We start from the raw sequence: 144,179 nt of genomic DNA, 5'->3' as shown, positions 1-144,179 counted from the left end.
CCAATTCCTTTTCTCCAAAATGTAGAAATAGCTGCATCATGTTAATGTTAGGAATTTTCCTATTAATAAATAACACAAAAGAGAAAAAAGACTTGTCCTAAGTGAAATGCTGTAACAAAAAAATTACAACAAGGTTTAGTCCCTCAGTACTTTATTGTCATGATTCCACTAATGCAAGTGGAGACCATTAAGAAGTGCAGACCCTTAACCAGGTATATTTTTACATTATGGCATGTACAATGTCATATAAAATGCTCCATCCTTGCCCAGAGCATGAGGTCCATTTCCCAACAGCTTAACTGGTGGAAAAACTGCCAGGAAAATCAAAGACTGTAAACATGTGCATCTGGGGTGTTCTTTCAATATATTGATCCAGTATCCATATATACAGATCCTAGGGTTCATCCTAACTCTCTTCAGTTTTGTACCATAACAAGTTTATTAAATCAACATTTTGAAACTCTTGTTAGACAGATGTCAGAGTCTGGTTTAGTTTGATGAAGCAGTTGAAAAGCAAGGATAATTCCCCTTTGAAAATTGCAGGGAATTTCTTTACAGATTTTTGAGATTTCTTTACGTCGCGGAAAAATTCACTGTTGCCTGTTTTTTTATACAATTCCATTCAAGAAGATTAAAAGATGATGAAGAAATTGCTCATTCAGGCAGAAGACAGAATGTGGAATTCATTACTGCTGCAGAGTCTTGGGAAAGCTTTTGCTGAGAACACTTCTGCAAAAAAAAAAAGCAAATTCATTCAGATTTGACAGAAAAACTACATCTGAGCAACCAAAGTACATATTTATGCACTGTTTGCACACAATTCCTTGATTGCATCCTTGAAAATCAGTGGAACACTTCAACTACTATAGCTACATATAACAGGGCTGAATAAGTTTATGGCCGGCAATAACAGCATTTTTACTTTTGCAAATAAAGGAAAATTGTGACAAGCAGAAAGGTGATTGCCACAGGCATTAAAAAGAAGCGAACACATACACGTATGTGTGTACCATTGTGTGCTTGACCAGGTTCATAAAGCTCGGTTGAATACATCATCAGATTTTCTACCAATATTCAATTTCACTTTCATTTCCTTGAGATCCATTCTGCTGGATCCCAGAGGCCGGTGAAGGCACTGCCATCTTGAGCAGTTAGACCCCAGCACCATGTGGGGAAGGTTGCAGACCATTTAAAGCCATTTAAGACACAGGTGGTTTGATTTAGACACTTCTCTGTTTCCCCTCGGCTGCTGTAGGGGAACAAAGCAACTCCAGAGGGAGACACAGGATACCTAGCACTACCCCTTTGTGTAAGGATGTAGGGAATCAATGTGAGGTCTGAGGGACTTCCACCCAGTCTTCCAGTCCTCTTCTCATCAAGACACAAAGCACAGGTAATGGTCCTATTTGGTATATTAGCCTTGTTTCCTGGGAAGCAGGAGGTTCTGGCTTCTTGGCTCTATCGTATTGGCAAGGACTGAACTGCTGTTCAGTAATGTGTCCTAAATTGCAAACACTCCCCTCGGTTGCCTGCCACTGATTTTCTCTAAAGAAGGGTTTGAAGAAGCAGCAATGTATAGTTGCTGCAAGGCAACCCAGAAGACATCTCATGTGGCACACTTTGCAGTCGTCCTAATTTTTCGGTGATGTTCACACAAGCAATAAGGCCCTCCTGGGCCTCAGAGAGGCTGCAAGATCATTCCCCAACAGCAGAAATAGCCAGGAATGCAGCACAGGACAGAAACACACCTGAGACACTTCTCTCTGACAGCATTAACCCTGACAATGATGTCTCCAGATCAGACAGAATGTATTTCTCTTTCTCAGACTGAAATAAAAAGTTAGAATTCTAAGAGCTTTACATACATTGCAGGAATTCGATATACTATACCACAAACACTGTCATGCTGCACAGGGCCTCTGCAGTGCTTTGGATGTATGTGTCTATAAATCAGATGCTCCAGAAAGCAGAAGAGAATGATCTCTCCGTTAATACTAGGCAGCATGGGAGGCACAGTTCATTGCATGGTGGCAGCGTGGCTGTGTGGCTGAGAGCTCCTTGTGGGAGCAAGAGCTTGCACAGCACCTACTACAGTGTTGCCTCAGGGATGTAGCTATCACCAGACATTCAACAGCAGCTTCTAGGCAGCTTTTGCCATTTTGAACAATGTCCCTCCACAAACAGGCTATGTCCTGCTGTTCCAGATGCAGCCAGCACACTTCAGTGAAGCCAATGGAAAAATATATAGTTCTTTCCTCTGCCCTCCAGCGTCGGCAGCAACACCAGGACAGGGGAGCAGATCTACATGCTCCCTTCGTGCGTCCAGGCAATGCCAGTCCAGAGGACAGTAAGTGAACCTCAACAAGGGTTACAGAGGAGCTGAACTTTAAACTGAAATCTCTTCACTGGCTTGCTCCAGCCCCCACGGAAAGTCACAGCACAGTAGCTGGCGACCCGCTTGGCAGGGGGCTAGGTCTCTACAGTACAGATCATCTATTTCTTTTCCTAAGAGGACAGCACGAGGCCACTAGTTTAAGTGACTTGACTTAGCTGCTCACATGCAGAAAGAATTAATTTGCAGTGGCTGTAAAGCAGCAGGACAGCCAGGTGCAATCATGAATCTTGGCAGCTCTTCATATTTATATCAGGCCCTCTGCAGCTGCTCTAGAGGCGCCTCACTAACTCTGAACTTCCTCTGAATACCAAGTGACTGTGGCTACATGCAGTGCCTGTCCCTGCTCTCAAGAACACACACAGCAGAAAAAGGCAAAATAGTCAAAGGAAGTGGTTGGAAAGTTTTCTTTTTTGGAGATAAAGAAGGGTAAGGGATCTTGCTGCCAAAAGAGCAGTGTGAAAGAATGGAATAGCCTAAATCAGGACTTTTCTTGCAGTCAGGTTAGGGCTATCATGTATCAAGGACCAGGACAGCCCAGTTTGTAACCTCCCATGATCTGGGAAGCTTGTTTTTAATCCTTCATTAGAATTAGATAGCTATGTATTTACATGTGTGGACATGCACCATGTATGCAAATGACACACACTGACAGAAAACTTGTACTTCGATTTGGGCATGCTTCTTCTCTGAGCAAGAACATGGTGATGGGACACCAGCTGCATGAATTCAGGAGGGATCCATCCTCTCCTGTAACTTTGTCACTTGCTGGACTGCGAACACAAGTAAGGCTGCATAGCTTAGGTGATTCATGACCCACTCCTTAAATTATTTGGGTGATAGACCACACTTGTGCAACTTCACTTATGCTTGTGAAGCGTAAGTGAAATAACTTCTAGGTACCTATGGGCCACAGATGGCTTTAATGAACTCGTGCATCTTTTGATCCCTGCTTTGCTTCATCCTTGTTTCATGTGGTAGCATACATGTGTGTGAAGGAGTCAGCCAGGTACTCTGCCCACATGCAACTGGGGACTGAGGGGATGAGTCGACCTTTTCATCTCTTGAAATCCATCTCCTGATTACAAGTTTGCACCACAACATTTTGGCAGCATGTATCATTTTCCTGACAAGTTAAAGGAAGGGAACATTTCTTGAAATTAAGCATGTGTGGTGCTCTGATTTGGTGCATGAGACACCCTCTCAAGCCTCTGTTTGGCAGCATCTGCAGTGAAAAGCTATGTGATGATCAGGGTGCTCAGTGCAGACCTCTTCCAGGAGAGAAGACTCCAGTGCTCAGCGCACATCAGCACCATGTTACTGTCACTAATATTGTTATACTAATATTTTAATACTAATACTGTTGCACCACATTCTGAGGTGCAACAGAGCCCCCAGAACCTGAAAAGATGCTAAAAAGGAACTAATGGCTTCTGGCCTTGTACCCTGACAGTGAACTCTCTGCCCTTCCTCAGCTTTCAGAATGGGCTCAAGAAGCCTGGTGGGGACCTTGGTCCTATCAGACCAGAGGAGGTCTGCAGCCCTCTGACCTATTCAAGACCATTCACGTGGTCCAGCTGCATTTTAAAACATGACTGGGGAAGAAGCCACAGGCTGTAAGCTGTTAGCAGAGGGGGATGGATGCTGGGACACAGGGCTAAACAGCATGAACCAGCTTGAAGAAGATCCATATGTGCAAGTTTATCTAACACTCAGAAACACTAAAGAAAGTTCAGTGTCACGGAGTCAGGAAGAGTAGCAGCCAACATGATTGAAAACCAAGCAAGCAGTAAATAGGGTAGCTACCTATTCTGTGCCCTGGAGACACACTGCTGAGCTGTCTGGCCTTGGCCAGGAGCCTGCAAAGAGCCGGGTACAAACTGTATCATTTTCACTTCTTGGCTGTCTATATTCTCACTTTCAGCACTTAACTAGATGTTCTGTAACAACACGACGGTACATTTCCTAACCCACATACACTTCCTGTGTGTGTTTTATATGAAAAAGCTTATTCTTCTGTGAAGAAGTGTAACAAAGTCATGTTACGTGATTTACCCTCTAATATCCAGTACATGCATCCTCCCCTGTTGCTGTAATGATATTCAAATATGACATAGAACCAGAGGAACACCTTTGAGTGAAAGACAGAAGTTTGTTACCCCACAGCCTCAAGGGACATATGCTCTCCAAGACTATCCCATCCAAATGAGCAGTGTACCCAGCCCTCCTCTCCTCTTTCTTCTGAACCTCCATCTATTTTATCCAGTGGTTTAGGACATCTCTGAAACTTTCTGGGTAAATTGACTCAATAAAGGGTAAAATAAACCCCAATAGCCTGCAGAGGGCTGAAATTTCAATAAATAGATATAAAGAAAAAAGAAAGGTGAGTGTGAGTGTTTTGGTGCTTGGCCTCAAATTGTTGCTGCAGCTTAAATCCCCTGTTTAACTAACTTGTGTCATCTGTACTTTTCAGCTCCACCTGTGCAATCATTTGCTGAAACATTATTAGCTGTTTGAGTTTTTTCTCCAGTTTGCTTCCATAGCAACATCCATCAGGGACTGAACAGCAGGAGCATATGGGGAAGTTACAAAGCACATTTTCTACAAGAAAAGGAGGCCAAAGCATTTAACAAACAGCACTTAGGTTTCCCTTAGTAACTGAAAATCTAAAATGCTTCTCTTGTTTCAGTATGTCCTAGTATTAATTAGGCTGCTTAACAATGTACCAGTGCAGGCTGGAGGTAACACTTGGGTTCTCTTTAATTAATCAGGGCACTGGAACATTTCTTTGAGGTTTAAGCTTATTGCCAAAACACAGCATTGTCGCATTTTTTTGTGTGCACATGTGTTACAAGCAAGGCTCGGAGCTGTTGGACAGCCTTTGACATGCTAAATATTGGGGGGGAATTTTGCATAAAGTTCCAAGGAGAAATGGGAGAGCTGAAAATTCTCTGTTTAAATGGTTTGAAAATCCGTCACCAAGAAATAACTAGAAACTGTCAGGTCAATTCTAGGATAAGGGTATAAACCACCAAAAGCATTATCTTCGGCATAGTCATTTCTCTCTTTGCCAGTAGCAACCTATATACCATGCACAATGATATTTTATTAATGAAGCTGTACTGCCGTTCCTCTTTATTTTAAAATACAGCCCTTGAAGCTCAATATGAAAATGTGGGTTTCAGGAAAAGGAAACAACACCTCCTCACTCCCCAGTCTGTGAAGGAAAGACGGAAAACAGTTTGCAGCATATCGGTGCTGGGGAAAGATAACAGGTGAGGTAAAATAAACCAGACAGCCATCTCTCTGCCTCTCTCTGAAACACTAAGAGTTGTTAGGCCTTTTTAGTAAATCAAACACTCCACTTGTCTCTTGGCTAGATACATGTTTCTGCCACTGAGTGTTTCAAATGGAGATGTTGATGTTATGGAGGATGTCGTATACTGCGTAAGCATAAACCTGACAGGGAGACAGATGAGACTGCAGTGTAGGACATTGGTAGAGATCAAATTCCTGGTGCCTGGACAAATGCCCTGCAAGATGTTGCACTGAGCAGAGATGCATCTCACTGGCAGGCTGTCATTCATCCCCAATGTGCCTGCTAGCTCAGAAGCTTGGCCAGCGCTGGATGTAGGATGAGATACGCTATAATCATCCTGGGCCACCGAGAAACTGAGAAACATTGTGAAACGTAACTACAGTTTCATCTTTCTTCTTTCCATCTTTCTCTATCAATTCCTCAGCAGAGGAGGGTAAAATCTGCTCACATCTTTTTCCAACATATTCAGGAGCCTCCTGCCATCCATTGCATTTTCAAGGCCCCTTTGCCAAATCTGAGCCAGAATCTGGTGCCCTGCCCTACTGCCTCCATCAGCTCTGCAAACAGAGCAGGCTGCTGCACCAGGACCCTTAAATCCCACTGAAAAACAAATTCTGCCAAGAAGCTCAAGCTCTGACCTTAGACAGTTACAGGGGGATGAGGGCTTCTTGAGGTCTCTGGCTGAACTGAATAAACAGGCTTAGAGCTAGTTGGATACAGCTCCAAACCTCTAGCCACTGCTGGAGGTTGCTCGTGATATGTGCTGGAGTTCTGCTCTTTGAAACAAGATGGCTTGGTCCTCTTTGTACTCTCATGTCCCTTCTGCAAGGATTTGCTGTATAGCAACAAACTCTGCCACTATGTTGCTTTGTAAAAACAACCCATTTGCCAATCTACAACCATAAATAAAACAGTGAAAACATGAACAGGTAATTGCACTGGCTGTAACTCAGCCAGATACAAATTATTGACTTATTTTTGAGGAATGCCAGTGTTTCTTTATGAAATGAATCAATCCAATCCCGACCCCTGATTTTGAAGGAAGAACTGATTTCCTGCCATTTGATCAGTTGCTTGAGTTTAAAGTGAGAACCACGTATGAAAAGACCAGTCCTGCCTGATGAGCAAAGGGTTAAGGCTGCCTGAAGGACTTCTTTAACACCTGGTCCTCTGATATTACAGCAGACATCTCAAATCCAGTTTCTATTAAAGATGGCATAGGCAGAATCTATCTACCTAGAAGTTATCAAACACAAAATAAACAGGAAAGCAGTATTTCTCTCCCTTTATTTAAAAAGCACCTGCTACATCAACTAAGTTATAGGACATATAGGACATGAAAAATAAGAGCTGGCAGAGGCTAAATTGGAGAAGCAATGTTTCAGTTGGTACTCTAAAGGAGCTGCTCTTGTCAGACTGTCCTGGGTTCAGCAGTAGCACTCATTTTTTCTCCTTCTTAGTAGCTGGTGCAGCGCTGTGTTTTTCTACTTTCGACCTGGGAACAGCACTGATAACACTGACGTGTTCAGTTGTTGCTCAGTAATGTTTACTCTGATCAAGGACTTTGTGAGTCTCATGCTCTGCCAGGGAGAACGGGAAGCCGACAGGAAGCAGAGACAGGACACCTGACCCAAACTGACCAAAGAGGTATTCCATACCACAGCACGTCATGCCCAGTATATAAACTGGGGGCAGTTACCTGGAAGGCTAGATCACTGCTCAGTCGGGCTGGGTATCTGTCGGCGGGTGGTGAGCAGCTGTATTCTCTTCCCTTGTCATTTCCCTTATCATTATCATTATTGGTGGCAGCAGCAGTGGTTTGTGTTATACCTTAGTTACTGGACTGCTCTTATCTCAGATGGTGGGAGTTACATTCTTTCAATTCTCCTCCCATCCCCTCCGGGAGGGGGGGAAGGAAAGGGAGGGGGGGAGTAGACTGCATGGTTCTGATTTTCAGCCTGGGCTTAAACCATGACACAGAGCCAGGCTCTCCACCCTGTGGTGGTGTTCTCCTGCCCCACAACCTGACCTTTATTTCCCTTAACTGTGCTCAAGTGATAACCATCGGTGGCAATTGTAATGGATGCATCTGGTCATGATGGCTGTATCTGACTCAAAGTGACTTTGGGGAGACATAACACAGTAGCAGAGGGCTAATCTGAGCAACGTGCACCCACCTAACCCTAGTGTTGGTCAAGGTCTAACTCAGGGCAATTTGGAAAAAGCTAACTTCTAGTCAGTATGCAAATATGACTGAGTCAATTACCTTACTCCACAAACAGTGGACAACCCAGGGCCCATTGGGCTCTCCTGCATGGCACTGGGCTGCACGCCACAATCTCTCTGGCCGAGAGGTACCTTGCCACAAGATTCTCAGTAGGAGAATGATTAATAGCATGTTAGTCTTTGAAATCTCAGCTAAGGGATATAGAGAATTTATTGCACATATATAATCCTTCAGACATAAACTGTTGACCAAGCTGAACCTAAGTCTGGCCCAGGTGTACCCAGACTCCTCTCAGAGAAGGAGATCAGAACACAAGAGGGTCTTTCCTGAATTTTGTATCTCCCTGACAATTTTGCCTGATCCTGGTTTCTGTGCAGTAAATACTCAAGTGTACCTTGCCATCGAATCCTGCCAAATCTCTGTTGCATTTACTATCAAACTTTGTTAAATTGCTGTTTTGTATCAGTAACATATTGCTACTTCTCTCTTATGAGAGCAGTGCATCTCTCCATCTGTAACACTCTCCTTGGCTTTCAGAGGCAGCTTTGCTAGTAAATCCTGGCCAGGGAGTGCTGTTGGCCAAGCCTTAGCAAAAGCAAAGCCAGCAAAGCACTGAGCAGTGGAAAGTAAGGAGGCTGAGACAGCCAGGGCTGGGTAACGTGGCATTAGGCAGGTTTCCTCCGGGACTCTGAAGGCACCATGTCGAAGAGAGAAAACAAAATGGGTTTGTTCCAAGTGAGACCCTGAACTTTTGCTGCTTCAGAGGGGTTGTAGCCAGCAGTCAGTTCATCCGTCTTAATGTGAGCAATATGTCATTTATATATATGTAATATATAAATATAACGTAAATGCCATTTAAAAATATTGATGTAACTATGGATAAGCTCTGGAGGGCAAATAAGTCTCATCTTTTGTTTACTAGGGAACCACAGAAACAGAAGAACACAGAAAAAGAAGGCGGACTTCATTATTAGAAAATTAATAATGACATTATTGCATGTGTATTATTACACTGCCATCATTATTAGATTTTTAAATCCTGATGTGTGCTAAATGCTGTACAGAAAACTACACAGCTACATTCAGACTGAAAACTGTAAGGATAGAATTTAGCTCCAGACTAAATCAAGGTGCTACCATTTAAGCTGCATTTTTAAGCTCATATTACACTCAGGGGGAGCCTAGTCAATAGAGTCAGCGGAGCACAAAGAGTGATTCAGCTCACTCAAGCAAAGTCACCTCTAGAGTGATTCAGTTGCACAAACACAGACATCAAATACCATTTGAGATGCTGTAGACACCTTAATGGCATTGCAGCAGCCATCTCACGGGCTTGCTGCCGTATCAGCCAGCCTCAGCAAGTGTCTCAAGTATCTTGGGACATCTGCAATAACACAAGTGGCTATGTTTGGGCACCCTTCATACCTGGGAGGACAATTTGCTCTCAGGGCTCAGCTGACCATATTCAGCTGCTTAAAATGAGTCTTTTAGTGATATTTGAGATGCTCAAGAATCTGTTTCCTCAACTCCAATGGCCACACCAGAAGAGCAGTCACCCTGTGTTGTATCTGCCAGACTGGTGAAGTTGTCTCAGATACATGCAGAACACCTCAAATCCCCCTCTCTTAACACAGAGTCTTAACACAGGCGCATAAATGCAGCTTCCACTGCCTGTTGTGCAGGTGCAATTCCCAAACCCCTAGGTGTGGATAAGTGTCTCAGAGAGCTCCCTGAGCTTAGACTGCTAGAGTCAGATGCTCCAGTGTATCCATCCTTCAAGGCCTGCCAAAGACTTTTTCCTCCAGGACTAGCTTATGCAGGAAAACTGACTCCATCCTGATGCTGAAGATAAATATTTTGGCTGCTAAACTATCATACTAAAGCTAAAGTGCTTTAGTGTCCAACCCTCATGCTCAACAAGGCCAACTAGAGCCTGTTGCCCAATTAATATGCAATTACTGTAAGATTGTAATGGATATGCCTGAGGTTTATCAGCATGAACATGAATAAATGGAGTCTTTCAGGGATCGTTAGCAACCTGAGGGAGACCAGTCCCAGCAGGTAAAGGAAGGACTGGGACAAAAGACGACGCAGTTAGAGGACATGACTGAATTCCTTCTTCAAGTCTAGAGAATGGAGTATAAGAAAGTGAGGTAAAGAAGCGGGGGGAGAGAAATGTCAGCTTTATGAAGATGGAAAATTAGATCATTGATGATTCTTTAGGAGTAAAGAGGCAGAGAGGGCAGGAGGTTATGGATGAGGGAGAGTAAGCAGGGCGGGGGTCTCCTGCAGGGTGAGCACCAGGAGCAGGGGAGCTCAGGGGTCACTCTCTGAATTTAAAGGACACCAATACTCTTAAGAAGAGTATGTGGTGTGCTTTTTTTTTTTTTTGCCAATAAAAAAAGAGAGAAAGTTGTGAAAAATAAGTACTTGCTTTATTCCTGCAAATAAGTACAAAACCTCAGCTGTTCACTTTGTAATTCAGCTCACCCCCTGTAACCATTCTAAATACCCTCTGAGACCCACTATTTTTAATATTTTAAATAACTCTGCAAGGATTAAGTAAGGATTTAGTGCTTTTATCCTCCTGTGGATAACAACGTGAGGCTCTTTCCCCTGCTCATTGCTGCATTAACTTCCTCTCCTCTCTGTGTGTTTGACAGTGATGCTTTCTATTCCTCTGCTCTGAAAATTAGCCTCCCTGAATGCTGACACGCTTAAAAGCTGTTGTACCTCAATTTGCAAAAAATGGAGTATTATTCCATAATGCTGCATAATTTCCCAACTCTTACACCTGCACAGTCCTAAAATCTTCTTCTCTGCATCAGAAGGTATTTGCATACTTCAGGTCATATCTAACCTCCTTATGAAAACCAAATGCAGACTATGCCTGTTTCTTTCTGAATATATCACCAGTCTGAAATTTCTGTTATCTGAGTTGGTTGTTCAGATACCTGAGTCTGCCCCTCAACAGCCATGGACCCTGTAGAAGTGCCTTGGATGGCCACTGTACCAGAGACATCATCCTCCCCATCCCTGCTGAGTAAGGAGATATCTGGGAGTTTGCCCGGAGGTAAAGTGTCCAGTGAACACCTTGTGTTCAGACAGCATGGCCATGGAAGTATGTGACACCTTCCACCACGGTGTCACCGTGGTGTCATCATATCTGTAGGTGCTTCCCTTCAAGCAGAGGTCCATGGGACCCAGCACCACAACAGCAGGCAATGCTCTCCAAGCCCCGCACCCACAAACCAGGATGCTGCCTGCTGCTTTGATGATGCTGCTGGTGTGAGGACTGAGCTAGGTTGGAGCTGCTGTTAGCCTTTGGTTGAGGAGTGGGGCTGTGCATAAATCCCTACCCATTTGGTATTTAGAGATGTGGACCTCATTCCCAGTCACATCAAAGCTGCTGCATCTTATTCTGTACTGTAATCATGTGTTCAAGCTTCACAGGCAGTAAAATGTTCCTAGGAGCCTTGCTTTGATCTGACCACATCTTAACAATGGATTTGGCAAAAGGTGTGGCTTCAGTGGGCTGAGCAGAGGGCACAAATGTGCAGAAACCACCTGCCAGCCCATATCCACAGCCAGGAGACACAGGCAGAGGGTGGCAGGGGCTGGCATGGGAGCTGGGGACACCATTTGGATGCCACGGTTTGGGTTTGATTTTGGTTAATTTTACCATCAGAGAAACCCAGACAGGATTTTCTGGTGCTAGAATTTCCTCCCCTGTTGTCACAGGAGAGATCTTGCACATCCTCCTGTTGGTTCAGGTCACAACATCTCTCAGGAAGATGCTTGCACCACCTCAAGCCCACTTTGGCTCATCCCTTGGCCCCCACAGGTGTGCCTGGCTCCAGTCCTGCCCCAGGCTCATGGATGAGGCATGCTGCTGCCACTCTCCTGCTCTGCTCCCCTGCTCAAACACTGGAACGGTGCCCAGCGGTGAGGACATGGCCCATGCCAGGGTCCCCCATGGCTTGACCTGTCACAGAGCAGCCGTCTCACTTCCCAGAGGCTGGAGCCGGTGTTGGTACCCAAAAGCCCATAATCCTCAGAACCCAATGTATCTGAATGCTTCACACACAACAGCTACAAGGTGCAGTTCCCCTCTGTTCTTTCTTCAAAACCAGATGAAAACCCTGTTTTTTCCCCTTAGTTTGTCACAATATGTTGGACTGTGGCCACTGCAGCCTTCTCCACTGCCAGTAACCAGCTGCTTTGTCTGGTCTCTTGCTTGTTTGTAGGTCACTGCAGTGCATGCAGAGGTGATGCGCTCCCCTGCAGAGTCATGTTGGATGTGGGGCTTCAAAGAACCAGTCCTTTCATGTGACAAATGTGTCCCGCGATGCCACCTCCAAGTTGTGCTGGGCAGCAGAGCTGAGCACTGCCTGTCCCATGTGTAAGAGATCCTGTGAATGTGACATGGGGTAAGAAAAGTCTTAGGCTGTTCAACCCACTGCATTTTTCAGTCTTCGTAAGGTGTTAGAATTGAATTTCCAGATGCATCACTCCACTCTGGATCTGAGAGATTTAATGCTTCACGAACATATTTTCTTTCTTGTTCAGATGCAGATGAAAACTCACAAGAACAACCACTCTCATGGGATTTTTGCCCAGAAGTGATAGAAATCTCAAGCAAACAATCCGTTTTGTAATATCTCTGACTTTCCTGTTCAAAAATCTCATGAGGATATTTTCCAGGACAGCTGAATTTAAAGCTGAACGCAACCTGGGTTAGGTCTCAAATCCAAGGGAGTCCACAAAATATTCCCTCCCATAACCCCTTCTTTTTAATAATGACTTGGCCAACTGAAAGCAAACAGTGCTCCCTGTTCTCGTGTCTCTGCCTGGTGCTGTGCTATCAGGAGATTTAGGCACAATGAAAACAAACCAGTCACAGGGTAAGCACAGCATAGGGCTGAGTCCCCAGAACTATGCGGTGGGGTAGGGGCAGTTCAGCAGCTGGCTTTTTTTACTCAGTCCTGAGTTTTCACAGCTCCACAGCCCCACCATGATTATAGGCAATTGGTAGAAAAGCAACACATTGGCCCAGCACAGCTCTGCAGCAGGCAGAAATGCACAGGGAGCCTGTGAACTGTGACCACTTTGGACACGCACCTCTGCTCTTGGCTTTCTGTCTCACTGCAGCTCCAATATGGCACTCCTCGAAGGCAAAACCAGCAGAAGCATAACCACCCAGTATTCTAAGTTACCTCACCATTAGATTTGCTTATATTCCCACAGAATTTGCAGTGTGGAAGTTTCCTGCAGGATTGGATCTTCTTCTCCACCTGCCTGTGGCACAAAGGGCGCTGGGGCATGGGCACACACACAAAGATGTATAGGTAAGATCTGTCGCTGATGGTGCATATCAGCTCTAATGGTGAAAGTTATTTGGGGGGTAAAATAAGAAGAAAATAGGAGAGAAAAAAAGGAAAAGGGAGTATGTAGGAAGAAGGCCTTTTGTAGTCCAGTAACAAATGGCTTGGAGACTGTGATGGGTCAAATGTCTTGGGAAGAAAGAATTGGAAGGGGAAGACCAGGCTGTAGGAAAGCACACAGGAGGGAAAAGGATAGACTGAAAGAGAAAAGGAGAGTGAACAGTGGTTCACCACTGATGAGTGGTCTTCAGCTGGGCAACCCATCCTGTCCTGGTTTGATGCCTGTGAAAGTCCTTGCGAGATGAACTAATACATTCACAAGCAAGAAACAGGGATGAAGGAAAAAAGAAAATGGTGGATTTTATCAATTTTGTCTTCCAAATCTACTCTAAGGAGAGCTTGATGAGGCAGTGAACAGACCCCAGGAAATAGCGCTTCCCTGGCTCTCCCACTGCTAAAACAGCATCTGAAAGTGCCTTCTGTGATCCCAGTGAGCAAAATAACCAGGCACAAATGTAGCTTGTCCCAGCCACGCTACAGGGAGGAATCTGTGGTTTAACACTCCAAAATCAGGCTCATTTGGACAGACTTTCTGTTACATTCCACATGTACGCCTCTCCATGCTCCCCCTGCAGAGTATTTAGACTGCAGGCCAGGATCTGCTTCTCAGAAGGAGCATGTACAGCAAACAGTACCAAGAGCCTTTGGTACTATGAGGATCTTCTGTGTAATAGTGTGATTACAGTATGGAAGAATAATGTCATCGCACTTGCAGACACCTCTAATCCTATTTAGTTCAACAAAATTAATGACTCTCAGTTGGGCAAAAGAGCAGTATCAAACCAGTGCTGGTCACTGAGGCAGACGGGCAGGGCATCCCTCTCCTTTGGTGCTCCCAAGAGCCCAAAGGTTACTGAGAAGTTTGCAAGACCTGCTTGCAGCCTCCATCTGCAATCAGCACTTTTATCTCAGAGACACATCTTGTCTCCGTGCTGTTTCCTAGAGCTGTCAGGTAATCACAGCTGTTTGTGCTCTCCCAAGTTTTCATGGCTACAAGGCTTCAAAATGGAACAGCCAGGCAATGAAGCATTTCTCTGGAGAAGACATGTCCTCACTAAACAGTTTGAGGTTTTTACTTAGAGTAGAAGTAAACTGGATTGTGCATACCTGACCAGTCCAGCGGCCTCAGCAGAAATACAAAACCACTGCCCTGTGCAAAAAGGAAAAGAGACAGAAATCTCACAGAAGGCATGAGAGGAAAAAGGTCAGAGGTACCAAAACTTTCAGGCACCAAAGCTTCTGAAATCCTGCAGAACACCGATTCCTGCAGTGCAGTTTGGAGAAAAGATTTCCCTGTCTCTGTCAGAGCAGGTGGGAAATGCAGAGTAACTTCAGTTAGGGTGCAGACCCCTTCAGCATCTAGCAGGGTGGATCTGGCCTTGCTACCAACAGTGCCTGGAAGGTGGGCATGCTGCTCTGTAGTTGTATGAAAACAAGAAGCATGAGATGAGGCCAGCTGGCAGCAATGGTTTCTGAAATCTTCTCTTAAACCTCTGAGCAGATCTAGCTCCTTCCTAATAGCCCTGGCAGTCCAAGGTCTGACACAGGGAGCCTGGCATGGGGAAATAAGATTTTCCTTGCCCACTCAAACCAGAAGGTATTGGCTGGAGCTATCAACCAAAGGAACAGCCAAAAGTATCTGATGAACTTCTCTCTAAGGTGTTACACTTTCAACATGATGGAGTCCAGTTTCCAGCCTTGAGATCTTTAAAAGACAACGATTTCCTGCATTAAGGTAAATGGCAAGAGTGACAATATGGGAAAAGGGAAGATGGGAAACTCATTCATCTGACTGGAGATGCCTGAAGAGTAAAAGGCTGCATCCGAGCTAGTCACACTAAGTCTCCCTATATATTGACCAGCAAAAGAGGCAGGTTTAGGGCAGAGTGGCATCTGGATCTTTCCAGATCTGCCTTACATTTCTTGGCATTCGTGTGTCTGTGTGGCCAGATGGTTCATGCCTGGCATGTCTGAAGCTTTAAGCAGTGGTCTGATTTCCTGCTTTCTCCTGGGCTGTAAATCAGGAGTTTCTTCAGTGGTCTACGGGGAGTCCCTTGGCACAGTCAGAGAGGCTAATCAGACCCTGTAGCCAGGATCCTGCTGCATTCTGAGTAAAGTGCAAGGAAACACAAAACCAGAGCTGTGCTTGTATTTGTTTAGGCATGACTTGTCTTGACAAGGAAAAACAGGTTTAGAATACAGCAGAAACAGACCAACCGAAAAATATTGAGGAAAAAACCCCGATGCATTACTTGCACTTGATGTATTTTAAATGCCTGAGAGTAATGAACTGGCACCTTGCTCAAAGGCAAACAAAAGAGGAAAAGGTCTCATATGGGGGGTTGAGGAGTGAGGAGAGCATAATCCTGATGCACATGTTGTTTTCTGAATGTAAACCAGTAGGCTTCACGCTCCTGTAGGTTAACACACCCTCCATGCAAATATCATTACTCTGAAAGGGTTTTATTTATGTTCATATAAAAGGAAACTTCTGTTGCCCAGGAAAGATGAAAGAAAATTGAACCAGATCTGACACAGCCTGCTGGAAATAACAAGAATAGAGAACATGAGATGGTCTCAGGGATCATTTTACCTTTTCATTACAAGCAGTTATCCCCACCTTCCTGAGATGCACATGCTGCATACATGCCACGTTTTCTAGGAATGGCTGCACACAGCCATGGGTTTAAGGGTAGGATCCTAAAAGTTGGGAAGAAGCAATGGATAACCAGTAAAGAAAAAAAAGCCACTTATTCACAAAAACCTTCAGCTCACTGCTTAGCAATTTTGTCAGCAAACAGAGTATGCACAGCATGTCCTTACAGTGCCTCTGTAGCTCAAGAGCAGTGGTGGGGATAAGGAAAAAAGAAGTAATCCACTAGACAAATGTTTACCACCTTTTCTCTCTCCTAACCCCTGTGGCCCAAGCAGCAGGGAGCCCATACTGATCCATAATGTAAATCACGGGGTCTTGGCTGGCTTCTCTGTCCCTCTCCCCCACAGCTTGGTGAGGTTCAGCACTATCTGCTCATGCAGGTAGCAGCCTATTTGATATAACTGCTCCCGACTGCACAAAGTGGCCAGGTGCTGTGACAGCTCATTTGAGCTCTCCAAGTCACTCCAGCAGGGTTTTCCTACCATTATACTCCCACAGCCCCCAGGGATATGATCAATTCATGGAGCATCACTGAAGGCATCTTCCTGTGGTATATGGAGGTAAACTGTCCTCTTCACAGAGCTGCCTGGGGACAACTGTGGAATTTGTATAGACAATCCCACTAGGTAGTCAATCTTGTAAAAGCACTGATATTACAAAGTAAATATAAGTGATCTATTTGTTTAAGGTTATTACTGTGACCGACAGGGTATTAAAACAATCTTTCGACTGACAAAAGATATCAGCCCTGCACTCCCATTTGATGTTCCTAGGCATGCTTTTTCTTCTTTCTTTCTCAGCTACTGAGCTTTTGGGTGTTCATCAAATTTGACTGATATGGAGATTGAAGTACACTGCACAACCAGTCCATTGAAATTCAATTCAGACATAGGCTTAAATTATAAAAAGAAACCTTAGCTAGTAATAACACTTTGATGTGCAGATGCATAAAAGTTTTAACTTCTACTTTCTTCTGAAACAAATCAGCTTCTAGTCATGCTATTTGATTCACATTTTATCTTTTAATACATCCAAAGCACAAATATTAAACATTGCCCTCTGTGGTCAGGAAAATTACAGTGGGTGCCATATGAAGGCTTCCTTTTCATCCTTTTATCAAGGTTGTATATGGATGTTTCCCTACAACATGAATCTACAGCAAAATGTTCACAGAAAAAAGGTCAGTCCCTTTATATCTGGCCTCTTTTCAAAAACGTATGAGTTCTTTCAGAAATTTCAGCTAGAAAAGGACATCACCTTCCTAGTTGCACTTTATATTCTGACAGCAGACAGACTTAAGGAAGAAGTCAGTCCCGACATGGAGAGGATCTGGACAGGCTCTGCTCTGAGCTTACAGCTCCTGACTGCTTTCTACTCTGAACCATGCTGTCCTATGCAACTTCCCATTTTGCTTATTCATCTGGTTTTGCTTTTATTTATGCTTATCCTATAATGGCAGATCTTGTAAGATCCAACAGCGCTCTAGCGTTTCTGGTCTGCTGTGCCCACCCCACATCCTCACCCACCCCAGGAAGGAGCACATCCATTCATTCACCCATACCCATGCCAGCCTCATTTCCTTCCTTCTGCCAGGATCCAATAGCAAGTGCATGACTCTTGATCTCACAATCCCCAAGACTATCACTAACCCTAAATTATCAGAACAATAATTATCACCTATCTATAATTCACATGCCCATGTGTAAATTAAGCTTCATTCTGACTTTACGGCTCTGGCAGGATTCTGTAGATAACATGTCAATACTGCAGTTCACTAGCTCTCGAACCCAATTCTAACTTTCAATCCAGCCCAGCAATACCTCTGTACCCCCAGGACTAAAAATGAGGGATTCCTTCATACTGGCACTGACCTTGTTCCTAGCATGGTAACTCCTGCAGGATCCAGAAATAAATACAGTTTATCACTAAGCAGAAGACATTTGCCCAGGTTTCATCTCTCATTTTAGTATTTCATTCTTCCCTCCATAATGCTAACTCAAACCATGTCTTTATTCTTAAAGGTCTTGAGGTTTGGTCACAATTAATATGCCAGCATAAGGAAGGGACTGAAAGGCTAGATTTATGTTTTGAGCCTTCAAGGGCTGTAAAGACTTGTGCCCACAGGAGTGCTGGTTTTCTGCCTGTCAATATCATTTGCACCAGAAATAAATTCAAAATGGCCCATGCCAACCTATGGGAGCCTCACAGGAATGCCAGTGCACAGGACCTTAATTCATGGCTTTTAAATGGAACTCAGCATTAAGCTGGACACACCACCTGGAGGAAGGTGCATCCCAAGGGGACCAGCCCCCACTTTGACTGGTCAGGACTTCTAGATGTCACTTCAGCTCTTTGGTGCTGTGCCCCAAAGTGTGTGCAGGCAGTGTCTGAGCCAGCCAACTCCATCCAATGCCCAGCCAGGGACTGTGGTAGCAATTAACATGGTCAATCACATATCCAGGCTCTTTTTAGTTTACTAGCATAGATACAGCCAAAGATACAGTAATAAATAAAACTGTGCAGGCCCCAAGAGCAGAAAACAGGTCCTTTATCCCACTACATCTGTCTTAACTGTAATGACATAAACAATAACTTTCCTAGATAAAGTAGAAGTCGTTGAACCCTCAGGCACCAGTCGATTCTAGTATGGAGAATTTGGCAGACTACAATGCAGATGAACAATAAATGAGTCATTTTCCAGGTTCCTGTTGTAAATATTATTGCTGGAAATTAAGTTCTAGGACTGAAAATGTAAAACCAGATAACTGCAGAACAGTTTAGATGAGAAAAGATGTCTGGCCAAAGACATTTTTTCTGGCCAAAGACAAAGGTCCTACCTCCTGCTCAAAGCAGGGGCAGCTTCAAAGCAAAGCATATTCCTGAGCCTGTCCAGTCCATAACCACCCTCTTTCCAAAATGTTCTCCTTATGTCAAGTTGGTATTTACCTTGCTGCAGTCTGTGAGAATCACTTCTTGTCCCTGCTTTCTGCATCTTTGAGATGCAGTTAGATTTGTCATCACTATGACCACTGCACCCTCAAGACAGCAATTACATCCTCCTTAGCCTTCTCTTCTCAAGGGTAAACAAGCCCATACTCCTCAGCTGTTCCTTTTAAGTCATGCGCTTGAGCTTCTTAACTATCTTAGTGGCTTTCCATGGCACTCCCTCCAGCTTTATTGTAGCAGATAGGCCCAAAACTAGATACACAATCCAGAAGCAGCCTCAGAAGTGGCTGGTGCCTCCCAGTGTGCTGCTGGTCAACCTGGCTGCAAGGGTGCGGTACTTGCTCAGCCACAACCCATTGTCCACCAGCATCTCAAAGACCTTTTCTGCCTGCTCTGTCACCTGTTTGTGAGGTTTCATGGAGCTCTTTTGTTCCAGGTGCAGGACTTTGGACTTGTCCATGCTAAACTTCATGTGTTGTTTATTGGTTAACTCCTCCATCTTTCCAAGGCTGCTCTGAATGACAGCCCTGCCCTGCAGTCATGAACCACAGCTCCCAGTCTGGTGTCACTCGTGTCTGTACCTACCCTGGTAATGAGTCCTGGGGAATGGTAATTTCACTTAATGATCTATTAGGCTTTGAACTATTGACTGCATTTGGAGCCAGACAGGCCAAGGAGCTTTCCACCCATCTTGTAGTTGATCCCTTCAATGGTCGAAAAGTCCAGATGCTGCCTGCTGCTCACCCTGCAGCACTCAAAGTGTCCTGTGCTTGGGCCTCTGAGGTTTGCTTTGGGCATAGCTTTAGAGCAAGAGCTAATGCTTCTGCTAACTCTGGGCCTAAGGGCCTCAGGTTGTGCAGCTATGTGTTAGTTGGTAGACTAGGATGAAGGCAGGCCAATGTTGTGGGGACCTCATGAGTCCTCATGAGGGAGAAATCAGGTTTTCCTCCCCTGCCTTCCACAACACCTGATTTGGGCTGAGACAATTCAGTCTTTTATTTACTTATGGCTTTAACTACACCAAATGGTTAAACTTTGTGTTAAGAGTTTTGACAGAGGGAAAAGTCTCCTCTGCAGCCAGAAGGAAACAGCTTAGCATGTCAGACTGATGCGAGAGCTAACGGTGGTAGGATGGATGGACTGTGTTTAAGGATAAGGGAGAAGCGGTTCCCTTAGCCTGACTGAAGGCCTGCAGTCACTGCAGGCAGGAATGAAGACTGTTATGAAATGAAACTAATAGATCAGAGCTATTTCCAAGCTTGGTAGTAGCACAGCACGTTGTGCAGGCATCATAAAAAAAAAACATAATTGTTTTTTAGCCACTGATATCTAAACCCTGTCCCGTATCTATCTATCTCGTCCTCTAACAAAGAAAGGCAGCCAGCCCTTTAGCAAATCAGCCATTCCAGTGAACACTTGCCTTCATCTCAGCAAACAGGCCTTGCAGAACACAGCAATGGCACAGCCACTTCACACACAGGAATCCCATATTTGTTACATGACTCTATAACCTGCATGATGCCCGTGGCATCAAACCCAGCCAAAGCCTGCACAGTTCGCAGGACTCATTGCCATACTAGTTTTCTAGCCCTGGATTTCCCAGGCCCTAATGCAAACCTAAGTGTGAACTCAGTAGCAGCATCTCTAGTTCAATGAACTATAAGACACAGCCTGTTGACACTAGTCCTCCTCAGAGAACCTGGTGGCAGAAAGACCTTGTTTCCCATGCTTCACTGAGCCAGGTAGGTATGTGAACTGTGTCACGTATGACACATACCTCGGGATATGACCTTGAGCAACGTGGTCTAGCTTTGAAGTTGAAGCTAACTTCAGAGCTCATCCTGCTTGGATTGTAGGGTTAAGGCAGTTGCCCCCAGAAAGCCCTACCAGCCTTAAGTCTGTGAGGCTGCATGTGAACTCAGCCGTCATGGGCCTCTCACCTGAGCTTTGTAGAATCAGCCAAGGGGTCAGTTTAGGTAGCCCTTCATCTACCTGACCATAATGCCAATGAAAGCCTTAGCAAGTGCTGTCTGGTCCAGGCCTGCAGTAGAATTAACCTATACTGTTTTCTCAGGCTTACATTTGAATCCTTCGGGCTTCAAAAGATGCTCAGTAAATGTCGATATCCACACAAAGAAGGAAAAAGAAGCCATCTTTTGTTTCCATGTCATAACCGTCTCATTTACTTTTCACAGAGTTTTCTGAAATCCTCACCTGTATGCTTCTGGCTTCATAGGGGTCCTTTGGCTGCCTGTGTTCAGCCTTTCCTCCTGGGTTCAGTCCATCCCCATATTCTTTTCCACTACTTGTGAGTAGGCACTGATCACTATCCTCTATCCAGCCCTGTGTGTGATGGCTTCGGGCCCCTGACACTGCACAAGCCACGTTCCTCTGAGCCACACTGTAGCTCTCTGCCTCTTCTCCCTCACCCAAAATACAGAATCACATACTATTGGCTTTACCCTTGTGCTTATCCTCTTTGAGAAAATCAGGGCTTTATTTTCTTCCCAAAGTCCTCATCTTTTTTTCTTGAGAATGAAACTAAGGTGAACCTTGATGGCTTTCTAACAAGAAATATCAATTATAGCATTAACATGGCATTTGAAGAAACAGGTGAAAAACCTGGAAGCTAGAGGTCACCTCTCATTTAATCATCAAGTGAGATAAGGATGTCTCTGATTTAATTTACTCTCTTGGTTCTGCACTTTTTAATGGAGAAATGAGGCTGGAGCTCCTGCCTCTGCCAAAATTCAGACTGGCACAGAGTTGGGCCACTGCACCCTTCTCAGCTCCAGGGAAACATGAACGTGCACAGTGCCCTTGTTAAGGACACAGGGATATGGCATGTGGAAAATCACAGACTCATAGAACAGTTTGGTTTGGAAAGGACCTTAAGATTATGCAGTTCCAAACCCTCTGCCATGGGCAGGGACACCTCACACTAAACCATGCCACCCAAGGCTCTGTCCAATCTGGCCTTGAACGTCGCCAGGGATGGAGCATTCACAACTTCCCTGGGCAACCCATTCCAGTGCCTCACCACTCTTACAGTAAAGAACTTCTTCCTTATATCCAATCTAAACTTCCCTTGTTTAAGTTTGAACCCGTTACCCCTTGTCCTGTCACTACAGTCCCTAATGAATAGTCCCTCTCCAGCATCCCTATAGGCCACCTTCAGATACTGGAAGGCTGCTATGAGGTCTCCACGCAGCCTTCTCTTCTCCAGCTGAACAGCCCCAACTTCCTCAGCCTGTCTTCATACAGGAGGTGCTCCAGTCCCCTGATCATCCTCGTGGCCCTCCTCTGGACTTTTTCCAACAGTTCCATGTCCTTTTTATGTTGAGGACACCAGAACTGCACACAATACTCCAAGTGAGGTCTCAGGAGAGCAGATTAGAGGGGCAGGATCACCTCCTTCGACCTGCTGGTCACACTCCTTTTGATGCAGCCCAGGATACCATTGGCCTTCTGGGCTGCGAGCGCACACTGAAGCCGGCTCATGTTCATTTTCTCATCAACCAACACCCCCAAGTCCTTCTCCGCAGGGCTGCTCTGAATCTCTTCTCTGCCCAGCCTGTAGCTGTGCAATCCCAGGAAGTTTCAGGGCTCCTGCAGCATCTGATGTGTCCCCAGGTACAACCCAATGAAAAGCAGCAAGTGGGACAGGGGGATCCCGAATGCATCTTGGTCACAGCAGTTCAGATCCTTTTCCCTCTGCAGCCTCACCCCTCATTTACTCCTAAATGTACAAAATCAAGGCTGTCCAGGTGGTTGGTCAGTAGCAGGCACCTGACCCAACACCAGCTACTTGCTCCAAGCTGCAGCTGTGGCTCAGGTTAATTTTCCTGCCAAATCTTAACCGTAATTTAAATTTCTACACTATTTAAGCTGAGCAATCTGCACTTCAGATCTCCTGAGCATTAATAAAACAGCTATGAGAAGTTTCAGGATAAAAGGTTAAGCCCATAAAAATGTGCAACTCATTTATAAAAATAACTCCATCAGGTTTTTCCCAGACTATGATGACAAAGGTGTTAATTTTTGCACTAGTAATAACCTTGCGGCTGCCAGAGGTGCAAGTCACAGGAGTAGCCGCTCTTTCCCAACCCCAGACTTTTCAACATTTGTAGCTAGCCCAATGGCTTCACAATACAGTGTTAGTTTGTGCATCACAGACAGGGAAACAGCTTGGGAGACCAAGAGTCATTCTTGGTCACCTCTTGGAGCTCACCCCTTGGCACATAACCCTCTCCCCTAGCATGACCACAAAGACTGGATCTTCCAGAATGATTGTCCCACTTACCAGAACGGGCCATTTCAGAGAAGCCACATTCTCCATCACCTCTTTGCAGGATCACAGTCTCCACATTTCACCTGACCGTGGCACTGACACCTGTGGGAGATACCTCAGGGCACGTTAGACATCTAAACAGCGCTCAGTATCTTCTGTCAGCTGGGATGACTGTGTCCTCTGCAACTGGGGGAACCATTCGGCTGGCTCAGATACAGCCACTCGACATTGCAGACCTCAGCAGGATAGAAGGAACCTCTTCTTGTCGTTCTCCCCTCTCAGTGGGGTGAATCAAGGCTTCCAGTGTTATCAGGTGAATCTAATTGAACACAGTTAAAATATTGCAGTCATTTATTTTAAGAGTCACTTTGTTTTTAGTGGCTCCCTTTTGGGCTGAGATTGTGAAAAAGCTAAAATGTGTTATCTTCCCAGCAGATACACAAAACCACTGGGGTCTGAAGACCACTTTTAAGTGCTATTAAAAACCCAGATCTTTTTCTATTGCTGTAAAATACTGTGAAAAAAAAAACGTTTATGTAGTTCCTCAGGAGCTCAGAATTTTTTTTAGCATAAATCAGCTTAAAATAAACCCAATAAGTCCTTGTTATACGTGATACCATATTCATCCTCATATAAGCAGCTTTTCTCACTAAGCATTAGCTTGTATTTGCCTACCAATTTTAGAAAGCCTGGTTTCTTTCCATCTAGTAACTTTTAAAGTCTTTTCCTCAGCAGCATTTGCTGGACAGTCAGGTAAATGCAAGGCAAGCATCATCCTGGCTCATTGCTGCTGATTACCCACCTCTGGCCTGTTTCTCTCCCTTGACTGTTCTGCAGGCCTGGACTTTCTTGGGAACTGCCATCACTCCATACGGCAGCACAGCACAGGGAAGCTGTTTAAAATGCTTCCTTTCATGGGGCAAAAGGACTCTGTGTGTGTGTTGCTCGTGGTGTGTGTTACTCCGAAAAGCAGCACACGGCAGCTCTGGGGTTGGTCTCAGACATGCAGTGCAGGCTCTTTACTAAAAAGCATACAAATTTACATCAAAATACAAACTCATGCTGCTATGAGAAGTGACAACCACTGCAACAAAACCCATCATTGAGGGTTTCTTGGTACCTTGGCTCCACACTACAACCCCACCAAGTTCTAAGCTATTTATTTATCTTTACTTTGACATGACTAATATCTATGGCTGGTCCAACAACTCATTCAGCCTTACTCATCACAAACTACAGTTTTATAGAAATCTCCTCTCAGACCAATAGCTTAATGAAAGGGAGAAGCACTCTCTCCACTACAGCATGTCTGGGAGGAAAGGAACAGGCGCCCATTGTCGCAGCCCCAGGGCCAGGTGGGATGCAAGGGAGGAGTCATCAGAAGGGAACAAACTGGCTGGGTGCCAGTGGGAACTTGAGCAGGTCCCAGGGAAACATCACCTCATTCAAACAACCATGATTTCATATAAGGTAGCTCACCTTAGGCTACCTTAGGCTCTTACCCTCTTAAGAGCCACCACCCACTTAGACGTAATTTTTCCCTCCTACTGGTGTTAAGAATAAGAGCAGAAGCAGGGGAGTACTTCAAGGATATACTGTGCAAACAGAAGTGTCAATAATAGCACTTAGCCTTTATGTATTGGCTTTTCATCTGAAGGTTTCAAAGCAATTCCACAAAAGGCCATTGCTGCCTTTCTCCATGTTCTTCTGAAAGGAGAAGGGGCATGACCAATCTCACCAGTATGTCCTGCCAGCTTCCTGCTGCTGCCAGCTCTTATGCTAACTTCCAAACCTCTTGTCCTGGTGTGCCTGACCTGTGCTAGGTTTCTTCTCACCACCTCCCTTCCCCACATGCCAACCAGGACAGGGAGCAACGTAACCAGATGGAAGCAGCCTTCAGATGAGAAGAGGTGCCAGGGCCCCGGTGCTAGGTAGTGCAGAGAAAGGGGCTCTCTCCAGCCAGGGGCATCTTCCCAGCTTCTTGAGATTGGCAGCCTAAAGAGCTGCTTCTCTATCTCCTGCTGGTAAACGGAAGTAGTCAATTAGCAGTGTGTTAATAAAATAGACCTCCAGGTTTGCTTGCTTTTCTCTAACAAATGCTTGGTACAGGCACATAAAAAAGACCTGCACATGGTAGTATCCCAGTTGCTCTTTTTTATGTGAGGAGCAAGGAGTGCTCCCAGAGCCCTCCTTCATCCATCCCTTCAGCAGCCACCAACACTTGCAGTGTGTGCTAACACTGGTGGCAGGGGCAGTCAGACTGAGGTGAGTTTTGTACCTGCCTGAAGGTCTTCCATGTGGACTTGGAATCTGCTGCACGGTCAGACTCCTTAAAGGTGATTTGAACAGCAGAAGGCTGGAGAGCTGATTTTTAGAAACGTTTTAAGCCAAGCTGCAGCACTGAATGAGCAAACAGCAGTTGGGGACCCCTGGCAGCCACAAAAGTATCTGGGCCTATTCTTTACAGGTGAAAAAATGCATCTTCTGCGTTTCATCCTCATGCACTGTGAATGCTGTACAACACCAGTATTTCCATGGAGATGGATGCAGTGCATATTGTTGAGGTAAGGATGTGAATTTAAAACAGATATATGATTGGTCTCAAAATGCTGCTCTGGGGGCAAGGCACTGTTATGCTAAAAAGTGTGTTTTCCAGCCTGCTGCCACTGTTAACTCCTTCAGTACCAAACCCAATTGACAATGAACAGCCTGCCACAGCTTAAAAACTATTCAGAGGTAGCAAGGTACTTGTCTGCCTGACCGCTCAGCTCCAGCTTTTCTGTGATATGTTATTTCCAGACCAGTGTGGCAGAAAGTGTTCCCCCTGCAAGGTACTGGGGAGCTTCAGTTCCCCCAGGGAATGACAGTGGGGACTCAGCATCCTGCAGGACAGGATCATCAGAGTTTGGATTTGCAGAAGAATTTAACATGAGGAGTTAACAAAAAACAGAATTCTTTTTAATGTCAGCATTTCAGTAATCACCATAAAATGCAAGGAAAACGTAACATTCAAGCCAAATAAGTATTTGGTGTCAGTATTTTCTTCTTTTATATCCCCCACCTGCAACTCAATACTTCAAGTGAACTTGAAACCAGAACGGAAGCTGAGACATCGGAGGGTGACTTGGCAGGTGGCTTCAGCTACTTGTAGCTGAAGGACCTCTCTCCTTCAGATGAAGGTCTTTTAAGCTCTCTTAAGACTGGGCAACCTCAGGAACATTAAAAACCTGTGTTGTGCATCTGCAGAAGAAACCTTGATGTATCAGGGTGGAGGTTCAGTCAGCCCTGTGTGAGGATGAATGTGTGAGGAGCAGTTAGCCTGGAAAGCACATAGGGGTGATTCTTGGGAGGGAGAAATAAGACAGAATAGTCTCTTGCAAGAAGCCACTCAGGATTCCTAATTCAGGAGGGAGCTAATATGCCTGCCAACCCTGTCACAAGGAATTCAGCATGGTGGGAAGCAGAAAGCCCAGGGAAAACAGGCTCTCTGCTTCTCCGGATAGACAGCTGGGGAAAGAACCCTCTACTGCCAGCATCCTCCAGCCCCACAGCCCTGCCTGCCACCCAGGACAGAGTCTCCTGGGATAGGGATCCAGCAAGGCATTGCCATGAACACCAGCACCAGGAAAGGCCACAGGGTCTTTAATTTATTTGCAAAGAGCTGAGGACCCTAGGAACATCACTATGAAATTTCCTTCTTTTATTCAGGACTAGAGGTGGAGGGAGTGGAAGGGGCAGTTAGCAACATACCCCTGTGTGCTACATTTCTGTATGTGATGAGTAAAGGAACTCCAGCCGAGTGATCTTTGGGGCTCAATATCCTTTAGTCCTCTCAAAGCAGCATGCCTGCAGCTCTTACACCCTTCTCTACCCCTCAGATCATAGTTGCTTTTCCAAGCCACTGCCTTCTGCTCCCCAGGCTCACCTGGCTGCATGGGTCTGTCCCCATTTCCCCTGTCTGGCTGCAGATGTAAGATGTCACACCATTAACTAACTGCATGGTGGCAGAACAAGTGCTTGTCTCTCACTGCTCTTCAGACTCCACAGAAAATGAAGCATTTTACATATTCTTGATTAGGCGAATGACCTAGCAAAGGCAATCTTCATTAGGATTCCGCATCCATAAGTATCGTTAAAACACAGAGCTGTCTTGTCCACACATACAAATTTCCTAGTGTTTAATCATGGAATTCTAACACTTAATTATGTTAGAAACAAAAAAGTCTGACAACAAACTATCAGACAAGTACTGCATGCCTGAAATTCACTGTAAAACTATTGCTTGGGTGCTGTTTTGTTTGGTTTTTTTCTCTCTACCCACAATGTCTGGAAATCTCAGACTGAAGATTTTATGTTGTCATTTTGAATAAAGATGTTGTGTGGGAGGGAGAGAACAGAAAAGCACCAGGGCTGCCTTTGGAACAAGATTTTTGGGAAGACAGGGATCAATCTGGACAAGAAGGTCATGCCAGCAAGAGGCATGAGGCTGCAGGGCCTCCCTACTCTAGAGTTCATCCTTTGCCATCTCAGCAGTCATGTAGTATGACCTTCATAAACTGATCTAGGTCCACCTCAAACTTACTTAGGTAACTACATTTCCTTAGCTAGGACACTATTCCTAGATCTTATTCTTCTAGTAGATAATTTCCAGCCTATGTTTACTTTAACACAAAGGAAAAAAACATGACTGCTACTGCTGAACCCAGGACAACCGGTTTATATCACATACCTAATGGTATCACATACCATTTGATCCCTCAGATCAAATCTCCCTGAGGGCCATTCCCTAAATATTGTATTTGCAATGAGCATATCCCCTCTCAGTCCATGTTTTACCAGGCAAAATACAGAGCTTTTGCATCCTCTTGAATGGTAGCTTCTCCTTTCCAGACATCCATAATAACAACTGGGGTTTGCAGGCATCTCTTCTGGACGCTACCGGTCAGACTTTCACATCTGCAGTTCATAGGATGAGTATGGATTTGAAGGTGATCTGGAAGGTCAATGCTGTCAGTGTAAAAGTAGCCTTACCATCTTGATGGACCTTGGTACTTGAGCCAGACAGTGATTTACTATCCCAATCTCTTTAGCAAAACCAGACAAATTCTCTGGTGATGTTTTCAAATACAGCCAAGAGTGTGCTTAAATAGGACAGACACCTTTGTGAGCGTGGGACAGGGCAGGCTGAAAGCACGAGTCCCATCACACAATGCTCTACCGCTATCCATGGCTGCTGGCCTTCCATTTCACATCTCTCTGCCACGGACTAAGTTGGCCTTCATGTGAGGAAAGTTTAGGTGTATCCTTGTATTCTATCTCAGTGAAGCTTTGGATGTGACAAAAGGATTCAACATAAAACAAGCTTCAGAATAAGTGACAGGGGGATTAAAATCCAAGCAGAGCATAAACATACAAGGTTAACATCATCAAAATGAAATTACTTTCTCCTTATTGTTCTTTGTAGGCTGCATATTGACCATGAAAGTGAACTGTTTTCTGTATCATGTTCAATTGACTTCGGGAAACTTCCTTAAATCAAATTGGAAATGTTTTGAGATTTCTCAGGAGAATAAACAAGAAATAAATTGCAAAGCAGCATTTTGCTGAAGTGTCTAGTCACCAGTCATCATTAGATCTGACAGACAGAACAAGAGGTTTAGAAAACTCATTGAATATGGTCTGTTATCTAGCTACGTACCAAGGCTGTTATCTGATGTATCTCTGGTTTTCTTTATATAAAAAGAACTCTGTTGTATTTGCAACAAAAAAATATCTGTTTATCCTAAGGACCTTGTTGTCTACAGAATGCTGTTTCTGATCACTGTACAATTTATTTTATAGCAACACAGTTCTCTCTGTTTTAATATTGCTGTGAAAAATTAGGAACGTTGCAGTTTGTCTGGTGAAGGGCAGACAAAAATCTGCTCTTATTTACACTTGAATGAATCTAAAACAACTGTTGACTCAAGTTGCTCATCTAGATACCCACTGCTGTACCAGAGGAGAAACTCATCCACAAAATGCTCATTTTTTTCCATCATGCCTGTCTCTGCATGGCTAAGCACAGGGTCCTGATGGATAATATACAAGGGCTTAATTGTCCTCCATCCTAGATCTTCATCCTTGCTCTGATCCTAGCTCCAGCCTCTCTCTGCTGTGTTACAGAGTCTCAGAAATTTCAGAAACCTTTTCCCTGGGTACACATTTGTAGGCCATGTCCAAGGCATTTAAGCTGCTTCTGGATAAATTATATTGAGCCCTTGGCATTCTCTAAGCTTTTCCAGGCTTCAAATCATTCTTGCAGTACTTTTCTGAATCCTTTCCAATTTATCAGCATACTTTTTAAACTGAGGATCCAAGAAGTGGTCAGTTTGTTCCAGTAATGCTCTTGCTAATGCCTCACAGAGTGATAATTTCTCTTCCCACCTCTCATCAGTATTTTCTTCCCATACAGCCAAGGATTGCTTTAGCACTTTAGCCACTTGGCTATACTGGGAGCCCATCAGCAGTCAGCTTATCCACTGTGAAACCATTTCTTGGCCATTGCTTGCTGAAATACAGTCCCAAGTCCAATCACTGGTACCTGCATAAAAATATTCCAGATACTCAGTTCTATCTCCAGCAACTCAGTCCAGTGTTAAAGGTTCATTATTGAAGGCAGCCCAGACTGCTGTGCCATAAGCTAGCTCTGAAGGGCAGTCTTTTATCACCTGCCCCCTCACTTTTACAGCCAGGTCCACTGGAGTGTATTTGCACCCAGCTGCAGGGGATATTGATGAGAACAGGACCACGAGTAGGCATCCTGTGAAATCTGGTTCCCAGACATAATTACTTTTTGAGGTTCGTCCATTAGTCAATTTCTGAGCCTTTTCTTAGGGGGTTGTATTGCCTTGTGTATAGAAATGGTTATTTTTTTTATATCAGAATGTCATGTGTTATCAAATGAAATGCCTCACAGTATCGGGTTTGGCAGTGGTGTTACTTTTATCAGTCAAACTGCATCTCAAATAAAAAGCAATATCACGTTTGACAGAAAAGCCGCTTTGCACTCATTTGCCTATGCATACAGAAAAGCAATCAATCTGCAAACCCTCAGCAAATAAGAAAGTATATTCAGTTATTTAAATTTTCAAAGGAAAATCTTTAGTTCATCAGCTTTGCAGTATTCCTGAAAACAGAAAGGTTTTTACTCCTTCCTGATACTCAGCAACTCCCATAACATCTGAGACAGCTAATTTCACTCTCAAGCTATTTAAAGCAGATGGATTGTAGTCATGCACAAAACTCTCTAATGAATAAGTAAAACTACAGTTACTTATTATATTATATAATAGCCATTTGTAAAGAACTGATCATTGAAGCAGTTGAAGTTTCCAGTTTCTCTCTGCCTTGCTTTATTTAATTGCCTTTGTCTGCTTCAGTTTTGTTGTGCATTTACTGCCATCCAGTGCTTCTGTGAGGTATGACTCCACCATCCACTGTTGGGAGCTAACCCAAAGCAAGAATATTTGGCTCCTAACAAATTCACTGACCTCATTTGGAGAAGTGCTATAGGTATTTTAGAGCAATAAGCCAGGGTATGGCTCGGCCGTGGCGGTGTTTTAAAGTGATGGGGTAACTGATTGTGCTGACAGCGTCAAGATGATGGGAGGACGATTTTCTAACCCTGAGGGTTAGGCTCTATCTGCCCAGCATTGGAGGGGGCTGATTTGAGCTGCTGGTTTGCGGGTGCTGAAGAGGAGAGGTTTCATGATGAGTACTTTAAATAATAGTTTGCTTTGTTTTTAAGATGTTAATCTTTGGGAGGTTGAGTTTGATTCTTGTCTTTTTTTTTTTCTTTAAATTCCCTCAACATGGTTTGTTTTCTCATTTTGTAGCCTGCAAGTGTTCAGAGAGTGAGTGCTACTGCTTCCCTGACAGGCAAAGCTCTGTACTCAAAAAGCATCCATCTTAATGGGGTGATTTCTTTTTTTTCCCTTTTAGACAAAAAAAAAACGACATCTTCTCTGCACACATTTATACAACATGTGAGAGAGTTAAAATAGTAAAGATTTTCATCTTAAAACATCCAAATTTTTCATATTTTCGTGGCTTGTCGGGTGGGGTTCATAGCAGTCCATGTAGTAAAACCAGTGGTACTCCCACATTATGCTCATTTTAATATGGCTGAATGTCTTAATTCTGCAAGGAATAAACCATGTGGGGCTTTGGAAAGGCCAAAACTGTTACTCCAGGACTCATGAGGAGGGAGGGTAAGACAGAGCAGGTAAAATGAGCAGCTTAGGGCTGTGAGCTGGGGTGTCAGGCTCAACCCTGATTCTGGCCATGTCTTTCAGACCACTTTTTTGAAGCTCTGTACATCCTCCTTGGTTTGGGTGGGTATGAGACACCTAAATAGCTTTATGGATCCAGTCATCTTCTTTGCACTCTCAGGGTTTATCGGCTAGTAGCATTTTCCTTATTGCAATGACATAACATATTGTGGTGAACATTTACTTAAGAAGAAATGTATATTTGTGTATTTAAATTAATGTCTATTTGTCATTAATTGTCTACGGTTTAAGTAAACCAAAACTTGTAGTATACAGCACTTCACCACTTCTTTTTAGTGTGTGGGAGGTCAAACACAGGAACAGGATGCCCAGAGAATGTAGGGTCTCCATCCATAGAGATACTCAAAACCTGACTGGCCATGGGTCCTGAGCAAGGGAAGGACAGTCTCCAAAGGTACTTCCAGTCTCAGCAATTTGTGCCTGTGTGGTACAACATATAGATTTGTATTGAAACAAAATACTATATAGATGCAGGAAAACATTGCACACCAAACCTAGTCAAGATCATAGCCAAACAGTTTAATGATGCACATGAGCTAAACGCTTTTCACTTTCTATTAACAGATGAACACATAAGCTGCACCTCTTTTAACACATTCGCTGCTCTGGTATCAGTATTCCAGACCACAGAGCTGGCTAATAAAAGGCAAAATGAAGGCTACATAGATACTAGAAGTTGGTGTGTGTCCAAGTAAGAAAGAAATGAACTGGGAAACTGATAGCCCAAAGAAGGGAAAACCTTGGCCCAGAAAACACTTTCTGGTTCAACCATAAATTCCTCAAGCACATGCAGTTCACCTGCTCCACATATTCCCAGTATGTTTGGCTTCAGACTGGAAACACAGAGGATATTTCTTCTACTGCTGTATTTAACCAGGAAGGCTGGCATATGTGAAGCCATTCAGGTATCTTGATCCAGTTTTCCTGATCATCTGGTTCTTGCCCAGCACAGCACCTCAGAGGTCACTTCATCCCCAGGACCACATACAACAGCAGGCAAAAGCTCCATGAGCACCAAAGCCTTCATCTCCCCTTACCATGAGTCCGTCCTTCATGTATACCTCCTCCAGCCTTCACTTTCTGCTTGAGCAGAAGAAAAAAAGCCACCACAGCTCTCACCTGCATGGTAGGACAAGGCGGAATGGCTTTAAAGTGACAGAGGGTAGATTTAGACTAGATACAGGGAAGAAATTCTTCCCTGTGAGGGTGGTGAGGCCCTGGCACAGGGTGCCCAGGGAAGCTGTGGCTGCCCCATCCCTGGCAGAGTTCAAGGCCAGGCTGGACAGGGCTTGGAGAAGCCTGGTCTAGTGGAAGTCGCCTCTGCCCATGGCAGGGGGGTGGAACTGAATGAGCTTCAAGGTTCCCTCCAAACCAAACCATTCTGTGATTCTGCAATACTATGTGAATGCTCACATCACCATACCAGCTTGAGCATGGCTGTTGAATATGGCTGTTCAATGCTCTTTGCTTAGTTTCTGTCCCACAGCTGCAGGATGCCATCAGGAACTGCGGAATGCAATGGTCTAGTGTTCGGTTTTGTGCTACAGTTCTATATTTTACTTTTAAAATAAAGTTAATTAAAAGTATTTGCTCCATGTCTTAGGTTCAACTGAACCTTAAAATTTTTTTTTTTCCTCTTTATCGTTGTTTCGGATTTTGTATTTCTTTCAGAATGGAGTTTCAGAGAGGTTCAATGTAATTTACTTTGGGGTTGAATTGATTCCAAATCCATATGGGTTTACACCTTCCAAATGATTCAAACACTGATGGCAGGGGAATGCAGATCCATTCTAATAACAAAAATTCTGTCCTGAAAACTTCCCCTCTCATCTAACACAAAACACCAAAACCACAAAAACCTGAGACAGGTCTTTGCTGAGAACCTCTATAGGAGACCTGAACCTTGGGGAGCAAACTGTAGTTTTTTAATCCTCAGCAGAAAACAAAACAATTTGTCAGTGGATTTTATTTTATTTAAATTGCCTCTTTCTATGGCTTTAGAAATATCACATATGCAAAAAACAAATGGCTTGAGGTTTGCAATTTGTGGGGGTAGGAGGGAGGTGTGCTATTGGTCTCTTTGTTTAAACAAAATGTAGAGTCTGATCCTATGGCTGATTCCACCAGCAGCTTTTCTACCCTCATAGGCCCATGTATGCCTGAATGATGTTCTTAAGCCTGGCCCCCAGGTTGTCCTGAATGGAAGTATGATCCGAATGAGCTTTGATACTGCTCTGACCACAGCTCTAATTGGAAAACTGATTATTTATGCCTATTTAAAAATACTAGAAAGAATATGCAACACGGTGAATGCTGAGATTGCAGTTGAACCACAGGAAATAGGTTTGCTTTTGAAGGGGCAGGGGAAAAGTGGATTTGTTTTTTTTCTCACAAGTGTGTGTAAAATCAGATAAAGAGAGATCCCTTTGCCTTTTCTGGTCAGTGGTATCTTTCCAAGACAGTTAGATACGCCTTCTTCCAAAGTTTCATCTAACCTGTTCCCAGATGCCTGCGCTACCGGTGTCTCAGCTCCCTGTTTCACCATGGCCTGGTCCTAGGTTTGTCACAGTATGCAGCCTAAATGTTTTCATGATTAGCTGTTTCTCCTACAGTCTCTGAAGAATCCTTGACCTTATACGTCTGCTGACATGAAAGTATTTACAGGCTATCCCATTGATGTCCCTTCCTATACTGAATTGCACTGCGTTTCTTGAGGAGCCTCTCCTCATGCTACCCAGATTTTAAATTGTCTTTGGTTTGTGCTTTTCCTATACTTTTAGAAACTTGGTGAATCACATCAATTCCCCTCTCTGCATTTTTAATTTTGTTTCTGGATCTGAAATGAGCGTTGGCAGGCAAACACGTGGTGGATGCTCCATAGCCTTGGCAGACCTGGCCATTAAAACAAGCAGAGGAAAGGAAAAGAAAACTTGCCTTGACTTTAACCATGAAAAACGTTTGCTTTCTTCCTGTGTGATTATACCCAGAGATCTCTTTAGTCATTTCATGGTGCCTGATTAGACACGAATCCTGCCAAACCTAAAAATATTAATTAGGCCCTATGTAATGTAACAGCAATCTGGGAGCCAAGACAGCTCCTAAAGTTAACTGAGCACAGGTAAATTCATCACAAGAAATGCAGTGGCTTGCATGAGTCCCCTCTTCCAAGCTGGGAATTTGGTGCCATTACCAAACAAGTTGATAAAGCTCGCCAGGAGCTTCTATTAAAAGGATTTTTTGATTCAGCACAACGATAGCTAAGTGATGGGAAATGTCATTTCACCAAGAGAGGAACCTCAAGCCCTCAGCCCTTCATATGTTCTCAGGAGGCTGACAAAGACCCACAGAGATAAATGAGAGAAAACAAAGTAGGTTGCTGTCTAACTGGCATTCCTTCCCCAGGATTTTTGGCTATGAAGTAGCAAAGCCGGAAGACTAACGCCATGTGGGAAAATGGGAGCAAAAGGGATACAAACTCCTACCCCCATGGATTGCAGCTTTAGGATCACAGCTTGAAGCAAAAACATCTACATGTTTCCAAATAAGATGGTGGGTTTTGAGCAATTTGGTTAGATTTCTATGTGCGCTCATGTGAATATTCCTGCCTGCATCAAGGCTAAACCACAAATGTTGAAGAACTCATTTTTCCCCTGGGATGGAAAACCTAATTTCTACTTGGTTGCAGCAAATAAACAATCCACAGTAGCTTAGAGGCTTAATTAAAAGCAGACTATACCTGAGGTAAGAACTGGCAAACAGTGACTTTTTAATGGCTTCTGTGAGCTATCAAAAAAACCCAAACCTACTTGACTGTGCAGTGTAAGGAGAAAAGCAATTCTGAAGAGGAGCCAGGCTTTGAGACCCCAGCTTCTGCTGATGGTATCCTTGGAGATAAACAAGCACTTCAGTGAGGCATAGGATGGAAAATACTACCTTAACGAGATGCATTTTACAAAGCTGCATGTTTCTAGTATCAGGGCACAATTAAGACCTAATGAAAAACAGAAAAAGAAGTGGTTTTGAGATGGTGGAAACAAAGTCTATTGCCACCACCTGCTGAACAGCAAAGGGATCTAAGCTGGTGTCCCGGCACTGGTTGCGCTGGAAGCAATGGAGCCAGCCACCTTGTGGAAAATGCAGCAACACTCAGCAGAGAATGCACCGGCTGGATTGTAAAGAAATGACTCTAAAAACTGCACAGTTTGATGTTATTTTAAAGGGTTGTTTGCTCTGAACCTTCTCAGAAGGACCCTCTCTTGCTCTAAGGGCTGGCTTACAAGTAAACACAAAGCCATCATTGCAGAGCTGAATAGGAGTCAGCTGTCCTTAATACACATTCTGATAAGAAGGAGTAATTAATAGCCTTTAACAGGATAGCAGATGAACAGAAAACAGTTCCTATCAAACTCTCATCCTTGCTGCTCCTCTAAAATACACTCCAAGACTCATCCCATTTGTGTGAATGGTTTCTAAATGGCCCATTTGTTTGAAAGTCCCTAATTTTGCTGTGCTGAATCTCCCTCCTAGAAAGAGAGCCACATTTCACATTAATGGTAGTGCCGCAGCTAGCAGACCCCCTGCAAGCAGAGCGCTCACTGCTGCTGCCTTCACTGGCTTGCGATGAAATTCATTCCACACTGATTCATTATCGGGGAGAAGATGCAATAGCAAATTCTTTCTGTCTTGCTGACTTGTTCATCAAATAAACAGAGGAGGAACCTGGTTAATCTGGTAACAAGAAGGCTTTCCTTACTGAAACATCACAGGCAATAAATAACCATTCAGTGGGAGTTTGCTTGTTCTCTTGATTATTCCATGTCTGTAACAAAGAGAATTCATTTGTTGTTATGTTTAAATGAAGGAAAATATATATATATATATAGCCATTTGTACTGAAGTCTTATGGGGGATATACAAGATATTTGCAAAGAAAGATGATAATGGAAAATAAACCACACACAATTTCTAACCAACTTTAATCCTTTTTCTTCTTTCTTTTAGACAAGCTCATTACAGAAGGAGAACTGAGTTTCTGCAGTAGCTCCTTTCACTCACAGGCCTCTGATGAGCAATTGGCTCTGTGCACTGAAGCATGAACTTGCTATGTGCACAGAAATTCACAGTTCAACAAATTCCCTAGATCAGCCTGGAGATGGAATAACAACAGAATTAGATGTGTTATTACAGATAGTGACCCAACACCTTCATTCTTCATCTTTCACTTACCTTTTCCTTCGCCTGCATCCAAAATCACAAGCTGGAACTGCCTTTGCTCAGTCACTTCTGTGATGAAGCATTTGATGCAATTTCTGCAGGCTCCTATTTTCTTTCATTTTTTTTCTTTTATTTACTTTCCTTATTTTTTTCTTTTTAATTTTAATGTTGTTTTTCTTCACATACAAACCACATATGGATGGAAGAGATAAAGAAGATGTCACACTGTGCAGGCTTTGAATTGAAATGAAGTTCTTGCATCCCAGTTTTTCTCACGTATGAAAGCACGTGAAAGGTACCGCATTTCTTCCTCTTTTCCAAGGGGAATCTCCACGTGATTTTATCTTTACCAGTGAAAGCAGCAGCAATTTCGGACTGCAACAGGTAGGATAATTTTAGCATCTCTTGTCTACGGTGAAAATCCTCATCCAAACACACCTCCTCCCCGAAAGCCTGCCACTGTGTCCCTGGTCACTGTACTCTCCAAACGGCACCTCCAGCAACTCTGTGTTGCACAAGCCACAGCAATGGGCATCTTGGTGACACCAATAGGGAGCCAAAACACCAGTGTCCCTTGACTGCCCCAGCACCTGCAGCCAGCACAGAAGACAGCAGACTGGTTTCTGCTGGGGTGGTCAGCAGTCTGCTGGGGTAGGCAGATACTGGTATTAACTTAGAAGGATTTATTAGGTGCAACACTTATACTGTATCTTGGTTTCGAACTAGTCTGCAAGGCTTGAGGAGGCATTAACTTCTTTCTGAGGCACACCAGTGCTTTTAGGGTTGTGGAAAGTGAACCTGATATCCATAGAAGCCTTATTGACAAGATCCATTCATTTAAGAGCATTTAATAGCAAAGTATACTTTACATACATATGTATATGTATCTAAAGTATATAAGAAAGAATATATATTCTGAATATATATATTACACATATAAAAATGCATAAATATGAATATATACATAAAACAATATATATATTCTGAGGCAAAGTAAGGAGCAGGTGGCACTCTCAATTTTGGATTTACTAAAGCACTTCCAGCATCCCTGCTACAGAAGATGGACCAGGAACAAGCCTTACGTTAGCGCAGCATTGCTGGGCCACCATGATACCAGAGGGTTTTCAGGGCTTTGCTGCTCAGCTCGCAGCCTTTCAGAGCCTGTTTTCTGGTGTGGGACATCCCACTACACATCACATGCTGCCAACCAGGCTGTCAGCAATATGTATCCATGAACAACTAACACATTTACCCACAGGTAAAGGGAGGGGAAAAAACATAAAACACACACAAAAATATCAATATCTAGCTTTTTTTTCCTCTTCACCCCATTTATCACAGCTGGAACCAGAGGAAAACAGACCCTAAAGCCAGGTGCTGGGACGAAAGCATTTCCAGTTGTGCTTCTCGCCATGCGGAGGCTGCTGCAGCAGATGTAAGCAGCAGCTTCTTGCCTCTGAAATCAGTTTCCTCACTTGTTGGGTGACTCAGAATAGAACAAAATCCCCGTTTACAGAAGTAGAAAAGAATGTGGCCTGGAATAGTAGGTGATATTTTTATATTTCAGTTCAACCTTTTTTTCTTAACAGGCAATTGAGAGAGGCTTTTAGATTTCAGGCACCTCATAAAACCAGCCATAGTAACTTTAGTATCCCCCATCTGTCATATCTGGGACTTAGACTCCTCTCACCTCATACAAGTCTTAAACCAAAGTAATATCAGTGACATCAGCAGCACAGTCTGCCACTTTATCTTTTTTATCTTGCTTTGTTACCTTAACTCTTCCCTTCCTCCTGACCCCCATTTAATCAACACTTTTAGGATTTTTGGTCGCTGAAATCTCTTTCATGTAATACATATTGCATTAAACAAAAGGTTTGGAGCCACATCTTTGATGTGTGAGCTTAGTAAGGATGAATTTGTAATGGACACAGTTTGTAAGGAACTGGAACTGCAGGGTGCACCTGTCCCTGGGCAACACCTGCTCTCACATCCCACTTGCTGCTGCCTGTGTAAACCACATCTAACTGGTATGACATCCAGTATCATCCATCCCCATACAAGGCCTGTCAGCAGGGTGGGAGCATCCTTCCAAATGCTGGAGGGCATCACAGCGCCTGCTGGCATCAATAACTGCCCTGTGCAATGATTCTTATTGTTAAGAAACACGTGTACTTTATTCGCTACAGGGATAAACACATTGTCATACTTTGAAGCAGTCCCCAAAAGACTAAAAGAAGTGCAGGTGTGTCTGGACAGTGTCAGCTTCCCCCTCTAGTTCTTCTCAAAGGCTCTTTCCCTGCTCCTGCCCCAGGCACCTGCCCAGTGGGTCATCCTCACATATCAGCCCTGTGATGCATGCCAGGCACTTCACACACCAGCATTTGGGATACCTTTCATCTATTTAAAGTCTTCTAGTGAAGTCGTATGTCCTGGGTGAGAGGTGCCCTAAGGTGAATGCCGGCTTTTTCTCCACATCTGTTTCCCTTCAATCCCTGCAGTTGAGCTCTCCTTCAGCCTTGCTTCAGGTTAGCTTTCTACTTCAAAGCTCTTGCCCACAAGCACAGCACCAGTTCTTCAGTGCAAGTGCTGAGGGTAGTGACACATGGAGTCCTACTGCCCAGCTTTATGGCTATGGGGACTTGATATTCCAAACAGTGCAGGAAGCAGGTTAACATCTTCAGACGTTTCCACTCCTTGGTACCACACCACAGTGAGGACAGATTCCTCATAGAGCACATGAAAGTGATGGTGGATTTCCCTGGAGGCATTTTAGTTACTTCAAGCTAGCTTATTCTACCATGGGGGATCACAGAGCTCTGACCTGACACATTTGGTAGCAGCCTGCAACAGATATGTTTGCCATTAAATAATTAGCAGTCCATAAACAATGAAAATAAATCAGGCTACTATTTACCAGACTTTGGCCATTTCCTAATCTCATGAAACACATGAGAATACCTATGCTAATGACACTGTTATGAATCCACTTTTCTTGCTCATCATTACCATTTTAAAGTGGCTTAAATGAGCTAGTAATCACCATAGCAACTGCACTGGGTTTGAGTAGCAAGGTTATGGCTACAGGGGTGGCTTCTGTGAGAAGCTGCTAGAAGCTTCCCCCATGTCCAATAGAGCCAATGCCAGCAGCTCCAAGATGGACCTACCACCGGTCAAAGCTGAGCCCATCGCCAATGGTGGTAACACTTCTGTGATAACATGGTTAAGAAGGGGGAAAAAAATACTATGTAATAGCAGCTGAAGAGAGGAGTAAGAATATATGACAGAAACACCCCTGCAGGCCCCCAGCTCAGTGCATAAGGAGGGCAGGAGGTGCTCCAGGCACCGGAGCAGAGATTCCCCTGCAGCCCATGGTATGGCCCATGGTGAGGCAGCTGTGCCCCTGCAGCCCGTGGAGGCCCATGGTGGAGCAGATGTCCACCTGCAGTCTGTTCCTAAATGGCTGCACCCCATGGAAGGGACCCATGCTGGAGCAGTTCATGAAGAGCTGCAGCCCATGGGAAGGACTCAGGTTAGAGTTCATGCAGGCCTGCACCCTGTGGGAGGAACCCCACGCTGGAGCAGGGGAAGAGTGTGAGGAGTCCTCCCCTGGAGAGGGAGCACTGACATCAACCTGCATTCCCTGTCCTGCTGTGCCACTGTTAGGGAGGAGGCAGAGAAATCAGGAGTAAAGTTAAACCTGGGAAGAAGGGAGGGGTGGCAAAAGGTGTCTTTTAAGATTTGGTTTCATTACTCTGATTTGATTTGTAATAAACTCATTTCCCCAAGTCAAGTCTGTTTTGACTGTGACAGTAACTGGTGAGTGACCTCTCCCTGCCCTCATCTCAACCCACAGGCCTCTCATTATATTTTCTCTCTCCTGTCCAGCTGAGAAGAGTGATGGAGCAGCTTTGGCGGGCATCTGCTGATCAGCCAGGGTCAATCCAACACAGCAACAAAGCAGCACTCGGGAGAACTATCAAGAGTACTTAGTGTCTTAAAAGGGAATGTGGCTTTTTGTATCCTGTCAGTGAAACTTGGGTTTCTTCTGATTTTGAGCCTGATAGCAATGAAACAGGGAGGAAATAAGAACATTCTCATGAAAGCATAGAATATCCCCAAACCTACACTTCGTATTTATCCATGCAAAGCTTAAAGGACATAAATAGAGAAGCAAGTAGGAATGGGTACATCAGGAAGGATCTAAGTGTGCACTGCGGTATCTAATGTATTCCAGTGATTAGAGTGAGTGGTATCAGAGATGAGATATAAAAACTAAAACAAAAAGCGTGTCTTACTGCCTGCCTTAAAAAGTTTAGATCTGTCTACAGAAAGTAATTGCATTGAAACAGCTATCGTTGCCTTTTTCTTTCCTTCCCTGTTTCTGGAAGAGTTCATAGGTCTCAGGAAGCAGCAAATTGTGTCAAAGGGATATAACAAAACTGTTTAAAACCCTCTTTTTCATTATTTCATATTGGCTCCTATCTGCATATGCCCAACAGACTGTGCAGGAGCTCCTCCTGTGACAGCCGAGGCAGCCGCAGCTGAGATCAGAGCTCAGAGGTGCTCCTGCCATGAGCCCTTCACCAGCACTGAGAAGCAGTGGAAGCCAGAAGCCAGTTTGTCATTGGCCAGGTCCTACCCCTACTCACATGGCTTTGCCAAGCCACTGACCACAGCAGAGCTCTGGGATTCCCAAGAAGACAGCTAGCTCTTCCTCCCCAGAATGACAGCAGCTGTTCCATCAGGTACTAAACAGGCAAAACAGACAGCAGACACAGGCAAGACACCTCCCTGCATGCAGCATCATTTAGCAGCCTTAGAGGACAGGGTTTCGCAGTGCAGTCCCTTCCAACCATATAAAAAAGTCAGTGAGAGTGTTCTCTGCTCTGGAGAGGGTGCACCTCGGTGCGTGATACCACACAGCACAGGGCCTGTGGCCTCGCAGCCTAGGCATGAGGCAGATGACCCTGTGGTGTTTGGAGCCAAGAAGTGAGCTGCAGGCAGAAGATGGGCTGGAGGAGCAGTAGACAGCTAGCCCCAGCCACGCTGGCCAGCCCTGGGCTACTTAAGTTACTGATTAAACACCATAGACTTTGCACCCTCCAAGGCAAGAACCTCTTCCCAGGCATTGCCAGTCTGTTTGCCTTGCTGGAGCCTGAGGAAGCTGCACACATCCTGCTGGAGATGAGCCCTCTGCATCCCTTCCCACTCTGCCTACAGCTGCCAGGCTTCTGCATCAGGTGTGAGAAATTATATTGCTTCAGCCTTTAGCCTCCGCCTCAGTACAAAAACATTTCAGTATTACAGAGCACTTCGATTAACTGCATTGCTTCTCTTCTTGGAGCACACATCGTTTTCTTCTTATTAAGGGCTTGGGTGCACGTCAAGAACTTGCATCCCAGTGACACCGTAATCACCAGGTATGGAGACCTCTTCCAAGACCTGCACGCTGATACGCAGCCAGATGCTATTTTCACCTCAGTGCTGATGAGCGTGTAGAAACTGCCAACGAGCAAATCTAAAGCAGTGCACTTCTTCTAAGCTCCTTTCCTTCATTATTAAATACCAGCAGATGGACTCAGCTTCATGTTGTTCCCAGACATGCTCAGGGCTCACGGAGGATGTGGTGGAGCATCTTTAACCATGAGCTGAGTGCAGGACCCAGCAGGCAAGAGCTCACAGAAAACACACTGATTAAAAAAAGCCACTCAGAGGTGCCCAGCTGAGCAATGCTCAGGGTGATGGAGGAGACTTCCACCTCCAGCACAGTGACCCTTGTACCTCATGGGGACAAGCGGCTCTTATTCACCCTTGTGCAGGAGCACGTCGCCCTCACAGCTTAAGAGGCTCCTGCTCATCACCCACTGCAGCAGCCGATAGCTAAGCACTGGTGAGGAAGGTGCTAGCTGCTCATTAAAAACATATAAAACTAGATGTACTACAGTGTAGCTCTTCCTGAAGAGAGCATCAAAACCAACCTGTGGTAAATGCACTTCCACTTCATCCCCTGCCAGTGCTTCCCTTTCAATTGGTTAAAAACCCATCAACTGTATTTCAGCAATAAATTAACAGAGAGAAAGGGTTTTAGGTCACATCAGCCACATCAATAGCAAAACAAAATGGGGACCAAGGGTCCCTGAGCCCAGGCTGGCCTGACTCTGCACAGTGTCCTCTGGCTCTGCTGGCAGCGCTTCTGATCTGCAGTTATCCTCCAAAAACGAGAGACAGAGTAGTACCTGCACTTCAGGAACTACACAACACAGTATGAAACCAGACAGAAACAGTTCCCCTAATAATAAATGAGACAGGACAGGCAAGACTCTATAACAGTGCCCCTTTCTCCTCATCATTACCTTGGCACAAGGCACAGTGTGAGCAGCACAGTCATTCCCATGCAGAGCTAGCTGATTAAAAACACAATGGGCAAGATAAAATGTGGAACAACAGGGTGGAAACGAGGGGAATGGCCTAAACAAGGACTCCGTTTTGCTAAGAGAACAGTGCAGGTTTGGCTTAACCCTGTCTGGCTGCAGTCACAGGAGAGAAGGGCAGGACCCTCCTGCCTCTGCCCACAACCAGTGACTTGAGGACGGTGCTGGTCCAGCATGGCAGTTGCCAGAGGTGCAGAGCCTGGGTGTTTCTGTCACTTGTCCCAGACAGCCGATGCTCTCAAAAAGCAAGGGAGCAAAACTTTTAAGGCAGGTGAATGCACCAAGCGTTGGAATTGCTGGCGCCAGCGCAAGGACATGGATCTGGGTGTGTTTAACAGCGACAGTGTTGTCTTCTCACACTAAGGGCAGGAGAGCCCAACAGGAGCAGGACACACCCCACCTAGGAATGCGAGTTACTCCTATCTAGGTTTTAAAAGGATCAAGTGTTAGAACTGGGTATGCCCAGAGAAAAGTTCTCATGCAGCATGTGCCAACAGGGATCTGGGAAGCCTGAGCTTTATCCTGGCAGTTGCCACTGCTGTACAACCAACAATGCATTTGCACACAGCTTGCAAGTCAAAGATGAGATACTTGCAAAGGTTTGGACACCAGCACCATCAGCAGCTTCCTCTTCACACAGGCTCACAGCCCAGCCCTATATCTACTACCTTCATTTTATACCAACACATGTAGGATCCTCTGAAGCTGGGTCAAGTGTAGGTCTGCCCAAACTGCTCCCTAAAACAATGATGAGTGGGACTCTTCATCAGGAATTCTAGTGATAGGACAAGGGGTAATGGGTTCAAACTTAAACAGGGGAAGTTTAGATTGGATATAAGAAGGAAATTCTTTACTGTGAGGGTGGCGAGGCACTGGAATGGGTTGCCCAGGGAAGTTGTGAATGCTCCATCCCTGGCAGTGTTCAAGGCCAGGCTGGACAGAGCCTTGGGTGAGATGGTTTAGTGTGAGGTGTCCCTGCCCATGGCAGGGGGGTTGGAACTTGATGATCTTAAGGTCCTTTCCAACCCAAGTGGTTCTATGATTCCATGATGAGCATTGAGCAGAGGGGAAAAACGGGGAGAGCATTAGTGCTTCCCTGGGGAAGCTACAAAAAACAAGATAAAACCATTTCTGTCAGTTTGGTTTGCTGCAGGAGACACCACAGCTTCCTTCTGGCAGAAACTCATTCCAGCCCGATTTTCCAGATTTGACCAAAAGGAACTAAAGGCTTGGAAAAATAAGGTCTAACATGCAAACCCATCTGCTGCGAGCTGAAATGTAAGTTTTTGGCCCATTTGTCTATGCACACCACTAGATGCCCAGGGGCACACACGCAGAAAGAAGGTAAAACCAAAGAGTTACAGGGGTTAAAAAAAAAACCATTTTTATTTAACAACACCCAAGATTCTTACCCATGATTTTTAAGATGAGAACACATTACCCCACAGATAACAGTCTTCTGCTTCTTCTGCATGGGGGCTCTGTGACAGCCACCCCCAATTACCTCTTCAGCTTCCAATAGGGATGAGCTCACTCAGCGCAGCCCCTGAGACAATGTGCTCCAGTGGAAAGCCCTCAGCCTCTCCTGGCCATGCTTCCTGGCTTCCCTCCCATCCCTGTTCTGAGGGTGATGGCCCCCAAAAATGTCAAGCATCTCCCTCACCTTCTTTTTGACAGCTCTTTTTAGAGAAGGAGCAGGGGAGGAGTCAATGCTGGAAGGAAGCAGATTCTGAGATTACCTCTAGCAGCACACCAGCTCTTCAACTACTGGCACGACCAGGTTTCATGCAGTTAACTTGCACACACAGACACCGGTTTTAGCTCAGTTTCTTTGCATTATTATTTACTATTGTAAACTCAGGATCAGCCTTTAACATTTATCCAATTTATATTCAAAATTTACCTCTGAAACCTGATGGGCATTGCAAAACTGAAAAGGGGAACACAGAGGCAGTGGTGTATGTCAGCTCTGTTACTGTCCTCACAACCACACCTGGGGCTGGGTTCCTGCCACTTTAGGAAGGTCTGGTGAGCCCCAGTGCTGGCATAAGGTAGGCAGCAGGAGGCAGGGAGCTGTTTGGCATGAAACCGCAGTCAGACTGAAATGTTTGCTTGCGCGGAGGACAGAGTTTGGTGTTCTCAAGGTATTCACCCAGTTGGACCTGGCGCCTGGCACACCTGCATAAGGAGGCTCCTGTCACGTACGAGTTAGGAGAAAGCTGTATGGTGCACACTAAGTCTTCACTAAGCAGTCTGCGTTGTCAGGAACATAAAAGAGTAATACTTGAATAGCAGGAATAAATCTGAAGCATGAGTCAATAGAGCAGTAAGCCCAGACTGTTCGCTGAGGCCATATATAATTTTTTGGTGTGTTTACTTTCCCCAAAGTCAACAAATACAACTGGTGTTTGCCACACAGCAACCTCGCATGAAGGCTGTATTTGTAAATAGCTGTATCAGGGCAATCCAGTAAATCCCCATTTTTCACATAAATATTCCTCATACATTTTTTGGGTATATTTAAAAGCAGAGTCTCAACATATTTACACATCTTTGAAGACAGCATCTCCCCTCCTTTTCTAAAAGTCCTTCTGAGCTCTGCTCAGCTACAGATGGTGTGGGGAGCACCCACAGCCATCACAAGGCCAGTTTTGGACTCAAAACTGCCTGTCCCCCGCATCCCATCTGTCCTCCCTTCCAGCTGACACCATTTCAGTCCTGCATCACCTAGAACAAGGGTGGGGCTTAACTCCCCTCCACTGTGCTCTGCTCTCCTTGGAAAGTGCCTAGAGCCACTCACCCTGCAGAAGGATGCGAGTGCAGACACATCCATCACCACTTCATGAGCTTATTTTGGCAAGTCGCAGGGTTAACGCACCATGAGAAACAACATGGGGCTACATCCATGAGCAAGAAGATGGCTTTCTAAGGCATCTCCCTGCCAGGTGAGCACTGCAGGCAATAATGACAACTTACGTAGCTTTGGAAGCTTTCCAAAAGCCTTTCCGCTAACCGACCCCATTCTTACATTTCCTGCAAGCATCCAAAACACAGGGTACTGCAAGGAAAACCCATCTGAACACAAGAAAGCCTTGCATTAATATAACAAACCCCAACCCCTAAGAATAAAGGCAGATGATACATTATATATGTGTGTGTATACACATATATATGTATACATGCTCCATGTATAGGCAGATGATACATTATATATGTGTGTGTATACACATATATATATATATGTGTGTATACATGCTCCATAACAAAATGTCCAGTGGAGGTTGCTGCTAGTTCACAGTTCTGGACCCACCCCCAGTTTTTCCACAAATAGCATCTAGAAGATTTAATCCTTTTCACTGACCTTTTTATAGTCCCAAACGCTCCTCATGCAGAGTTCAGTTCTGCACATTTATAGCATTTCATGGTGGTTTTAAGGATTGTTGGGTTTACAAACAGCTCATTTGACTCTTATTCTAGTTGTGTGGGTGGTTAACATTAGCTGGCGGCTAATGGCATTTCTGGTTGGAGATGACTGTTCAAAGCTGGTTCACAGACTTTCCACTACGAGAGCCCTTCCCAAATAGTTAGCTGACCTGAAGAAATGAAGGAGAGGATTTTCAGAAGTTCTTACTGACCTAGCTGTGAGAAGTTAAACCCTCACACCGTGTGCTCAAGAGACTAGCACAGAGATTCCCAAGCAAACACTAGCTTAGGTTTGGTCTTTTCCAAACACTGTTTTGCAGCAGGCACTTACTTCTACATTTATTCTCCTGCAGACATGTATCTTGCTTGACCTAAGCTTGCACCAGTAATACTGGCTTTGTCAAGAAGAGATTTTCTGCTCTGAAGAGCTCTCAGCAGTTTCAAGAACCATCTTCTCCCTCAGTCATGCAGATTATCAGGAGTAAAGAATCACGTATCATCATGGGGAAATACAAGCCACTGGGTAATCCAAACCAGCAGACAGAGTAATTTAGCTCCAATCTACACAGAATGAAAGATGTAACATGTGGACACAGCTTCAGTGAACCTGTGACATGTTCATCAGGACATGGTCAGTCAGTGTTTCTAAATAATCAGGACTGAAAGTATGAGGCTATTCTTTACACAGAGGAAGAAAACTGGAATGCTGAAGCATAAAAACCCAGGTAGAAGGAAACAGATAAATAGCTCTCAGTTCAAAACTTGAGTAGTCACAGAGACAGCAAACCTGAAATTTGGGCAATTCAGGAAAGAATAAAGAACAACTTCTCTTTGACATAATTCAGCTTGAACTTTTCAGACTGTAAGGTTGAAGACAGCCACAAATTACTAAATGAAGTGAGGATGAAGATTCCTGATCTAGGCATGATTGTGCTACTAGGATTTTACCCATTCACACGAGACCATCCAGAGGTGAAGCATAGAGCAGGAGATAAAGGGATGCAGTACACCAAATGGGCCAAGAGGTTTCGGAGGAGAGTTTGCATATGTACATGAGGAGAAGCAAGGGAAAAAAAGGAAAACATATCTAGAGAATTAGGGGAAAGTGAAACATGAGACAGAAGCTATAGAATAAACAAATTTGGCATTTCATAGAAAAGCATAGTGAAAAAGGAAGACAAGGAAATCATTATCCACATACAACTATTTCCCATGGAAACTGGCAATAATGGAGCTTCAGTAGAGGATGCAAAAGCAGATATTCCTTACTTCACATCTCAAATAGGTTGTGAAGCTCACAAGACGCAGAGAAGAGGCAGCTATTTAAACACAGAAACAGGTGTTTATCTTCCCCTCATGTTTTTTTCCTCAGTCTCCCAACCTGGCCAAACACAGCATCAGTTCAGGCTAAATAACATGCTGAAGACATGTTCACAACTACATCCTTGAGGCACTGCATTAAGCCCACTTAACTTCTAGAGCATCCACAGCCCAGTGAGGTCACTATTGCTGAAACAGACTGATCCCTTTGCAATGCCTCAACTTCTCTAGGACAGAAAATTAAGCCCTCACATCTTCAGTATTTTTTATTCATGATGCAGGAAAAAAAATATTTCAAGGCCTGAGATGAGCCAGCAACTTGTGGGTAAAACATTCAGCTTTGTGGAAAAATGGCTGAACAGGGATTTAGTGAATCCAGGGATCCAGAAGAGGAACTCAGATTTAACTTAAAGATTAGTTAAAAGTAACAGCAAATAATCCCTTAGTTTCTCCAAGCTGAATGTTGCAGCTGTCCTTTACTGTTAATCCAGGTACTGCACAAGACCATGCTTTTATCTGCTCTTCTGCATTAAGCCAGCATGTGCTGGTGACGCTGCAGACCACTGCCAGCATGTCTCCTTTCCTTGCATAGGTGCTGGAGTTGCATGGAGAGCAGGTAAAGAGCTCATTCAATTCAATTCTATTGCTAAAGCCAACTAGAGAAAGCAAGGGCCATTCTCAGGAAGCCTCCCCCTTCCTCCCAAGGGCCAAGCAGTCTATAGCCAGAATGAGACTTCTAGGCTCCACACTCACCTTCCACTATCACCTTTCATTCAGGCTGGCGGGGCTGAACCCATCTCTGCAAGTACTGCTACAGATGTAACTCATCTTGCACAAATATTTAATGAGAAATGCATTATAGTACAAGAGGGAAGATAAGCATTCTCAAAATAAGTGAAGATTTGTCAGAACACACATGATACCAGCTTAAAAGCACCATTAAAGCACCAGATGCACTGCTGCCATCATGAGAAAACTAAATACCAAAATAAATGGCACAGCCCACATTCACAACTGCAAGATCTGTCCCAAACTGATCTATTTCAGCTGAGCAAAACACAGAAAGGAGTATTATACAGGCAAACAAACAGGTCTGTATTAGATGACCAGCAGCTCACTCCTCATATCAGATTTCTAACTGCAGACAAAGGTTCATGTCCCCATGTGAAAGCCAGTACTGGTCTGCGAGTCTCCCTGGCATACACCTTGGAGAAAGCGGCCCTGCCATTTATCCCCAGCAGGGTTACAGGTTACACAGCAGCAGAGCCAAAGGCTCAGCAACGCAGTGCATGTTGGTTTGACCAATGAGCTGAACTGACTGCAGATGCTGCAGCAGAACAGCCGCATCTGGATCTGGAATGACGCCGCTGAACACGCCAACTGCAAACCCCTGGCACGGAAAAGGGCTTCTGGTGCTCACCTGGAACAGTCTGCAGCTATTTGTTTCATGGAGGAGCTCTGGCAGGTATGAGCCTGTACTCCTACAGCCTCATCTCACCCATACCCTTTTGTAGTGGCAGCATCTTAGAAATCACTGGTTGCTTTTTCATCCCTTAAATTAACCATATAATTACAAAGAGACAGATGCACATCCAAAGATCCAACCAAACATACACATCCATTCTCCAATACATTAACTGGATTATTTAGAATAAAAGCATGCTCTTTGGGCTTCAAAAGTAGCAAGAAATAAAACCCACCTGCCTTCCCCCCAGTGATGGACTTGTGGTGGTTTATGAATCTACCAAACCCCACTAACTCACCTTGTTCAAAGAGACCAGGTGTATTTTGATGGATAAATTACAGAAGTTTGTAAAAGGCATTAGCACAAAGCATTTTTAGGTTTATTTAAATAAAAATTATAATTTATACAAGACTTTTTAAACAAACAAGGTTTTCTTAAAAAATGTACAGGGCAAATAATTTCATTATTTCCATTCTTCATACAGTATAAGTCTTTTGTCAAACAAAAGTTACACTGATAATGAATTATTTACAACTTCAAAATATAGACTCGAACTTCCGACATAAAAATTTTAACATCCATTCTATTTCAATGATTAGTAGAAATTAAACATCTGCCAAAATGTACAGAATTCAATAAAAACTACCAGTGGTTTTAATACAAGTGTAAGTAGCTGAAAAAAAAAGTACAACCTTTCATCTCCTCATGATTGGGTAAAATCTCTTCTCTTTTTCTGCAGGAACAAGGGTAGGGTTTTCTGCTGGCATCCTGTGTGATGTTGCTACTAAATAAATAGCTTGTCTCATTCAATCTTGCCTCACAAAAGCTACAGCGCACAGAAAGGCATGATTTCATATTTCAGCTGTTTGTGACTTTTGAATTTAAGTGGTCACCCATAAAGAATTAAAGCAGTCAGTTTTCATCTCCCTTTTTTCTCCTCTTATCTTTAAAAGGGACTCAAACTAACCAATGCACTTCTAAAGAACTTAAATCCAATTAGGTGTGAATGATCCAGCAATGAACCACAGGCATCAACAGAACTGCAAATATAAACAGCAAACAGACAGTGACAAGAACACCACTTTCTGCTATTAGAAGCACTTTACATTAAGTGGTAGGACCCAGCCTGTTACTGAAGTACACCAGGCTGGCTATACTGCAAAACTATGCAGGAAGATTGGAATTTGAGGTGACAGCTTCAGTGTAATTATACAAGTCAAGTAGATATTTACTCACTGCTCACTCCTGCCTGCCCTCCAAACCTGGGAGGGCTTAGCAGGAAGAAAAGCATGAGTAAACACACCAAGGTTACCTTCTAGTCTCAGAATCATGTATGCCACAGGAGCAGTTATGGAGCAGGAAGCTGGACAGCCCAGTGTAAAGTGAACATTGCAAAATATGTACATTGATGTTTGTCAGCTATATTACAACTTCATTAAAAAACAAAAAATCCAGTCTGTTTTCTATAATTAGAATGAAACAACATTGCATTGCAGTTTGCACTACGTTTACTGCTTTGAGAATCGCCAACTTTTAAGTTCACACTGTTGATGTGTGGATTAATTTCAAACATCAACATATCAGATTTCATCAGAAGTTTCTAATTACTTTGCCTAGAAAAAAAAAACATTTAAGAGCATATTGTACATGAGGCATTCCAGTCTGGGAAAATTATCATTATTTTTTTCCTCCCCCTCTGAAGCCTGGGTATGGTTAATTGTCCTGGCACCACCAGCATAGGACCTATAGCTCCTCCAGGAACCAGAATCTAGGACAACCCTATATAGTAGGGTCAACCAGTGAAGGGTGGGAGGGGGAGGAGGTAATAAGTGCAAGCCAACTGATTTCCTACTGAAACTACTGTTATGATCAGAGTGAAGGTAGAAATTACACTTGAAAAATGATACAAAAATAAGAAAAAGAGCATGCTCTCTGTAAAAAATATAGTTTTCTGTTTCTTCAAAAAAAAGGACAACCTTGAACACACCCAAGGGATTTTTTTCTTAAGACAAAATGAATGAATCTGATTAAGATTTATATAACATTAAGCGATTTTAATGCCTATTTGTTAGCCACACTTACTATTCAAGGAAGCTTCTAGAAAGGAAAGCCAAATGGTAATACACAGCAATTACAAAAATAAATTAACTGATTTTTAAAGTAGGTTTGATGAGAAAAAAAAAAATTAAGATCAGGAATTTTTACTTAAACATAAAACCTGAATGTGTAAAGTGAATAAACGATAAACTGTCAAGCTACATCCATATTATATGGTGGCAAAATGGATTCCTCACCAGCTTCAATAATATTTTGTTTTCAAGCCCTACGTTACACCATACCTAAGGAGGTGTTAGAAATGCACCCCTTTTTCAGGACATGTAAAGACGTCTTCAAGTGCTACTCTAAAAGGAGAACTCACAAATAGAAATTATGGTGGATTCTCACCCATTCTTGTCTACGCTTCCACCCAGGGCAGTTTCACCTGCCAGTGTTTCACTTTACCCAACCAAATCACAATATTCAACAATATTTATTCACATCAAGTTCATATTAAGTTCTTCATATCATACCTCTCCATGGCCAGACTGAAATAAGGTTTGTGCAGTTTGCCACCTTCACTGCTGCTGCATTTGTTACCATTTGCTGAAAGACTTTAATTAGAAACTGTGCTAAGAGTTGAACACCTTTTGGTGTTTGTCTTCCCTCTCCCTCCTTCGTTTGACCCCTTTCCCTATAAAGAAAGAAAATCCCCATTTGAAGGAAAAAAAAAAAAGGAAAGAAAGAGAGAAAAAAAATAATCCATGAAATTAAGTCCCATTTTCACGTAAGAATTTGCATCTCCATTGCTTTTCTGGGGACATTCATATAATGTCTGAAGGCATCCATACTACTCAACTCAAACGACACAGCAAAGGAGAAGACATACGGGAAGGCTTGGCATAACCCTACTGTGCTTTCGTAAAAATGCTAATAAAATTCTAAACCTCTCAGATGGGTGCTATTATATAGAGTATAAAAGCTTTCTAATATTAAAGACAAAGGTCAATGTGTGCTTTGCTGCTAGACAGGCCTGAGAGAGTTTGGAGGAGCACAGCCTTCACATTTTACCTTGCAGTTGGCTTTAATTGTTATGGAAATCTAATTCTGCAAGGGGAAAGATGGCAACATAGCAATGCCCCTAAAATTACGCTCTGAAAAGGAATTAATACTTTCAGCTGCTATATTATAGTGGGGGTTTTATCACAAGCTAACTCCAGAGAGAAGCTAAATTAAAAGTCATATCTCTTAATTATTCCCACCTCCCCCACCACAAAAAGCCTGCAAGTCTTCAATGCATTAACATACAAACACCTTGTACATACAACATGTACAACAGTTGAGCCCTTCTATGACAAGTATCTACAGAAATACAAATATATGATGCCTAACATTTTAGGAACAACATTTTGGTGCCCTCTTTTATAAAAAGTATCTGCCTGCCTTCCTTCCCCTTACTTTGGTTAACTAGGAAAGGAAGATATAGTTACAAACTTTCTCCTCCAATTCACTTTACAAGCAATTCAAACTTCTGTGTGTAGGAAAAACTGAACCTAACCAGGTAAGTAAAATATCTATGATGTGAGAATTAGCCCTAAGGGGTTATTTTAAACACAGTTACAAATACAGAAATACTAAGAAGCTAATACTTCCTTGGTGCTGCTCTCAGTTTTAGTATTTACTCAACTGAAAACTCTTGATTTGAAGAAACAGACTTCAGGCTGCTGCAGTCATCATTCTCACATCTCGGGTTAAAAATAATTAGGATAAAGGGACAAATATATCCCTAGGGATATGAGTGGAGTTAAAGGGATCAATCTGCGTCATTTTGTTATCTAGTCATTTCTCTATGCATCTTCACAGCTTTTAATGTCAGTAAATAAACATTAAAAGTGCTTAATGTGCAAGGCTAATAGTGATGATAGCACTTCCACTGTTTTGTTTCATTTTGTTTTTTTGTTCTTTTTTTTACAAAAACCTTAAAAACAAACATGAAGGCATATATAAAATACACTTGATTTATGTAACAGATAGAATATAAACGACCAGACAAGAAAAATTATTGCAAAATAGATGAGGATGTTCATTTTTTTTACTACCAAGTTGTAAAATAAGAAAGTTTCCTTTAGATCTTCTAAGATAATACTAGCTTTCGCTGCTTGATGATGCAGAGGTTATTTTCACATATTGGTTGAAAATTGTCTCAAATGCTTCATCTCTGTGTACCATGGCACCGAACACCAAAGGCTAAATGACAGAACAAAGAAAAGATTTTATCAGTCCAGAAAACAAAACCTTTCCTCTAGGTATAGGAACAGGAGATGAACTGTAGTCGAAGTACATTAATAAGGACATAAGAATCCTTTTCTCTACTAGAACCTGGGATATATGGCAGAGTTTCTAATATTTTTCATTTGTCCATTTTCTTCCTAAACCAACCATGGCATAAAATGTATCTGCACAGACTTTATGAGCAAAGGACCATGAAGTCAAACACAGCACTACAGGTACAGCCAGCTACTTACTTTTTGTGTAGACGGTGTTGATACAGCAATACCCATCCCTGATCCCGGGAGAACAGAGAGCACTTTATACTGAAAATGAAAACAAAATACATGAAGGCTACCTTATATCCTGAACAACTGCATTAGGTGCTGAGGAGGTCACACAACTCATCACTGCTATGTCCTCCCAGCCACAACCACCAGACCTCTATTAAAACCAAGAAGAGGACATACGCTGCTCTCCAACCCCAGAGTCACTGGGTACAGTGAGCACCTGCCTCTCCTCTTCCTCCTCCCATGTGCTGTGGCTGCACCCAGCCTGCCTGCCAGAACCAGTCCTGGCCCCATACCGAGCACGCCGGTACCCCTCGCACTTGGGAGCTAGCCCAGCCATGATGCCAGGCACCACTTGTCTATGGAATTAATAATTGATACTGGTGAATTGTAAGCATCATTCTTGAAGTAATGCTGGCTCATTGTTTAGTAGTTCTTTATGCCATGAAGGTGCTTTTTTCATCTGTGTGAGTTTTTTAATGAAGATGAGACAGGGATCACGCAGCCAGGCATAAAAATGTACTGTGCCTGGTTTCAGGTTGGGGGTGAGAAGGCCAGGTTGGATGGAGCCTTGAGCATCCTGGCTTAGCGGAAGGCATCCCTGCCCATGGCAGGGGGGTTGGACTAGATGATCTTTAAGGTCCCTTCAAACCCAAATAATTCTATAATTCTATGAAAATTTGGAGGTAAATTAGCAGTAGACACCAGACTGAAGTGTTTCTTTGCCCAGCACGATTTAATCTGTGGCACTCATGGCCACAGGATGTAGTAGTAGGGGTGTCTGCATTTAAGAATAGGCCAGGTTCAGAGAAGGTAACAAAAAGTGACGTTAAACACCATACAGATTGATGCACGGCACCAATAAAGCCATTGGTGACTGCAGGCTGACATAACTCAACCAGATGAAGATACTGTACTTACCCCAATTTCAACTATTCACTTCTTGCCTCTGTTAGGGCTGGGAACCCAACAGCCCAATCCAGTCTGGTTATTCTAATGTTTTAACTTTCCCCACTGACAATAAGCCCTCTTCCTTCTGAGGCACCTACTGTTAAAATGGTGCATCTACCAATATCAACACCCAAACTGAAGTTAGGATTACATAATTCCTGCTACCAATAGAACAGACATACACAGAACAGACATACACAAAACAGACATACCTTCTGAATATCTGTTATATCCGTTAGCTTTATAACTTTATTTCTCTTAGATGAGCCAGATTTGGAGCTTTCAAAGCACAAATAACTGAAGACAAGGAAAGAAAATGTTCATTTTGATACAGTATTCTAAAACAAAGCTCCAAATATCCCTGCCATCACTTCTGAAGTTTGAAATATCACAGGTTAAAAGCAGCTTCAAAAAAGAGAAAGAGGCACACAGTATGCAATTCAGTCCTGGCTTCTAATTTAGAGCAAACATTTGTAAATTCTTGTACATTGTCTGAAAGCTCACAACATACGGCAGGCACACAATACAAAAAAATCTTGTATTTATATTACTGCCCTGAATGCTTAAACCTGACAAGTGTTTTAAAGACACAGAAAGTGCATATATTCTAAAGCCATAGAAATACCAAATCTCAAAAGGCTTATAAGTCTTTTACCATCCCAAAAGAAGATTAATGAAAAACACTGTGTTAAGTTTCATGTTATTGTGATGCAGATAAAAGCTCAGATTTCTAAATGCTGGAGAGTGCTCTCCATCACTAGGTGACATTGCATACAGATGAGCCTTACTTCCATTCATTACACTCCAAAGGAATTTCAGTGCAAGACCCAAAAGAGTAGTGAACTAGTTTTAAAACCAAGGATTAAATTTCTATTTGCTTTTTGCTGCACATTGTTTCAAGGAAGCTAGACACTGAATTTGCTTCAAAGACAGAAACTAAGAATATTTGCCAAATTAAGTTGATCACAACTTATTAAAGTACGCTTAGCTTTTAGGGTTCCTTTTCAGTGTGTATATACATATATATATAGTTAGCATGTTACCCACATCAAGAACTGAGCTACTAACAACTGACTATTTAGAGCTACTCTCCATTCCTATGCAACTCTTTGCAAGGCAAAATCACATTTGTTAAGCATTACAACACCCCAGATTCAGCTCTCCCTCTCCTATGGTGCTTTCTTGAGGTCATGAAACACCATGAAAAGGCACTTTTGTTTCAAAACATTGCTAAAGGATTACTTTTGGATTCAAGTTTTTTTAATGTCTGACGCATTTCCCTCCTAACAAATATGTCAAGTGCAATCACTCACTTTTCTGTGACATAAAGAACTCCATTCCTGATGTAATCTGTAGGCATTTTCCTATCTCTGTTAATCAAGCAACAGCGCCAGCCATTTTCACACACTGAAAAATTCATAACAAGAAATACTACTTTAAAAAAAAAAGACATGCATTATCCCCAACAATTTCCTTATAAACCATCAGAAGCCACTGACAATTAAACATTAGATACCTAAAACTAAAAGCATTTATAAAAGAAAAGCCTAAATAAGATGTTTTTAGACATCATAACACTGGTTTTAAAAAACCCAAACCAAAAACCACCCACACAATTATTCTCTTTGACTATGCCATTTGCATTACCACAAAAGGCACGCCAGGCTGTGCATTCTTCCACAGAACTGCAGGGAGGTGGGAATTAAAGAAATCGTCTCATTCATCCTAATCTAGAGCAAGTCTTTTTGATCAAAAGCTTATACCTGTACAGTGCACAGCAAGGGAATTCAACTTGGCTTGTTAGAAAATGCTCTACTAACGTAGCCTTCCTGTTGTGTAATACCTGCCAAAGGACGCTCATTTTCCGATAGGTTAAAAACTTCATGGAAATTCCCCCTCTTGGTTGTATGGAAACGACTCGTGTCTTCATCTTTGCTTATTCCAGTTGGGGCGCTTGAGCCCACGTAACTTCTGGAAGCTGCTGTTTGAAGCTGCAGAAAAACAAACATGATTCCAAACTTTAAACAGCAACACTTAAGCTGTGCTCTTAAAAATAACTTGGCTAACTACCCTTCCTAAAACACACAAAGCAATTGATGTTGTAATGCAATAATTTTCACTAACTATTTCAATAAATTAAACTTTGGACTATACGACTGCTATAGCACAAAACTCAAAACGTGCTATCTGAAAATAGCCTTTTAAAGTGCTGCCCTTCAATGGATGCCTTTGCAGGGGTGAAAGCACATGGTGCTAAATGTACCTACCTTAAACTACCGTTCTTCAACAGGAAAGGGTGTATCTGATTACATACAGATAGGTCACTGCATACAGATCCAACTATTATACTAGTGGGACTACTAACAGTTAATATATCAGTACTTGGTTTGTCTTCAAGAGACAGAACAAGCACAAAATATTATTGCACAAAGTAAGCTCAAAAAGAAAAAAAGAGCAAACAAAGGGAAAGACACATAAAACTGCATAAGTTCATTATAAATACAAAGGCTGAAATTGATAGGAAGTTTTCCACACTACGATCCGTACCTTTTCATGCCCTGACAGCTAGCAGGAAAAGAAACAAACAACACAAATATGACAGTGAAAAAAGAAAAAATGTGAAGTCTATTTAACAGCATAAATACACAGAATAAAACATGAACTGAGTGGCACTGCAAGATCTGGCTCACAAACCAAGAGATTACACACAGTGAATGCAATTAAAAAAAGAAGAGTTATCAGTGGTTAGAGCACACCAGTTCAATTTATTCAGGTTGTGTTAGAGCCATTGATCTTTCCTTTGCTTTGAAGTTGCACCAAACTTTTGAGAGTGTTGACATGTGAAATAAAATCAGAATGGTTGTCAGTGTTTTGGGGGGAAGGTAGCATGGAGTTCTCAAATCAAAGCACTTGAGTAAAGTCTACTTTTAAACAGAGCTCCTGAACCACTGGAGACTGCCCTAACAAACAAGCCTTGCTTCTGGAAGGACAGCAGGCAGTTTCTTTTGAGAAGTTTGCCTGCCTTTGCTTTTTCATCTTGGTAGGGCACCACATGATTCCAAAGGCTGGCTTTTGTCATTGAAGCATTAACAGCTCCATTCTTAGTCCTACCATACACATGCAGTTAAACAGCTGGCAAACTGACAACATGCAAGCTCGGGACTAAGCCCTTCTTCTGTAAAGGCCTGATGCCATTGGAGGCCAACCAGCCTCTGCTCCTTTTCTGATTTGCACATAAGCTGGCAGCACTCCACGCTTCGCAGGACTTTGTGCTAACAAAAGAAATGCAAAGCTGAGGAAAAAAATGCTCACTGCAATTGCTGACCAGAAACCAGGCTGACAAAACAGGCACAGCAGAGGTATTTACCATCCAGTTTTTAGCGTAACCATGATACAATGATGCCTTAATGGAAAAGAACAAAGAAAGTTGACATGGAAAGCAAATAGTTGGTGATTACTGTACTATTGCTTCAGTTTCTGCCCTTCTGCAGAGCCCTTAGCAATGACTGAGCCCCTGGAACAAAGGAAAGTAATAGCTTCTTCAATAGTCTGTGTGCTAGTAATGATCAAGTACATTTTTTTAAGGCTTTCTTGGACAAGTTATTTGGCTCACTATGCATTTAACCAGGTGAAGCTCCATGGACCAAAACATAAAAAAGGTTAGGGCAAGAGGTCTAATGATTTTTGCACTGGAATGAGGTTTATTTCTGCTCTCTGCTAAACTGCTTCCTACTTACCCATTATATAAAGATTAAAAAAGGTGTTTAAACTTCAGTACCATATCCCATTCAGTGACTGAAAATGTGAGGAAGTTCTGCCCTTGCTCTAGTCCTCCCTAACACAGGCAAATGTTTCCTCCACCCTTAAAAGAAGCAGCTAATTATCCATGACCACCCAGGCCTGAGACTACCTACAGCTGATTACTAAAAGAAAAACATTGCACCTGATTTTGATAAGCCTTAAATCTAACTGGAAGTGTTCAGATTTGTAATGCTGGAAGCATCCTGACTGTCAAAAATGTCACCAACAACCTTGAGGTAGGAATACCTGGAGATATTTCTGTTTACTTGATCATCAGCTTCTGACATACAACCTTTACCCATCAGATACTGCTGTCAGTATTGTTCTCTAAGGACAGGAGGTCAGAGTCATGGTATAGGTAATGAATATTGCATTGTGTCAAGGTATACGATATCTTGTATGCTGTTTAATGACAAGAAACCAAAGCACATATACTGGCACGACATGCTTTTGGGCTCTGCCTTTTCTATGTAAAACTGAAAAATGTATTTGGTTTTTAACTTTTTGTACAAAACTCTACTTTTTATACTATGAGGTTCCCTGAAATCCCTCAAGGGATAAGACAGTTTGTCTAAAATTATTGAAACCAAGTTAATGTTTTCAAAGACATCTGGAAACAGAAAACGCAAGCAAGAGCAATATAGGCTATCGACAGCTCTGTCCAAGTGCTCATTCACCTTCCTCCTCCCTTGGAAAACAGGAGCAAAAGATTCACTTTGTGTCACAGACTGTCTTTTGTCTTGCTCTTCCACTCCCTTCTGAAATACTCTGATTATGCTGCAGCTGTTTTACCACAAACTGCTCCATCACCCCCTGAACCCCATATTTCTTCTTTTCAACAGCTTAACAACCAAGGGATCATGTGTTTATCCCTTTTGCTCCTAGTTGTGTAGCCAGACTGAATTATTGCTAAGCACTGCACATTTCAGTCAGGGAGCTTATGACAGTACTCAGATACTCCATGAATGTAATTAAATAATGTGATTACAGGCATTATGGAAATGCTAAAATGGGATTAGACCAAAGTTTTACTACAACTATTTTTATTTATAAACCAACAAACATTGACAAAATCAGGGATATGGAAAAGCATGCCTTCCTTTTCAGTTACCATGTCAGCTCCCAAAACAATTAACAAAGATGCACAAAACAACACTCAGGTTTAACCATGAGACTTGAACAAAAGAAAAATTCACTGTTGGAGTACCAACATGGTGAAAAGTCATTTACCACCACTATGCTAAAAGGTAACCTAATAGAAATAACCCTAAGACATAACGCCTAAATCTGTAAACTACTTTATTACCTCTCTTAACACTTATCCCATTAGTAAGCCACATATTATAGGTAAAAAAAAATAGATTAAAAAGGCTTGACTAACTGTTCTTCCATCTACACAAGTAGCTGGATTCCCACTGAAAAAGAATGTCTGAGAACAAAGAAGGGGAATACAGAAAGACTAAATTTTGACAGTAAAATCACACAGAATGTATGCTACAGAAATTGATATTATTATAGATGGTATTGTATTTGTGTGTTCAGCTTGACATGATTTCCAGTATACATATATTTATACATACACTTTGAGAATAGATTCCTTTCATACAAGAAATAGAATCCATGTTATAACTTTGTGGATCTTGAAAACGATAAAAAAATAGAACTAACAGTGACTGTTGGGATTTAATTAGCCTTCCCTTTAATGTGCTCTAGTCACTGGGGAAAAGGCAAAGGGAGAAAGGAATCTGATTTTTCAGTTGTTGGGAACTGAGGGACAGAAAGACTTATTACCCTTACCCGTCTTGATACTGTAGCATTAGATCTTTCTTTGAGCTGAGGATCTGTTGGGAGACTTGTCCAGATGATATAAGGAGTATCATACTTAGCTCTTAGTCTGGGGCATCGTTTGAAGATAAAATCAATGAGGAAAAACTTGATTCCAGCATAGAGTCCTAAAAAAAAAAAAAAAAAAAAAAAGCCACTTCAGTACACATGTTGAAGGGGCATTAAGAACATCACTGCTTTGATCATGTTTTAACAAGTCTAACAAGTCCATGAGTGAAACAAAGTTCTGTATCTTCATTCATAGTGCTAAACCATTCTCTTGACTTTAATATTTCGATTCTTCTTCTAATCCTTAGTTATTTAAGACACTTAGGTAGATTCTTATTACATGGAAGAACTTCAAAATAATTGAAACACACATTCCTTATTACCAGAAGTCCCCTAAAACCACAATGTATTTCCAAAACAGAAAACACATCAGAGCATCCATCTCTGCAGCTCCTGGCAAGAATTTAAATAGCAACAGAGGGCTCTCATGTACTATATTAAACTCTATCTTGCGGTCCTGTATAGACTCTTATCTTATTATACAAGTTATTTCCTTGCATTCTGTCAGATTAAAAAGGGCTTGAAATACTCTTTCAAAGCTTTACTGAATGCAATTCAGGTCTCCTTCTTAAGAGTCAGGGTAAAATAATACTACCTCACATATCTAATTCAATTGCCATGTCAAGCAGACCTACGTTTATGCTCAAGCTAACACAAGTTTGAAGTTCGCTGCCATGAAAAGTAACAATCATTTAATTATATCATTACTTTAAGGGAAAAAAAATGAAAATTCTTAGTTCACAGGACATGCTTTATATCTTAGAAAACAGACACTCTCACGCTGTAGTAAAAACCCTTTTCCCAATTCCCAGTGGAGACTTTAAGTATACATAACTTCACCCTCAGTAATCTGTTCATTTTTGTCAGGGCACCATCCAAATGCTACAACTAGTCCCACCAAGTCTTTCCTTTTTTTCCCCCAACCCTGTCATCTTTGTGCCTTCTATGTGGTCCCATATATTTCACTTGCAAGGATATAGGAGTGAAAAAATCCCCAAAATATAGACCTTCCCAGAAGTCTTATAGCTGACAGACTGAAGAGCTCTGCTAACAACTCATCATGAACTTCCCCTCTTCAAGAAGCAAATGCATTATCCAGTCTTTTTCTATTATGCTATATATCCTAAGATGGTTTTCGAAATGCACATGACAAACAATGCCAAGTGCAAGGAAAATACTTTCAAACACTGCATTATTTATTAATGTAAGGGTTTCTTTCTTAAACTCTAAAATTCTCCCTCTAAAGATCATGGTAAGTTTTAACGCATTAAGTCTTGACTGTAGCAGGTCAATTATTTATTGTGTTTACCCATTGCGAGCCCAATAATCCTGTAGGGCAAAAAGCAGGATGCAATAAAAGCTGCCCATAGAGTAATGTAGAGTTTCTGTGTTATTTCTGGCTGGACCCACATGAACAAGCTGAAAACAAAAAAAGAAACACAATTTTATTACTAATGTTTCAGACATTGGTCAAGTCTTGTCGTAAGAGGAAAAAAAAGACTCATGTCAGATAACTTACTTTTTGATTTTTTCCAGTATGTCTGCCATCTTGCCAAAAAGGTTCTGCATAAGAAGCAAGAGAATTAAAACAAAGTCCTGCATTATCTTGGGTTTTTTTGGTCTACACAATAGAAACCAATAGTTATCTTACTCTGTTGGTAATAAGCAATTCCCAGAGGTGATTTTTTAACCTAATTTTTAGCCATTTATATACTTCACAATTAAGCAAATACAGAACAGGACAGCCATACACAATGACTTCAATCTCACTTAATACTTTGTTCTGTAACTCAAGATGGATTTTCGGAAGTAAAGAACCTATCTGACCCCATTTTCATGACTGCAAAGTGTTTACATCACTGCAAATATTTTATATTAAGCTGTGAGAGTTAAGAACTTTTGTCATGAGGCAACATAATAAGAAGTTTCTTTGCACACTTTGAGCACTGACATTTGAGGAAGTGGTTATTGAGTTCATCAAATGTGGGCCCGCTAGCTTCTCTAGAAACCCACTGCGATCAGGTTTTTATGATACACCCTTGGAGTTACTAGATTCCATGTAATTCCAACAACCTTTGATGCAAACTGACCCTGATGAGTATTAAGAGTGTTATTCAGACATCTTCTCTGACCAATCCTTGCTGTCAGGGCACCTGCAAATTTTACGTTCCCAATAAACTTCCAAAGATGTTTGTATAAACACATGCACCGCCACCAGCAGAAGGAAGGAGATGAGCACACACGGTTGGCAAGAGAAAGGTAAGCTACTTTCAGCAGCAGCACATTGTTAGACATGGCACAAGGCTGTAAGTTCAACTACGTGGTGGGGTCACTCAGCTGCTAGGGTAGCTCATCAAACTGACAGAAGAAAACTTCCCTTCACCCTCTCCGACAAGAAGCAGATTTCAGGGCTCAGGGGATCATGGTGGTGTTTAAAACAGGCTATTTCAGAGATGCTGTTCAAACTGCTGAATTAACACAGCTAAACAGACAACAGCCTTCAGCTAAATCTTGAAGGAAGAGGGTATCCTACACCAGCTTTGCGACTAGCAGATTTGGGACATGGATCCACACTCCAGCATACTGGTAAGATTTGCCACCTCATCTACATTACCAGAAGGTCATTTACATATATCAGGGGGAACACTGTCAGAAGAAGCTGCTTCTGTTCCCCTCCAGACCTCAACTCAGAGTTCTGACCACAGAACCTCAACCAGTTGTCTGAAGCACCGTGCCATTTTAGAAGCTCCAGGAATCTTTCTGAGGTCTCTATTGCTTGTAGTCAAGAAAAGTATTGCTTCTTTGAGTGTCTGTTTTCACATGCTGCCTAACAACATGCTTTGACCACTTGGACTATGAACGTCCTTGTTTCTAAGGAACCAGTCGGACAGCTCTGAGCGCAGCACAGTACCTGTGCCTTCTGAGCCACATCTAGAACAAGCTGAAACTTTTCAGACACGGTCAGGTCCTCTTTTGGGGGTTCCTTAGGGAAGAAAGAGACAATCCATTACTTTTAAGATCAGCTGAAACTGGTATTTTACATAACTCCTCATGAAAAGAAACCCCTCAACGTTCTTGGCAATAGTCTTCTCACTTCAGTCTCCCTTGTTTCAAATCTACTGTTAAGTCTTTCACTGCTGGTTATCTTTAGTTCTCAAAGCTCTTCCTCCATAGTACATGCAAACATATTAATATAAGGCTGTGAGACACAGTAAGTCTTTCAAGCAGCACCATTACAGTGGCATTCAGTCTATGACCACAGAATTATAGGTCCATTAGCATGACAAGAGAAGGCTATGGATCCTCTTGAGTTCCATCACACTTGAGGATAACCAGGTGATCAGGCCCAGTCAGCACAGGTTTATGAAAGGCAGGTCCTGCTTGACTAACCTCATCTTTTTCTGTGACAAGATGACCTGCTTAGTGGACGAGGAAAGGCTGTGGATGTTGTTTACCTACTTTAGTAAAGCCTTTGACACCATTTCCCACAGCATTCCCCTGGAGAAACTGGCTGCTCATAGCTTGGACAGTCACATTTTTTGCTGGTTGGATGGCCAAAGCCCAGCATGGTGGTGAATGGTAGTGGATGGTCACAAGTGGTGCTCCCCAGGGATCAGTACTGGGGTTAGTTCTGTTTAATATCCGTATCAGCGATCTGGATGAGGGGATCAAGTGCACCCTCAGTATGTTTGCAGATGACACTAAGTTGGATGGGAGTGTTGATATGCTGATGGATGGCTCTAAGGAGGGGAGTGTTGATATGCTGATGGATGGCTCTAAGGAGGGATCTGGACAAGCTGGATCAATGGGCCAAGGCCAGTTGTATGAGGTTCAACAAGGCAAAGTGCTGGGTCCTGCATTTGGGCCTCAACAATCCCATGAACCGCAACAGGCTTGGGGAAGAGTGACTGGAAAGCTGCTCAGCAAAAAGGACCTGGGGATGTTGGTCAACAGCCACACAAACATGAGCCAGCTTGTGCCCAGGTGGGCAACATGGTTTTTATCAGCAATAGTATGGCCAGCAGGACCAGGGCAGTGATCATCCCCATGTACTGGGCACTGGCGTGGCCACACCTCAAACCCTGCGTTCAGTTCTGGGCCCCTCACTACAGGCCAGAAACTGAGGTGCTGGAGCAGGTCCAGAGAAGGGCAATGAAGCTGCTGAAGGGGCTGGAGCACAAGTGTGATGAGGAAAGGCTGAGGGAACTGGGGCTGTTTAGTCTGGAGAAGGGACCCTATCCCTCTCTACAACTACCTAAAATAAGATTGCAGCAAGGTGGGGGTCAGTCTCTTCTCCAAGTAACAAGTGACAGGACAAGAGGAAATGGCCTCAAGTTGCACCAGGTGAGGTTTAGATTGAATATTAGGGAAAATTTCTTCACAGAAAGGGTTGTCAAGCATTGGAAACTGCCCAGGGAAGTGGGTGATTTGCTATCCCTGAAGGTATTTAAAAGGTGTGTAGATGTGGCACTTAGCGACATTGTTTAGTGATGGACTTGACAGTGTTAGGTTAACGGTTGGACTTGATGATCTTAAAGGTCTTTTCCAACCTAAGTGATTCTATGATTCTACGATTAAACTAGCACAAAAATATCATTATTGTTAGAAGCTCTACATCTAGAACTTAAGTTATTCACCTTTTAAGAGTAACAAAATGATCCTGGAAGCAAGGCCTAAGTCTTAGCAAAAGGTTTGAAATTTAAAGAGCTCCATCTTATGTTAACACTTAAAACCCTTCCTGCTTAAAGCAGGGTATGCAAACATTAATTTCAAAATGTTACAAAGAAAAGAGAATGCTAGGTTTCTTGAAGATCCCACAGGATCTAACTTGTCCCAGGCTGGCATATTAACATTGATTCCAGAAATGTGTTTCAAGTTTAGTGTGAAACACCCAAACCCAAGAGTACTGTTAGTTAAGATTTCTAAATTGCAAGAGAAAGAAAAAGAATATAATGTCTTTCTTTGCACCTCGCTCTTTCCTTTCACAGCTACCCACATAAACACTGAGAAAGGTCTTAAAGGTGCATCTTTTAACACAGACATATAGGACAAGCTGATCAAATACCTACCATGGGTTCAGAAACTTCAGGCACAATGCTCCACTGTATTCTCCAACCCCTAGAAGTTATGGAAATAGTTAAAGAAAGCAAATACTTCTCCTCCACCTGCCAACACGGATTATTCGTAGAAGGTTAAAAAGTAGTTTTCTGCAATAAGCACTTATGACTTAAAAAAAATAAGGAAATAATCCCCAAACTAATGAAGAACCAACAACATAACCAAAGCACAACTGGCCAACCACAGCCAGCTTTAAAGGTATACTCATTAAAGAAATGAATTAGCTAGGTAGACGCTACACAGAATCACCACTTGTGGGTATTATAACAAAAGTGAATGGTGTGCAGACAGTAATTAATTATTAAGGTTTTCTCTTTTCTTGTAAAACTACATCAACTTATTCAAGACCTATTTGCTACCAGCAATTTTCAGAGAATAGTGTGTCATAGTGTAAGTATCAATTAAGAAGTCAGCAAGTTATTCAAAACATGCACATTAAGGTCCTCTTCACCATTAAGGGGAAAAACACCATCAGGCTAAACAGCATTTTAAAAAGATCCTCTCAGTACAGAAAACATGAATTTTACAAGAAAGTCTTAATGTTTAAAAGAGACTGAATTTACAAATGGAAGATGCTTTGAATAAAGCATGCCAAGATCGACTAAAAAAAGCGAAACTGTTATTTTAGGCATAGGTGAAAATCCTCCCCATGGAAAAGCAGCAGGCTTCAATAATTTAGGTGATATTCTCCAACTACTCTGAATGCTGCAAAATGTTATTTTAGAGCTTTAGCGTGCTGAGGGATTTGTTTGAGAACATGTAGCATTATTTATGATGACCCAAGTCAGAGGATACAAAAATAATTCTTGATATAAGTCAAAAATTACAGAAATTGAGCAATGAAATTAAGGATATTAGAGTCTGAATTTTACTTTGTTAGACTTAACGCACATTAGAAAAGCTAACAGTTCACAACTCAATGGAAGAGCAATGAAACATCTTTCAAGCAAAGCATTACAGACAATAATCTAGTACTTAAGTAAATACCTGGCTATGAGGTAATTTAGGGACAACCTCAAAATTGCTAAAAATAAGAACATAGGAATGGCCCAGCCATGCCATACAGCATTCATGTAAATCTGCAGATTAAGAAATAAATAAAAAAAAAAAAAAAAGAACAAAGAGAAACACAGATTACAAACTGGTGCACAGTGAGTTGCATGAAATACCATTCCCCAGTGGACTGCTGAGTTCAGAATCACGCAATTCGAATCACAAAAATTAATACATTTTAGCTACCCCATGACTGACAACAGCGCTGCATTTGTGTAAAGTCAAAACCCAAATCTCCAGAGATGACACTTAACTATTTCTCAGCTGCTTGAGAGAAGTACTGAATACTTCCAACACTACAAATGCATGAAGTGATAAGGGAAAAACAGTAAACCTTAAAGTCTGTGAGCCTGCTACGTAAGCACAACATGATCTAACCTCACCTATGGCAGCTGATGCAATGGAACAGAAGGGTAATAGCAGCTAGCCCCATACAGTGCAACAGGATAAATGCTCACTCTATTATTTCAGGTCAATTAAATCCCAAACTTTTTACCAAGCTTGGAAAGACTGCAGGAAAATAGGTTTTATTTTACCTGACAAGTACAAACACAAAGTGCCTCAAAAGGCATTGTGTTCCCTTCCTGGCTTCTGAAAATACGGAGACTACAGCCTCCCTGCTGAGACTGTTTTTACTGATAACCCCGATGTGAAGCACTGTCCTGGCTCCAACATCCCAGAACTTTCCAAACAGCAGCTAAAGTTCCTCTTTCAGGTTCTATCTGAAGAATGGGTTTGTCAGGAGAGGTGAGAAAACCCAGTAGATTAGGAGAAGGGACAGACACAGGGCACCATGAAGGGGAAATCTCCTCCTCAATATTCCTTCAGCTGTGCTGTGCAAAGTAGCATTGAATAAGGGTCTGTAACTTACACGGAGGGATCATTTAATAACAAGTTGTGTGCCATTTTCACCAGACAGGCTCATTCAGCTACAGCTACTGGTAATTCCTCTGTATCAAAATCAATACGCACCACGACCAAAATAATTTAGATCATCAATTAACAGTTAGAATAAAAACAAATTTAAACTCCACTAAATAGTTACATCACTGTGGACACAAACCTCCTTAAACTGCATGGGAATGCTTGAACTTAGCTCACAGACCTGACGTTTGCACATTAAATGATCCTCCAATAAATGGATTTTGTCTGTCATTAGTATGATCCTAATGAATGGCAAAGAGCACTGATGGAAATGACAGCTGCTTATCAAACATAGCCACTATCAGCATTTCAGCCCTAGACAGCAAGAGATTTGGCAAAGGCGGAAGTAACCATCAAATTACAGGACTGGGAGACAGGAAACAAGAAATGAGAGAACAATGCCCAGATGATTCTGAGCTATTTTAACAGTTACAAAACTATGCTACAATAAACCCCGAATCCACAATTTAAGCGTCTTTGAAACATAACTGAAATGACAACTGCTGGCATTTTGTACATGAATGAAATTACACTACTTGATTTGCCTTTAAACTGTAGCACAACCCCTAGTCAGATGTGGCAAGTTTCAATGAATTTCAGTAAATGATACGTATAAGAATTAAGAATAATTATAATTATAAATAAAATAATTATAATTATAAGAATATTACTACTCCTGGAGGAATAGGACAACTTACAATAAAGGCAATAGCAGAAGTGTAGATAGAATACCAGTCTGATAAGGCAGAAAGATTCTTCACAAAATTAGTAACAGGTTTGGCACCTCTCTCTAAACAGAAGCAGAGAAAAAACACAACTGTTAGAATTAGCTGGCAGCGGTTAAATCGCTTGTAAATGACAAACAGACAACTTAGAAAATTAATCAGAATAGTCAATGATAACAAGGCTTACCCAAATTAAGAAAAGTGAAACCCAAGAAACCTTTGCTCTCACCATCACTGCATGAGAGAGGCATCACTCCCACATACAGATGCACACAACCAGCCAGTGACAGCAAGAGGAGCTATTCCTCAGCTCCCTGGAAACCACCTGTCCTTGTAATACTCTATTCCTCTAAGCTCTTTCACAACTTAAACTGGCTAGGGGACACATGAAAACAGGAGAGGAGTGCGGCATGAAGACCTTTGCTTTCTGTGCTGGAATACACTGGTTTTGCCTTCCCTGCTGAGAAGGGTGACGACTTCTCTTGCACAGGGATCCCCAGAAGCACTCACCCTCATTTTCAGTACAGCTCACAGCTTTGAAAAGCTTTCCTCGAGACAGCCTGTGACTTGCTGTCCTAATTTGTTTGGCTTGAAATTCAGCTACCCTCAATACACTTCCTGTAGGAAGTAATTAAACAACTAGGACTACATTTCCTTGAGCATCATCAGCACAACCAAAGCAGCAGATGAAGAAAGTGGAAGGGGCACAGACTCAAGCCCTGCTTCCACCTGCTCTGCTCCACCACCCTAAACTGAATCTGCAGGGAAGGTCCCAATCAACACTTGGAAACTGCTGGTGACAACGAGGTTCTTGAGAGCTCCGGGTGGTTGTCAGGCACCCGCAGAGAACAGGGATCTAGATTTTGAAGTTCACCTAGAGGAAGTTAAGAACCACTCAAAGATAAGCTTAACAGTGCTTTTTATAAAGCTATTCTTAAGGCAATGCATGTGCACCACAGAAAACAAGTCAGACATTCTACCCCAAATGAAACTAGAAGGAATACCAGTATTAGAATAAGGAGAACAGAACTGACCTTACATGGAGATTACAGACCCTTATTTCAACTTCACCCTCCCCCCTACATTAATTTAACAATTTGTACACAAATCAGCCACATAGTTTTTTTTTGCAGGCTAGCAATTCTTTGCTGAACAGAACTTCTGGAGGGCTTAACTGCTTTGTTTAACCTGCCATCTTGCATCCTTCACTTTCCAAAGTAATTTATCAGCTATCCAAGAGACAGAAATGCAAGACACATTCATGGTATGCATCACCTAATCCCTTCATCATCTTTGAAAGCATAAGCTCATAGACTAGCAAGTGACCTAAAACCAGCTAGGGCATAAGCATATGCACACACTTATTCTTGCCACTGGAAAAATACCCCATCCTCATTCATCACATTTTAATTAACCTTATATTTTTAGTTCAGAGATACCCTATGTAATTCAAGATCAAAGGCAAGCTTCTACCACTGCTCCTCTACGTTACTTTGCACTCCAAACACTGTATCAGATTTCGGAATCATTTCTGCTCATAAACTGCAGAAGTATTTGAAAACACTGTATTTTAAAATGTAGCAATCTTCCCAATAGGGTTACTAACAACTATTTTCACTTCCAGAAAATAAAATATTGCTAAGTACTTACTCAACCTTCTCATATTTTCAGTCAACCTGAAAAAGAATAGATAAAAGCAATCTGTTAAATAGGCAAGTAGTGCACAGTTGTGTATATCTGGTATATTGAAATACTGCTCACAGTTATAAATTAGATGTTTGTGCATAAAGTTTCATTCTTGCCTGTTATGAAATGCGGTTTTAGTAACTAACACAGCCTATCTTGCACCAGACCAAAACTTGAAATGTGAAAGCTCTTCAGCCTAATTAAGGCTTTGTCCAGAGTTTGCGAGTCATGAGACAGAATCTGGTAAATAATATAACTCTTACCCTACCTCAGACAGCAAATGAACTTTAAATTTCATAGTGTGGCCAACGCATTCACAAACCTTCTGCGATGGTTCTAAACTTTCAGTTTTATTGCCATGTTCAAACCACATAAAGGGTTGTAAAACAAAAAAAAAGGAGGTAAAAAAAGCAACTTGTAAAGAGGCCAATAACTTCTCGCAATCACATTAAAGATTTACCTTCTAGCACTAAGAGGCTCTTCTGTTTCCACTGTATTCTCTTCTGGTTGAAATCTGAAGTCCTCAACATACTCGCCAAATTTGTCACAAAACCACTTCTGGAGTCTCGAACAGACCGTGTGACTACGCTTATCTGTAAGGAAGAAGCACTAAGTATCAGGATAATACTAGACAATATCTTCATCCAAAGCTTGCCCCTGTTCCCACACATCATGCTTTAGTGGGAAGCAGACTTTGTACAGCTTTCCTGTACCCCACCAACACTCTTCATGGAAACTCACTGCGCAGTTTACTTCTGCCATTGCACAGGAACACTGACTGCACAAAACTGGTAAAATAAGACTAAATGTGACTTTTGCTTTGCTCTAAGCACAGCACATGGAGGCATCACATTACCACAAGTACAGAGATTACTTAAACAACCCAACAAATGAGATTTTTTAGAAAAAACTGTAAAAACAGTTTCTGGTTAAGAGGTTGCTATAAACAAAAGACTGACATAAATGTCAGCCCTCCTACTGTGCTGAAGGGTCACCTTCAGGAAAGCAATGTAAAGCAAAACATTCCTGAGCAGAGAGCAGGGCACCCACCCTGCAGGCACATGAACTTGACAGGAAAGGGAAGTGGAAACTTAAGCAAGATTCTGTAAAAGACTTTCTTATTACCACTTTCCTACCATTTATAGGCTGCAAAGATTGTGTACGTGTGTATACACAGATATATATATCCCTCTCTAGATAATGTATATGCCACTTGCTATATATGGAATATATAGTCATGATGCTGCCTGGAAAGTCTTTTATGGCAAAGTAATGAACTGATCCACACTTTAAGTATGTTAGTTTCAGTGGAAAAATATAACATAAGTATGGATATAATATAAGGGTAAAAGCCTTAGAGGCAGCACAAATGAGCACAAAACTTTAAACTTTACCTGTAACTCAGAAAATCATTGTCTAGAGGGAACAGAGAGACTGTTCTTTGGCAATGTAAGTCAATACAGCAATGTCACGAGGAGGACACTGGTCACAACTATTCAAGGATCGAAGTTTGCACAGAACTCAGTAAGTTTAAGACACGATTAAACAGAGGCAAAAAGATTAATCAGCCAGCTATAACAGCCAAAATGAGGCTTTTATGCATGTGGGGAAAAAGAACTGGTGCTCAGAAAACAGAATCACACTATTGCACTGATATCTAGAATACCAAGGAATTTAGTGACAGTTTACAGCTGAGACAGCACTTCAATTTGAAACTAAAAACCTGCGAAGTAGCTTCCCAAATGCTAATACTTCCGAATGTACTGAGGAGGAAATTGAGTGTACAAGACAGAAAAAAATGGCAGGTTGTAGTTCACATAACAAAGTACTGATGTTATGGAAATTCAGGAGGAGCAATTCCAAATTTAATCTGCAGATTTACAAGCTCAATGAATAGGTGTGGGGAGGAAAGCTCAAGTGTACTCAAAGACTGAGACCTGTTGCCTCAGTTCTTTCACAAATCACCGTATTATTGAATTCATAATAAGCAGCAGCTTAAGAAATGGAGATGACAGCGTAGGTGTCCAAAAAAATAGTAACTCCTATTCCTTTTCCAGAATGTCTTGTCTTTTAGAAATAGGAAGGGGTAATACAGTTAATAGCATAAAAGAGCTTTTGCAGTTGAGACCAAAATAGAACATTTTTTGTATGTATTACACCTGTTTTCCAGTACCTGAAGGATCAGCAAGGCACGCAAGTGTGATGAAACCAGGCAACAGGTTTCATTAGATTACTAAAGGCTTTACAATACTGAATAAAGTCCTTGCCCAGGTGTGCAAAGTCAAATACAAAAAGTAAATGCACAATCACGTACAGTGAGATAAGAAGCTACTAAAATGGTCTTTCACATCTGGCTTCTTCAGAAGCCTGCTTAAGGACCCAGCACATTTTTCAGCAAGGCTTGATCTTCTAAGGATCAAAAGAAAGGGGCAAAAAACCCCAACTGAATCAAACTGCTAGCAGAGATCTGAAGAAGATTACCTGTTCCATTGGCTTGCGTCTGAGGCTTTGCAGGTTGCTGAGCTGCTGGCACCTCTTCCGTCCTGAAGTAAAAACAGAAACGATGTGAAGTGCTACAGATGAAAATGATTTTGGTTTACCTTTTAGGTAAAGGGAGCACTGGAACCTCCAGGGTATCCATAGCTGAGATAATACAACCATGACAAGATAAATCCAAGATTCAAAATATCCATGGCACATTGCACTTAAGATCCATGGCAATACCATCCACTGGAAGGAGAGGTGTGGTTTAGCCATTTCCTGTCACTGACAGCTCAATTTCATCTTACAACTTCTAAATAATTCATTATCCATTTTGTTGCATTACCCATGCCTCTGTGTTGTATTGTGTATATTGCAGTGCCTGCCAGAAAAACTCTTCAGAGCCCAGACTTTTCCCACAGTAATAAAGGAAAAGAGATTCTGTATCACAAGCTGATAATCACAGTACTAGAACAAAACCATTTAAAACCTTTCACAATGAGTCAAGAAAAATATTCTTATCCATTAGAAGTAAACCAAATTTTTTGGAAACCAAAATGCTTTTGACATTCTGCACATGTGCACAGCTTCAAATGACATTTGCACTATCCACAGCCTACAACTGCCGACCTGTCTTGAGAATACTTCAGGCTTCAGTCCAAAAGTCTTCAGCCATCCACAGAGATATCCTACAGACAGATTTTTCTAACGAAGCAGCAGCTTTGACAACGTAACACCAGCTGCAGCAGGCTCTACTTGACAGGGAGTTGTATGATTGAAAAGATTACTGCTTGAAATAGTGAATTACCATACAAATTCATTATCACTCATTTATCAGGCTATACAGATGCTTTTAAATGTTCCCTTCATCTTTTGCCCCTCAGGAAGGGAACCAAGTGGGATGCTGGACAGCAAATAGTGAGAAGAGGGATCCCACTGTATTGGGCAGACTGCATCAATACCCATCAATGTCCAGCTGGGGACCAGTAACGAGTGGTGTCCCTCAGGGATCGGTGTTGGGATCGGTCTTGTTCAACATCTTTGTCACTGACATGGACAGTGGGATTGAGTGCGCCCTCAGCAAGTTTGCAGATGACACCAAGCTGTGTGGGTCGGTTGATACGCTGGAGGGAAGGAATGCCATCCAGAGGGACCTTGACACGCTTGTGAGGTGGGCTGATGCCAACCTCATGAGGTTTAACCATGCCAAGTGCAAGGTCCTACAGCTGGGTCAGAGCAATCCCAGGCACAGCTACAGGTTGGGCAGAGAAGAGATTCAGAGCAGCCCTGCAGAGAAGGACTTGGGGGTGTTGGTGGATGAGAAAATGAACATGAGCCAGCTTCAGTGTGCGCTCACAGCCCAGAAAGCCAACCATATCCTAGGCTGCATCAAAAGGAGTGTGACCAGCAGCTCAAAAAGGTGATCCTGCCCCTCTATTCTGCTCTTGTGAGACCTCACTTGGAGTGTTGTGTCCAATTCTGGTGTCCTCAACATAAAAAGGACATGGAACTGTTGGAACAAGTCCAGAGGAGGGCCACAAGGACGATCAGGGGACTGGAGCACCTCCCGTATGAAGACAGGCTGAGGAAGTTGGGGCTGTTGAGCCTGTATCTGAAGGGGGCCTATAGGGATGCTGGGGATGGACTCTTTGCTAGGGACTGTAGTGACAGGACAAGGGGTAACGGGTTCAAACTTAAACAGAGGAAGTTTAGATTGGATATAAGGAGGAAATTCTTTCCTGTTAGGGTAGTGAGGCATTGGAATGGGTTGCCCAGGGAGGTTGTGAATGCTCCATCCCTGGCAGTGTTCAAGACCAGGTTGGACGAAGCCTTGGGTGATATGGTTTAGTGTGAGGTGTCCCTGCCCATGGCAGGGAGGTTGGAACTTGATGATCTTAAGGTCCTTTCCAACCCTAACTATTCTATGATTCCACGAATATAGACATATATAGTTCTCTGTCCTGCTGCTCCTCTAGAAAGTACATTAGGGAAAGATCTTGCTATACTGTCTGCATACAGAAAAGACCACTGCTAATGTGTGCCATCTCAACACCGACATACATCAATAAGTATAAGGGAGAAACTACAGAACTAATTACCTCCCTTCCTAAGCACTCCCCATATTTAATGAGCTTTCCACATCTTCGCTCATTTCTAAAAGAAACAGTTAGAAATAATTTACTAATCCATAAATTATAACTGGACATCTATCAGTGTGGAGAAGCTGAATTCAATAGCTCCTGCTTTCAAAGCCATTTGTTTTCATGCCTCTTTGGAACTTTTTCACAGAGCTTCTGTATTTGCAGCAATTCTTCTTTCCAAAAGCCATCTTAAATTCCACCAGTTTATGCTTTCTAGCTAAATATTAACTTCTGTTTCTGTGACATTTTTCCCCAGTTTCTAGGTAAACCATGGATTCCTCACCTAAAACCTCCTCCTCTCCTTGCTCTTTCATCCATACTTTTGCATCTCCTCCATTTCCAGCTCTGTCTCTCACAAGACAGACAGCGATCAATGTCATCAAGTTTGCACAAACTATTACATAGCAGTGCTTTGTTTTCCTCTACCAGCACATCAGGTGGTTACACCACACAGGTGGGCATTATCATCTGCAATCTGTTGCTGTGTTTCATTGAGGCTGAAGACACACATAGGCAGAGAGGAGGTAGTTATTCACAAGCAGGGTCACATACGCAGGAGCCAGTGACTCAATCCACTCCAGCCATGCAAAGGCACTGGGGCGATCTCACACCTGAATTGTTCCAGTGATGGAGCCAAGATGGGATACCACCACCACCAGTCATCACAGCCTGCAGGCTGGATCTTCCTTTGACATGCTGGGGTATATTTTCAGAAGCAGCACAGCATCATTACTCCCCACGTTTCTCATCAATAAAGAGGTGTGGATAGCAGCCTCACTGGGCTCCATCAGGAGCACATGATAGTTTGGCTTTGGCCCTTCTTGGTGCTTTTTTGTTTCATTTTTTTGGCAATGTCTTACTTGCCATCTGCCTGTTACTCCTTCCCCATGAAGAATCTGACCTTTACGAATCATCAGGTTAATGACAGCTTATTACTGCACCTGTGACCCAGGTTGTAATTAGCCACTTCAGACAAATTTGGGCCAGGAAGCTCAGAACTCATAGTCTAGGCTTGAGCACCCACTGGGAAGCTCTGTCCCAAAACCAGGTCATGTTGAGCCAGCCAGTACATCAAGACCACTGACAGAGAGGAGGAAATATCTTTCCTACAGTTTACAAACCACTTTTGATGCCAGTTAAAGGGCTGGAAAACACAGATGGTCCCCAAAACAACAGAAAAAGCTGTGCTCCTATGCAGGCTTCCTAATCGCAGCCTGCATCAAAAAAAAACAAGCTGCATTAATTCCTCTGGGACCACGCTTTCCACCCAGAGAAAGGGTGTGATTGGTAATGCCAAGAGATCCCCAACCTGTGGCTAGGTTGTGTTTATGCAACTAGAGATTGAGCCTGTTTAAAAGAACAGGCTGATTAAAACAGATAAGAGCAACCTCAGCCAGTGGAGAAGACAAACACTTTCCTGAATCTAGGATGCTTTTGGTCCCCTTAAAAACAGTTCACAAAGTCACTTAAGAACAAGGTTTGCGTAAGTCACAGCTAGCTGCGGGTGTTGTTGCAAAACTTTATTGTTGAGGTTTTTTCTTCCCTGTTCATAATTTGTAAAATAAGGCAGCAACAGCCCACGATCCACATAAACAAGCATTGCTCACACAGGCTATTCCAAATTATTTATGTGTTGTTCCACTGGCAAAATGTCATATGCTCCAGCTGTCCTAACAAATGCTGGGATGTCCTGAAGTGTGTCTATGGAAAACTCCAACTGAAGCCATCGCGTTTCTGAATACTCTGACATACAGACAGTAAACACCATGACAAACAAAAACACTAAAAATCCTCTTCTTCCTCTCCTCCCTGTGCACAATTCTATGAAAGAAGCCTATGTACTTCCCTAAAAAAATAATTATCGACAATTATTAACAATTCCAGATTATTAGCTCATTGTTTTCTCCTTGCTGAACACTTTGCAGCCTGTATTTATACAGCTACATACACTGATAAACTTTACAAATACTTCTGAACACCGCAACTATTAAAATAATTCTTCCTTCTTACACCACAGCATGGTTTGGTTTTCCCCAATTCGCTTCTGTAAGCGGAAGAGTACATGCAAACATATTATATGCATATCTATTTAAAGATTATATGAAAACTCACCTAATTGAAAAGCAGGGTGAATTTGGTTTTGTTGACATAAGCAGAGACTATTTTCTGTTGTTACTTTGCTTAATAAAATTAAGTTTCCATCAGGTGTAAATCTGGCCAATTATGTATGTGAACGTGTGAGCAAATACTTTGTCTGTATGTCCTAACAGAAGCATTTTTGAATGCCTACAGTGAAGTGCAAAAAGATATAAAGCAGGGAAGAAGAATTTCACACAATGGAGCATAAGTTAAGGGAAAACCACAGACAACCTGTTTTTTCTTCTGGGTAGAAACTGGAAATTTTCAAAGTCTTATTTCTGTTGTCATCTTACATATACTTGCCTGTCCCCAGAAGGCTGGAATATTAGTAAGACTACTTAGAAAAAGACTTGGGAAAGGGGATAATTGGCTGTAATCCCCGAGTGCAATACCCAAGCTAACAGGGCTAGAGTAACCCTTAGGATATCTAAATGGGAACACAGCACTGATGTGGACAAGTCACCCCACCTTAATTTAGCAGTAGCATGCCTGCTAGAGATTTGCTGTTGTCCACAGTCCAACAAGGCACAGATATTGACACCAACATTGATAAACTAAGACCTTCAAACTCTTTTCTCTGTAAAATACATATAACTCACAAGCTGCAGTGAGCCATATCAGACCCTGGGCCATCCTCATTACTCTGACACAGGGCAGAATGAGGGGTACCTCCCTGCAGAGGAAGTTGGCTCCTCATCCTTCTCCAGGATGCCAGAAATGATGGGATCATTCTCACCCTTCTCTGTAGGTGACCTACAGCCCAAGCATACCTGTTCCTGGGAGAAAGCCATTAGCTCTATGCCAGTGCTAAAGCATGCGGAATTTGCATCTCAAGCAAATTCTTCAAGGCAGCAAGTCACAGACAAAAAGCAATTGTGAAACATCAGTTTTATCTACCAACAGCAGAAAACAATACTCATTGGTCTGTACTGCTGACATCAAGCTAACTGATACTCTCAGCTCGGGGATGGGTCCAAGTTTGTCCTCTTCCACTGTCTCCAGCAGCCCACTCAACTAGGCAACACTAGTTTAGACACAAAATGGAAGTTATATGTGCATACAGCCAAGTCAACCAGCACAGGCAGTAAAGATGCACTCCCACGTCTCAGCTGTAAGAGTAACTGTAAAATGTCAAATGCCAAAAATGCCAAAAAAAACCCCAAACTCCAGATGAGAGCAGTCCAGATCACCTTCCCAGTGCATGGTCATGGGGCTGGCTTGGGAACAAGAGGACATTGCAGAGACCCTTCTAAGCATGCAACTTGGCAGCTCAGGTGAAGCCTGCACACAGACTGACCTTGCAGGGAACCACCGACTTTGGAAAAACATCAGTGTGAAACATTAGCTAAAAAAATCCCACTGTACTAGTACTGAGGGTAAGAAGGAAGACCTGCTTTATCTCCTGTCTAAAGCCTTGTAAACCCACAATGAATACTGAACAAACTCAGCCTCTTCATCTTAAGACAAAACAAAGAATGGCAACTTAACTGATGAAAGGGATGGCATACTCTATCAGGAAACACTGGAAAAGCTGAAACTTCAGTCTGAAGAGAATTGTTAAAAACTGACTAAGGGTGGTAAACAAGCTGAATGCTGAACCAAATCTCATAATTCTGTAACTGTGAGGTACTTCTTGAAACCACTGAGAAATCTGTTAGAAAGAAAGAAAATAAATTGCTGCACCAGAGTGACGAGTGGGCTTCTGAAACATTGCCTCCATAGCTACCAGATAGCTCCAGCACCTTCAAGAGGAGGTTAAGTAAATTCACAGATAGGAGGTGTGCAAACAGATATTGAAGTGTAAAGGCAGAAATGTATTTCTGATACCTCTAAATACAGTGCTTGTGGATGCTTATAAGTAGCGGCTGGGGGAACTGGGGCTTTTTGGCCTAAAGAAAAGGAAGCTTGAGGGAGACCTTATGGCTCCTATAGGAGCCTAGCTGGATGTTGGTCTCTTCCCCCAAGTAACAAGCAATAGGACAAGAGAAAATGGCTTCAAGTTGCACCAAAGGAGGCTTAGATTAAATATTATGGGAAATTTCTTCACAGAAAGGGGTGTCAAGCACTGCAACAGGCTGCCCAGGGCAGTGGTTGAGTTGCCATCCCTGAAGGTGTTTAAAAGACGTGTAGTGCTGCACTTAGAGACATGGTTTAGTGATGGACTTGGCAGTTCTGGTTAACGGTTGGACTCAATGTTTATAAAGGTCTTTTCCAACCTAAACAATTCTACAATTCTATAGCAGTAGGAGGTAAACAGAACACAGAAAGCAACTAGGCTCACATTTCCTATAACTAGTTCCTATTTCAATTGCTACAGAATACCAGTGAACACAGACTGCTGGTCTGACCAGAAAGGCATTTTTAACTGAGGATGAGTACAGAAGGAAGCAGCAGGCTGGGAAGAGTTTGTATGGCACTGGGATACCTCATATCCAAGCAGGAAGTTTTGCCTGTTTGTTCTTGCTTGTCACGTCTAAGTAACTGGCAGTGCTTATCACACGTGATTACCAACTCAGCCTGCACTATCTCCTGATGACAGCAGTTGATGGTGAACCACAGATCTTACTGCTCAGCCAGCTAATCTCAGCTACTGCTGAGGAAGATAACACAGGCAGCTCTGTATGCAAGTGGTGTAAGACCAAAAAGGCTGTCAAGCAGCTCCTATGGTCTTTAGATCTAAAGCCCATAAAGCTAGGCAAACTAAGGAGAGACAACTTCAAATGTTATGCTCTGCATCATCAAGTTGGGTGTCCTCAAGGCTGAAAGGCCTTTGGGTTTGGGGAGGCATGTTTCCATTTGTCATTGCACTGGCAAGGAAGGCTCAAACTCAGTCACTCCCACACTTCTAGGGTTGGGCTGTGGTACTGGGATGTCCTTGCTGCTGCTAGAACAGGACTAACAGGGTCTGGGTAGTCTGGAGATGACACAGGTTTGAAAAGAAAAAGCATAAGCAATGGCATTCAGTAGCACGCAGGGCATGCTGATAGCTCCAGGTAGGTGAGATCCCAAACAGAACACATTAGAAAAGATGAAATGAAGAATATCCCCACTACAAGAGTGACAACACTTCTGTATTTATGGCAGTATGCATGGTGAAGTAACTCAGGTACATGGATGTGCAAGATGTACTTCTACAGAAAAACATGGGCAGATTCTCTGTGTGAGCTACTCATTTATTTTTAAGAGAGCCTAGACTGGAAACAGATGCTTTCATCAGAAACCCTCAGAAACAGTCAGATATCTCAAGTGTCTTTCAGCTGTATAGTGAAGACATTTCTCTTACCTTGCTTCATACATTTCTCTTACCTTGCTTTAAGTACTTCATTGACTTTTTGTTCTAGTTCTAATCTCCTTTGCCGTTCCTTTTCTAGCTCCTGCCTTAACATTTCAGCGTTTGTTTCTTCTCTCAGCTTCCTGAGTTCCTCCTCTGTTAATTAAAGGGGAAGAAAAATATTTAGTTACCCTGAAGTATTTCTGTAAGAAAATTAAAATCTAATTGTGACAGCTTAGGTGGGGTTTTTTATCTGTGCTATACCAAATATGTTCACCAGAAAAGAAGTAAGTATTCCAGGACTGAAAAGGACTTCATAAAACCCACAGCTGTATCATGTATAAAATGTTTAGTTACAACTGCTCAGCAAAGAGTAAAATAACTTTGAAGTTTGCCTTTAAAAACGCAATGTATCAAAAATAAGCCCTTGAGTAAAATCTACCTTTTATCTAAACACAGGGTGACATACCCTTCACTCCCCAAAGAAACAACTGGCAGGAACACTGTCTACTGCTAAATCCCGTGGTCATAACAAGGAAAAAAGAGTATCTGTTTTCTTTCCAGTGTCTATGGGTAGGAAAAAAACAAACCATATATTCACATAGATATAAGATGCCATATAACCCTCTACCCATCAATTTCTGGCACCCCTGTATTTTTATGTAAGTATGCAATATACATACATACACACATACATGCTCTCACAATTTTTTTTCGTAAGAAGTTAGTCTTAACTATGTAAAAAGCTTTTTGTGGCTAATTAGCCTTGCTTTTTTGTCACGGTATCCTTGCTCATTTTATTTTATTCTAGAGCTACAACAGGGTCACCACCACTGGTTACTTTTCCCAGATAGGCATACAAGAGACAAGACAAAAAGACTGTGACTCTCTTTTTTCTTTAAACAAAAACATTGCTCTACATTTTGGTCTCTGGGCTGGTTTTTAAGCTCAATCTCAACACTAAATACTAGAACAGCAAATGTATTTAAAGCTTACAGCAAACCAGAACAGAAAATACTCGCTAATTCCAGTATCACCACAGACACAGGGGTTTAGGCTTTACACTGTTTTACAACGTTTGCATATTATGTTATACCCTCCAGCAACCTCTTCTGTTTCTTTTCACATTTTGCCTTGTAAATCTTTGATAATCAGTTGATTTTGATATCTGAGCCTCTCTGGCTCCAATCATATGCATTGCGAGAAGGTCTGAAGCCCTAGAGGAGCTGATAAACTCTCCCTGCTCTTCAGGAGGCCCTTGTGCAGTATTTCTGATCATTTTATCCACTGTGTGAGTTAGGAGTCGTAGATCGTCTGTACTCCTGCAGCACTAAGAGGGTTAAAGTACAGAATTAGGAGAGATGGGAAAAAGATACATAAAGTGATAGGACAACATCACAGTTTCCACCATGAGGGTACAGGCTGAACTCCACCAGACAGAAAGTAGCGTGGTCATCTCCCCACTGCTTTGTTAGTAACCCCAGAAAGAAGAGTTGGAGCTCAGAAACCCAAGTTAACCTCCCGCAACTGAACCTAAAATTTATTCCCAAAGGCAGGGTAAGGAACTTTCACTGTTGCAGCAGACTGGTCTCTCCTGTAAATAAATGGAAAGATATGAACATAAGGGCATACCTATACATGGAGCTGTTCCTAATTATGTGTCCACAAGGAATTTTTAATCCAACAAGAAAACTACTTTTATAAGTAGCTTACCCTACTTTCAAGGGCTCGCCTTGTTCCAGAACAAGAGCATGCACACAGCTGAGGGGAAACATCTGTTACACTTCAAATGCACTGGTGATTGTGCAATATGAAGCTACCACAGAAAGTTCCAAAGCTTTAAGAGATGTTATCTTCTCAGGACCATTAAAGGAAAAAGTTCTCCATTAAGCACTCTTTTTACTTTTATGAGGAAGTGACTATGCATTGTGTGTACATAAGAAAACCACAAGTAGTATAAATTAACCTCAATGCCCCTGAAAGTTTACTCAGATCTTCCAGCTTCCTTAATTCCAGTTGCTCTGATTGCACTACATCTTGTTCTACTAAAACTAAAATAAAACCCCCAGAAACTTGTCCACTAGGACAAGCAGTCCAGAGATTCTTTATGGAAAGAGGCAGAGCTAAAAGGTACACAATGAATGAGGCGGAATTCCTATAAAACAAAACAAAAACCACGGCACCCCATCATTAAGGATTGTTACAGCTTCACATTTCATAGCATTTCCTGGCTCTCACAGACATGACAGCATTCAAATCCACCCCACTACAACTGCTCTGGCCCCTCCAACTCTTTAAGGCAGTATTTGTTGCCACTCTGGCAGCAGTGTGGTCTGGCACAGTAAAACCTCAGGGTTTGTTTAAATACTCTGAAGACTGCCAAGCAACTGAAACCATGGAGGGGTGGGAGTTCTTCCCTGCTTCCTTGCTCTCTCCCTCGAAATAATCTACAATTTCACCAAGCTGAACTGAACTTCCAGAGGATATTTCTCCAGCCCTGAGGGGTCCTTCTGCAGAACAAGTGAGAGCAGAGGTCATGAACCCCTGAGAAGAACCCATAAGAACATTTCACCATGGTATCTATCTACTGAGCTTTACAGATGAGTATCTTTCTTGACGATGAGAACAGAGCACTCTTGGATTTCATCTTAAAACAGTCTAAATTCAAACATCCTCCCCTTCCACACACACACAAAAGGGTAAAACATAAAAGTTAAGCTTCAGCTCCAAGATTTCCATAATTTCCCTCCCAGGCATATCAATCACAGCTCCCTATCTCCTGCTGGGCAAGAAACAGTAAAATATTGTGAGGCTCGGTACATGTCTTAACTGGACATGAGCTGGTGTGAGCAGACATAAAGGGGACCTGGTTAGAAGGGGAAAACTACTAACAGAAGAAAATGTCTGCTGAAATACTGACAGAGAAAATCCCTGCCAGCCTGGCAATTAGGTCTGGGAACCAGAAGCATCCTTGAGATGTGCAGCACACAGCTGGATACCTAGAAACTGAAGACATGCTGAGATACCACTGATAAGCAGAAACCCAAGGAACTGTAACAGCAATTTATCAACTGAAAAGGTGAAAAATAGTCTGGAAAAAAGGAGAAAACATACTCAGAAAGTAAGAACTGGTGACTGCCACTGGCTATTCTATCTGCAACGACAGGAAAACAGACTGGAAAAATGAAAATTGGCCTGAAAGAACAGAAAACAATTAACAGCATCTACTGGCTGCTCAAGTGGTGATGTCCTACAGGTCCTTAATCCTCGATGATATAAAAATTACTTCATTTTTGTCCAAAATGAAGCTTCTTTCTCAAGAGAATTTCCTGTGATGCACGTCCTTCTCCTTTCCTAAGCAGGCTGAACTCTCCACACAAACTTCCTAAGAGATTTTGGATTCTCACTGGGGAAGGTGTGGTTTGTCCTCCCATTTTTGGGACAGTTTGTCCCATTCTGAGATATGTTCAGTAAGCTTGATACTGATATTATTGTAAACATATGCATACGTGCATGTAAGTAATTTATCACAGTTACATCTGCTGCTACGTTATTGTTAAGTTTACTTCACTAAAGATAAGCTTGTAGCAACCTGTAATACTATACCTACTTGGCTGCTGACATACTATTGATAGCTGCCAATAATTTCTACCAGCTTTATGCACAGACATATATTTTTATTTTCCACTCATCTATATTCACTTTATCCATTACAGATATAATTGTTAGTGGTGATTTCTGTGGCATTTGCAGCAATCTGTAATAAAGCGGAAAAATCTAGAGTTAAAAACCCTCTGTGTCCTTGTGTATTACAGAATCCTATTAACCCTGAGTCACAATTTCTACGTACCTGCAGGCTGGTAACATTTTAGGTCATGACAGCAGTTGTGACCCTGCAAAAAATGCTCTAAAATCTCTCTAGTAAAGCCAACTTGTGTAAAGAAGCAGGAAAATACCTGAATGCTGTTGCACTTCTTAACACGAACTTTAGAAGTCAGTGACACAAAGTAACAAGAGTGTTTCAACTACATTAATCTGCCTATTATTGATTGCACTGTAAACCCTAGGAGAATTGACCTCATAGGTAACACCATCATCAGCAATGCGTCCCACAGCTTACCAAAAACCTGTATTCATTTCAGTTTTTCTACAGCAATTTCTCCTCTATTAGCTGTAACATAACTGTCACACCTGAACTAAGGATTTAAAGTTTTAACATTTCAAGAAGTTTAGCTGCTACCATGTACTTGCTAAAAGACAAGCTACCAAGCATTCCTTTGCACAATGATATGGCATCAGTCGCTAGAGCAACTGAAACATTTCAGTTTGCTTCTTAGAACACACAAGCTTGTAAGAAATGTTTTGATAAAAAGCTTTTAAATACCAAAGTATTTAGTTCAGGTGAGACAGAACAGAACCTGAGTAGTATTTAGAAAAGAAAGACAATACATGAGGTTGGGAAGATATAACAGCAGGTTGGATTTCTAATTCAATACTCAGTAAAAATACTCAATACTCAGTGCAGTAAAGCGGATGTTTCCCTTAATGCAGGGATTGGAGGTGGATTAGGGAGCCTCCTAGTAGCTGTTTTACATAATAGCATTCCTTTGTAGGCCTACAGGTATGCTGCAAGATCCCCTCTCTGTGACAAAGTGACAAAAATTTCCTTCAGAGCATAGCTAGAGACTGCAAAGCACTGTTTCTAGACACTAAACCACTTCAGTGCTAAACCTAAGGAGACCACGTTAAAAACTAGAAATGCCAAAAAGCATACATGCATGCTGTCATGTCTACATGGGGAAACACCAGTACTTAACGACAGAAATAACTCTTCCGCGTCTATGTTAATTATAGCAAATCTCCTTACAACCCATTGAACATTACCAGAGTTCAAGTATGCTGTTTAATTGGTACTAAACACACTAAATCCCAGCCACACACCATCAAACTGGATCTCACCCACCATGCTGACAGAGCCGACGCTGGGAGTTTTCTCTGCCAGGCAGACAACTCCTATCCTTGCCAGACTCCCAACTCCTGCAGAAAGCTAGTATTTTAACTTTGTCCCATATAAACCAACGTTGACATTAAGAATAAGACACTGGGAATCCGAAAACGTCTATTTTCATCATTGAAGACACTGGAGAGCTTTAATCTTTACCTCAATCACCAGCAGCAAATAGCAGTGCTGTGAAGGACATGGGACAACTCCACTACTAGTGGTACAACAGAGATATACAAAGAGTGTTGTCTGACCAACAAGCAGTGATGAAGGAAGGACCCACAACAGAAATCCCCAACTTGTTTTTTTCCAAATTATTTAGTAATTCATATACTCCTCTGGAGAGAGACAAGTTCACAATCCATAGCTATAACTGGATACAGCTTAATTGTGTACTATTTGTCTCCTGCTGTTGTTCTTACCTCTGACTCTCCTTCCCCATGGCTTATGTCCTTTGAACCACTGTCTTGGTAAGAAATAAACCAACTCTGATCCAGAAGCAGTTGAGGGAAAGCTGTGTCTGAACCATCATCCTGCCTTCTCAGTGCAATTAACATTCCCCTGGTACTACTGTCCCCACCTCAATAGCAGAGTCTCATGTGAAATGTTCTTCTATTTCACGCAATGATGGAGAGTGTTACAAAGCACATCATATTTGACAAGGTCGTCTTCCTCTGTGCAAGCTGGTCTAGTTCCTCTTCCAGTAGGAAGAGGGTGAGGTTAGAAAGAATTAAGATGTCATTATTATGGTATGTACAAAATAGTTATGCTAACAACCAATTAGTAACTTCACATTTACATAGTATTTTCAGTTGGGCTTTACTGTGTTATAACAGACACAGGATCACTTCCTCTTCATTACAGAAGGATTTAAAATTGTTGAGATGTGAAATATCTTAAAATATGTGAAATATCTTAAAAATCAACAGCTTTCTGAGACAGATTCTCTTCTCAGAACATCAAGTGGGAAGTTTTCTATTGCTAGATACACTTCTGCCAGCTTAAAAGTTATGAAAAGTACTGCTGCTCTATAAAGTTACTGCTGCTTTATAAAGTTTCAGAAATTTCAGAGACTAAAAACACCAGAAGAGTTTCAGAATCCATCAGAAATGAAAGGAGTTGCAAAAATTTTGTCATTATTGAAGGAACTGTTTTCACTCCCTGGTTTTGGCAGAAGCAAAACAGGCTATAAATGCTGAAATAGCGTCTGGCTTGTGAATAGCAGCAGGCTCTTCCAAGGCTTTTGTGCTACTAAACTGAGCAGGTAAGGGCAGGTTCCACATGGGGCTCCCAAAATCTCCAGCTCAGTTACTCAAAAGGAACAGGCACAGCAGTGCTGACCACTGCCCTGCCTGAGCTTTCTCACCCACTCTGCAATTCAGGAAGCTAAGCTGGGCATGCAGAAAAGGCAGAAGCAAGAGCACAGCCCACCTACGTAACACAATGCATAGGCTGCATCAAACTGGTGGAGGAGCTGTAACAATACCTCTCTGTCAGTGCAGTGCTGTGCTTTGGTTAATCGGTCCCACAAAAAGAAGTGTGACAGCATGTGATCCTCCTGGGTTGGGCCCTCCAGCATTCCTGCATATGCATGCCACCAACATTTACATGCTTTGTCCAGTGATGAGGGCAGATGGCAAAAGCCCACAGCAGAGACCAGTGCAGGACTCCAGCCTGCTGCTGTTCTGTGCTCAAGTCACATCCTTTCCCTCTCCCCTGGCCCTGGGAACCTCACGCTCTTGGAAGTCAAGTTGAGAGTGAGCAAGAGCACAACCCATGTCCTCCACCAGTCAGAGCAGAGTATCTGCAGATGAGAAATGGAGGTCTGAATCCTTGGTCTGTGCTGAGGCTTTTTAAGTCCCACACAGCTGCTCTAGCCTGCTCACGATTCCCTTTTCCAAGAATGCATCCAGGAAAATTAAGAGAGGTTTTTTTGTCCAGGAAGGAAAAACAAAAAAAACACATGGAGTATCATGTAAGCATCTCTGAGTATAAGTAAAATCTTTCTTAAACTTCTTAAGGAATTTTCTGTAGTTTTTGAGAAGTCAGACCTAGAAAAACTTTAAAAAATTATCAGTATAAAGCAAGCAAAAGCATCTTTGCTGAACACATAGCTCTGGTGAACAGACAGCTCTCAGCAATAGCCTGGGTTCAGCTCTTCTTACTGGAGCATCTCTGGGAACCCAAGGAAAATGTTCAAGAAGATTCCACCAGTCACTATACACAAACCACAGTCCTCATCAGAGGAACTCCACACGCTCAAGGGATGTGTGCAGATCTCCCAGGGACCCTATTAGTGCCTGGGAGTCCAGGATTTTAAGCTGAAAGAAAGGAGGGTTACAGGGGGATGAGTAAAGGGTATGAAAAAGCAAGGGTAAGTTCCACTACCACAGCAGCCTCATGCTCATCAGCATAAGCATGCTTCATTTAGGATCCTGTGCGGCAGCATCAGGATTCCTTGGCCAGGGCTGACCATCTAACAAGTAATGGCTACTATGGCCCACAGCTGGTATCTGGGCACCTCATATAAACACAACAACTACTTACTCTCTCAGTAGGGTCTTCACTTGCTACATAAATCAGCTCTTTATTCTGCTTCAAGATTTCTGAGCTAAAGGTGACAAAAGGCTGCCAGGTCAGTAATGAGACAGCAACACCGATGCACTGTTCCTCTGCCCTCCCCTAGCTCTGCTCCTGCAGCAAGTGTCTGACCCTCATGTCAGGAGAAAGCACACCAAGGGTGTTGTGACACAGTTGGTAATTAGACCCTGACTCAGCTTCACAGCCAATTTACTACATACAATTACTGTGACTGTTCAAGGAGGCACTGACATTTCTGTACAGAACAGAACTCTCTAATACAGGTCTTTTGCTGGTCACAACCACCACCACACAGTTCACCTCTAAGGTTTACCACTTTCTAGCATCCCAAATCTACCCAAGGATCATGTATAGTTTTCTAGAGCTCTGCTTCCATGAGCTCTGTATTCTGCTAGGTTGCTCTTCTTACAAAAAATCATCAGTCATTGATGCCATTGTGAAGTTAGTCACACACTTGATTTAAAAAGTCATACGAGAATGGAAAGTGTGGGAGCAGAAATTTCAATGGGAAAGAAGCACAATCCCAACTTTTCTTGCAGTGCTGGTATAAAAATTATAACCAAACCCAGCAGTTTTGTAAACCCTTTGAGACTCCTGCCATAGCCTGCCATACAGAATGGAATGCAAAACCCCTGTGGGAGAGGCCTTTATTTCCTCCTAAAGCTATTCATCCTCAAGCAGCCTTTCTTTGATTTACCAGTTCATGACTAACCTTCTCTAACAGTCATCTAGTTTGTTTACTATTAGCTGCTGTTACAACCAACTCCTATTCCCTGAACTGCTAAAACTAGCATTGAAAAAGGCTGGAAAACCTTGAATAAGAATTACGTAATACTTCATGTAAACCACAGGATGTACACCTGCTTACAAAGCATCAAGACCAGAGTGCTGATATCTGCAAAACTGCCCTCCATAAGCAAGCATGGGAAGTAATGCAAAGAAAAACAGGTTGTTTACCTCAACAATGTGCAAACCCAGAAAGATACTGGCTATTGTTTTGTTTTTCAAATGCAAAAGCAGCAAACAAGTTTTTGTTTCTTGTTTAGATACAACTAGGTTTTGAAGCACTAAACTCACTACTAACCCTAGCTGCCCTTGTTCAGTAGTTGCCTTCCCAACCTAAACCCCGTTCAAGGCAGTATTCCTGTGCATTAAAAACAAGCTTACAGTAATATGCAAAGTCCCTCAGAAATGGATGACTCTAATGACAACAGCTCCAAGACAAAGCATTTTTTGCCCATGTACATTCAGAGGTCCAGCAGACCAAGAAGCCCTGTGCACTCTCCATTCAACAGGTGTTCAAGTCTCGTGCTGCAGGAACCCACCCCAATATCGCAGTCTCACCAGATCCATAGCATTCCCATAATAAGGCTCAGAAGGAGCCATTAGATCACAGAGATTAAGACCATTCCTGCACAGACAGGAAAAGCAACTTCAGACCTTTTGGCTGGAAGAGTTAGATGATCCCTCCCTTGCTTAAGACATCATTATCTAAGATCCCTTCCTCCATGCGTCTCATCCTCCTGACAGTCTGCAGCTTAAACCCCTCACATTTCCAGTTGCATTCTATTTGCATTTACAGCTATTCAACACATTAAGCTATTCCTCTCCATCTTCACTCCTCTGGGTGTTTAGATTATCTTTGCTAAAGAAGAGATTCATCTGGCATCTAAAATGGGGATATTTTCACTTTACTGGAGACAAACTGTTTTTCTCCAGTCACTGTTTGCTCCAGATCTCCTCTGCAGCTTATAGGGGCTACAGCTAGGCCTAGGATGTGTTTCACTGAAAATACTACTCAGCTAAACTGCACCTTTTACTCGCGCCTGCTAACGGCTGAATGGAGATTAGAGAAGACTAGCAGTTCGTTCTTCCTTTAGCCAGGCACCTGCAACTACAGACCCACACTAACTTGTAACTGCATTGTGTATGTGTACATTATACACAATGTACACCTGGGAGGAAATCTCTCCTCCTTAAGCCTCTTGGACAATAAGACACCAATACAAATAAGAGGTATAGAAGAGGCAAAAATAAAGTCAGGATCAGGCTGATAATTATTAGAAACTTAACACCTTAGAAAGTGAATCCATGGATCTTTAATTATTGTCCCCACATACTAGCAGTTGCTCTGATTTTTTGCACACCCAGCTGGAGGAAATGGAGTGGGAGGAAATGGCAAACGGTTTATGCAAAAATGCAGTTACAGCAAGGTGTCCTTAAGGAATTCCATAATTAAAAATAGCATGCAAATACAGATGAGTGACCAGCCTTCTTAAACACACCTACTACAGCAGCTGGATTTAAAAATAATGATCAAGCTTTTCTCCAAGGAAATTAAACAAATTGCAAGTTTCAGGAATGTTTTTCTGCTCGCCATCAGCTGACTTTTTGGGAAAAAAAAAAAACAAACAAACCAACCAAGTATTGCTAGCACTAAAACAAAACAAAAACCCCACCAACATTAATTCAAAGAGAAGGAGGAAGAAAATAGAACAATACAAGAAGAATATCCAAAAGGTGAGCACCTCCTTCACTCCAACTGACAAACATAGTTACATATTTCAGCCCAAAATTTTGAATGTGGTGTAGGGGAACATGGATAAGCTTTGCTGCGCTTACTTCTCTACCAGTTTATCATTCTTTCTTGTGTTTTTGCATATAGAATTACAACTGACTTGTCAGAACAACTCTCTAATTGTAGCTACAGCAAACCTCAAGTTTAGTGAGGAGCACTGGTAAGGACTGACCCATGCAACCCAGCTGAGTGACCCCACTGGCCTGAATCTCCAACCATCTGCTCAAAGTTCATGTGAAACAGTGAGCTTCATTACCCTTTACCTCACAGGTTGCTACAAAGGCCTGTGCAAAGGAAAAAGATTCAGCTAAAAATGGTAGCAGCTGATCAGGTTTTTCAAACTACAGTAAAAACCTGAAGACTAAAAATATTCACAAAAATGTGTGCCCCACACAGTTCCTCTAAGCATATACTAAGGACTGAGAATGGGCTCACCAACCACGGGAGTGTTTGGGAACCCTATCATGTTTTTATAGCAAAAAAGCACATCCTAGTTCAAACCAGAAGTCAGTTCTGGGAAGTCTTACTGTTTCTGTTACATATCATATTATACTAGGAAATCACAAATGTACCATCTTGCTTGAAAAACAATTTGGTAACAAGAGCCTAAGCAGTATGTCTTTGGGGATGGAAGTAATACATGGTAACTCTGTACTTCACAGTTAAATAAGTATTCATAGAAATCACTTAAAACAACAATGCAAGTGAAGCCAAGAGCCTTCAGTTTTTTGCTTGATATTACAATCATGGTACTTCTTCCAGTTATCATTGGAAGCTGACAGCAACTCACTATAAATTCTTGCCCAGTTTCCTTTATCAGACCTCCCTCTCATACACACGGGGAAAAAAAAAGTCAAAATAATACTGTCAAATGACAAACAAATCACAGAAAACTAATTCCAAATCCTTGAGAATATGCTGAAGATAAACAAGTCTTCTTGTTACACTGTAATCTCAAAATTAAATGGTATCTATAGCCTTGTTATTTCCATCCCTTAGAAAACATCTGACAAGCTTTGAACATAATAAAAACAACCCCCATATTCTGAAGTTCAAAAATAAGCCATTAAAATTACAATTTTGGGAAGCAACTGAGCAAGAATTCTCACTGATTTATTGCAGATCTCTACTTCTATCAAGTTAAAGGAATGTTTGCCTTCAGTGTTTCTGGTTTCAACTATCCTGTCTTACAAGTCAGCAGCTCAGATCTGCAGAGATAAAATCCCAAAAGTCCCGCAGGTGCCTCAAGCTGTGAATGACAATTTTGACTCTTAGATACACACATACACACACATAAACCCAAACACTTGAAATCTACAGATACTCTTATCTGTATTTCTTACACCACTTACCAGTAATTCACATACTGGCAAGAGACGTGTTTTAAGACATATTACTGTTGAAATATGCTGCCATGGAAAAGCGTTGGTTGCCCCTTCAGACATACCTTCTTAAAATAACTACACCTATTGCAACCACACTGAGTTAATTCTAAGACAATGTGCAGATGTCAACATCAAGACTTCAACTAAGCAACTTTTGTTACGTAGTGAGGTACATTGTGAAGAATGCAATGAGGAAAAATAATATCCAAGTGACCCAGAAACCCTGGGAATGCTTTTAAGTTCTTCACAGGGAGGCATCAGCCCGCCTCAAAAATCTGATGCCAACTTTTGCAATTTAAAGAATCCTTATTTCAGCAGCCTTAAGCCATTCCTTTCCACACAGTGTTAATTTCATACTCACGTAAAAAGTGTTTTTCCAATAAGGCTATTTCCAGGTGACCTTTGATCTCATTCAGTCTGTCAGACTCCGTTCTGCTAAAATCTTGGACTCCTGAAGCCATGATGATGGTCCCTGGACCAGCCTATAAGAAAGCCAGAACACACAGTTCAGAGGTACATTGTTTCATCATTTAAATACAACATCTTACTTCTGGGGCAGAAAAGAAATAGGCACATGACAAGTGTGCAAGCGTCAACTCTCCAGGCCTCTTCTTCAGCATTAAACCACCTAAATAAATGAGTGAAAGCTAATCAAATGCACAGCATCGCTCCCATGTGAGTTTACAGAATGCACCTCTGCAGGCCTCAGGGAGTTATAGAAAAGGCATTTTCCCCCCTTTACCAGTTCTGCTGCATCATCGTTTAGCTTTTCTTCTGCTGATTTAAAAGGCATATTTATACTACCACTCTCTCCTCTTCCCATTAAATGAATGGTCAACGCAACATACTCTACACATAATATTGTAAAGCTAGCAAAGTAATACTGTCCTAGATATTTACAGAGCTATTAGAAACTCCATACTGTACATTTTAAAACCCATTTATGGAATTTCTAATTCTGAACACCACAGTCTCTCTGCAAAGAATGGGTCCCCCTACTCCCCTGCCTCCAGCACAGCCCAGTTACTCCTGAAGGATGTCACTGGTGCCCAAAAGCTTATCCTAACAGGCCAGGAGTAAGGGGAGTCAGGAAAGTATGGACAGATTTACCAACACTCCTTGAATGAACTCAGCACTGGAAACACTGCAGAACGCAGAAATTGAACAGCAATTCGATTTGTTAGGAAGAGCAGTGACAAGCACTACCTTCACGAAGTGAGCACAGAAAAAAAAACAATCCCACATGGCAGAAGGCATAAAGTGGGCAAACAAACAAGAGGAATTAGAGATGTGTGCACATCTGCGGGGGTATGATATAATAGGCATCACAGAAACATGGTGGGATGGCTCCTATGACTGGAGTGTTGGAATGGAAGGTTACAGGCTCTTTAGAAAAGATAGGTCTGGCAGGCGGGGAGGGGGAATTGTCCTTTATGTTAGGGATAGGCTGGAGAGTATGGAACTCTGTCTGGGGACAGGTGAGCAGTCCACAGAGATTTTGTGGGTCAGGGTTAAAGGAAACATAGCTATGGGAGACATCACTGTGGGGATCTGTTACAGACCACCTGATCAAGGAGAACCTGCGGATGAAGCCCTCCACAGAAAGATAGGAAAAGCCTCATGCTCACAGGCCCTTGTTCTCATGGGTGACTTCAACCACCCTGACATCTGTTGGAAGGACGGTACAGCCCGGCACAAGCAATCCAGGAGGTTCCTGGTGTGGAAGACAACTTCCTTCTGCAAGCAAGAGAGGAGTCGACCAGGAGAGGTGCCATGCTTGACCTCGTGCTCACCAACAGGGAAGGGCTCGTTGGAAATGTGATGCTCCAGGGCAGCCTTGAATGCAGCGATCATGAGATGCTTGAATTTGAGATCCTCAGACAGTGAGAAGAGCGTGCAGCAAGCTCACTGCCCTGGACTTCAAAAGAGCAGACTTTGGCCTCTTCAGGAAACTGCTTTGGTAAGGTTCCATGGGATACAGCGCTAGAGGGCAGGGGAGCCCAAGACACTTGGTTGACAGTCAAGGATCACCTGCTACAAGCTCAGGAGTGTTGCATCCCAACCAGAAGGAAGTGCAGCAGGAGGGCCAGGAGACCTCCTTGGATGGATAAGGAGCTCCTGAGGAAAATTCAGATGAAAAAAGAGGCTTATAAAAGGTGGAAGCAAGGACAAGCTGCCTGGGAAGAGTACAGGGATGTTGTCTGGGAAGGTAGGGACCAGGTTAGGAAAGCCAAGGCCCAGTTACAATTAAACTTGGCTAGGGATGTTAAGGATAACAGGAAGGGATTCTACAAGTACATAGCAAATAAAAGACAGACTAGGGAGAATGTAGGCCCCCTCAGGAAGCTCTCGGGAGAACTGGCTACACAGGAGAAGGCTGAGGTTCTGAATGACTTCTTTGCCTCGGTCTTCACTGGCAAAGGCTCTGACTGCACCACCCAAGTCTTGGAAGGCAGATGCAGGGACTGTGAGAATGAAGACCTTGCGCCCACTGTAGGAGAGGAACTGGTTCGAGACCATCTTAAAAATCTGAATGTGCACAAGTCCATGGGTCCTGATGAGATCCATCCACGGGTCCTGAAGGAGATGGGGAATGAAGTTGCGAAGCCGCTGGCCATCATATTGGAGAAATCATGGCAGTCAGGTGGAGTTCCCGATGACTGGAAAAAGGGAAATATAACCCCCATTTTCAAGAAGGGGAAAATGGATGACCCGGGGAATTACAGACCAGTCAGTCTCACCTCTGTGCCTGGCAAAATCTTGGAGCAGATTCTCCTGGAAGGCATGCTAAGGCACATGAAAAACAACAAGGGGCTTGGTGACAGCCAGCATGGCTTCACTAAGGGGAAATCCTGCCTGACCAATTTGGGGGCCTTCTATGATGGGGCTACAGAACTGATGGACAGGGTAGAGCAGTTGATGTCATCTACCTGGACTTGCGTAAAGCGTTCGACACTGTCCCACACGACATCCTTGTCTCTAAATTGGAGCGACATCAATTTGATGGATGGACCACTTGGTGGATAAAGAACTGGCTGGATGGACGCACACAAACAGTTGTGGTCAATGGCTCAATGTCCGGCTGGAGACCAGTAACGAGTGGTATCCCTCAGGGATCGGTGTTGGGATCAGTCTTGTTTAACATCTTTGTCGCTGACTTGGACAGTGGGATTGAGTGCACCCTCAGCAAGTTTGCAGATGACACCAAGCTGTGTGGTTCGGTTGTTATGCTGGAGGGAAGGAATGCCATCCAGAGGGACCTTGACACACTTGTGAGGTGGGCTGATGCCAACCTCATGAAGTTCAACCATGCCAAGTGCAAGGTCCTACGCCAGGGTCGGAGCAATCCCAGGCACAGCTACAGGTTGGGCAGAGAAGAGATTCAGAGCAGCCCTGCGGAGAAGGACTTGGGGGTGTTGGTCGATGAGAAAATGAACATGGGCTGGCAGTGTGTGCTTGCAGCCCAGAAAGCCAACAGTATCCTGGGCTGCATCAAGAGGAGCGTGACCAGCAGGTCGAAAGAGGTAATCCTGCCCCTCTACTCTGCTCTTGTGAGACCTCACCTGGAGTATTGTGTGCAGTTCTGGTGTCCTCAACATAAAAAGGACATGGAACTGTTGGAACAAGTCCAGAGAAGGGCCACGAGGATGATCAGGGGACTGGAGCACCTCCCATATGAAGATAGGCTGAGAAAGCTGGAGCTGTTGAGCCTGGAGAAGAGAAGGCTGCGTGGAGACCTCATAGCAGCCTTCCAGTATCTGAAGGGGGCCTATAGGGATGCTGGAGAGGGACTCTTCATTAGAGACTGTAGTGATAGGACCAGGCTGGACGAAGCCTTGGGGTGCTATGATTTAGCGTAAGGTCTCCCTGCCCACGGCAGGGGGGTTGGAACTAGATGATCCTAAGGTCCTTTCCAACCCTAATTATTCTATGATTCTATGATTTTCAGACAACAGGGGAAATGGTGGGTGAAGGCATCTCCTGGGTAATGGTTGTTCAGGTTGCATGCAGTCCCCACCAGGTATAAAAGTGTGCCAACATGAATTACAGGAGGTTCTCCAGCACCTTATACTGAAAATCAAAGTGCTAGATTACAGAAATTATCTCAAGACAAAAAGGGATTTATTTACCATTCCCCCATCCCCTGTTTGAGCCCTGGAAGCATACAGGAACTATATTGCTTTCAGAAGTCAGCTTGCATACATTCAACCACGACAGCTTAAATTACACACATACATAAACTCAACTAATCTACAAGACAATTAAGAGACATTTCCTACATTTTAAAAAAGAGGTGCAAAAAGCTCACTGAAAGCAACGTTGGGAAGTACTTTCACTGCTGGGAATGATTTGTACTTTTAAGGTAAACCAGTGTGGAAATATCTACTAAACATCTGTTCTCTTGCTCGAGCTGAACAGATGCTGAGTTTAAGCCTCAGAATTTGTCTACACAGGCAAGTCAGCACTGCAGACAAGTACTGCACAGCATTTACCTGGCATCAACTCCCCACCTAGGCTTGCTCAATACAGTGCCAAGAAGAGATGCTATTTCCAGTCCCAAAAAGCAACACACACCCACACAGCACTCTGCCAACACTGCTGGCCCCAATGAGGAGCAGAAGCTGTTAGCTTAGCAGCAATCCTGATTCCCACTTTGGAGCTGGCACAAACCATGCCATAGCAGAAACAAACAGCTCCCTCAGGGAGCTGTAGCATCCTCCTTCCCATGCTCCAGATTTCCTGTTCACACCTGCCTATAGCCAGAGAGGTGCAGCAACACATGCCACTTGCAACCACTCCAGCCACTGCTGACGAGTAACTGTAGCTGCCTGTTTTCAGATGAGCATGGGACTGCAATTAACCTCTGTGTTGATTTCTTATCTATAGAGTTGGGTCATGTTTATTTACGCTGCAAGATTTAGTGTTACCACTTGCCAGACACTTGGAAAGCGCAAGGGGGATGGTGTGGCCAAAGTCAAACAGCAGCACCCTTATAGCACACTCTTACCAGCAGGCACAAGGGAAGTGTTATTGAAATATAGGTTGCTGCAAAGACATTAAAGCGTGGCTTTCTATACTGTATATCCATACCTGGTACAAAGGGACAATCTTTGCTTCCTGCATAAAGTATTTCGTAAGGAGCTGTCTAAAGAAACAGTGCTACAGCTTAAAAATAAATAAATCAATCAGTAAAATCACATACAGGTCAAAGAGTAAGCTGCTACACTCATCAGGAATGCACTTGGGCTCTGCACATCAGGCCGGTGCTTAGAGAGCTCCTGGCTCCTGCCCAACCAGTCCCTGGTCTCCAACCCCAGGCACTGCAGAGGTGGTAGCAGCACAGAGGTGAAGGAACAGACGATGAGAGGGGCTAGCAAACATCTAAGTATATACAAGTTTTTACCCTCATTGAAGATGCTCAAGATATTTAACCCAGAGATGAGTTACGGTTCAGAAACCCATCTAAAGAACCAAATCTGCTTTTGCTCCTTCAGAGATATAATACCCAGGATACACTGACTATGCCTCTTACGAAGAAGGAAAAAGCAAGAGGTGCGTAGTACTGGGGACAGTGATAAGAATTAACCACTTGTGGTGTGGCTGACACTCTAGAGGGAAGGGATGCCATCCAGAGGGGCCCTGACAGGTTCAAGAGGTGGGCCCATGCAAACTTCATGAAGCTCCACAAGGCCAAATGCAAGGTCCTGCAGACGGGTCGGGGCAATCCCAAGCACAAATACAGGCCAGGAGAAGGATGGATCAAGAGCAGCTCTGAGGAGAAGGACTTGAGGGTGTTGGTTGATGAGAAGCTCAACATGAGCCGGCTGTGCACCTACAGCCCAATAAGCCAACTGTACCCTGGGCTGCTTCAGAGTATGGTCAGCAGGTCAAGGGAGGTGATTCTCTCCCTCTACTCTCTTGTGAGACCCCACCAGCAGTAATGCGTCCAGTTCTGCACCCCAACATGAGAAATACAGGCACTTGTTGGAGTAAGTCCACAGGAGGCCACAAAGATGATCAAAGTGATGGAGCACCTCTCAGAGAGACTGAGAAGAAAAGGCTCAGGGGAGACCTTATACCCTACCAGTACCAAAAGGGGCGACAAGAAAGCTGAAGAGGGACTTTTTACAAGGGCATACAGGGATAGAACAAGGGGGAAACGGTTTTAATCGGAAAGAGGGTAGATTTAGATCAAATATTAGGAAGAAGTTCTTTCCTGTGAGGGTGCTGAGGCGCTGGCACAGGTTGCTCAAAGAAGCTGTGGCTGCCCCCTCCCTGGCAATGTTCAAGGTCAGGTTGGACAGGGCTTTGAGCAGCCTGCTGTAGTGGAAGGTGTCCATGCCGACGGCAGGGGGTTGAAACTGAATTATCTTTACAGTGCCTTCCAACCCAAACCAGTCTGTGATTCTGCGACTCATTCTGGAAGTTTCCAAATGCGCATATCTGCTAAAGTGCTGGATCCAAGAGGTCTGGCATTAGTTGATGGGTTAAATATCAGGAGGCACGCATCATTAAACTAACCACAGAAGGTTACAACAACTTAAAAAAAAAAGAATAAAAATATCCACTAAGTTAAAATATAAAGCCGCTTACTAAGAACACAGGAAAAGTGAAATGGTTTAACCAGGGTAGTAAGATACAGAGTGATAAAAGCTTGGTGGAAAATAAAGCACCCAAGTTCCAAAATCAGTGACACCATAACATATTAATGAATACAACTTAGAAGCATTCAGAAAACCGAGCATGTCCAGGGCAGTGGTATGGGAGACATTTAAGCAGATAGCTCTTATGTCCCTGAAGTTTTTTCCCCAAACCAACACACCTCATTCTGTCAAGAGGCGTTAATAGGCTAAAAAGATGAGAAATAAGGTCTATATATTTGCTGGAGATCAACTGCCTGCCTCTGAATTAAAAAAAGTACTTCTCTCTGAAGTTAGCAGTGTTAACTGGGTAAAGGTTTCTCCTTTCTGCTGCCTCTGTAGGCTAGTGCTGGGACTCATGCCAAATTAACTACACCATACTGTACAGATGCCCTTTCTTGGGTTTGACTCACAGCAGAAGCCTTGAAGGCTTCCACTGATTTCTGCTTTTCCTTCTGCCTCTCTAACTCTGACAGTATTTGACACAGAGACCTCTTAAAATGTTGGCTATTAATTAGCAAAGCCTGCTCACAAGGCCTGGTGGTACCTAAGAAGCCACCAAAATGCCAGAGTAGAGCACAGGTTCCAAGACAGAGGGGTTAAAGGAAGATTTCCGCTGACGATAGATTGCCTCTGACCCACTATCAGAGTTCAGAGTTGCACTCCCAAGCCACATCCAGCTCCGGATATGAAAAACCACAGCTCCCCACAATGTGTTTTCAAGCGTGAGCAGCTCTGGCTTTTTGGCAGCACCTCCCAACCTGACAGTTCTTTGCCTTCCCTCCCTTCTCTCCCCAGCCTGCATTCATCCTGTGAACCCTTGCCTAGAGAGGGTGAAGCCCCATGAAGTTCTCAACTGACACTTCATGTGCATTTTCTTACCTCCAATTACAAAAGAGTTCCCTGTGGCTGCTGCACTTACCTGCAGTAAGGAAAGGGAAAACCCTACAACACTGCTCAAGAACAGAAAGCATTTGCATGAATAGTTAATCCTTAGTAGCTATTCTTGAAAGCATACCCATATTGGCAAGCTCCTGAAAACACAGCTATATTTTACATAAATTAGAAAAACCCAACAAAACCAAGACCAGTGCTAGCCCGGATTAGAGACTTTATTATCTTAATTGTAATGTTTGTACAGCACTTTATACTTTCCTAAACATCATGCCCTATACTTTCCAATCACTGTAAATGAGGTGACCAATACAGAAGCGTTTAATGTTTTAATTGACGAGTTTCAGAAAATCCAAACTGTACTGGAATAGCAAGTAAATTAGTGTTTTCTGTACCACAGTAACTCAGATTTAATCCTAGCACACTGGCGGGGAACTTGCATAAGTAGATTAGGCTGGTTCAGTACAACATGACAGCTACGAGAGCCCTTCAACTTGTAATTCTTACTGCTAGGTTAGTGAAGAACCTTCATGGGTTTAAACATGAATTTGTTCTTTCCCTCCCTCTGCCGAAGGGGACATGAGCCTCCTCTGTCTGCACTGCACTCATTCAGTACAGAACACTTTCTCCCCTTTTATAGAAACAGGACATTTGTCACATCGGGAGCACATAAATTCATCTATAGCACAAAACGACAAAAGTTAAAATTAGGCAAATCAAGCCAGAACTGGCAAATCTAAGGGCGGGCTATGATTTTCAGGGCACAGTTCCTCTCCCTGAACACTTGCAAACATTTGCATCTTAGCAAATCAAGTTGCCAAAGCAATATTTTAAAGCTGGTTTAGGCACAGAACTGTGATTTAGCAGGAAGGAACCCATGCTGCATATTCAGAATAGGAAACTATGATGGCACTGAATAAAGGAGACTTTAATTACCAAGCAAGCAACATTACCTGAATTTCCAATGTCACAACAGGCCAAATGCTAATACATTCAGAATTAGGAAGTAGGAATGGATCAGATTACCCCCTCTACCTATTCAGTGATTGTGGTATTTTTACATAACAATGCAGAAATAAATGCTGCATGCAGTGCTGAATGTCCTTGCTTTAAAAACAAACTATCAACCACCTATGGTAAAGAGAAAAGGGAAGAAGAAATCTGGGAAGCTATTCAGGAACTGAAAGAGATGCTTAACAAAGAGTTAATGTGCTAATCAACATTGTCTTGGCTGTCTTGGCAATGATTTGATCACAGTGTCCAGGGACGCACAGAGACCTAAGAAAGTACCTGCTACCCAAGACATACCTGGTAGTCAGAACACTGCAATAAAAGTGGGTGAAAGTGCCCATAGAAGCAAACATCCAGCCTGTAAGTTGAGACCAAGGTAGTGCAAATCAACAGTAAGACACCTTTTGAACAAAGAACCACTGAGGAAAATTCAAAGGAAAATAACAAATCCTTCCAACCCCAGGGCCCTCCTACCAGGAGCTAGCTGTGTGCTTTACCCAAACACGAGTCAGGATGCATATTATTGAACTAAACAGGTAAAGCTCATGATTTCAAGGTAAAGAATGTAAGATGACCTCATTTGGACATCCTTTCTGTCCTTCCACTGTGTGTAAATTTTGCACCTGCTGCTTCAGCAAGACATGTGAAGTGCTGGGACAAAGTCCCACTGCTGCATCTGTGGCCCAGGACTGAATGTGCACTGCTGGAGGTGCACAGCAAAGAATGCTGCTCTTTGCAGGGCTCTGCAATCACAAGCCTTATGGCAAGGCTTTTTATTCTAAAACCTCCATTTGTAGCAAGTTTTTGCATATGCTTGTCAAGTTCAGACACAGACATGAAGAAGAGGCACCTAATGTGCACATTTCTAAGCTCACTATGTACTCTTGCAGCACAGTACAGAAGGGCCTTTCATTCACGACACTGCTGTACTGTTCTAATAGATGGAGATCTTTCCTTAATGGTTCTGTAATGAATAATACACCAGACTGAAGGGGGGGGGGGAAGAAGTAGAGAGAGGCAGAGATGAAGCCTTTGTCAAGGGAATGGCTGACAGTGGAGTCAGATATCTACATATTGAAGATAAGGGGGCCAGCACTCAAATTTTGTATGCCTATGATCAGTTCCAAGCCACCAATCTTGCTCTTTGAAGCCCATGAGCTCTGTACTCAGATTTTAATAGAATCAGTGAAGCAACAGAAGTGGAAGCACAGTACAGCTCATATCTATCTGAAAGGACAAGCAGCATATATTCAATTCATGCACAGACTTGCACTGACTTTTTTATGCTTTCAACAGTTTCCCTAAGGTATTAAACAGGAAGACACCAACAAGACTTGCTCTTCTCATGATCACTGTACTAGAAGAGTAATACTAAGATGCTTAGAGAGAAAATAACCCTGTATAAGCAATTTAAGATTTCAGTTTTAGTCACTGAATTAAAAGCAATTCAGGCACAATTCAATTATGTGATCTCAATAATAGAGACATAATTCAGAATTGCCCTGTTGACAGAACCTCAGCCACTGTTTTAATATGAAATATACAAGCATTACTTTCCTTACTCCTGCCACCTCTGCAGCATAAGGGATTACCTCTTCTCCCTTCTTGCTCTAGGCGGGCAGCAATTTGAGAAAACAGAGACCATCACTGCAGATATGCAGCCATAAAGCTTTATAACTAGTCAAAACTGTCCCCTCAGCCATACCATCCTGGAGCTACTACCCTCTTAAAGAAATACAGAAAATAGTATCTAGGGTTCAAGACATCTTTTTGTAGCCTCTTGGTCTGCAATCCAGATCCTTCTGATTGGACACAATGGTATAGATGGAATGACAGATAAATATTTATGTGTGCTCTCCACATATAATGACTTCGGTTTAATGAAAACAAGCCAGTATTTACCTACAAAAAAAACTTCAGAAAATACCATGTTGCAAGGGCAGCAGCACAGATTAGTCCCAGCATACATGGTCTGTACATGTTAACAAATGGCAGATGTCTTCAGAAGAATAAGAGCAGAGGAAAGGCATACAACAGACTTCCTCGTCCAAGGAGCTTGACAATTTGCATACAATAGACTTTTTGTGAATGAAAAACGCTGTCATTACCACTTGTTTGTTCCATGATCACAGGGAAAGAAAAAATCTCACAAAAGAGCTCCACATAAACAGGACTGTACATGGTATTACACAAGCACACTTAAATTTAAAAATCCTAATAGCTACAGAACAGGATCCAAGCTGCCAACCCCAAAGGTTGCTTAAGCATACACAGTATGAAGTCTTTCAGTTTAGAACTTTAGGTGAGCAAACTCCGTGATTCTAGAAATGAGCTTTCAGACAACAGCCTGACCACATTCTGAGGATACAAACTGCACAGTGAGTTTCCAAATAGGGCAGTACAAATTCTAACTTCCAAGTCACATTCTACAATACAGTTACACAGACAAATCTTAATTTAGATTGTAGCACTCCGAGCTCAAGACTCCACAGCCATGTTTTAACAGATAAAGCAGGATTTTATTTATTTTTTGCCTAATATTTAACTTTACCTGAAACAGGGTGTTTTTAAAAGGTAAGTCTGTTTGGGTGCTTCTGCTTACAAGCACCAAAAAAAATTTAGCACCTCCTGTATGAGTTTTAACCAGTTCCATAGCATTGAAGCATTACTGGATAGAACACTGAGTGAAGAACAAGGTGGTGTGACCCTCTGGCTCTAATGAAGCCACCAGAAGTCTTATCCCTGCAGACCTGGCAAGTGCCATTAGGGCAGATCTGTGTTCCTCAGACTGAAAACAACTCCTTCCTTCAGATATGTTCATTAGTAATTCAACAAAACACAAACCAGACAGCATTCAGAAGCACATCCAAGTTTAACAAACCTGTCAACCCACAACATATAAAATCAATAGCAGGGACAGAGACCCCTAATAGTAAGAAATTTATTGATCTTTCCAGAAAACAGAAGCCTATTACTAGAAGCTTACTTCTTAGTCCACAAATCTTCAAATGTTAAATATAAAATATAATGACAAAGAATTATTAGTTCCTGTTATCTTTTCTGCTTGACAGCTATATAACAATATAACAACATTTAAATCAAGTACTTACAGGGTCTCTCAGCTCTTCATTGTCTCGAGTTGACGTTCGAGGTACTTTCACCGGGATTTCATCTCCACATTCAGTGTCAGAAGCATTTGGAGACTCTGCTAAATCAAGGAACTCATCTCTCTTGTGACCTCTGAACCTTATTTTGTCCAACTTCTTTAGCATGTTCAGCACTGCACTTTTCTGCTTTACCTTAACATGACGGTTGAAGTCTCTGCAAGAAACAAGACATCAAGAGGATGTTAGAAAGCTTGCACTACACCTAAACACACACATTCTAACCACTAACTACTTCAAGCCATCTTTTCAGAGGCCTTCTTGCCACTGGAGGGAAAACATGCTGCAGCTTAGCTTTGTAACGGGCACTTCTTTTCCACAGTGCAACAGATACACGGTTTGTTTTTCAGTAGTTGATGATTTACCGTCTTCCCACATGTAACAGGGAAATGGCCTCTTTCTCATGGCTATTTTTAAAGCAAGTGTAAAGCTAACAACCTGCAGGCTAAAGAAAGATTAGGAAGTCAGTTCCTAACAGGTTACCTGAAACAAAAAACAGTTTACTTTATAAGTTCACATTCTTCATCTTGCTGATGCTTCTAATCAAAGAAATGAAAATCCACTCAGCTTCACAACCAGCCTTTAAATTCCCAGGAAAAAAAAAAAAAAAAAATGGAGGAAAAGAGTAAGGATGCTATCTCACCTCCCTACTGCTTCAGGCTAAGAAAAGAGAAAGTACCAAGTGTTTATTGAAGGAAGCCAACAGACAGACCCATGCAGAGATTCCCACCAAAAACTAGAGACTGTTGAAGTTGACCATAAAAGCCACATTCAAATGCACTGCCAAAATCCTTAAAGTTACCACTGCTGATAATCTTGTATACCCTTTGCTAGATTTCTGTTACTCCCTTCAAGATGCAAACAAGAATCACTTTATTAGAGGTGCTTTCACACTGCTATAAAACTAGCATGGCCAAAACTTCACTGCAAGAGAAACGGCAGAGCAGTATTTCTGCAGAACATGTAGGTGCCACCGCATGCAGAGAAATGAGAAATGCCCAGGACATTCCACTTCCAGAGACAGTGTTTGACAGGAGCAATACTGAAATTCTAAATCATAAATCATACTGGGAGAAGCATTTGGCCTCTTAAGAGACAACAGAAGAAAGCTTAATTAATGTACATGAATTCATTGTAATGGTAGCTTTCCAAGAGTGTGTTAAGTTCTGATTTAAAGAAGACCTGCCAAATCCATCCGATTTAATGCTCTACATGTATTATTCTGTTCCTCAGCTCAGAGTGTTCCATTTTGAAGGTGCCACAATAGTCTCCCAAATGGCCTCTGCAGTGCTAAGAATTTATTTTGAGGCACTTGTTACTATCCTTGCTTCCCTATGGTCAGCACTGCCATGCTCTTCATTAGAGAGCATGCTTAGCTTCATGGCACATCACCCCAGGCACTGGTGTGAGATGAAAAAGCAAAGGCAGAGATAGACATGGGTCACTTCAGAAGTATAAATAAAGAGCAAGAAGAGCCTTTTGCTACTGGCTCCCACAGCCTTGACAGTTGAAGCAATTCTCACCTCCCAGCACAAACCGCTTTTCAACAGAGCTCTTCTTTCCCTGCAGATTCTCTGCTTACCCTAACACTCTGGCAGTGACTGTTCACACAAAGTTCAAACCAGATCGCTCCCCCCAAAAATCTGCCTGACTTTGCACCTCTGCCAAGGTTTATTACCACCCTTCACTTAAACACTGAAGTCTGAAACTAATATAAATACCCTATAGTGTAGCTGGCAGAAAACCCCAGAAAAACTCTTCCTTTACCAGAGACACTTAAAGCTGCAGTCATGTGCTTAATCTTTCACTTACAGAGAATCACTTGCAGTAACTCACAGCAAAGTTATTTTCTACGAACAACTTTTGTTTGAAGTTCTATTACTTGTCAAAGCTAAGTTTAAAATAGAAACGTTTCTTGCTCATTCATTGACTATTTGATGAAGAAACTTGTCAGCTATCACATCCAGAAATATCTCTAGGCCCTACTATTAATAGCACCTAGAGAACAAATGCTATCAGGGAAGTTTAAACCTCTGATAAGCACTGGCACAACTTTATCACCCTCCCTCCCATCTCAAAGATCTCCATCTGCATTCAACCAGTTTCTTACATACCACATAAGTCAGACCTACAGACAAGTAGTTATAAAACAAGTTGTTTGTTTGGCATTTGTGCTTACACTGCTAATGATACAGCTGCACAAAGAAATAATAAGGATGCTAAAACATCTTCACTATGAGGGTAGTGATACACTGGCAGAGGTTGTCCAGAAAAGTTGTGGCTGCCCCATCCCTGGCAGTGTTCAAGGCCAGGTTGGACGGGGCTTTGAGCAACCTGGTCTAGTGGAAGATGTCCCTACCCATGGCAGGGGGTTGGAAGATGATCTTTAAGGTCCCTTCAATCCAAGATATTCTATGATTCTGTGGTAGAGTATTATCCTTTTTCTGGTCAGCACTCATCAGCCCCTACCAGTGGAGGACAAGTATGCATCCCAGGCCACCTTCATCCCTCTTACGGGTGAAACAGTCAAATCAAGGCTGCAGAGAAGGACTGCTGCCTTGGGCAGCATCAGGAGGCCTCACTGTTCTCCAGTTACAGCCACATTTATGTACTGCTCCTCAAAGACTAAGGGTGGATTTGGACCTCTTTTTATAGTGCGGCATATATAGCACTTCAGTGCACATTTCAAGACCTGAATTCAGTTTTCCCCTTAGAGTGGGTTCATATTCACTTATACAAAAGAAGTGAGAGGCAACAAAACATCCTGATACAGAGCAATCTCCACCCCTTCTCTTCATTCTCTTCAAGATTTGCCTTCAGGCAGTGAAGAAAGAAACACCCAGGAGGCCAGTGAAAGGGCCCAGTGGTGAAACTGCCGGAGTCAGACACTGGGAACACAAAGTCCTGAAATCCAGCCTCCTCCTAGGATGGTTCAAGCATTTCAGCCTAGGTCACAGATTATAACCTGGCCAACAAATGTGCCCATGAATACATATATCGTATTTTTCACTAGTAAAACTGATGTACCTAACCTTAAGTGCGTTACCACCTGGCCTTTTAAAAATGCAAACCTTTCTTTAAAGCACTAACAGATCACTCCACTGAAGACAGTCTGCTTAAACTCTGTAACACAGAGGCTATCAAAAGAGAGATGCCTTCAGTGTCAATATTTTAAAGGATTATTCAGTAGGTTGACCATTAAAAAAGAAAATAGTAAAGAATCATGTTCCAAGGCATTTTTAATGTCCTAAGTACAAGAAGCTGTTATATAAAAAAAGATAAGAACATTTTGTCTAAAAATTGTTTTGGATGTACCAGGCTTCCATATTACTTGCAGTTACATTAGATTAACCTAAGCAAAAACCTAAGCTTGCCAACAAACTCCTATAGAAACTCATTACCTGGCCTCCAGCCAAATGTGCGATCCAAGACAAGCTTTTTATGTCAGCAGCCTGTCCTTGCAGCTACCAACTTCCTTTTTAGATAAAGTCAACAAATATGGCGACATGTCAGCAGGTTTAGCTCACTAGGAGATGCTGCATTCTAAGTGACTTGGGTCAAATTTAGATAAGCTTGAGGAAGCTTTTCTAAGACCAGAACCTGATCTAGAATTAGATTTACTGTAAAACATAGTAACTAAATATTAAAACACTTGCTTTGCCATAGCAGCTATTCATCCCCTCACCCTCTCCCAACTACCCATCCACATGCTGGACTCAGCCGGTTCAGCAGTTAAGTTTCAGGCTGCTTCTAGTAACTCCCCATACCAGGAACATCAAAACTAGTATGTCATTTTGCACATGCAGAGTTCAGAGTGTGAATGCAGGCCCACACCTCCCTCTGTTTCAAACACAGATACTGTGTAATTACAATAAAAACACAAATATTTTAACTCAGTGTGTTAGAAACATTCTCATTTCCCAACACTGTCATACATGTGACAACTGTTCTCACTGCTATACAACAAACAAGCTTTAAATAAGACTTAAGACCAATATCATGCTTGCAAACAATTATTTTGAACAAAATAAAAATCAAATCCATCCTCCCCAATCAAGTTTATTTCTGCAAAGACCATACCATTACTCTGAGCAATTGGAGATCCTTCACACATTAAATGCTATCACAAAAAGTGCTGCACCGGAAGGCAGATGCTGACTCTGCAAGACTGATTTAGGTCCTACTTTGTTGCACCTCAACCAGATTTAATACTATATTACAACAGAGGCCCTCCTAGTAGTAAGGATATCTTACATTAACATGCTTACAAACAAGGCTATTCAGGAACCCAGATTAAGCAGGTGCCTTTTATTTCTCTTGTTATAGTAGCAGAGGTCAAATCAGCAAAATTAAACAGCAGCCTGTAAAAACTATCCTGAAGACCCAAACTACCTAGTAAGAAACTAGGCAAGAGTTTGTGTATACAGGGTTTGATTAGTTAAAATGGTCTTTTTCAGACTTAGAAAAGAAAACAAACTAAAATAATCTTTAAAGGTGCTTTTGTTAATTATCATTTGTATCTAGTTGCTAAAGCAAACCCCTCAAGGATGAGGTTTTATTCCTTTTACAGAGGGCCAGAGAAGACTTTATTTGGACCCAATATGAAAACCCTCAATTAACCCCCCAAATAACTGCCAGATGTTCAGTTTAAACTATTATACAATGACCCAAAACCCCAAACAAACATAAGCACACATTCCAAGCTTATTCTGAGTAGAAAAAAAAAAAAAAAAAAAAAAAAATCACATTTTCCTGAACTTTCACATAAAAATCACAAGCAGCTCTAGCACAGTTTTTTCTGCCTGTGTTTACAAGAGGTTTCAGCAAGGAGACACCCAGCTCCTGGGGAACAGGCCCGCCTGGCACAGTCTGGAGGGACTCGGTTATGGGCCTTGTTTCTACGGGCACCCCTCATCCCTTTGTGCCACTGCCCCCACCATGCTCAGCTCTTGCGCACATGTGGAAGAGGTTGGGATGCAGAAGCGAGAAGGGAACTCAGAGAAGGGCAGTACTCAGTGCAGAACTGCTATCCCAAATCCACCTTAACTTGCTCCAGAGTTACCTACAAGTGGCTTACAGGTTTTGGTCTTCTGTGGTTGCACTTAGCTTTTACACAAGAATACTCTGAATCAGAGTACATGGCCTGTGAGACCATGTGGATTGAACAGCCAAATCTTAATGTGGCTCGTTGGAGAGGGTCCAGAGGAGGGCCACAAAAATGATCAGAGGGATGGAGCACCTCTCCTATGAGGAAAAGCTGAGAGAGTTGGGGTTGTTCAGCCTGGAGAAGAGAAGGCTCTGGGGAGACCTTATTGGAGCCTTTCAGTTTTTAAAAGGGGCCTATGAGAAAGATGGGAAGAGACTTTTCAGCAGAGCCTGTTGTGATAGGATGAGGGGTGATGGCTTTAAACTAAAGGAGGGAGATTCAGGCTGGATGTGAGGAGAAAATTCTTCACATCGAGGGTGGTGAAATACTAGAACAAGGTTGTCCTGAGAGGTGGTGGATGTGCCATCCCTGGAGACATCCAAGGCCAGGCTGGACTTGCTTCTGGGCAACATGATCTAACCGAAGATGTCCCTGCTCATTGCAGAGTGGTTGGACAAGATGAGCTTTGAAGGTCACTTCCAACCCAAGCCATTCTATGGTTCCATGGTTCAAATTTTTTCAGAGAAAGGACTGTGCTTTGCAACATGACAATTCAGTTTTCCTTAGCTGTTAGCAAAACACAGCCTGTTACACAAAGTCAAACAGCATCACCTAGGCAAGTGTTCATCTGGAGCCTGGTGTGAGAGAAACAACAAAAAACCTACTGAAACATCACCGATGAATTGCATCTCAGGCCAAAAAGGCCATACAAGACTATGACAGCAAAGTAACTTTCAAAGCACCTGCATTCCTTTTGCTGGAAACATGGCATTTCAGAAAGCTGAAGATGACACTGGAGTTTAAGCAAGCCTGTCATACCCTTACTTCTTACATTTACACCCTATTCCCTTGTCACTGTTCTTTCAATCTCAAAATGTCTTTCTGCAGAAGTCTGAGGTAAGAGCTCTGGCATCCAAGAAAAGCCAGACTGTATGTGGATGAATAAATGCAGACACGGTGTCAACACCAGGATGTTTTGGTCTTACCAGAAGGAAAGGGCATGCAAACTCAGGGAGTGGAAAGTATCAGGATTATGTCAGGTATTTATTACTTCTTCACTGAAATACTCTGTATATTATCCTAAAAGAGTCGACAGAGAACAGGAACACAAGATACACACAGGCCATTGACTTACCAACTGATCCTAAATACAAAGCTTGGTGTACTTTTTTCTGGACACGTCTAAATAAAACTGGAAACCTCAGTGAGTCCATCTAAGCCTACAACAGATTCACAGCCCAGCTCTATATACTGCTCTGTTCCCTCTTCCTACATGATTCCCTCATTTCTCATTTTAATGGACAGAATCTCATCTGAAGTCACCCACCGCCTGAACATCTTGTACTTATTAATATTTGAGAAACTAACCAAGAAAAAGATCAACTGACTGCACTTGAGAGCTCCTAGACTACTCAGCTTTCTTCCCCCGTGCACACACTTCTCCCCGCTGCTCTCCAGAAGATTTGCATCTGTGAAGAAAGCCAAACCTTACCCACAGCGTCTGTCATCGAGCAATGGGGAGAGGTCTTCCAGAGCTGAAGCTGCTATCTTTCAATGAACTTTACTCAACAAGATTCTGAAGCACACAGACTCACACAGATGGGACACGAACCTCACTCAACACAGTCCCTTCATGAACAGTGCCTGTGTGAGACTTCTGTCACCCAGGACTGCGCAACGTGGTATCTATATAGAATTATGACATCATTTCTCATTGGAAACCACAAAACGGCAATACTTTGGGCCAGATATCCAGCTGAACTGGCAAAGGGCAGTTTACAAACACTCTCCAGGAGTTACAAGCATTGCAGAAGCACCCTCAATTTCTGGCACGCAGGGCTTGACCTTCAAAGCTGAGCTCTCCCCATGCTCAACCCATCACAGGTTCATCCTGAAATTAGTCACAACCTTAACATCACAGTTTGGTAAAGTCTTCCTTCAATTACCCTTGGCCCCCAGGGTCATAACATGTTGTAATGCACATCCGCAGCAAACTGCTTTCTGGTTTTGAGTAATACCTATTAAAAGCTCCCAACCCTTTCAGCGTCAGGAATACTTAAAACTTAGGCTAGACTAGATAGGGATACACTAGGGGGATAGAGTTCGTTGGGGTTTTTTGTGTGCCAGATTATCAGTTAGGCTGCTTACGGTGTGGAGAAATATTACACTTTGTAATTCATGTTTATTTTTCCCTTGAGTTTAAAAGGAGATGAACAAAGAAACTGCCACCAGAATCACCTCCTCTGCATTCTGGACTGCTGGCAAAAGCAACACTCGACTAAAACAGGTCAGAAATGAGCAGGAAGTTGTGCTTTGGTATTGCAGGTTTAATTAGATGTAGCTATTCATTAAACATCAACTCTGAAACAATTTAAATTGTCCACTGGCTGGGGGGAGGAGGGGAGGGAAGGAAAAAGTGGAAATCTGTGTAACATGCACTAATGTACAACACAGGGACCGGAGACAGAAGTTCAACATACTAATCTCGGCTGCCAGCGGTGAGGTTGTCACAGCAACCATAACGCACCGTCATGAATATGCATTAGATTAAAACCTATTTCTTTCCCCCAAAAGAGACTAACACGTCGTTCAGCTCACAACACAAAGCTGCCTGGGAGACAAGTCAGGGTTGTAAAATAAATGTGACTGGTCCTCAAAACCTTCGGTTCAGCTGCTGTAGACAGGAGGGTTTGGAGACATAGAACATGGTAGCACAGGGATGTAGGACTCTCTTCTGTACCTGCCTCAGCCAGAAGGTACTTGAGACGTCTTTGGCAAACATTCTAAGGCAGAGATTCCCCAAATGAGCTGCTCAGTCCCTGCAAGGTTTCAGATCTGTGCAAGGAATCAGGCTAAAGCCCTTGAACACCTGAGGACAGGCCCTTCAGCAAATCGGAGGATGTGGCACCTCCAGCAACCCTCCACAAAGGACAGAAAAGGGGCAGCTCCTCCTCCCACTGCCATGGGCAGTGCCCAAGCCAGCCGAAACTGGAGAGCCTTGGTTTCATTATCATTGGAAAACTGCGAGTGGAGGGGTTCACAGAAAAACCCACCCCAAATCACACACAGGTACCTATCCATACAGGTCACACACCAGCATGCCAAGGAAGAAAGGGAAGATATCAACTGTTCGAGCTGAGCAGCTGTGCAAGTTGAACTTTGTACTTAATGCCCCACTTAACATCACTCTGGAAACATCACACCTCCAAAACCACACCCTTCCAAAGACACACTGACACCATGCACACCTCTATCTCTCATTTTGAAACCTAAAATGAGCATGCTTTGTTAAATTAATTCCTCTGCAAACTAGTAAACTGGCAAATTTTAACTCCAAAACCAGGAAGATGAAGCTCATTTTTCAGCAAGATACCTGTGTGAGTTAAAAAAACAAACAGTAAAACATTTACTATGCCATTGGGAGAGTGGCACCTGAAACCCTGCACGAAAATGGCAACGCTTGCAGAGGAGCTCAGGCAGCACGTACAGATTGGAGGAGCCACCAGCTGAAGCCATGTGGCAGCAAGCAGTGCCCAGCACTGGGGTTTTCCAGGTACTCTGCTTGGCAGATATCCTGCGAAAAGGGTAGCATGTCGTGACAGTAATAAAAACATATCACACTCCAGGTGAACCCCTCCCTTCCCTGCTGCACACCCATCCTGCGCCCAGCCAAGCCTGAAGACCACTTACTCACAGGCTGACACCAAAGGGAGCAACCCCGCTAATTTCTGCCATGGCCTTTATATGTCACTTGACCATTCATGCAGTTTATCAGCTTGCTGCTGATGCAACTGATTGTTGTTTTTGTTTTCTGGAAGGTCAGTCTAATCAGAGCATGCAGCTACACAGCCTCACTCGCCCTTGGCACAAGCTATTAGAGCTGTCATGCCTCCCGCACAGAAAACATATGTGGTCATGGGCAGCGGGAGAAAGCATCCTTTTACAGCAGCCACCTGCACTTAAATCAGGTTAAGCAACTGCAAAGCCTCACCCTAAAGAGTGTTCACTGCTGGTGAAGCTGCCATGAGGCACATTTCAGAACTCAGTCCCACACCAGAGCTTCAGTCCTTCCTCTGGAGTATGTGGGAAGAGCTTGTCACAGCTTGGCACTGGCAAAAGGCTTTTCTCTGCTTCCTCACTCTGAATTTTGTCTACTAGTCAGGGGAGCTGAGGGCGAAGACAGGAAAATGAGCATCACCAGCACAGCAAGAGCCTCCACGTACAACGCAGCTCAGTCTGGCTAGGCTTCAACCAAGTAAGAAGCCAGGGCACAGGGGAAGCACTGGCATAAGCAAGCACCACAACTGCCTATAAAAACAGAAACACGGAGGTGATGGGTGAGAGGACAGGATGGGACACAACTAACACAGGGTAAGATCAGGCTATCACTACATATATCTCCTCTTCCACTGCCCAAATGTAAGAAGCCTAGCTTGATACAGCACTCAGGATGAAGTTGGCCTCTTACAATCTGCTTTAAAACAGGCATTTAAGGTCTGAAGTACACACGCTAGTGTGGAATATCTTATTCAGATTATTAAGTTTATTATGGGAGGTGATCACTATTTAGAAAGTGTGAGCCCTGCCAGCCTGAAGAAGAATTTTAATTTTATCCCTTCAAGTAAAATAAGAGAAAGTTATTGAGACCGATGTAGTTCTACCTGGGTTAGATGGTTTTCATGATCTCAAGTGCGTGTTCATCATCTTCGGATGATGAATACAGGGCAACCGCTTGTAGCTCACCCAGCAACCTTCAGAAACAGAACAAAGGTATATAACATGGTCTAGTTTTGAAGAATGATTATGTATTCCTTTTTATAACTAAGAGATACACATTTGAAGTAGGAAATAGCTCACAGCTAACAACTGTGCTGACTTCTGTGAAGTGCATGTACCTCCACTGAGCACAGCAGAAAGCATGCAACCCATTGCTAAAGAGAAGCCTGCCCCAGCCCTTACCAACTAACATCTGCAGTACCATGCATAGTCAACTTGCATGTTTGAGCAACACTTCACATGTGCCACAGTGCCAAGCTATGCATTATGCCTAAGCATTATGGTTTTACTTACAGCAAGACCATACAGAAGGAATTACTAAAGCTATCAGGCAAATGACTGCAGACCTACAGCTGCTGTGATACATCAGAACAATAAAATGAACTCCCCTACCTTTCTGTTCACAAATCAACCACAGGGCCATGTTTACACACCCCATATCATTCAGTTACCAGGACACCTCTCTAAGAACAAGGCCAAGGCCCATAGCACACCAAGATGGTCTATTTTGAGGAGCTTCCCTCAATTTAGGGAGACAATTCTGCAAAAGCCAACAGTACCACATCTTTGTAAGTGAATAACAAGTTACCATGATGCACCCAGATGCAAGCTTCAGTGGAAGATTCCCAGGATGACTTGATTTTGTGCATAACACTTTGCAACTTGCTTCTGCAAGCTTCAACTATTCTACTGCTGATCTGAAAACTCACTAAGCCTCTGAAATATCTAAGTTGCAAAAATAAAACACATCAAAACCAAGTTTCAGATATGCTGACTACAGAAATCAATGACGGACACAGCCAAGGGAAGGAACTGAACCTTTATCAATCACCAGAAGCTCTCCAACCACCATATAGTTATAAAAACAATGCTAATTCACTAAAGGTTTTTAACTTTTGCCCACATGGGTAAATAAGTTTAACATTGATGGTGCATGAAGAACTACAAAGTTACAGCTAGCACATGCCCATTACAACCACCACAATGATTAAGAACCTTTAATTTCCTTCCTATACACTGCTTTTGGGCTTACAAAGAACATGTATAATCCCCAAATCCCACACATTTCCATACAAGAGCAGTGCTGCTGCTCATTCTGTTCCTTCTCACATCTTCCCAACAAAACCCCTGAAAATGCTCCTGAAGTTGGTGCTACAGGCACAGAAAATATAGGACAAAGGAAAAAAATAAAACATTATGTGGATTATGCAAGTCTGTAGTGTTGTAATTCCTCATCATGCCAACTTCCAAATGAAGGGGCATGAAGTACTGTGTAAAAACTTGCATCAATAACACGTAAAAGGACACTATGTGAAAGTTTGCTATGCTGCATGATACATGAAGAAGGGATTTATCCAAGTAAATCAAATAAAGAAGCAACAGAGAAACAGCAAGTTTCATGTAGTAAGTGTGGCTTCAGACATCAGCTTCATTTCTGGCGCTGCCTGTTTTACACAGCTGCTTGTAAAAGCTGTGTAAGCTACTCCTTGAAATCATGTCACACAGTAGAAAACTCAAGGTCAAGCTCCCACCAGGCCAACGGAAACACGAAAAGCAGCTCTGCTGGAAAGAAGCACTCTGGAAAACAGCCTCTTTCATCCCACCCACACAGCATGTCGAAAGAGGAGAGGGAGATTTTTCTCCACGTAGCAGAGTCTAGAAATAGCAGAGGAAGCTGTGTGACACAGGAAGGCACCAAACTTGTCCTCTAGGTACCGCAGATCCCTCCTGCATGTCTTCAATGCAGCCCTTTACTTAAATCACCTGCGCTGCTGGCACATTTGCTCTAGACAGAACTGCAGTTCTGATTTCCTAACTGGAATTACTTGTTAAATAACTTGGCTATTTAACTGACTTCTAACACAGGGACGTGGCAGGCTTAAGGTTGAAAGGCACTGCTGTTCAAGGTAATCTCCATTGCAGGGGCAAACCTCTATTCTCTCATATTTCAAGCTGCTTCATTCCCTCAGTGGGCAGCATATCTGCTCTTTCTCTCCATACTTACAAATAGTAACTCTGAATTAAAATATAAAAGAAAAAAAAAAAATCCACAGCCAAAACCCAAGCTGGTATAGCTACACCAGGCAGCAGAGCATCCAACCCTACAAGAAACCAGAGGGGCCATAAGGAATATAATCACAGTCCTGCAAGTTAGCTCTTTTGTTTTGTAAACTACTTGAGTATTCTGCCATTACTGCAGATCTTCCATTTCATATGTTGATTTTAACATACTACGGACAGCAGGAAAAAGAGGAAATCTTTGCTATTAAACCTAATGCTTCCAAGAAGCACATATAGTCCGGGCTGCTTCTCCATGCTCTTTCCCAATAACCTCTGTTCATGGGATCAACTGCTGCTAAAAGAGGCCATTTTGGTGATACCAGTAACTGCTCTCAGTAGAGGATCAGACACAAATACCACTCCCTGAAAAGGCTGCCATGGGTGCTTAGCAGTTGTGACAACTGAAGAGGCAACTGGCGGAGAAGTATGAAGGTGAGGTTGTGCACAGGATGTACCCTCACCTCACCAGCAGTTAAGAGATGGGGAAGATGATAGCATGGGTCTATGCTGGGAAGTGGAATAACCTCAGAAATAATAATGGAGTCTGTGAGTCAGACACTCGCAGGGAAATACATGGAAGGGAAAGAAAAGAGGGTAAAAAAAAAAAAAAAAAGATAAAAGGCATTACTCCAGTTAAGTTTCCCATGCATTCTTTTCTTTTCTCACAAATCTCATTAGCTCATGAAACCAATTTCATTTTGCAAACAAAACCAAAATAACTCATCACTCAAGACCCTCAGCAGTGCCGCAGATGAACTCCAGGCAGCAATCCTAACCCACTCATTTCCAGAGACACACAGAGCAGCTTGGCTCTCCACCTTCAGCAGCCTGGCATGCACTGCTGCAGGCGTGACTGACGGAGGAATGGGAGGAAAGACGGAGATATGCAGCCATACTCTATAAGCAATTTAAGGCTTAAAGCATGCATAGAGTTGAGGAAATCTAAACCAAAAATCCATAATTTCAAGAAAACAAGGAAATGACGCATTACATAAGATGTAAGGTACAAAGCCTCTTCCTAACAAGTAAAGAGCCAGCTGAGGCTATTAGCATCAAGGAGCCCAGTTGTTATTAATTTGGCCATATTTGAAGGAAATTGATATTTTAATGGTGCTTATTATGCCCTATAACGGCAGATGATAAAAAAAAATACTCGGGAATTAACTACATTTTTTAAGCTGCTTGAAACAACTGGAACAAGATATAGCAAGCCTTTAAATAAACCAGGGCATATCAACATGCACAGTTCCCCTCCTCTTCCGAGGGGGAGCCTGCTGTTGGCAGCATTACCAAAGTATAGTTAGGTGCTAAGTGGCACTTCTCCCAAGAGAAGCCAGCTCCTCTTGACAGAGCCTTACTAGTAAGGTTTCCATGATGTTTCAACAAGAGATGTTCTGGACACAAGGAAAAGGCAGAAAAATATCTCGTCTGGTTTGTGTTTCTGATCTCAAACATGAGGTAGCCTATGAATCCAACAGCTCTTTGGTTTATTAACCAAGCCTGTACAAGCACTCTGATTTACCATACTTTTTCCATGCTCTATTTCAAAACGAAGTATTTTCTTGTCTCAAAATGTCACAAATACACCACGAAGCCTGTCAGGCTGCTAAGATGATACAAACTCAATGACAGTAAATAGCAACCTGGCATACTGCTGAGCCTTCAGACTTGAAATAGATTTAAATTAACACAAAGATAGCAGGACGGAGTGTTTTGTAACAGTGAAGAAACCAAGGGAGAAGAAATAAGATTATTTCAGTCATCATTTCAATCAGACAAAGCAACTTAAAAGCCAGCTACAAGATTGCATTTACATCTAAGACTGGGACAAGGGCCAGAACTGCACTACTTGAGCTGACACATTTATGCCACAACAACAGTTCAGTTACCAATGATAAAGGTCCAAAGGTCAACGTACTTGAAGAAGAACCATACCCACACAGTGTATCTTCCTGAGCAGTTACAGCTGGGGTGAGGAAGGAACGGGCAGGGAACATTACTCCTTGCATGCACCTACCTGCCCCACAAGCCACATCAAACCACATCAGTTCTGCCTGTTTCAAAGCTTCCTAAGTTCACAAAGGAGATTTCTGTAGAGATCCCTCCCACCTTTCTGAGTCCATCCTCTCCTAAGAAATGGTTTGGTTTTCTAAGTCAAAGAGAAACTGGTGATGTCTCATGGCAAAAATGAGAGGCAATGTCACCAGCTGAAGGCCAGAGACCATCCACAGACATCCAAAAGACTTCCCAAAAACTCCCTGGAAAATCAGAAGGAGTAGAAACAAAGGCAGAAATCAGCATTTTTGACATTTCTGTCAGTCTCTTAACCAGGACTTCTGCCAGCTCTAAGTGATGCCCTAATCTTCATCAATGTACATATACTTGGACCTTGGTATTTTAGAAGCTAAACTATGGGGTTTACTATTCAAAAAGGTTCCTAAAAGTTTAATTACTAATCAGGCTCAAATTCTGGTTTGGGGATATCAAGCCTTTTGCTTACACTGTGCAAATGTTTTAACAGATACAGTCTCTCCAAGTCATGGAAACTTGGGATTCTGAGACTTTTTGCACTAATGACAGAAGCATGCTAAAGACTGCAGGACACGACTGAACCACCAGCTAGCACTGGACTCCCATTTAACTCTGATTTGCTTATATAATTGCCATTGTTAAATGCTGTCCAACATGTTCAAAAAATTAATACAAAAAACAACTATATCATATTATTCTTGAACAATTTAGGGACTGCAAGAGGCTCCATCTGTGCCCAAAAGCAAACTTCAGAGCATTAAATTTGCTGAATGGAAAAAAAAAAATGAAAAAAGAAAGAAAAAGAAAGATGACATCTTTGGATTTCTTTGTTATAGGCATGTGGGACCTTCATCCAGCTGCAGGATCTAGCCAGGCTGACTAAACTTGATCAGGAACTTGGATGGCTGTAAATGGGAGTCTGTTCAAAGCAAGACCTAAGTCATGGAAGACAAGATGACAAGAAACAGGGACACACTGTCTTTAGGGTTAAAAGCTGCAAACACACAATGAAGGGGCAGTTCATACCCTACTGATACTCCTGCCAAACCCTTCTATTTCTAGAACAGTACAAAATCCTCAGAATCTAAACAACAGTTTTAATCAAGGACTGTTCTAGGGGTTTATTGCTGCACTGAGCTTTGATGGCACACTGCACACCAGAGGTATCAGCCCTCCAACAGCTGTGCTGCTACAAGCAGAATAAAAGCACACCCTGCTACAACCTCTCCATCAGAGGAGGCAGCCATACAACCCACAGCACATGAAAGCCAGTTTTTCTGAACTAGAAGACTAGAAGAGGAAAGATTTATGGCTGCCTGCAAATCATGACAGATGGCAAAATCAGGAAGCTGGGTCCAATTTGTGTATAACCAGCCCTAAGACCTTTCATACACGTACACAAAAAAGCTTTTGGATTTGGTATCTAAGTTAATGCTACAGAAGAGGTCAGACCGCTTCATACTGACATTCCTACCTGAGGATGCGCACAAGAGCACATGGGGGATGGAGGAAGCCATCTCCCTTCAGGAATGTCAGGACTACTGAACCTCACGTAACTGCATACTTTTAGATAAAGGTGTCTTCTTTAACAGACTGGAGCTTTCCTGGCTCCACCTTGCCCAGCAGAGCACTCTGCTCTCCTCCACAGCCTAGTGACGATACCCACATCTGCATTTTGCTGAAAGGAGTTGAATCTACTAGTTAATCTTTACTTTAAAAGAAAAATTACTATCAGTTTCTACGAAAGAAAACCGACATGCTTGTAGCTAAGCTAATTCAAGACTTGGTGTCGGGCACTTCCTCCATGGCATGGAAACACCAGTGATGCATCTGCTTCCTAAACACGGTTTCTCTTCTCCTGTTTCTGATAACGAGCAATCTGTGGTCAGTCAGTCATCTTCAAGGTCCAACCTATTCTTAGCATTTCCAGTCAGTATACACATCTTTACCCACTTTTCTCCTGGCTCTTACAAGAATACGGGATTAACTTCGTAGCGATTAAACAGCTCAATTAAGAAAAGCTCTAGAAAATACCTGTCTATTTAACTACCAACACTTGGCTCAGTTGGAGCTTTTGAAAAGGGAGGAGGAAGTTAAAAAAGCAAACCACCACCTTTAAAGCAAACAGACTCTTTGCTTTTTGTGTCAGTCCTGTAGTGTTTCCAAAACTCATCTAACACAATTGTTCAACAGTTAAATACACACATGAAGTCTTCTGTGCACTGACTGAGGTATGCTGTATTTTCCTATTAGCTGTCAGATATTATGATGAACTTTTAGCCAGCTGAGAAGAAAGCCTCCTTCAGGGTAAAATAAACAGATGTAGCTTACTTCAGACAATAAGGAATCCAAACTGCATGGAAAGATTTTCCATGATTTAACAAAGGCAATAAATTGTCACCAACAGTCGACTAATGAGTCACAGAAAAGAGCTTAATATTTAAAGCTTATCTCTAAAGAAAAGAAAATATTTATGCAATTTCAAAGTATTACCAACGAAACAGAAAATGAGCTTTGAATAGATCCCAGTCTCCAACCAGGACAGATGTATATACCCAAGTGAAATCCAAAGTGGACACTGCACACAGCCAGGCTTGCATTCCACCAAGAAAACTGGACTAAAAATGCTGTTCATTGTCTCTTATTCAAAAGGCACATGCTGTCCCTGCTCTGCATTAACAGGGGACTGCCGAGGACCAGAGCGCATCACCAGGTTAATCCAAACTGCTAAGCAAAGCGAGATCCCCATTCCTCCTGTAAAATATTCCAAGAAACGGCATTTGTGCCTCACTTGTTTTCAATGTGTTGCTGCAGAGGGTTAAGTGATCCAGTGTTAGAGGAAACTGTCCTTGGCAAAGCCCTCAAAGTGGGGAAAGGTTACTACTGGAAGAAACAGGAAAGAAGCAGAAGTAGCTTGAGAAAAAGTGTATTTGCTGTAAAAATGTTTTCGGGGGAAGCCAGAACTATCCCTTGTCAGCTGGTTATTCCCGCAGCTGAAAGTAAAAACAAGAGCTGTTGAATGTGCATACATCCATCAGTCTCACAAGCAACTCCACTGAGGAGGGCAGGCAAAATCCTTCAAAACAGGCCCAGACCTTTTCATTAGCACTGAAAGCTTTATATTCAGAACGTTTCTCTGACACAAAACTGGGCTGTTTCTGCAGTGTTTTGCAAACTCTTGGAATCAGTTTTAATTACTGCAAGTTTCCAGGAAGCTCTTACATCTCAAGAAAATCCTGGGAGCACAGCACCTCATAGCAGCTAGCAGCTCTCTTAAAGGATCAACATGCCCTTGTAGCTCCATGACTTATGGGGAAGGACATTCCTCATTGCACAATCCCAGGTGATCCCACAGAGCTAATGAGACCATGCAGGGTTCTACACAAAACCAAGCCACACTGCCTATACATCCAAAGGTGGTCTGAGACATTTAGTGACATCTTTTGGGTTGCTTTGTAGATTAGGCTTTAAGAGGAGCATGCAGACCTTGGATAAAAGCACTGCAGAAGTATGAAGAATTATAAAGTTAATCAAACCAGAATAATGCCTAAAGGTGGCTTAATGCTTTGAAAACTCAGACTACAAAAAGAACATACTTATACAGACTCCACTCGTTACTTTTTCTGATGACATGATCCTTGCAAGTTGATGTAAGACACTGCAGTCTACAGAGCCGCAGTTTACTATTATCAGATGATCACAGCCCAAAGTCACCCTAATCGTAGTCACACAAGGATGCTTTGGATGTTTTGCTGCTCTCAGCTTCCATGCTTCACAGCTACCTTTGCCCGACAAAAAAGGATGGCAGCTGCTGGGAAGTGAACCTCTCAGTTACATGCAGCAAGAGGAAGCAACCAGGACCTTCAAGCATGGCTCAAAGGTTCGCATTACTTCCTGTCTCACAAAGAAAAAGGTGAGCAAGAGACAGAATGAAGAAAGCCCCATCCCAAAAGTGAGTTCAGAGGTAGGATCCTGGACTACAGGTCACCTTGCAGCGTCATTTTGAATGAGGCAGCCAAAGTCGTATTTTTTTGAAGGAAATGCAAGTACAAGGAACACCACAATGAAGATGATACATAGCATTTCATCTTCGGGTGCTCAACATGCTATTTTTTTACCTTGTTGCAATAGTTGTGCATCTTGCAAAATGCCCAGAGTCAGGCTACTGCTCCCTTCACTCCCAGAGTGGGGTTATGGATATTTTCAGACTGGTCTCTTCTCTACTGCTCAGATCTGTAAGGCTCAAAATGGGCATGCCAGTCTCTCCAGCCAACCCAGAAAGCATAAAGTCACCCAGTTTCTGGCAGTTGGCTGTCCTTGGAACAAAATCTACTACTGGTAGTAGTCCCACTAATACAAGAGTGTCTGAGGAAGCAGCTTATGCCTGAAGCACACAACTGTACAGCTCCCTAGACTCAAATCTGTAGTAAGGTACAGTAAATTACAGGGTTTAGACACCCATATCAGTCCTAATATAACTGAAGCTGTACAGCTACACATATCACTAACTCTACCAAAAGCAAGATGAAAAAAGATAACCTTGTGCTCAGAAAGTAGCATCATGGACTATGCATGGCCTTCAAACTGCGTTTTAGGAGATCCTTCTCCAGAGGCTTCACGTTTCCCCATCCCTATGGCTGTGACACTGCTTAAATATTGCTGACAGTTGTGAATCCACATGCCTCTCTGTAGCCCTGCTATGTCTCCCCAGGAATTACAACATGCTGTTAACCTTGAAAAGTGCAGCAAGCTATTTTAAAATGCAGTTACTGTGCACACCTGGGAATGCAGAGAGGAGATCCAGAGGGCGGGGAAGAAAAACACAAACCATTTCCTGAACACAGAAGGAACGTGGAGCTTCAGGTAGTAAAACCCACAGCAAGATGCTCGATAACTTGTTTCTGAAGTTGGCTCTAGAGCTAAACCTGTCGAAAAAGTTCCCTGTTGCATGCACATTTCTAATTTGAAGAAGACACTTTCCAAAATTTAAGCTAATGGTAAACTTCAGGTTATGAAATAAACCCCATTTGAACATCTAAAGGTGCTTCTGTATCCTTCATTAAAAAAACTGGTAACAATTTTCAGCCTCTGAAAACTGGCTGGTGTCCAAACCAGCAAGTTTGAAGAGTTCTGTATGTAAGTAACCTGATACCCGAAATGAATACTGAAGGAACAAGTGGCTTTTACAACATGCTAAAAATGCCAAGCATTAGTAATGCCAGACACTAATACAAACTGCTGACAGTCCTATCGAGAGCTAAGATAAGACCGTTTTAGCAGTTGGAAACTGATTTCACTCAGTCACTAATTGCATACATCAGGCCAGCATGGAGAGCATGGCTTTGTTCTCTTTAATTAAGATAAGTATAGACCTCTCATGTTGTGCAGTTACTTTCAGGGGAGTACTATGGAAATTTAAAATGTGCCTATTAACCACTGTATTTGGACACAGAGAAGGCAAGTAACTGCTAACTGTTTTTTCCACATAATTGTGCCATACCTTTAAGAACCTTAAACAAAATATTAACCAACTACACACACCTAGATACACAGGCAGGGACACTCTACGGTCAAGAAATGAGTGCTCCCTCCCACATAGTTTGATGAGAATCCCAAGGATAAACTGATAATTTTGTGCTTTATGCCTTTTTCATAGAATCACAGAATGGTTTAGGTTGGAAGGGACCTTAAAGATCATCCAGTTCCAATCCTACTGCGACAGGCAGGGACACCTTCCACAGACCAGGTTGCTCCATGCAACATCTAACCTGGCCTTGAACACTGCCAGGGATGGGGCAGCAACAGCTTCTCTGGGCAACCTGCATCAGTGTTTCACCACCCTCATAGGGAAGAACTTCCAAGAGTTCTTCTAAATCTACCCTCTTTCAGTTTAAAGCCAGCCCCCTTTGTCCTATTTTCTTTTTCTCCCCCCCTCTCCTGTTCATGAGCACTGTTACCACCTATACCACTAACAGTTTTATTCTGCACCTGAAATGTTGACCTAAAAATAAAACCCCTGTTTACATATTCTATATTTAATGTCAAGTTACTCATGTAAGCATACAAATCAGCCATAGTAGAGTAAGGAATCTCCAAACTTCACCTGATTCAGTTTACAGACAGATGCTCAACCTCAGGCATGTCACAAGGAAAATGCAGTAATGTAGAGAATGTCCACGGAGTAGGCAGGTCAGCCCCGATGGACTACAGTGCAGCATGGGATGGATGCTGGAGAACTAAACTACCCCACAGCAAGGATGCGCCCTCACAAATGTAAACAAGCATTCACTCAAAACTGAAACAAACTCTGTTTCAGACAGAAGTCTGTATAAATACACCCAAGAAACACACGTACACATGTGACTCAGCATCTAATGATTACACTTAATAGGCATGTGTAAGCAGCAAACCTAGTCATATACATCCCTTAATCACAGGTCAAAAGAGTTGTCAAAACCTGCACTGATCAGGAAAATGCTGAGCATTTGGGTTTTTTAATCAGGAACATCAACTCCTGCAGAAGAGCAACAGCACTCAGAGAAGCTGCATCAGTGATTGAAGACACCAAGCTGACCTCTCAGACTTGCATCCTAAAAAAATATGCTCAAAATTTACTTCAGAAGTTCCTTATTTTTACAGCATACTGGGAAATGTGAGGCCTGTAGTACTGTATCCAGCTCTGAGGGTGCCAGTACAAGACAGACATGGACATACTGGGGAAAGTCCAGTAAAGGGCCATGAAGATGATGAAGCCACTCGAGCATCTCTCCTGTGAGGAAAGGCTGAGAGAGCTGAGGCTGTTCAGCCTGGAGAAGAGAAGGCTTCAGCAGGGGATCTTATCAATGTATACAGATACCTGAAGGAAGGGTGCACAGATGGCAGACAGGCTCTTTTCAGTGGTGCCCAGTGAAAGGACCAGAGGCAATGGACACAAGCTGAAACATAGGAGGTTCCCTCTGAGTATCAGGAAACACCTTTTCACTGTGAGGGTGACCAAGCACCGGCACAGGCTGCCCAGAAAGGTTGTGTAGCCTCCATCCTTGGAAGTATACAAAAGCTGCCTGGCCATGGGCCTGGGCAAACACCTCAAGGTGTCCCTGCGTTCGCAGGGGGTTGGAAGGATGACCTCCAGAGATCCCTTCCAACCTCAACCCTTCTGTGAAATAAAAAACACTAGTTTTCTTCAGTCACCCATGAGACACCCTGAAGTCTTTCAGTAAGTCTGATGCACTCTTTTAATGTGTACTAGAACAATGATATGTTCTTTACAGACCATCACAAAGAACTTTCTGCATTAACTTGGGATTTGCAAGAAGCAGCAACTAAGTGGAATTTCAGTTCCATTAAGATGCATATGCAGCTTTTAAACTACAAGAGACAATATTATTAAGTATTCTCAAGGCATGCTTAGAAAATTCTGCCAGAGTTGGGGTTTTTTTCCTCATTAACACAGGCAAGTATTAAACACATATGGTGACCCAAGATGCAAATAGAAATGATTTTCCAAACACAACTGAACATGTTGGGAATCTTCACCGTCCACTATTTTCAGAAGCAAAAAAATGCATCTTCAATCATCTAAGCACCCCTGAAGATCTGGTTTTATAAGTCATGGAATTAAATTTGTTGTTACCAGAGAGTGTACCAAGAGAAAGGACTGGGTGTTAAAGGCAGGAGGGGAAAACCTAACCACAAATACAGTATTTTTGGTTTGCATCCAGGAACTGCTCTTTCAGCTTAGTCAAGGCAAGAAGATTTACTGTGCAAAAGAAACTGTACTATTAAGGTGAAGAAAAAACACCCAGAATTTATTCTCTGTGAAGACTGCAGAGCCTGTTAATATTTATGAAGCCTGAAGTGGCTTCAAAGACTCCTTATTTCATTTTTTTATGTCATAACAACAAGCAGCACTAACTCATTAAATTTTAAGGTGAGTTCGCACTAAACTCTAACTGTTTTAATAAATTCTGAGCTCCTAGGAAAAGGTCTAACTTCCATCTTTCGTGTGTGTGTCCCCCATACTAATGACAATGGCCAGAAGATTAAAAAAACCTGCATTTGTCCAGAAACTTGAAAGATGAAAACACATAAACCTTAGAAGCATTCAACATTATGACCCAAAAACTGCATTCAATAGCTGTATTTCTCTGCACATATTATTTCATGGATTAACTTGCCACCTGGCAAGGTCAGGTGCAGCAGGCAGAGAGAGAATCTCTTTTGGAAGACCTTGATTAAGTATTTACTGTCAAAAGTTCTCCCTCTGCTAAAACTCTGTGTCATAAAAATAACATTAGAGGAAGACATCTCTCCTCCTAGCACAGATGCTGCCATGCAGATATCATTTAACTGAGAAAAATCTACCTAGGAAAGGAAATATGTTACAAGATAAAGCTAGGAAACTGCGTACTTTATTTGGGCCTGACACAGTCATTTTTGGACAAGAGAGCCTCCAGTTTGGGATGGCAGATTTCTCTGCACATAATCCTGGAGTATTCCGGCAACATCCAGGGCTTTAGGGACTTCGAAGTTAAAGAGTATCACTGCTAAGCCTGATAAACACTGGGGTTAAGGAGAGGGAGGAAAAGACCAGGACAAGCCACTGAATAGCTACATAGCTTTAACTCCAAAAATTCAGCAAGGTACATGTTGCACTTGCCTCAGTCATTCCTGAATAACGTTTATTTTCCAGTCCTATGAGAAACAAAACAACAGGAAGTGTGATCCATTACTTAAATAAAAAGATACTCACCATGAAACTGTTAATGGGACCATATGGTACACAAAACGCAGTCTTGAGATGGATTCTTGTCTCAAGAATCCCTATGGATTTGGTGGTGACCGAGTCAAAAAAGCATAACTTTTAAGCAGACAAAATGTCAAATTGGGTCTTTGTTAATTTCCCAACAGATCTGTCACTGCTTTGGGGGTTAAACAGGTAGTGCTCCTCCTTAGCTTTGAAGTCTTTGTATTAAAGAGTGAATAATCAATGAGACTGAAGTCACAACAGACGTATGCAGTAACACATGCATGCACGTCACATGTACACCTGACTTTTAACAGCAGCACTAATCACTTCTCAGACACTGCAAAAGTTCCCTTACCAAAACAAAATATTAAACATGTGTTTGGAATTTTTACCTCTAGGTCTCAAAAACCATTGACACTTTGGCATCCAATACTGCCCCAGATACTCATATAATGAACTTCAGTTCCTACAAGCTCTGAGTATCACACACCAGGAGGAGGAGAAGGTTTAGGGCCAGGGAACAGCTTCTGCACTGGCTACCTGCTGTAAACCACCGGGTTATTAGCTTCCAGCCAGGAAGACAGCTGGTCTGCGCATCAGCCCCCTTATTTTCCCTCTACCAATCTCCAAAACAGGGTCCCACCAAAAAGCAGAGCCAGGACAAGCTTTTTCCAGCTGCTGCCCTTAATTCCTCCCTCTGTTACAGGCACTGAGGGCAGGTCCCCAGGCCATAGCAATGCTGGCAAGGCAGCCAGGAGGGAGGTCTAAGCCTGGGTGATGCCTTCACCCACAGCAGAAGCAGTACCATGCCAAGGAGTGGCACACGTGCATTCAAGCAGCAGCAGCCTCCCCCATGCCACTCAACAGTCACCCCCTTACTGCGGACGCACAGACCAGACCAGGTCTCACCAGTGCCACAGTTAACAGAGGAAATAATAGCAAACCCAAAAGTCTGACGCTTTAGCTCAGGTTAGTTCCGCCTGCCACCAGCCAAAACCACCTCCAAGAGCTTACCTGCAACGCTGGAAGCACGACATGGCTCATCTTCAGCTCAGTCTGGCATCTCAACCCAAAGCCACCTTTATTATGACAGAGGAACGAGCCAAACATACTTGTGGCCACCGTATGAAAAACAGTGAAACACTACTCAGGCTTTCACGGATTTTTACATAATTTGGTATTATAGCACCAACAATTAAGTTTATATTTTATCAGTTTCACAGCTAGTAGCTTAAATGTCAGCTTCAGAAGAGCACAGACTAGGACTAAAAAAAGTCTTTGCTTTCTGAACAACTGATGGCAGCTGGTAACTAGCTGTGGCATTTAAAAACAAAAAAAAAAAAGTTCAAGACAGCTGAAATCTCTGAGGGATAAAACTACTTCTCACATGTTAGAAACTAAGGCAGGACGCTGACAGGTAATGCAGAGCACGGGATCCCTGCTTTGTTAAATAAAGCAAACCTCACAAGGTTCCCAGGTCTAATTTCCAATTCGGATGCCATCCAGATTCCCTCCCCCCCCCGACGGGGGCCGGATGAGGTAAAGCAGGGGTCCGACGCAGCTCGCACTGTTCCCCCCCCCCCCCACGGGAGAACCCTGCCAGCAGCTGTAGGGAATACCACCGCGATCGCAGCCCGCGGAGAGCAGGCGCGGAGCAGGGCTGGCAGCGACAGCGGGCACAGCACAGGTCGACACCACCTCGAGAGAGCAGCTAGGGCGAGCTGCGCTCACACATGAAGATGTGACCTTTACGGGGTTCACTGCCACCCTCCCTACGCTGTGTTTACTACAGCCTGGGACTCCCGGCTCCGCGTTCCACCGGGACGGTGGCGGCGGGGCACGGCAGTGCCCGGGACGGCTGCTCCGCGCTGGAGGGGCGCAGGGAGCGGAGCAGAGCTGCTCCCCGTCCCCGGGACAGCGGGCGGGGGCAGCCAGACACCCCAGCGCCCACGGGAACGGTCTCCATTACCCGCAAACGGATGAAAAAGGCCCGGAAAGATGATCCACCGGCACAGCTCCCCGGGGTCTCCTCCCGTAGCCCCTATCCCTCGCACCCCCGGCAGACACGAACAAAAGGCGACAGCGAGAATGGAAGAAGCAGCCCCTCCGCGGGTGCCCGGCCCGGGGCGCCGGGCTCGGCCCGGCGGGAGGCACGCTGCCCTGCACCGGGCTGATCAGGGGGCGCGTCTGTCCCAGCCCGGCGGGTCTCCACCGCCCCGGCCTGAGGAGCTCGGGACCGGGATGGGGATTGAACGGTCCGTACGGAAACAACACACACACACCCCACACCCCCCCCGACCATGATTCATATTCCTGCCCCGAAGGCGGCCCGGCGAGACACTCACCCTGCTCGTAAATCGGAGCAAACTCTCATTCACTCTCCCCGCGGTGCCCAGGCCGCCGGATCCAGGCGACGCCCCGAGAGCCGCCGCTCGCCGCGCTGGGCCGGGCTGGGCCGTGCGCCGCTGAGGCCGGGAGCTCCGCTCAGCCCCCGACAAAGTGCGGCGCGGCCCGCCTGCCCGCTGCGGGCGAGGGCGGCCGCAGGTGTCCGTCCACCGCCGCCGAAGCCGTGCCGAGCGCCCTGCGCAGCCGCCGCCGCAGCGCCAGAGCCGCTCGCCCCACCCCCGGTCGGCGGCGGCCCCGCGGCGGGAGGCCGCAGAGGCGGAGCGGGCGGGGCGGCACATGGGCGGCACATGGGCGGCGAAGCCCGGCCCAGCGCGGCCCGCAGCAGCACAGCGGCGCAGAGGGAGGCGTTCTTCGGCCGCAGCCCGGCCCCTGCTCCGCGGGCGGCGGAGGCGGGTCTCACGGTCCGCCCGGCCCGGCGGGGAGAGGCGTCCGCAGGCTCTGCGCGGAGCGGCAGCGAGCAGCCCCCAGTCCCGCCGCCGCGCTCGGCGCCTGCGGAGGAGCCCAGACGCGTAGCAGGCAAGATTCTCCGTAGTGCGCTGGCTGCCTGTGGTGCGGGCTGTGGTGCCGCTGCGCCGTGCGCTGCGCGCCGGAAGGGGCTGCAGCGGGGTTTGCGCTGTCCAAGTATGCTCTTTGCGATGCAGCTTGTACCGTAACGCTGCGCATGGGTAGCGGTGGCGTGCATTGTGGCCGGAGCCTGAGCTCAGCAGGGTCAGGGCTTCGTTGTGCTTCGGGCTTGGCAGATACACACACACCGCGTCATCCTTGCCTGTGCTTTGCTGTCGTTGTGGCAAGCGTAGCGCCGGAGCTAACCGCACCCCGGTTAACGGGGGGCTGAGGGAGAAACACATGCCCGGGCCTGGGCAAGGCGGCGGGGGCCGGGGGCTGCAGTTCCGCCAGGAGCGCCGCTGGCCTCGGCCGGTGGTGCCGGTGGGCTGGGCTGGCTGTCTACAGCCTCACACACGCTGCGGAACCCAGGCCCTATGGGAGGGTGCTGTTCCTGCGTACCGACACCTCTATGTCAACACTGTGTATTGTTAATCATTTACTAAGTATACAGGGCTGTACACCATCGCTCATGCACTGTTTGGTGTGTTTTGCACTTCTTGCTGTTAACCCGGATCTCTTTGTCATAGGTTAAGACATACAGAGTGCGTATGCTGTGAGATATCCTTTTATTTCTCATTCCTCTCATGTCCCATCCTCAGGGTTTGGTGATGTAGGGACTGCTCCACGAAGTGGCTGCCATGCAGCGTAAGCAATGTTACACAATTGTGTAATAGGTTTGTCTACCTCAGCGCCTGTCTCTAGCGCAGCGGAGGGGAGCCGTGATGTGCTGCATGGCGTTCCCCAGTACCCCTCAGGACAGTGGCTCTGGTTCTGCTGCCAGACTTGTCCATTTGCAGGGTGATGACCAGTGACACGTTTTGCACTCACCAACGTCCCATCATATCATGCCCTTTGCATGCTGGCGTTGTAACGCTTCAGTTTTTTGAGATCAAGAATTTATGAATCAAAAGATGGGGGAGTGGAGCCATGTGGAGGCTGAGTCAGATTGTGAAAAAGGAAAGCCAAGCAAGAGTGTGCAATTGCATATCACATTTACAAACACGGTTTCATTCATCTCCATATGTTGCTCCTGTTACTACTAATAAAGCTGTGGTTTCTCAGATTGGTGCTACCCCAGGAGCACGGTTTGATCTTCCTGGGGTTTTTACTCTATAGCCTCCATAGTGTTTGTGTTATAGTGTGTTATTTTCCCAGTTATGTTTTTATTATGTTGAACACATGTTAACAACAGAATTCGATCCTATGAATGTATGTCCCACACCTCTTCTCATATTCCTGTTATTCAGTATGCAAAGGAGTGACAGATTACTTGCCAGTAGCAATTTTTTCTTTATATTGGCAAGATTTCCTAATTATAAAAACAGAAAAAAAAAGCTTTTCTTTGAGTGCACACCCCTGTTTGCTTCCCCTTGCTTTCCTCCTTCTGCTATTGATACCCAGCTCCACCATGGTGATTTTGGAGGTGCGGGAAATCCAGCTTTGTCTACTGAAAGTTTCCTACAGAAGCCTCTATAGGCAAAAGAAGCCAGAGAGCAAGGCCTGCTCCAGGTATAATAGGGTTTTCTTCCCTGGCAGGAAGGTAGAACTGTAAAGTGTATAGTAATTAGTTTAATCCAACACTGGGAGAGAAGGAGGAAGAATTACTGTATTGAGAAAAATAAGTGGGGTTTTTCTTAAGTTTCATATGCAATATCTAAGTGGCAATTTCAATGACCTTCATGGTTTCTATTTTAGACAGAAGACAGAGTACCAGAGTATCATTTGTCTTCTCCTGGCGTCATCCTTTTTTTCTCCTGGGTTTAGCCTGTTGCTTCCCAAAGCTTGTCTCTGTCCCTCGTTGAGGCAGCAGCACCTTTCACCCGTGACTCTCAGAAGTGCTGTTCTGGCAGGTGATTTTTTTCCTCCAACTGCTTATTTCACGTCTTCTCTGCTGTTCAAGGGCTTTCTTCTTATGACCCCTCTGCGAGTCTCTTGTCTGTGTCTTATTTATGCTTTGGTATTTCTTTCTTGCCAAGCATTGTGCTGCTTACCTTTCCTCTTCTCCCTGCTTTTTCTCTGCTCATGCCTTTTCTCTCATTTTTGTCCCTTTTCATGTGTCTTCTCCTGTCTTCCCCTACCCCTTTCTTTTTCTGTTCTGATACCCTGTCTTGCTGCCTGTTCTCCGACATCTCAGTTCAGTCCCCTGCCTTACTCTGCCTTCCTCTTCACATTTTTTCTCCACACCGTTCCTTTGGTCACTGTTGTCCTCCATCCTTACCTGTACATATACATGTATGTATACATTTGTATCTACTCCAGATCTTCCATTTTCCATCTGAAGCAAAGAAATTACACATGCTGGTAGTATCATCCTATTGCGTCCCTTTCTCAGCACCTGAAATACGCTGCTCCTGCCCATCATCAAGCACATGTATTGTGTAGACTAAAGAATTAGCTATGTGGGAAATGTTCCTGAATTCAGAACTGGACTTGTGAGAGCAGCTCAGTCAGGCTGCACTGTGATCAGAGCAGTTACTGTGCTCCCACTGACGATGCCAGAGGAGGGCTGTAACCCCTGGACTCCAGGACCCAAGGGCATTTTTTTCACATTCCTAAATTTCTGAGGTTTGGTTTTGAAAAGTCTGTAACTTTAGGTAAGGGACACTGCCATCTATTTGAATTACCCATTGAATCCTGGGCTGATCCAAAGTAAGACCCTACAAAATGCTTTGTTTCCAATTACTTTGTTTTGTATGTTTGTTAAGCCATTTTTGTGCAGCTATTGGGAGAGATAGTTTTCTCATCAGAGCTAAGCTCTGCCTCTGAAAAGGGCTCTGTGTGGGGTAAGACTGGGACCTTGGCTCATCAGCTTCCCTTTTTTCTAGAGCCAGAGGGAGAGGAGAATGCTGTGACTGTAGGATCATGTGTACTGAGTGGGAGATGGAAGAATAGGTGCATAACCCAAAAATGCTACATTAACCTCAGGGTGTAAGAGGTGGAGTTGTTTAATAGTATTTCCCCTTGACAGTAACTGACTGCAAACAGCATCACTGGGGATCAAGGGCAAAGATCTTGTTATTTAAATAAGAATCTTTTTTAAAAAAATCTGATTTAATAATTAAACTTTCCTCTTGTCTTTCAAAAAGTGTACTACTAACTGGCAGGAATGAAAACAGCTTCATCCCACGGATTCCACCTCTGCTTTCTGGCAGCTTACCTGACTCATAAAGAGAGTGGGGGATTTTATATGCCACCTACATAGACTCAACATTTTCCTTTGTGGGGAGAGTTAATCACCACCCTTGTCATACTATTTCACTGGCCCTGTTGAAGATGTGGTCTGTCAGGGGGGGCTGTTTGTCTTTCAAATCAGCCTTAAAGCTTCTTACAGAAAAGGAATGATGTTCTGGGTTTTTTTCTGAATTAGGTGAAAATGCACAGGCAGTCCACTACTATAAGGTTTTCTGTGTTATTTACCCCAGGATTAGGGAAAAGAGTTTCTGTTTGCAGAAGCCTCATGTCTGACATGATGTGCCACTCTGGCCACATCTGGATGTGCCACAACTGGAGAGTTGAGGTGCATTAGCTGAAGGTAAAGGACCATCCCCTAGATAATCATTGCAGGTGGTGTGCACTGAGGAAGAAACTGGGTGGTTGTAGCCACAGTGATCAAGGATTTAGAGGGCAAAGTATTGGTGGCAGAAGAAATGTTTGTATTGGAGCAACAGAGGAAAATGGACATGCTTTGGGGCACATAAAATCTCTCCTTATAACCTGTTCATATAAGCTGTGTGATCCTGTCTCTTGTGAGGAGAGAGACTGTACATAGTAGACTGATACTTGTCAAACATAAAATACTGCATGAAAGAAGAGAGGAAGATGGGAATGAGAATAAAATAACGAAAGTGGCAATACAGTATACAGTGTGTACAGGAAGCGATGAAAGAAAGGGTAGGAGGACCTGAAAGTGCACCTCCAGGAAGGTTATTAGGCGTTACAAAGAGGACATGAGTTACCCTGAAAAGTGAGAGGGAGCTTGAGCAGAAAAGCATGTGACATTTTTGCAGAAGAAATTATTGACATGAGGTGCAGGGAGCACAGAGAGGAAGGAGCATCTGAGACCACTCTGGAGCTTCGCACTTAAATAGAAATGGTAGCGTGAGGAAGGGCCAGGGAAAGCATTTGATTCAAGAGTCTCTTCGTTTCTCTGTCACAAGGGCAGGCAGAGTCGAGGAATGGGAAGGAAAGGGAAAAACCAAAACCTGAAGTGAACTGCTGGCAAATGCGGATGAAGGAAGGGGTAGGGAAGCTGCTGCCATGTTGGTGGAAAGGGAGAAATCCTCTTTGGATCCTCTTTGGGATGTAGAAGATGACCAAGTAAGAAGTGAAGTGCTGTAAGACAGGAGTTAGGGAGCATCCCATCAGGAATGAGCTGCTGACTGTACCCAATATAGATATAGGTTATTTCTATTCTAGATGTGTATAAGCCTTAAAATGCATTGCAGATTCAGTAGCTCTGCCCTGAAGATATGGATGCTGCAGCTGTCTTGCTCTTCCTGTCACACCTTCCTCTTTCTCCCACACCAGAATTAATCCATACTCTCTCCTCTCCTGCACTGTGGGTCCTCAGCCCAGCACTGATCATCCTTCTTATTGATGCACCTGCCTGATAACTGGGGCACGACTAGAGATAAGGACTTGGGAGTCACTTGCAAAGAAAGATGTGCCTCTTCAAGCAGAGGCACTAATGAGCTCTGTGGAGGGTGCATGCTGTGAAAGGCACCAGCAGGGAAAAGAGCAAAGGGTGAGCACTGCATCTGAGAAAGAAGCAGGTCAGGAGACTGCAGCAGTGGGAAAAACAAAGGTGTGGAAAGAAGCCTCAGGAGGAAAGTGAGTGTAGGAGGATGGAGCTATGGATGGTTAAAAATAACAGTGTGGTACAGATAATGTGGCACTCTGCTGCCTTTGAAGACCTCTCTGTGTTTTGAAATGTGAGCCTTACATTTACAGGTGTTCTAATTGCTACTGACCAGCCAGGGCTGCTGGCATTTTGGGGCTGTCACTTTGTCCAGCAGCCCCCATTTTCTTCACTGCTGGTCTAGTGGCTGCAACTGAGACTTCAGCAGAGAGTTCTTTGCACCCCTGCCTGACAAATATTGACGTTTGACGTAGCCCTAATTATGCTTTGATTTCTCTGGAAGAGAGATGGCCTTTCTTGGCTTCTGAAAGTGTAGTGACTAGCACACTATGTCTGTGTGATGATGATGTTATTGCAAATTAGAGATAAATTAAAACAGCATTCACAGGCAATTTGTACAATGTGGAATTTGGACATGGTTTCACTTGGCCTGAAAGCCATTTTTTCAGTGTTTCTGGAGAACTGCAAGCTTTTCAACCCCATGGTTGTTCAAAGTAATGTGTTAGTCTCTGTACAAATACCATATGTTGGGCAAGACCAAGTGGCAGCAAACCTGCTGGGGCTTTGAACCTCCTGGCGCTTGTAATGGGTATGAGAGAGAGAAGGAAGGAACAATAAAGAAAATAATAAAGGAAAGAGAAGTGCAAAGTGAAGGACCTCTGCATTTTGATAAGAGATCTTCAGTATCACAACAACATAGAAGAGAAAGACATTATCTGGTAATGTAGAGCTATTTATCTATGAACATTTCAGAATGGTTTATTAGCAGTTCTTGTGCCAGAGTTTATTTTTACTTTCAATAACTCTTGTGTCCTTAGTGCTCACCCCTATCTATTCTAGAAAGTAGCCAGCTCCCCTCTTCAGAGGAGCTTTGCCATGCTGTCCCAGCCATGTTTTTCTCCTCTCCTTCCATCTAGCAGGCTCTCCATTTCCCTGCTTCACACAGATGACCTCTAACTCTCAGAGGACTCTCCTCCTGTGGTAATGTGATCTAGTGGCTGCAGCAGAGAAAGGTGTCAGCAGTCCTGGATTGTATTCCCGATCCGGTTATTGGATGATATGAGCTCAGGGAAAGGACATTTATCCTTATTTCCCTGCAGGCTCTAGTAATAGTCACACATCTCTATTTTACAGTAAAATTGCTATTACAATGCCAAATTAATAATTAATACACACATCACAATATTTTCAGTATCCTGTAGCAATAAAATCTGACTGTGTGCCACTCGCTGCCCTTAGCTTGCTGCATGGCATGCAGTCATTTTGGATGTACCCATGTGGTACCCACAGCTCCTAACATTCACGCTGCATGTTCCCAGGCAGCCATGCTTTACATCCATGATCGAGTAGCCTTCACATATTCCAGACTTTTTCATTAGTTGCAAGCTTTCCACTAATATTTTTTAATCCTTTTCAGGGCTTGCTGAAATGTGAGTAATGTAAATGGCAAGTGATGATTGAAGTTAGAGACTCTCATTTAGAAGGAATGGTTGGTCATGATTGATAGCTGCACACATCAGACCCTCGCCTGGCTCTTTCTCCCATATAGAGGAAGAGTTAGTGACACTGCCCAGGTCTGTTGAGCATACTTGCGTTAAACCCATATACATCTCATGAATGTTGTTAGAATATGTTGCTGGGCTTATTTCACCCATGACATTGAGGATTGTAGTATTACTTATGTTGTAACATACCCAACTCATTAAAAGTCTTAATGACCTTGGTCTAATCTTCAGTCTAATTTGGAAACATAGCTTTCCACTTGCATGGTTTTATATCCATGTGCATTATTCCCAGGCAATGTTGTATGGACAGAGTTAACATTTTGGGATACAATTCCTGCTTTGATTCTTTATGTTCCACAAATTATCTGTAGCACTGGAAAAAGCCATAGAAACCTACTGAAACCTGGGGATGGGGCATGTGGGAGGAAGAGATGCCACATGTGTCTGCATTGGTTCCCACATAATTCCTGCCTTAACTCAGAAGCAGCTCTCACCTCCTGAGACTGCTGCTTCTCCCTCTCCCACTCACTTTCCCCTTATGGCCCACAGGTGTTGAGCTGTATCTTCTCTCATATTTTTGGCCATGGCTGAATTAGCACGTTTTTTATGGGTGCCTTTTTCAGCACAAATGAGAATAGTCTATAGAGTTCTGATAGTTCTGCATTACTCCATAAAGTCCATAAAAATATTTTGCTTAAATGCTATAGCAGTTCTTTAGGCTTGTTAATCATTAGTTTAGAAACCATGGCTCCATTGTAGGAGTTATTTAGATACAGCTGACTCAGTGATCTTACGGTCTTCTGCTTTTCCAGGTGAATTGAAATGATGATGTCAAATATCAAGTGATGTTCAATCTTTATATGGCACAGAGCAATTTATTTTGAATCTGCACTTTTTATTTTAAATAGCATAGGGCATCGTGGAATAAGTAAAGCGCCTTTCTGATGCATAGCAGGTGTTACAGACCCCAGTCACCTATGACTTGTGTTATTGCTCCCAGTTCCAATAGTCTGTACTTTGCAGGTCACAGATAGTACAGCTTGTGCTGCTGAGTAGCTGAGCTGCTTGCTGATGTCTTGCTTCTCCTGCCCAACAGGTCAGTTGGAGATCATCTGCCTGTGGGTGGTTAGCAGGCTCTGACTTCTCCCTGCCTTCATAGCAACATTGCTGAGTTAGTCTAAGGACAGGAGCTAGACCCTGCACCAGGACACAGTTGCTGCTGGCAGGGTGACCTCAGTGGGTCCAGTTGAGGCGAAATGGGATATGGAGGGAACAAAAAGCCTGTTACCTGAGGAAAGGATTCGTGATAGAAGCAGCAAATCCTGATGACTGTGAAACCCGGAGAGGAAGCTTGTGCTGAGGTTGTGTTGAGGGTTTGACCTATTGATAAAACCGCAGGAAGGGAGTGAGCCTGGCTGTGTTCTCTGTTGGGCTGTGTTAGCACTGGGGGTTCTCCGAGGATGGCTGCAGTAATACAGGTTTCTCTTAAACCCTGGTAGTCTGTGGGAAAGCTGACTGGAGTGTAGTTGTAGCAGATGCTGGTGCTGGGTGTACTCTCGTAAACATTTAACAGGTATTGATCTATAGCAAACTTCATTTCTCCTTGTTGCATTTATTAGATCCTGCTGGTCAAGCGTGTAGATCACAGATACTCCAAAGCAGGTAGATAATGAGTGCTCTCATAAAGAGCAGATAAAAGTCACACTAAAGCATTTTTTAAGTACTCATTATTCACAGTAATAAAACCTTGATAAAATGTGGAGGAGCCTGATTTTTATAAAGTACTGAGCCTCCTGGATTCCAGTGGAAATCAATGTTGGCTGTTGGTGATAACCATCTCTAAGCATCATATTTGTGGTTTCAGGCCCAGGCTAAATCCCCACTGCCTTCAGGCACTCCTTTCATCAGAATAAAGACAGCAGTATTTAGCCTCCTGGTAGTTACTCTTCTTACAGCACTGTCTGTGCTCTGCTTGACTCACAGGTTAGGTTTTCTTTTCTTTAAAAATTCCATCTATCTTCTCTGCAGAGAGCTCTGATGTAGGGTCCTACTCCATACTTTGTACATAAACATCTCTGATTGATACCCCCACAACCCTGAGATGTACGTGCAAACTGGGCAGTAGTACAAGCAATTATAGCTGCTGCTGGTGATGAAAAATGTGTTTTCTAAAATCATAAATGGAAATGCTAGGAATGAAAGTAAAGTTAAAGAAAATATTACTGCAGGGAGTATCCTGTACTGAGCTCACAGGCAATGTGTTTGCAAGCAGTGATTAGGATCAGTCAAAAAGCTATGTACCAGTGTATCTCAGTGCTCTGTTCTGCTTGTTTCATTTTGAACACAGTGTATCTGTATCAGGAAGTGAGTTTGTAAGTTAAGGAAGAGGGGGCATCTTCGGTTCTAACACATTTTTATGGTTCAAGATGCAAGCATTAATCTTTTCACTAGAAGGATTGTGTGTATCCAAGTTTAAAAGTCAGCCATTTAAATGATAACTTTATAGGAGCAGTCATATAAAATACAGCAGAGTGTGTGGGATTGGGAAGGGGCCACATGGATACTGGATTACCTGGGAGGAGACCAGAGACCCCAAAACTAATCTCTGTGTCCCTCCACCACTGGAAGAAATCAGGCATTTCAGACTAGTTTACCTTATTCTAGGAAATTCTCCTCCTCGTTACTTCAAAGCAAATATTACCTCATCATCACATGCTAGACAACATGCCAAGAGAAGAACTCTTTCCAGTCCAAAATGTGACTGTCACTTTTTGCACAAGGCAGCATCACTGATGTCTCACAGTGACTCATCCCACTTCTGATCTGCTTTACTACCTGAGGCAGAGCTTGCTACCAAGTAACCATAAAAAACCCTACAGCTTGTTTTCTCGCCTATTGCTATTTAATATCACCTGTTGGATGAGCTTGTATTATTCTTGTATAAGAAATTCCAGGTTGATGTCTGTACACCATAAAAGGGAGGGGATTTGCAGCTTGCAGAAATAGGCTGTTCCAACAAGAGTCATTTGCTGACATCTGGTAATTTGTAACTGTATTTACCAGATCTGCTGTCTGTGCTCTTACAAGCTTTTCGGAGCAGATGAAGCCATTAAAAAGCCTTTTCCTTTCAGTGGAAACATTCCCTAATATGTTGCCGTTCTTTGTGTTTCAGAGAGAGTGAACTGAAAAGCAGCAGCAAATTTTCACTTTACATTTCTTTATGTGTACAATTAAAACCAAGTTAATTTTATACAGCAAGAGAAACTAAGGAAAGGGACAATAATTAGATAGAACTAACAGGACATGGCTATTTAAGGAGCAGAATAAACACAAAGTGCCTGTTGGCTCTCATTTACTCTAGCAAGGATTAAAACAGATCATCTGAAGATTAGCAAATATCAGATTATCAGATGCCTGAAGATGAGAGCTTGAGGTTTTCCTACAAATGTTTAATTTTTCACATTAACCTCTTAGGAACAAAGTGCTGATTCTAGAAACCAACTTTTACATTTGATTAGGAAATTACAGCATGGGGGCAACCCAGTGGGAGTAGAGATTTACAGTGAGGGCCCAGTGGACATAGGGATTTACAGTGGGGGCCACAGAGCACATCACAGCAAGGACAGCTTTTAATGGGAAAAAGAAGGAAAAAAATCAAAGTGCTATTTCTACCCTCGATTAAGGGAAGATCCAAAAGGCTGACGGATAGTCCACTTGTGGTCATCCCTGCTGGCACCTGCTTGGCATTGATCCTACAGACTCATCAGCAAGGCTAAAAATGAACAAAAATGCTGTGGGAGCTTCCTGGCCTGTCTCTCTCTCCATCAATATATCAGGCCTGGGGAAAACAGAGACAGCATCAGGCTGCTCATGGGATTTCTCAGCAGGGCTCCTCTCCCAGCTCAGATCTGAGAGACTGTGGTGATTTGTATCTTTGAATATGTTTTCAGTTCATTTTCCTTTTAATGATGCTGAAGCAAGGGGTGTCAACACAAAGGAAGATAAGATGTATCTGTCACTCTGTGCCGCTCTGGTTTCTAGTGGCAGGCAGGCTGCTGCTTGGAGCTGGCTAGAAAAAACGCTGTGGTTTGTTTTGTTGTTGGTTTTCTGAGGAAGGAAAATGTGCCAGCAATGATAATGGGTTGACTCACAGCATACAAACCATAAAGGGAAAAATGTGCTCAAAGATTTTCTTCAAAAAACCCAAAACCTTCCAAATATTACTGTGATGCGTCCGAGTGCCTCCTCTTGCATGGCCATACCCTGTGTCCCAGGGACCTCAGTGGTTTTCATCTGGAGATCATAGCATCATAGAATCACAGAATGGTTTGGGTTGGAAAGGACCTTAAGATCATCCAGTTCCAAACCTCCTGCCATAGGCAGGAACACCTTCCACTAGACCAGGTTGCTCAAAGCCCTGTCCAACCTGGCCTTGAAAAGGAGGAGATCCCTGGCAGTGTTCAAGACCAGGTTGGACGAGGCCTTGGGTGATATGGTTTAGTGTGAGGTGACCCTGCCCATGGCAGGGGGGTTGGAACTTGATGATCTTAAAGTCCTTTCTAACCCTAACTATTCTATGATTCTATGATCTTCCCTCCTTAGGGGTCCCTGTGGGAGGCTCTGGTTGCAGTGTCATGTAGGAAATGTCCGTCAAAGGAATGCAACTCATAAAGCGTGTTTAGGTGAGAGGTGCCCAGCTTCAGTCTCCAAGGGTCATTGAATGGCTGGGGCTGGAGGTACCTCTGGACAGCATCTAGTCCAGCCCATGTTCAGAGCAGGGTTGGGTTGCTCAGCGCCACATCAAGGTGGATTTTGAGTATCTCCAAGAATGGAGACCCTGCAACCTCTCTGAGCATTCTATGCCATTGCTGGGTCACCCTCACTGTAGAGAAGTCAGTAGTGATGGCAACACTTCAAACACAAACCTAACAATTACTAACCTCTTCATATCTTCACACCGGAGCAGCAGCTGCCCATGGATTGTTGCCAGAAGGGTTGGTGATACTGTCAACCATTATTAACATTATTTGTTTAGCGCCTGGCAAATGCAGTCAGGCTCTTTGTGCTAGGCACTGCCCAAACAACCTGGAAGGAAGGTAGCCTGTTGCCAAAGAAGGTGTTATTTACCTGTTAAACAGTAGGCTGCAAAGAAATGGGTGGAGGGAAGCAAGGACACTGAAGCATTTGTACAAATCTCTGAACTTCAGCATCGTTGCTTCCCTCATCCTGACTGTACATGGGAAAAGAGCGAGATCCTGGCTGCCCTGCCTGGCATTAGCCAGTCAAATGGATGGAGGTGTCCTGTAGTGGGACATTTTCTGGAGATGTATGAAATCACTCTGGGGCCTGTTAGGCACCATATTCATTCTTCAAAAGCTACAGGACAAATGTACTTAATACATATTTTAGAAGGACACACTTTTAAAAAACCCGAAGAAACAGTAAATTTTTCAGTTCTGGTGTTTTTCAGTCAGGAAATTAACTGAAGAGAAAAAGAAACAAGTGCTCAGTTACTTCTTCTCTTGGAAAAATGCCTTTCCATTGAAAAGATCTGGATTTGAGTCTGCAGACAAGAGGGATAGAGGGTTTTTTTCCCCAGTGTTTCTTCCCAAGTAGAAGAAGAGAGGGAAAAAAAAACATGGTTTCACCAGAAAAAGAAAATGTGGTGTTTCAGGTGCCAGATTTTTGAAGGGTGTCCAGGACTTTGGGGCAGTCCAGCACTTGCCTTTCCAAATGCCTCCAGTGAGAAGAATTCCTGGGGAAATTAAGACAGGATGAGGTGGCTGTGTCACACTTTGATTGCAGATGCAGGCAACAGTGGAGAAACCAGGCCAAGACAGAAGCCAGTATCTCATTCCTTCTCAAGGAGGAGAGGCAGGGCTGAGCACGCAGCCATTGCTTTGGCACCGGCACTGTTTAGGCCCCTCTCTGATGCTCTGTGTGTACAGACCATATGTTACATCCCAGCTTTCTCTCTCCTGTTTACTTCTATCCATTTTCCCATGTGCCATCAGCCCTGAAGCTGTTTTTTCTCCTCTAGCCTGTCTTGGTCAGCAGACTAATTCCTAGATCATCTTGAAAGGAGGTGCAGAGCAGTAAAAGCCCCAAGCCCTGAGGTGCTGCTGGAAGCTGATCCTCCAGCAAAGCCTGGAGAAACCTTGCCTTTCAAAGGAGCATTCAAGGTGTCCTCTGAAACACAGAACCACTTACCAGGTTCTGACACAGTTATTCCTTTGACCCACATAGTAAAGCACATGTAAATCTGGGGAGTGGGAAAGGGGCACCCAGCTTTGTGACAGGTTTACATACTGTCCTTTTGTTACTGCACTTCTGGTTTACAGCAGTCGGCTGCATGTCAGGGCTCTGCAGGTTGTGGACTAATGAAATAAAATTCAGCGAGAGGATGAAGCATCTCTGATGTAAACTGGTCAGCAGAGGCCCGATCCCTCGAAAGCAGAAAACACCGAAGAGCAGGACACAATTCCAGTCCGTGTAGCTCCTCTCCATCAACAAATAGCCCAGAAGCGCTTTGATTTTTGACTGCTATCCACATTCCTGTTCCTCTGCCAGGTGAATCCTGCCATCTCCTCTGAGCTTTTCTTCTCTCTGGTATTTTTGGTAACTAACATGAACACTGAGAGAGATTCCTGGAGCTCAGCTAACTTAAAACTGTATGATTTTTATATACTACTGGAATACATGGTATAAAACAATAGCCACAGAAATGCAAGCACCCTCAAAATAAGCTTTTACTTACATGCAAATTAAAAAAAAGGTCTATTGGAGATTGTAATAACATATAAAATAATTTCAACCAGTCTCATATAAAGGTGATATCTTACAACATTCTCCAGCCCATTCCAGCAAGACTTAGTTTAATCCATGCTGCAGTTAGTGTTTTGTTTGGAACTGCAGTGATGTTCTCAGAAATACGTTCACCCTCCTGCCCATATTTACTAAGTAGATGCCAACTAGGCCTGGGTTCATCAGTGCTTACAAGGCCAGTGTTATGGGGATTTAAACTGAAAACAACAGAAAGCCAAGCACAAACCAGAGCAGCTCTCACTGGCAGTTCAGAAATGCTTGCAGAGGGTCATGGGGTGCTTATCTCCATTCAGAGCCGTCTCTTGTCTCTGACACAGACTCTCTCATCTCTCAGTAAAGCTATAATGTAGAAGAATAAAAAACAATTTTATTTTCTTGGTGTTCTTTCCAAGCAGCTGCAAGACCCAGAGAAAGAGCTGTTAGGATGCCAGAGCCAGCAAAGTCCACCTCTGCCCCAAAAAAGGGCTCCAAGAAAGCCGTGACAAAGACCCAGAAGAAGGGTGATAAGAAGCGGCACAAGAGCAGGAAAGAGAGCTACTCCATCTATGTCTACAAGGTGCTGAAGCAGGTCCACCCCGACACTGGCATCTCCTCCAAGGCGATGGGCATCATGAACTCCTTCGTTAATGACATCTTTGAGCGCATCGCTGGAGAAGCGTCCCGCCTGGCCCATTACAACAAGCGCTCCACCATCACCTCCCGGGAGATCCAGACGGCAGTGCGCCTGCTGCTCCCAGGAGAGCTGGCCAAGCACGCTGTCTCGGAGGGCACCAAGGCTGTCACCAAGTATACAAGCTCCAAGTAGCCAGATGTCACCTCTCCAATGGGACCATCAACCACTGGACCCTCCGCGCAAGCACAGGCAGGCAGCCACAGTCCAGATAAACATCATGGCTATTATCCACAGCAATTTACAGCCTTGGGGTGCGCATGAGAAGCTGAGGAGACAGTGATCTGGATGGTGGCTGATTTTCATAATCTGTTTGGGACACGCAGCAGGTTTGGCAAGGCTGGTGGAGGAGGGCCCTGCTTTCACATCTCATCCAAAAGACTGACGAACCGTAGTATGCCCAAACTCTCCTCTGTGCTTGGCAACATGCATGCTTGGCACTGGCTGGGGAGGCAAGCAGTGGCAACACGGAGATGCCATCTCTTTATGTCTTCCTGTTTGGCTGCTTTCTCACAGTCATCCAAGATGGGCACTGAAGAGTCAGCACTGGTACCCATCCTCTCCCTCATAGCCCAGATCCATCCCGGTGTACAGTGGCACAGCCCACCCCATGCCAGCAGAGGTGTCATTGACAGCTACCAGGCACAGGCTATAGCATAAAATTCACATTGATTCAACAGCTATCTGTGCTTGACAGCCTGTTTAAAGAGCAAGCCTGGCAGGCAGATGCTGGGATGAAACCAAGCACTATTCTTCCTCATTGCTGCCAGTGGATAAGCCATTAATCAGGCTGAGGGTGCTGGTGCTGGAGCTGCCCACTGCCTCTTCCCTTGTGCCAAGGCAGACAGACGGACAAGGGGGGATGTTGGGGCTGGGTCACTTCTGGCTGCTGGGTCACACTGGCTGCTGCTTTAGGACTTGCTTTGTGTGCAAGACATTGCTAAATCTGCTGCTTTTCAGAGACTTTCCCTCCCTTGACACTGCCTCTGTGCTCCCTGCCACCGTACACATGGGTGAGATGGGGTGGT

General features: G+C 43.2%; 2 protein-coding genes across 3 annotated transcripts; one reads left to right on the top strand and one right to left on the bottom strand.

Annotated features, from left to right (window-relative positions):
* Positions 1–53,505: 53,505 nt before the first annotated feature.
* On the bottom strand, positions 53,506–128,742 carry GRAMD4 (GRAM domain containing 4). Of its 2 annotated transcripts, XM_057417821.1 has the most exons (21): positions 128,627–128,742; positions 103,465–103,675; positions 92,170–92,290; positions 80,278–80,398; positions 72,692–72,753; positions 70,671–70,803; positions 70,175–70,200; positions 68,498–68,589; positions 66,810–66,901; positions 65,774–65,822; positions 63,616–63,687; positions 62,224–62,267; positions 62,014–62,123; positions 60,609–60,763; positions 58,378–58,413; positions 57,558–57,575; positions 56,854–57,001; positions 56,324–56,417; positions 55,223–55,307; positions 54,027–54,095; positions 53,506–53,748 (listed from the first exon to the last, which is right to left on the bottom strand). In XM_057417821.1, exons 1-21 carry the CDS (start codon positions 128,653–128,655, stop codon positions 53,647–53,649), a joined length of 1,869 nt encoding a protein of 622 aa, XP_057273804.1. In that variant the 5' UTR covers positions 128,656–128,742; the 3' UTR covers positions 53,506–53,646. The 2 variants fall into 2 exon arrangements, with proteins under 2 accessions (XP_057273804.1, XP_057273805.1); XM_057417822.1 differs by lacking the exons at positions 57,558–57,575; positions 58,378–58,413.
* A 325-nt stretch (positions 128,743–129,067) lies between these two features.
* Positions 129,068–143,420, top strand: LOC130603796 (histone H2B 5-like). Its single transcript, XM_057417831.1, has 2 exons — positions 129,068–129,203; positions 142,877–143,420. The coding sequence occupies exon 2, from the start codon at positions 142,906–142,908 to the stop codon at positions 143,284–143,286; it is 381 nt and encodes a 126-aa protein (XP_057273814.1). The 5' UTR covers positions 129,068–129,203; positions 142,877–142,905; the 3' UTR covers positions 143,287–143,420.
* The last annotated feature ends 759 nt before the right edge of the window (positions 143,421–144,179 follow it).

This window comes from Pezoporus wallicus, unplaced genomic scaffold, assembly GCF_028554395.1.
Source record: "Pezoporus wallicus isolate ANWC-B61680 ecotype Strahan unplaced genomic scaffold, APGP_CSIRO_Pwel_v1 contig_5542, whole genome shotgun sequence".
Classification (NCBI taxonomy): domain Eukaryota; kingdom Metazoa; phylum Chordata; class Aves; order Psittaciformes; family Psittacidae; genus Pezoporus; species Pezoporus wallicus.
The sequence above is the reverse complement of the archived record's forward strand: the minus strand, read 5'-3'. Positions and strand labels throughout refer to the sequence as shown.

Excerpts from the sequence above, each read along its gene's own strand:
- GRAMD4 (XM_057417821.1), bottom strand. The coding sequence starts at position 128,655 with ATGAGAGTTTGCTCCGATTTACGAGCAGG. Across the intron at positions 72,754-80,277 it reads AATGAAGTACTTAAAGCAAG|GACGGAAGAGGTGCCAGCAG; the intron begins GTAAGAGAAATG and ends TTTTTACTTCAG. Across the intron at positions 66,902-68,497 it reads CTTCTGCTATTGCCTTTATT|ATTTACATGAATGCTGTATG; the intron begins GTAAGTTGTCCT and ends CTTAATCTGCAG.
- LOC130603796 (XM_057417831.1), top strand. The coding sequence starts at position 142,906 with ATGCCAGAGCCAGCAAAGTCCACCTCTGCCCCAAAAAAGGGCTCCAAG.